The 106,165-nt window shown below is 52.5% G+C and overlaps 1 protein-coding gene across 1 annotated transcript; it reads left to right on the top strand.

The window, feature by feature from the left end:
- Window positions 1-8,682: 8,682 nt before the first annotated feature.
- On the top strand, window positions 8,683-105,372 carry ARK2C (arkadia (RNF111) C-terminal like ring finger ubiquitin ligase 2C). Its single transcript, XM_026496246.4, has 8 exons — window positions 8,683-8,743; window positions 90,626-90,941; window positions 92,585-92,695; window positions 97,246-97,375; window positions 99,127-99,231; window positions 99,581-99,676; window positions 104,505-104,611; window positions 105,138-105,372. The coding sequence occupies exons 1-8, from the start codon at window positions 8,683-8,685 to the stop codon at window positions 105,253-105,255; spliced, it is 1,044 nt and encodes a 347-aa protein (XP_026352031.1). The 3' UTR covers window positions 105,256-105,372.
- The last annotated feature ends 793 nt before the right edge of the window (window positions 105,373-106,165 follow it).

Genomic DNA, 106,165 nt, shown 5'->3' with positions numbered 1-106,165 from the left:
ACCTGAGAAATGTAGTCATTATTCCAGGTGGCCATATGTCCAGTGAGAAGTCAGACATTGTATGATCAAGGAAAAAGGGGAGAACGTATAACGGGGGCTGCTAGCACTCTGCAGCACCATTGTAGCCTTCCTCAATCTGGGGCATGTATGCTACGGTGATCCTTACATTTGAATTGATTTATGAATATATCAAGTTGCCTCATGTCTAATAAGAATGCAACAGAGAAATTGTGGAAAAGATAGTAAGAGAATCAGATAACTACAAAGGGAATGAGAATAAAGCATAACTTTTCAAAGATGAGTATATGTAATCACTTTGGATTTGGGAGCAATGGGACTTGGGAACCACCTTTGGAATCTGACATCCTCCTAAGGGGAGGAGTGCTCATAGAACATTCTTTCCCTGGTTAAAAATGTCAGGGGTGTCCTCTGTTCCTCATTTACACTCCTGCACTTTGGATCAATGTGCCATTCCTAAGTCTGACTTTCAACCTCACCTCATTATTTATCTCCCTGATTTCCTAGGCCCTAGAATCTGCCCCCCATCCCCACTCATTCTATGCATAGATGGATTTCTCTTCCTGATCAGCTCACTCCTGTGCTTAGAAACCTCCAGAGTTCCCCATAGCTTACCAAATATATTCTTAATTTCTTCACTGGGTGCGCGCACACACACACACACACACACACATCAAATAAAATTACTCCCTGTTTCCCTGATTCACCATGTGTCTTGGCTCCTTTGGGGCTCTGCCCAAGCTAGTCAGCACTGGCCTTCCCTACGAGGCTTTGCCTGGTTCCACTTGGCCCCTGCCAGAGAAAAACATGCCTGGGCTTGCTGATGGAGGATGAGAGACATGGGGAGCAGGGCCACCCCGCAACCCACAGATCGTGAGAAGCAGAGCCAGGCCTGATGTGTCGGAGCAGAGCCAGGGCCGGGCAGCTCGCCGATCTGTGAGAATAAACGCTTACGTGCTTCTTGTGCGCTGCTGTGATCTTACAGCTATTTCTTACGTAATATTTTGCAGCACTTGCTAATTGATCCACCTGACTACAGACATTGGGTCTGAACACCTGCAGTCTTTTCAGTGCTTCTTGTAGAGAACTGGTCCCTTCTGCCTTCAATTTGGATTAGGTGTGGCTATGAACACAGGGACCCAAAGAAGCAGTGGCTTCAATAAGATCAGAGTTGATTTCTTTCCCGTAAGAAGGCCATGAAGCAGGTAAAGCGTCCTGGCAAACTGGATGGTGAGCCGGAGAAGTCCGTGCGGCTGAGCACTTGATGCCGCGGAGCTGGGACGGTCTGAGGCCGTGCCTGGGAATTGACAATTGGCCCAAGCTTCTGGCCTCGGCCTGTGTCTAATAGGAATAAGCACCATTTCCTAACTTGCAAAACCAGAGGAAACATCTATTCGTGTGCCTGTGGAGTACAAGGATGTGTGCTGGCTGTTTAGTTTGTGTTTTTTTACTTTTATTTTTGAAAAATTTCAAATATAAACTGATATAGTCAGGGTTCTCCAGAGACACCCAACCAATAGGATAGATAGAAGGAGATTTATTATAAGGGTTTGACTTATGTGGTTAGGGAGACTCAGATGTCCCACAGTCTGCCGTCTGTAAGCTGGAGACCCAGGAAAGCCGCTGGTGGAGTTCCAGTCCAAACAGAAAGGCCTGAGAAGCAGGGGAGCCAATGGTGCAGATCCCAGGCTAAGTCCGAAGGCCCGAGAACTAGGAGCACGGATGTCTGAGGACAGGAGAAGTTGGAAGTCTCAGCTCAAGTGGGAGAACAAATTGGTCCTGACTCTACCTCTGTGTTCTCCTGGGGCCCTCTATGAATTGCATGACGTCCACACTGGGGAGAGTATCTCCTTTACTCTGTCTACCAACTCAGATGCTGACCTCTTCCAGAGTCACCATCACAGACACACCCAGAAACAATGTTTTGCCAGGTCTCTCCCAGTCATGTTGACACACAAAATTCACCATCACGTAAACAAAAGTAGAGAGAATAGTGTAATGAATTCCCATGTATCTGTCATTCCATTTCAGCAATTATCATCTCAATGCCAACTTAGTTTCACCTATACTCCTCCCCCCAGGAGAGGTAAGAACCTTCCAGACTTTATTTATTTATTTATTTATTAAAGTAAATAAATAATTTTTTAAGTAATCTCTACACCCAATGTGGGGTTTGAACTCACAACCCCAAGATCAAGAGTTGCACCCTCCAACTAAGCCCGTCAGGTGCCCCCCAAACATCATTTAATATTATCTGCAATGCATCTGTAAATACAAGGATGCTTTGTGTAAACATAACCACGATACCGTGATCACATCTGAAAAAACTCAGTTCCTTAATATCCTGATAGGCAATGTCTGCATCTGCCTAATTATTTGTATAGCTTATTTGTTCTAATTGTGCAAAAGTCTAAATGCTGCATTGGTTAATGTAGCCCCTCTGTCACTATAGGTCTCCCCTCTGTCTCCCTTTTTCTGTCTTATAATTCATTTTTTGAAGAAAATGGTTGGTTTGCCCTGTAGTGTTTCCCTGATTTAGATTCTGCTCATTGCATCCAATGGTATCTTTTATTTTTATTTTTAGAGATTTTATTTATTTATTGGAGAGACAGCAAGCATCAGTGGGGGGAGGAGCAGAGGGAAAGGGAAGAGCAGACTCCCCAGTGGCCTACACCATTGGCTCCCCTGCTTCTCAGGCCTTCCTGTTTAGACTGGAACTCCACCAGCGGCTTTCCTGGGTCTCCAGCTTACAGATGGCAGATCGTGGGACATCTGAGTCTCCCTAACCACATGAGCCAAACCCTCATAATAAATCTCCTCCTCTTTATCTGTCTCCCCAGCTGGCTCCCCAGGGAGCCAGGACCCTGAGATCATGGCCTGAGCCGAAAGCAGACGCCTAACAGACTAAGCCACCCAGGAGCCCCTAAGGATATCTTTTAATATGCTTCTCACTTTTCTGTGCTTCCTATCTATTGGGAATTAAGATCTAGAAGTTTGATTAGGTTCAGGTTCCATTTTCTGGAAAGATGACCTCATAGGGGGTGGGCTGTTCTTCTATTAGGAGACCTGTCCCCTCCCACTGTCTCTCTTTTGGTGACATTAACAGCTGTAGCTGACCATTGCCTAGAACTATTATTTCGTTATGATGATATTATATCATTTCTTCTCCATTTATTAGCCAGTACTTCTATAAAGAGAAACTTCCCCTCATCAAATATTTCATTAACCTGAAATAGAGTCCATAGAGGAAAGACAGATGCAGGCGTGATTCTATTTACCAGTTGTTTGTTTGTTTGCTTGTTTTAAATGATTTCCTGGCCTCCTCCAAAACAGCTCTATGTTCTAAGAAAGCCATCCCATAGAATTCCTGCTTCCAACTCTTTCCCCAGCGCATAGTCACAGGACCCCGCCTCACTGCCAGGGGGTCTGTAACCTTCAGCCTTTAACCCGGGGAGCCAGGGGCTAAGATAATTTCCCTATTACAGTGGAGAAGGGGATTGTGGCCCCCAGGTCCTGCTCCGTTTCCTGTTGGCTCATCCCTGGTTGAGGGCTAGGCAAGCTCCTGGCACACCAGCTCGGGTCAGTGTGTGTGCATGCAACACATGCGTCCCCGGTCCCGTCCCGCCTGCTCCGTGGGCCCCAGGTCCCAGCGCAGTGCAGAGCACCGAGCTCTCTCCTGCAGCTTCACTCTTCCCTCGCTGCTGCTACTGCTCCCTTTCCTTCCCCTCCCTATTCTCCTCCTCCTCCTTCCCTCTCTCTCCCCGTTCCTCCTCCCTTCCTTTCCCTTCCTCCCCCCTCCCCCCACCCCAGCTCCTTCTCCTAATTCTCCTATGTTTACTTCTGGGCCCTGATTCATGTTTTGCCTCTCTCGTTTTCTCAGCCTGTTGCAAATGGACCCACCCTTTAGGGTCCTCTCCTATCCTGCTCTGTCCTGAAGGATTTCTTGAGTACTCAAGCCCGCCTTGACTCCCGCCTGACTCACCGTCATCCCTGGTATGGGCAGCTTCTCTGGGATCCCTCTTTATTTTCTCATGCCGTTCTGCCTTGACTCCCTGGTGCCTGTCAATGTCCCGCAGTGCCTCTTCCCGCAGGGGGCCACATCTGGAACTCCTGCCGTGTTCAGCACAGAGGCTGTTGTAACTCCCATCGCGGAGAGGCGTCTACCGAAGTCCAGCTGTTTTGCAGCTGTTTCAAAGCTGGGTCTACCTGATGCCAGCCCCACCTGGAGTAGAGCAGAAATTCTGCCATCTGTTTTGGAAAATTGTTCATGTCTACGTGGCTGATGTGTGGATTTGCCTCCATTTGTTGAGTAAAGGGCAACAGTAGTCATAACCCAGATCTAAGGTTGGGCTCCAGAGGAGTGGTTCTCGAAATGGATGTGTCTGGGCCCCAGAAACACATAGTTCTGTAGAAACCCCTCTAGGTGGCCAAGGTGGAGGCAAAAGGGAGTGAGGAATCCCAGTGTGGGTCAAGGTCCAAGGTGACAGTGCTATTTCTACCTTAGAGGGCCATGTTTCTCCAGTTTGGATCAGGAATTACAGGCTGACCTTCACCTTTCATTTTTTACATCTATCTTCCCGCGAAGCCTGCAAACTTGCTCTAGGTCTTGACTTTGGCAGGGGGTGGGAAGCACACATGAATGAAATATTTCTACCAATCTTCCTATTCTCAGGAATCTGCTTTGTTGTACTTCTGTGGACATGAACTAATGGGAAGAGAGTGGGAAACAGTCATCCTGGCATGATGGAGAACCAGGGGGAAGTAGCAGCAATACTAGGCTATGCGCCAGGAAATAGGGGTTCTCATTCTAGCTCAGCCAGGAATGGCAGCGACCTTGTTCATGACCCCAATTCTGAGCCTCAGTTTCCTTATCTGTAAGACAAGGAGATGGGCAAAACAATAATCATATTTCATTCTTGGGGATACCACTCTATTTATGCTTCTAGAATTTTCCACTCTTTTCAGAATTTTCCACAGCTATCTTCTCATTTGCTCCTCACAATACACCTTTAAGGTAGTCTGACCAGGGTTATTATTATTCCCATTGCTCAGATGGTTGCATTGAGCTGAGGAATGGTAAACACCCAAGGTTTCCTTGATAATGAAATTCCTCTTACTAATCCAGAATAGTTCCTTCTCAGCAGGAGGCTCATGCCTGTGTGTGAATGTGGGCATGCTGGTGAAAGTGGGCATCTGTCTGTTATGTTTCTCCAGTGTGTGAGCAAGAAGGGTGCAGTTCATAGTTGGACTCATGATTTCCTTAGGTTTACAGGGAACTAACCCATTGATGTTTGCTTTTGTCAGACGGATGTTCCATGTCATTTACACTAAATGACATTATACATCCATCCAATTTACACTAAATGCTTTAACTAGGCAATCATAAATAGTAGCAGGAGGGCAAGGGGTAGTGGGCAGGAGAGATGGACAAGTAAAGGGGCAAGAACTAAGAGCTGAACTGCCAGCACTGTCGTATGTACTCCATAAGGACGTACTTCCCTTGGTCTTCACATTCATCCTATGAGGAAAGTTGCTATAATCATGCCCATTTTACAAATATTGAAACCAAGGCCCAGAGAAGTTAAGCAACTTGTCCAAGCTAATAAGTGGCAGAGCCAGAATGTGAAGCCAGGCAATCTAGTTTCAGAGTTTATAACCTAAGCACTCTGCTGTCGAGGGCAGATTGGGCAGTCAGATAAGCCTTCGGGAGCTGCTCTGGTATAAAGTAAGATACAAAAAAAGGAAAGGAAGGAAGGAAGGAAAAGAAAGGGAGAAAAGAAAGAAAGAAAGAAAGAAAGAAAGAAAGAAAGAAAGAAAGAAAGAAAGAAAGAAAGAAAGAAAGAAAGAAAGAAAGAAAGAAAGAAAAGAAAGAAAGAAAGAAAAGAATGCCCTACTCAAAGCTAGCAATGTTGCAGAGAAATTGGCACACCATATATTGCTGGTAGTACTGACAATGAATTTAATCTTGTCATGAACAATATGTGGCGAGACCCATAAAATTTCTACATATTTGTCAATTTAAGAACGCCAACCCCAGGGGCTCCTGGGTGGCTCAGTCGGTTAAGCCACGTACTCTTGATTTCTGCTCAGGTCATGACCTCAGGGCCCTGGGATGGAGCCCCATGTGTCAGGCTCAGCAGGGAGTCTGCCTGAGTATTCTCTTTTCCTCTCCCTCTGCCCCTTCCCCTGCTTGTGTGTGTGCGTCTGTGTGTGTGTGTGCATGAGCGTGCGTGTACTCTCTCTCAAATAAATGAATAAATGAATCTTACAAAAAAAAAAAAGAATGCCAACCCTAGAAGTTTGTTCTAAGCTTACAGTTCAACAAAAGCAGCAAGCTATAGGCATGAAGTTTATTGTGTGATCTCCAGTAACGCAAGTGCAGTGCCCAAGAATATATCTGATGATGATTAATTTCGCGGAAACTTCACTAGTTGGAATACTATGAAAACATTTAAAATGAAAATTATGAAGATAATTGTGTAGAAGGGGAAATGTCTCCAATAAAATGTTAAGATTAAAACACAGAATAAAAAATATGTAGATTTCGATGACAAATCTGGTCTCTATGCATATTGGCAAAGCCTGAAATAGAATAGGAAAAACTTCTAGTAGGTGTTTCTTAAGGTCTTCTCATTTTTCAAGATTTTTATTAGTGGTGGCATTATGTTTATTTGACAGATCATGGAAACAGGAAAGAGCTGGTGGCAGAAGCTTTTTGAAATGACCCTCAAGGGTGGGGCTTGGCTCTGGTGGGAGCCCCCCTCTTCAGTTCTCTGGGGGCAGCCGCAGGTGTTTGGGGGGGGGGGAAGAGGTCTGAGGGTTACATGTGTTCGAGAGGGAGAGAACTGTGTGCCCTGAGTCTGCCTCACCTCATTCCTGCCGTTCCTCATTCTTCGTCTCAGCTTAGAAGTCACTTTTCTGCAGTCAACCCAACTGCCACCCCCACTCCCAAATGGGCTAGGTGCCCCTCCTAAGTGTCCCCTTCCCCAGCACCCTATGCTAAGCTCCAGCTCTGCACCTAGCAGGCTTTTAGGTGATGGCATTTACATGGCTGAGGCCCCTCTGCAGTACAAGGGATGGGATGTCAGGGGGCCCTGCATGGCCCCCCTAATGCTGACATAAGTATATCATGTCTTCAATGAATGACCGTCTTTTGCCTTATCTCTAAAAGGGGGGGATGCTGGGTTGTATTAGATTCCCTTTAGCTCTGTATACTGTGATTTTACCATCTAATTTTTACCAGACTCATTAAATAAAGGAGCCACTGGGTTTTGAAGACAGCTCCCGATGTCGGAGGTGTCCTCTATCTTTCCGCCTGTGGATGGGCTCCCCAAGCCTGGTGTGGACTGTGAGCCTAGTCTGGGGTCGTGCTGGGAATTTTCATAGCGTGTGGGTGGGCTGAGTGTGCATGGACACAGTCTTATCAGTCCACCTGACAACAGGGCTGTTGGGGAGAAGGCTCTTCACTTCCCTCGTGCCTGTACCTGGCAGACCAGCCACAGGCCACACGTGACACGTGGCTTTGCCTCCACTGTGAATCCCAGGAGCCTGCTAGCCCTGATGTCATGTGTGCCTTCGGCACTGAGGAAGTGGGCGTGTCTGTGCACATGGCTGCTTGTGCCCGTGTCAGAGCAGGGCGGATGGTGGCCAAGTGGCTCTGGGTTTTCTGGGTGAGCGTGTCTCCCTATGGAATCAGTGCACATACTTCAGTGTATGAGCGGATTTCAATTCAGCAAATAATTATTGTGAGCTTTGTGCTCTGCAAAAGCAACAAAGCGTTGCCACGGGCAGGGAGCCTGGGAGTGTACATATCTGCATTGTGTGTCCCCTCCGTGTGTCTTTGGGAATGTGTTCTTGGCACGTGTCCTGCCTTAACAAGGCGTTTGGTGTGTGCCTGTCTGTGTGTCAGCGCCCGGGTGCTGTGTGCGGCTGCTCGCTCGCTTTCCACCTTCACTTGTGCCCGCAGTCAGGCTCTGCACGTGCGCCAGCCCCCATGCGCACGTCCCCGAGTGACCTGTGCGCAGTGTGCAAGGACCTCCGGGTCGTGTGCACTTGGTGCGCTCGTGCCAGTCTTTCCGCACACACGAATGCACCTCCATATGTCTGGGTGCACGTCCCCCTCGGTGTATGCACGTTCCGTGTGCACGCCGCCTGTGTCTGTGTGCGGGGCGCTTCACGCGCGCGCTCGGGCCTGCGGGAGGCCAGGGACCCTGGCCAGGCTCCACGCGCCCCGCGGGGCTGACCTCCTCCCCCTCTCCCCGTGCCCGTTCGCGGGCCTCCGCGATTGGCCGCCCGCGCCCTCGCAGCCGTCACCCCTCCCTCCCCCCGCCACCCGCGCGCCCGCGGTCCCCGCTGTCCCCCGCGGTTCCGGCGAGGCCGCGCCGCGCTGCGCTCCGCTCCCATTGGCTGCGCGCGCCTTTGTGTGGCGGCAGCTGCGGCCCCAGCGCCTTTGAATGTCGAGAGGGGCCGGGAAGGGAGCCTTTCCATGGGCCATCTGTCTCCCCGCCAGCCGCCGCCCCACCGCCGCCCGCGCCCCGCGCTCCGCCTCCCGCCCCGGCGGCTCCCGCAGCCCCGCCGCCGCCCGCGCCCGCGCCCCGGAGCCGCGCCACAAAGGGCCCGCGCGCAGCCGCCGCCGCCGCCGCCGCCGCCGCGCGAGGAGCCAGGATGGTCCTGGTCCACGTCGGCTATCTCGTGCTTCCAGTGTTTGGCTCTGTGCGAAACAGAGGTATCGCTTTTTCCTTTCGGGGTCAGCTTCGGAGCGTGGATCGCCGCAGGCACCGGGGCGGGGGCGGGCGCCGCGGGCGGCGGGGGGCTCAGGGCACACCCGCGGGGATGCAGGGCTAGCAGTGGCTTCTCCCCTCTCCCTTTTGGGGGACCCCCCAGTGTGGGGGTGGCCGCCCTCGTGGGAGCTTTTGTAGTGAAGTTAGGGTTTGGCGAATTTGGGTCCCTCCCTCCCCAGCCCCATTTTTTATTCTTTGCGGCGGACGCGGTTCCCCCAAATCACAGCCCCTTCCCCTAATACCTAGCCCTGTATGATCGAAAGAAGGAGAGAGATACATGACCGTGTGTGTGCGCGCGTGTGTGTATGTGTGTGCAAGCATACTTGGCTTTCTGTTATTTGGTTTTTTTGAGGCAGATGTATGTTTTTGTGTTATTTGTGTTTGTATTCCTTCATCTTTTGGTTATCCCTGCCGCTGGCTGGTTAGCTGGGATCTGGTATCTGCCCTATCCCGTGCCCCAGCCCCCACCCTCTGGTGGGCACTTGCACGATTTCCCGTCCCGTACCATTCTTTTCTCCCCTTTAACCCTTTTTTGTATCGCCCTTGTGCTACACCCCCCCCCCATTGTCTTTGTATGACAGTTGCATTTATGGATTCAAAATGCTTGGGTGTGTATGTATATGAGCGTGTGTGTAAGTGTGTGTGCGCCTCGGAGTCAGACGTGCACTGCTGTGCACCCCTGGTCCCGGCCGGAGCGGGGTGCCCGGCCCTCGGGTGTTGCGCTGTGTGTGCGGATGAGGTGGGAAGCTGCCCCCACGCCAGGCCTTTGCCCTGGGCAGGCGTTGACAAAGCAGCAGGCCGGCGCCGGCTTTGTTTTTAACTGTGATATATGGGGTGTGTTTGCACGGTCCCCTTCCCCACATCCCCTTTCCCTTACATTCTGCTCCAACAATAGCTTGGTTTCCCCCTCTTCTCCCCCTCTCCACATTTCTTCCATTTTCTTTTAATCAAAAATTCCCACCTCCCAAAGCGAATCCGAGATGCATTTAGATTCATTTTTTTTTTTTTCTTTTTGTATTCTGCCTCTGGACTCACATTTCTCTTCTTGGAAATGTTTCTGCTACCCTCTCCCACTCCAAGTCTGCTTAAATCCCTGCTGGCTAAGGCCCTCCCCCACTCCCCCCTCCCTCACGCACAGAATGATGTCTTCCCTTTGCGACCAGGGCTGCTCCACCGAGTCAGAGCAGGGGGTGGGGTCGCGGGGCCAGCGCTTTAGTGCGCCCCAGGGGCCCGATTGGGCAAGAAAATGAAAGCCCGGCCCTCTTTCTTCCAGCCCAGCTGTCCCCAGCCCCACGCCTCTCCCCAGAACCTAAAAGGCAAGGTTGGCCCCCTTAGGCCTGTTTGAACCGCAGTTTTTTTGTGTGATGATAGAATGATGACATTCTGCATTTATCAAATCTTTTTTTTTCTTCATTGTGTAGCTCAGTGAATGGTCAACTCGCTGCTGTGTGCGCTGTGACCCTTCTGCCTCCGCATTTAGCTGTATTGTGACACCCCTCTTAACCATCTCCTGTCTCCATCTGAGGAAAGCATTGCTATTTAAGCGGCAGTATCCCTATCTCAGGCCGGCCTAGCGGTGGAGGGGGTGTGGAGGGGGTGTGTGAGGAGTAGGATGGGGCGGGGGCGGGTGAGCTCTCCCTGGAAATGCCAACCCCCTCCCCCAATACACAATTATGTCTTCTTACTTGGCATTTCCTCTTAAAACGGGTGTGGAACATTACACTAGGCAGAAATTCAAAAATGATTAAGAAGGATGTTGAGCCTGAAAGTATAATTATCCTGATTAAATCATTATCATCCTCATTAATACCACGGATCTCTAAATACCATTGCAGGATGCCGATTTTACGTTTTGAAATTCAAATTGCTCAGCTGCCTTTAAATTTTATTTTTAATATGCTCCCCCCCCAAGCCCCCCTCTCCCCCCCCCAATAAATACTGCCCGTCAGTCAAAGTTTACTTTCATGGCAAACACGGCCACAGAAAATTCAAGGGCTGAGGGTGAGTCGGGCTGTGGGTAAAATTTAGCACAATGAGATAAGAATTCATGACCTTTCGATAGAGGATACTAATGCTTAACCCAACAAGGTCCTACACCACAATCTTCTTGTAAAACTATTAGATAGCTTGCCAGCTTAAGTCTGTTCTTTTTAGTTTCCATTGTAGTAGTGTAGGATGTAGGCCATTTCAGAATAGACGTAGAGAAATAACCATTTTTGTATCTTCATCTTGTTTAGCTGAGTACATTGCACTGTAAATCCCTGTTAAGTGGATTCCTTTTGCCTTGGCTTGGAGGCTCTAGCCCCGAGTTTCCCACTTACCTGGGTGACCATCAGCTAGCTTCTTGGCAGCACCCAGACATAAGTGAAGAGAGTACGTTTAGTCGGAGGCAAAAAATAATAAGTATATATATGTTTATGTATGTATGAAAATCTTGGATGAAATGACAGTTGCTGCTACTCCATAGCCTCTGAGAATTTGGTGCAGCAAGGTCCCTGGCTTCAGGGGGAGCCATGGCCATGGTGTCTTAATTGTTTAATTGTACGATGTCAAGAGCATCTTTGGACATCCGCCCTGGCCCTCAGAACTTCCCCTTTAACAGCCGGCTCCCTTCTGCTGCCTCACCAGCCGGACCTGCTTGAAAACTGAAACAAAACAACGGCCGTAATGTAAGAATAAGGCCCCTACTTCGAGGGCCCTTCCAAAATAAAGTCCCGAGTGGCTGCCCCAGATTGCCATTTGGCAATCTGAAAAGAAAGAGCAAAAACAAAAACAAAACCAAAAAACAAAAAAACATAACAAAGAAGAAGAGAAAAGAATCCCCAGCAAAATGGTTTTCCATTAAACAGGGATAGCGTGTTCTGCTGTGCTGAATTACTTCCTGTTCTTATTTTGTGGGTAATTTTTTCTGTATCAAATATCCTTTTGGTTGTGTATCTTTTTCACCTTTTCTTGTACTAAAACTAAAGCATGATCTGTATTTTTTTACATCCCCCAGTTGACAATGTACAGCGCTCGGTTAGAGATGTCACCCTGCTGAAACGCACTGTGGTCGTGTAGCCCGGGCCATCTGCTCATTGTACGCTGGCTTTTGTTGTGTTGCCCTTCCGAAGCATGGTGGGCCCAGCCTTTTTTTTTTGTATCGTGTGCATGATGACATTGTTACACACAGAATCCACTAATACTAATATACAATCTCTCAATAAAGAACTAGTTTTCCTATATTAACCTAGTGTGCTTTTTCTCTTGCTGTTTTCCCATTTATTGTCGTATCCTGCTGTTTAGATTTTTTCCCCTTGCTTTTCTATCCCCACCCTCACCCACCCACCCACCACTCCCACCTCCCATTGTAAGATTCGAGTGAATGCTTTTTTTGACTTTCTTTTTTTTTCCTTTTCCTTTCTTTTCTTTCTTTCCTTTCTTTTTCTTTTCTTGTTTTCTTTTCTTCCTTCCTTTCTCTTCTTTCTTTTTCTTTCTTTCTTTCTTTCTTTCTTTTTTTTTTTTTTTTGGTGGTACAGATATGGTGATTTTAATCCCAACTAGTCCGTATCTTTTTACAGTAGACCTCGGGGGCCATGGGAAAGGTCAGTTGCCCTGCCACACGGAAACAGCTCAGCCGCGTAGAGACAACCCCTATCTTTGGCCACCTGTGCAGCCTGCACATTTCACCATAGTTTCTAAGTTACATGGCACTCAGTTTGTGATGCTGGTGAAGAGGTGGGGATACAACACTTAGGTTGAGAAAAGGGATACTGTTCTTAACTAGCAATCTTGTAGCATTTCAGACTCGCCTGAAAAACCCATTTTTAGTTGTGTTTTAACTTTTACTTTTACTGTCTCATTGATTTACTGTCCTTATAAATCATGCCGGGGGTAACATGTTACATGTAGTTGAAGCCATGGTCTAGAATTTTAAAGTGCCCTCTTCCACTATGTGCATCTTTAAGCTCTTGGGACCTGCAGTGCAAGTTTTGCATTGAGATTGAGCATAAGGAAGATGTTGGGAACAGAAACCAACTCAGACCACCCCCACATTTATCCCAGGGTCAGCAGCCTGACCTGTTACCGTAGAAATAAGAGGGTCTGTGTCCTCTGTAGGCTGTAAGCCACTTAAAGCTGATTATAGCCTAGTTCCCGGACAGCTGCCTCATCTGTGGTCCTAGTGCCTCTCTTGAGAAAGAAAGCCAGATCTCTGCCATTTGTGTGTGTGTGTGTGTGTGTGTGTGTGTGTGTGTGTGTAGGAGGTGGGGTGCAGATCAGGAGGGAAGTCGGGACCTACCCCCAAATTGAATTGGAAGAAGAGCCCTTAAGGTGTATCTGTTTTCCATAATTACATTTGGGAAGCCAGTGGAGAGGTATTTTTCCCCCAGAGTGGAACCCAAATTCAAGCATTTGTCAATTACACCTATTCAATTTCAGCCCAGAACAAGTGCTAAATGAGGCATTTTAGACACCGAGGAAATAGGTTGATTAAAGAAATTCACAGTTCCTCCAAAGGGTCATCATTTTGGAGCTGTTCTTCCTTGGGCCGTACCTTCCCTCTCCGGGCTGTCTCCTGGGGTCCCTCTGCCCCTCTGCTGGCATTCCTTCCCCGTAGGTGCACCCTGCCTGACCACAGTGCTGCCTTGCCTTCTTTGTGGCTTGGTGGGACTCGCCTCTCCTCCCATTACTGCCCTTTCTGCTCTGGCCCTTTGTTCTTGTGCTCTCCCCAGCCTGGGTGGGAAAGCTGAGCTGATTTACTGTGACACATGGACACACATGGAAGTTCCCAGCGGAGGCTCATGCTGTAGTTGGTGCAAGAAGAGATATGCAGGCCTTCAAGGATTTTTTTCTTTTTTCTTTTTTTTGCTTCTTCTTCTCCTCCTTTTTCTTCTTTTATTTCGGTTTCCACGAAACTTTTAATTTTTTTCCTAGTTTGAGAAAGCAAAAGCAACCATTCTCCAACCCATCCTCAACAGTGGTAAAACTACCCCCCAAATCGGGTGATGACCCTTGTTTTTGTCCTAGAGAGCAGTGGCTTTTATTAGATTGATGTTAACCAGCTCTAAGATTGTATTTCTCTAGATTAGTGTTATGTATGTCAGAATTAGTTGATCGATACATTGCAAGGATGGTCTCGTAATCTAGTGATAATATAGAAAGCTAGTGGGGTTAATGGGAAGTCATGTTTCAGCAATTTATCAAATGAATATTCTATTTGCACCCAGATTGTCAGAAGAAACACTTTCAGATGAAGAAGCCCTTTCCCCCTTGACTGGATGATCCAATCATTACAAAGCCATTGTACTTTGGATCTACTCTCTCAACCATCTGACACGTATCCGTTTTAATAACTTTTGACTCCAGGATTTTGGAAAAGCCATCTGTTACTTAGATCCTAAACCACAGACTTTGTAGTGAGATGAAGCACAGCTCTTGTTTACCAGTCTTCTTTTCAAACAAAAGAACTCTTGAAACCAGCAGCAGATAAGGACCACTTAAATGATGGATTTTCTTAAATAACAGTTATCCACAAACCAGCCAATACTATGAATCCCTCAAGATTAGGGGAAAAGACCATCAAGGGTCTCGATGCTCTAAGATACAGGTGACAGAGAATGGGTCACCTCTCTTCATCCTACAGTTTGCTTACCTTCTGCCCCATCATTTCCCCCCACATCCTTCCCATGTTTAAATAAACAGCCTAAGGTGTCCCACTGGAAAACTTAACTGGTTTCCTGCATTAGGGAAGCAACAACTCCGTGCTGAATCCAAGTGCATTGTGAAGCCCCTTTCCTGGCCAGGAGACCCAGGCCCCCGACTCCAATTCAGGGTGTGACTCTGGACCTCTCAGTCCTACCTGACTACTGTCTGCACAAATGTGCAAGACGTGTTTGTGCCTTAGTTTTTCTGTGGATCTAAGTAGCTCTTCAAAAATTCCTGGCTTAACATAGTACGAACGTGAATCAGTATGTATTAGTTTCCAGCACGGCTTAGCCACGGAGGAGCCAATATATTTCCAGGAGAGTTGGGGGAGAAGCGTGGGGACAGTTTGCCTTAGAGAGACTCTAAGGATCTTCTGGATGACTTAGAAACTAAAAGCAAACATTCATACCCTGCCTCAGATTCCCACTTGCAATGCCTGTGACTTCGTGTGTTCAGTCATTCGTTCATCCGCTCACTCACTTGTTTATTCATGTCTAATGGGTGTTTACTGAATACCTACTTGGGGCCAAGTTAAGGGGGATATGAAAGCAATGCAGGACCTGGGTGCCTGCCCTCCCAAGGCTTATGCTGAGGCTGGAAGATGAGTGCTTAGGAAACCAGATGCTGTCTAAGATGTTCTGTGCCGAAGCACCCAAACAGATGGCAGAACATCTGGACTGGGTGAGATGGAAAGAGCGCGGGGCCGTCCAGGGGTTAAGTCCTAGCCCTGTCTTGGCCCAGAAGGGTGAACATAGACCACTGCCCTGAACATCATCTAAACAGTGACCATCCTGATACCTGATAGGGTGTGTCTAGACTGTTCAAAGGCACCTGGCACACAGCAGATACCTAGGGCCTGCTAGGTGCTGCCCCTCCATCCCCCATAACCATAGGAATTTATTGGTGAGGGGTCAAATAAAGTCTCAGAGACAACCTTGCTGAAGAGGTGGGGTTAAGATGTGCCACAAAGGGTGGTATGCATCAGGAGGGAGGAAGAGGGAGAAGGGCTCTAGGTGAGGTAGGGAAGGAGGGAGACTGTGGCTAAGGCCGAGGCTCTGCTGATTTGGCAAGAACAGGAAGTGCATACAAGGAGGGGTGTGTGTGTGTGTATGTGTGCACGTGTGTAGGGGTATGTGTGCATGTCTGCTGCCTTACGTGGCCTCAGGAGGCACCAGGACCATTGTCTGTCTTTGAATGGTTCTCCCCAGAGCACAGCTGTAGGAGTTGAGCAGCACGAGGTCTGGAGAATGTGGGAGAAAGGGCCAGAAGATACTTCTGAGCCAGTTTCAGAAGGCCTTGGGAAGCTCCGGTTGAGTTTGGACTTGCTCCTTTAGCCATTGGGTGCTCTCTGGGGGGAGTGGTATTTCAACATCTCATTGTGGCAGCTGATGACAAAGGGGTGAGCCTAGAGGCTGAGGCCAGGGAGGAGGCCATGGCAGGCTTCCGGGGGTGATGGAAGCCTACACCAAAGGTCTGGGGGATGGGAAGGGCGGTTGCCACGAGGGGCTACTTACCATAAGAAGCAGCGAGCAGAACTGAGTCCGGCGGAGGGGCTGAAGGGCAGGGAAGTCTCGGGGTGTTGGGGAGCGAGTAAGACCATGAAGACAAACTGGGATGATGGGGGCAACAGTCAGTTTTAGGGAGAGATGAGTTCAGTGAGTTTGAGATGCCAAGAGTGACAGAAGGAAGGGCACCACGGCACTGTCCTGGGATTAAAGACTTCTAGTGAGTACCCAGTGGGGTTAGGAAATTCACTTCAGTAAAAATTCTTCATGTTTCCATGACAACTTCTCAAAAACCTCTCTCTCCAGTCTTGGAATCCCCTTATCTGATCGTACGCACACATCTTTAGTCGGGAGGCCATTCTCTCTGTAGCTTCTCTTGCGACATGGACCCCCTGAGTTCTGCACCCCGCTGTGCCCTGATATCTCAGTCTGAATGATTTTCATCCAATTTCACCCTTCTTGAGAAGAGAAACTCCAAGGCAGGCAAGTGCCAGGGTCACGGCCTCACGGGTTTGCAAAGAAGTTGGCCCTGCCCATGTGAGGAGGAAGAGCTTGGGGCTTCAACAACTTCCATCTAGGTTCTATCATGGAAGGACTAGAATGACATTTTGGAAGGTTTAGAAAATAGACCGAAGGGGGAAAAAAATCTCTGAGGTGTCCGCCCCTCTGAGATCATGCTAGTGAAATTCCCCCCCCATTTCTGTTCATACATATATGTATATTTTTGTCGAGCTACAAACACAATAATCCTGTATTCTCCATTTTTAAAAAATGCAACATGTCACAGCCTTTTCATGCTTTCCTATGTTGTTTTGACAAGCGTTACTTTTAATGGCTGCACGATATTCCCTGTGAACCATAGCTCTGCACTTGGGCTCGGTGGCATGGGAGGCACTCATATGGCCCCGGGTTGCAGGGCTGGGGCAGGCCCCAGGGGAGGAGAGGTCAGTGGGCAGCCGGGTGCTGACAGCTCCGAACCCTCTCTGCTCACCATCAGCCCCTCCCATCAATAGGCCCAAATAGCTGGAGGGGAGGGCAGTCCAGGGAGGACTTGCGGAAGGAGGAAGGTTTGCAGAAACTTTTGAGATCTAGGTGCTGGTCTTTGTTCTGCACAGGCTTCTGTGATCCTGGGCAGGTCAACTTCCTCCCCAGGGTCTCAGTTGGCCCGCCAGTCAAATGGGGAGGATAGACCCATCATGTCTGTCTTACAGGACTTGTCCCGTGAAGTGATGCGTAGGAAACAAAGCGAGAAGCCGGCCCAAGGCAGCGGTAGCTATCATGAACGGCATGACCCGGGACTGGGCCTCAGGTGGGCCATGTGGTGCAGTGGGAACAGCTGGGCTCCCAGTCCTGCCCCCGCGACCTGCGGGCCGTCTGACTGCTCTGCGCACTCACTTGCTATCTGCCAAGGGGGCTAATGGCCTCGCGGCCCCCTCCTGCTTGAAAACACGGGGTTTCCCGTAGGTGAGAGGCAACTTTCCTCACCTCTTTGACTTTCCACAAGGGCAGCAGCCATGCACTTTCTAGTGCTCAGTAGCAAGACCACCTCCTCCGGGCAGCCAGGCGTTGTGGGAGGGCAGGGAGCACGCCCGCGGGCCTGAGCTCAGGGGGGACCTGCTTCCCACACTGCTGCAGTGGCTGCTGCCGTGTTCGCCCTCTGAGCACGAAGTTCCCCATGTTCCCTGATGCATCCTTTCCCTGAAACATTCCCCTGGGGCGCCCGGCCGGCAGGCCTGTCCCATCAGGGCTCAGCCACTCCCCCAGGTAGCGGGGTGCAGCTAGGAGAGGAAGCAGTGGCCGCTGACTCAGCAGCAGCCTGCCACGTGGAGAGGGGGTGGAGGAGCTCTCCCAGGCTGGGAGGAAGTACAAATTCGGCCAACACCTGTCTCAAGGAAGGGCAGGAAGCTTTGCAACAGCTGCTGCTCCCAGTCTGGGGCTGAGAGTGGGAGGGTATGGGGGGAGGCGCTCTGGAGTGTTCCCCTCCCCCCATAGCCAGCTTCACTGGGGCTCTGCTCCCCCAGCAGCCGGGGCCTCCATGCCACCCCTCCCCTGTGCACAGGGCCTGTCTCTCAGGACCACCCCCTCCTAGAGCAATTGCTCCTGTTCCCAAACTCTGTGGGTGGTAATGGATGAATGCCTCCCCCCAGGGCTGGAGATACCAGGATCCTTCCTTAAGCCAAAGGATGATCCTCCCTGTAGGGCCCTCAGCCTCCAGGGCATTCCCTGGAGGCAGAGCTGGAATGGACTGGCCAGGAAAGGGCCCTGCTGAGCAGCGTTGAGAAATCGGACTCTGGGTAAGGTGAGGCATGACAGGGGGAACACCGGGGTCCACAGACCCTTCTTCAAGGCTTCCTGCATGGCCAGTCCCCCGTGGCTCAGTAGCTCGTGTGTCCAGCTTGGTGGTGAGGGGACCAAAGAGGCAGCTGCACAGAGCCTCAGCCTTGATTTAGTCAGAGCTCACCATAGCTCGTCCTGAACCCCAGGTTAGGTAGACTGTGGCCCTGGCCTCCCCTTTGGTGGACCCACGTCCCTCGGGGCATAGGTGGAAGTCAGGTCTAAAGGGGGAGCTCGGTCTGCTGGTCTGGAGGGAAGCTGGGCCTGGGGGGGAGCACCTGCCGGACTTGCTTTGGCTGAGGGGATAGATGCTGAGCCTGTCCCTGACTGGGAGGCAGGGCTGGAGCCAAGCCAAGAGGGGAAGGGCGGTGAGAGGCTGCGGGAGGGAGCTTGGGCCCCCGACAGAGCCCGAGGAGCCCAGCCTTCTCCCTGCCAGGAGGAATGGGCTTATGGGAGGGGTGAGGGGAAGAGAGGTCACAGGTGGTGAAGGGAACCACAGTCAGCCAGCCCTCCCCTGGTCAGGTGAGCTGGGAGCATGACGGAGAAGGTGGGCGAGGGGCCCAGACATGAACCTGGGGTGCATTTTTCCGTTCTATCCTGACTGCATCCTGAAGGGTCCTTGACCCGTCCAAGCTTCCCCCAGGAGACAGGTGGAGGAAAGAAGGAGCACAGAAGATGGGAAGGTGGGAGGAGGGAGTTAGAGACATGCCCTGTTGTCACTGTCCCCACTCCTCCTCAGCAGGGGCCGCGTGTCATCTCATGAGTACTCGCAAAGTCTCTGCCTCTACCGGTGGTGTCCTTCCTTATGCTCACCGTGGTGGGGTGGTCCTGGCCCGCCCTCTGGGAGCACCCAGACTAGAGGGGAGTTGGCAGGGGTGTGCAATACAGAGCAGAGCCCTTGACTCTGGGCAGAAAGGGATCTTGCCTGGCCTCTGTATAAACATAGCATGGTTTCCAGTTTTACTGCTAAACCTGGGGAAAAAGGGGTTTTATATTAGACTAGACAAGGAACTCTCAAGTCACCAGTTGCAAATGTTGCATGAACTTTTGAGTGAAAATATAGGACTTTGATGACATATTTCATACGGGGAGGCCAGACCATAGCCCTTTGGCTGGGGGCTGGTTGTTTCATACCCCTCTGACATTCGGGTGCTCCCGGGGAAGAGTATGAGGAGTGCCAGGTGAGGCAAGGTCTCCTCCTCACAGAACTGGAAACCCAAGCCTGTCCAGTGGCTGGAGTTGCGAAGCCAGCTCATTGAGCACTCCAGTCAGGATTGGGAACGGAGTCTCTTGACTCTGACAGGCCAGTGCTCTTCTCCAGTCTTGACTTAAGGCGAGTTGGAAGCGGCCTGAGCTCCAGCAGCTCCAACAAGGGTGGTCAAGTGATGCTTTGTCAGAGGCACAACTGGGTGAGGCTGAAGACGGTGTGGGGTTTGACTGGGTAGAGAAAAGCATGGTATTTCAGTGTGGTGGCCAGTCTGCCATGTTGTTCCCCTAGTCTGGAGAGCCAGGGTCAGGACTGGGAGCGAGGGTCTGAGACAGGAGCTCGGGAGGTGACATGAATCCCATGAGGAAGCACGTGAGGGAGGCTTTCCTGTGGGGGATGCCCAGCAGAACGGTCCCCAGGACTGTAAGGACTCTCACTGTTACTGTTGTCAAGTCTTCACGGAGGCTTCCCCTTCTCTGCAGTTTTGAGTTCACGGTTTCAGTTACCCACTGTCAGCTATCGTCCTCCTGACATATGGTCAGAAGGTCAGGGACAGCCTAACCCTACGTCTTAGGGCCCCGCATCATTCACCCCATGCAGGCATGTTCTCACCTCACATCATCACAAGAAGAAGGGTGAGTACAGTACAGCGAGATATTTTGAGACGCAGACCACATTCACATAACTTTTATTAGAGCTTATTAGAGCAATTGTAATTTATTATTAGCTATTGTTAATCTCTAACTGTGCTTTATTTATAAATTAAATTTACTCCGGGCACGTGTATATAGGGGAAAACATAGTGTATATAGGGTTTGGATGCTATCTGTGGTTTCGGACATCAACTGGGGGTCTTGGAACATATTTTCTGTGGATAAGGGGGAAGGAACTAGGGTAGAGCATAAAATTTGCTATTTGAACCCTTTTAAAGTGTACAGTTCACAGGCATTGAGTATATTCACAACGTTGTGCCACTAGTACCACCTTTTACTTTTAAAACCTTTTCATTGCCCCAAACAGAAACTAAGGGCCGCCTTGACTTTGAGGCCTGCTCCTGGGCCTGGCAAGGCTCTGCTGGCTCTCCTTGGAGACGACTGGGGACAGTAAGGGGTAGCAAGAAGTGCACAGATCTTGGCCTCCAGAAATCTTGGGTTCAGTTCTGGCTTAGCCAGGTGACTCTGGACCTCTCCAAGCCTCATCTCTTCATCAGAAAAACTGGAGATGATTGTTGTGGGTGCCAGTGCCGGGGGAGGTGAGGTTGGAGGTGCGGATGAAGTACAAGGCACTCGGAACTCTGGGTGTAGCCAGGAGTGGTCATTCCCAGCTCCCACCGTCCCCTCGGAACACACATCCTGTTTGTTTGGGCCTGGAACCCTGGAACAGTCTAGGGGGTCCTAAGGGGCAGACAAGAGAGGGCCGGGCATGTTTCAGATCACTGCATAAGCAGTTAATGAGAACCTATAATGGGCTGTGGGCGGCCAAGGCACAGACAGCTTCTGGCTCCTAGCCTCACTGGGGAGACCCCTGAGCACCCCTGAAGTGGGTGGAGAACACAGACTGGGCTCCAAAGAGGGCCAAGCTGATGGTCATGCTGGCTAGAAAGCATGGCCCAGGCTGGAGGCAACTGCTCAGGGCTGGTATACGGGATGGGGAGAGGTCACTGAGGCCTGGAGAAGTCAGGAGGGCCTCCCGGAAGAGGCAGAACTGGAGCTGCTCCCCAGGAGAGAGATCTGACCTCCGCTGTCTGGGGGAGCTATCAGGTCAGCCTGTCTCCCCCACATAGACCCTGATCTGATCCAAGAGGTGAATGTTCAGAGTCCTGTGGCTGTCATCCTCGTCTGATTTTTTTTCTTTTCTGGAGCATTGGGTCCTCTCATTTCACTGTCATGCCACCCATTTCAGTCCCTTCCTCCATGCTGTCTCCCCTGGCCCTGGCCATTTCCCCTGCAATGCTCTGTCCCCTCTCCCACCCCTGCCCAGCCGGGCTGCCTCAGGGCCCCAGTGGGTCCACATGCCATCCCTGGAGTGCGCCTGCAGAGGGGGATGCCGCCCGAGGGGAGCTGGGGGTTTCATGACCACCCTCTGAAGTGGGGCGACCCTCTCAGGGCACTGGCTCCGTTCTCTGCAGAATGGGGAGCTCGTCCCGACCTGCCAGGCTGAGTGAGGGTGAAATGAGGCGGCAGATGGATGCTGCCCACCCTGACACCTGGCACAGAGCACAGGGCTACTCTTGTCCTAGGTGGCTGTCTACTAGGGAGTGGCCGCGTACAGAATCTCTGCCAGCTTCTAGAAGGCACTTTGAATTTGGTAAGGGGAACAAAGGGGAGGAGGAAAAACTTCTTTGCGCCCAAGTGTTCTCATCCGTAAAATGGGAACAATCCTAGTCAACCTACCTCCCCTCCCGCCCCCACACTGGCCCCCAACAGGGTTATAATGAGGCTGAGATTTGGTGGTGGATTTGTTCAGCTTGCCTGACAGCCATGCACGGAGCCTGTGCCCTGGCCCAGGCGTTGTGCCCGGCACTGGAGACACAAGGAGAACAGTGACAACAAGAGCACCAGCAAATGCTCCCATAGCGCTGTCTGTGCCAGCCACGTTCCTAAGCGCCTTCCTACCCTAAACAGACCCAGTGGGAGGGGAAGCAATGCTCGAACAGGCAGGAAGGCAGGTAGGTAGTGGGTTCTCTCTCAGCCGGGGGAGCTGACCCCCAGCTGAGTCTTAAGGGTTGCGTGGGCTTGCCCAGGAGAAGAGGTGGGGGCAGAGGGGCCGCGGGGGCACAGGGCAGGCTGAGAAGCAGAGTGACGCCCGCGGGGTCTGGGGATGAGGCCGATGTCCTGCGGGGGAGCTGGGGCCTCGTCACTCCGGGTGTCAGCATAGCAGTGTTGCCCTTGGATCAGCACGGCGGCTAGCTGGCTGGCTTTTGTCAGGAAGGAAGTGCACACGCTGTCCCCAGAGTGTATGTCCTGAGCTTAGTGCTGAGAGTGAGACCATGGTCCTGCCCTTGAAGGCCTAGGAAACAAGGTTGACATCTCGACAGACCCTTGGAAAGCCATGAAGGGGTGGAGTAGCCTCCCCCACCTTCCAGGGGTTTTCATGACCTCCTGCTGGGAGGGTGGGGAGGGGTGCAGAGGAGGGCAAGGTGAGAGGGATGTGATGTCCAGGGGTCCTGGAGGACGTGGGGGTTGAGCTGACCCTTGCAGTAGAGCCCCCGGGGCAGCATCTTCCACACTATCCAACCAAACCCCGGGACCCCGTGAGCTATTTGAGGTTGTTTCTGCCGAAGAGTTACACACCCCCACCAGTTTGGGAAGTGAGCCCTGTGGCGGGGAGCCCCTGTGTGCCAAGCACGCTGGAGGCTCTGCCCGCTCCCACGGTAGGCCAAGCCCTTCAGCTTGGCCTCGGTAGCACTTGCCCACCTGACTGCAGACCTCTGTGTGTGCACGTGCGAGTCCTAAAACAGCCTTGAACTTGGTGCCTGGAGACTGGGAGATGCCAGCCCGGGAACTGGGTCATCTAGCTGAAGGCCAGCCCCAGGCAACTCCTTACACCGAAGAGAAGTGGCGGCTAAGAAAGGCCATGGAAGGTGGCCCATCCGTTGGTGACTGCCTGTCTCGATTCTCCCCCCCGCCCCAAGCCTTCCTCCTCGGAGGCCCCTCTTAACCCGCTGAAGAGAAGACTGAGATCGGGAGATCAGTGGTGAGCCGGTCACTCCCTCCCAGCGACACCCTTGCTGGCCAGCCCCGGGGAGCTCTGCCCGTGGCCAGGGAGCTGACGGGGCCCTGGAGGGACTGGCCTTGTACCAAAGCCCCACTGTGCTTAAGACTTCCCTCCTCTACCTTGTCATACTTAGGACCTTGTCCAGATGGCCCGGGGTGGGCTTTCTCCCTGCCCAGCTGTGAGCCCCCATGCCCCTGACCCCAGTCACCTCTGACACCCGATCCACGTAGCACTTCACGTTCACACAGTAGTGCCTCCAGGTGTGCAACAAGCTCACACGCAGCCCCGCACGGTCCCCATGTAACACCCACTCGTACACAATCCACACACAGTTGGGACAGCACACATTCTCGGTCACATTCACAAACATCGGTGCTGGATGGCAGCGTGTCACCCCACACACACTCAGAGGTGCAAATACATGCACCTCTGTACACACATGTACACGCATACACACGGGTATGCCCACGAGACCTGTGCGCATTATCTCACAAAGGCAAGCTTCAATGTCTCCAGATGGGACCTCTGTCTCTTTCTTGTCACTGACATGCCACCTGTGCTTGATGAGGCCCGCATCCCACCATCACTGAGTCCATGCAGTTAATGGTCCGACAAAGAGGCGGAGACCTTCAGCCAGGACAAAGCCGCAAGCCTGAGCGTCTCCATCTGCCCCGGTCAGGCTGGCCAAGTTAAGGAATCTGGACCTGCCTCCGAACTGGGCCCTGTGAGACCTAGTTGTCCCCTTCCTCAGGGCTCTGCTTCCTCCACGGGGCCTTGCTGAGGCCCAGGAAGGGCAGTGTTTGGGTGGGCTAATGCGGGAGGCACGGCTGATTGGCCGTGGTAGCCACTACAGCCGCCCGCTGATGGATAAAACAAACCGCAGAAGCCCCTTTTGGATGTCAAGTGGCCTGGAGGGCTTCGTGGAGGAGGTGGGGCTCGAGCTAGGGTGAAGGCTGAGGACCATGCCATCAGGAAGTGAGAAAGAGGAGAACAGGGAGGTGGGGCGGCTGTATGAAGGGCATCGGGAAGAGTGAGTGTGGCTGACGCCCCCCCCAACCCAGAGAACCCCAGTGGCGATTATGGGCACAGTTTGAGCAGAGATGGGAGAAGAGGCAGAGAGGCGGGGAGGTGGCCAGGAGCCCTACTCTGCTGGGGTTTCCTCTTGCCGTCCAGGAGACCCTCATTTAGTGCTCAGTTTCAGCACCCAGGTGGTTGGGGGAATTAAAGAGACCGTGCAGTATTAATGTTGTGGCCTTGTTTTATAAAGTGTCCTAACAAGCTCGTAAGCCAGGCACACTCGGTCTTATTTACAACTGCTATTATTTCTCTGACATGGAGATTAATTTGATGATAGCTGTTTATAAGCTCTTCTATCATCAGATGGGCCCATTACCTGGGAGGAGAGGAGGGCTGGATTTAATTTGCAAACAGTGTGCCGGGTTTCCCTGCTCCAGAGTGTGTGTGGGAGTCACAGTCATAAATCATGGAAGGCAACAGCCACGCTGCGGCCAGAGGCCTGGGAGCTCCCCGAGCCGGTGACGTGAGGGAGACGGATGGCCCGGCAGGTGGGCAGGTCTGCAGGCCCAGGGAGCTAAGTAGGGAAGCACAACCACCTTCCACAAGCAGGGAGAGAGGTACTAGGGGGGTTACCCAGCCAAGGAGCTTCTAACTCAAGAGTCCACACCAAGTGAGAATCATCTGGGCGCTTATTAAAATGCAGATTACCCTAACCTAGAGGGAGGGCTTGGGAGTGCCTGAGTCTGGAGTGCTCTCGGAGGAGGCCTGCCTGGTACGCTCTTGCCTAGATGAGTCTTGGCCTACGGGCAGGTCAAGGTGGTTCCCTCCAGGTTCCCCCTGCTCCAAGCAAAGACTTCCCTTCCCTGGATTTCTGGAGAGAAAAGGACAGGAGAAGGGCCAACAAAGAATGAGGCTGGGTCTTGAACAAAATGGTAAAGTTTGCAAAGGCGGTCCCCCTGCACCCCCACCCCCGCCCAGCATTGTTGCCCCTCCGCGGGCTATGAGACCGTCCTGCCAAGCAGGAGAGAAGCATTAGCTCCTGAATGTCGTCCCTCCCAGGACTTTAGAGGCATCACCTCGCAGGCATGGTCTGTTGATCTCTGGGTTATCTTTCATTAAAGCCAATTGAAGGATAAGAAAACTGAGTTGTTGCAAGAAGTGGTTTTAAGCTTCATGACCTGGAAACTGAGGCCTGGCTTTAAACGCAGTTTTGGACATGGCTGTCCTTTCTATGACCTGAGGCAGTATTCCCAAGCTGGAGGCAGGGCCCCCACACATGGACATTGCACCTCTCCACATCTCTGTGGGCCACTGCGTGTGTTGGGGTAGGGATCTGTAAGAACTCGAGGTGCTCAAGGAGACCTCTTGCTCCATGGAGCTAAGCAGCCTTCCTCCCAGGGCTGGCTTTATTTTCTGGGGTGGCCTCTGGAACAGGCTGCAATGGATCTTTCTCCACTGGTAGCCTGTTAGACCCTGTCCCTGCCGGTCAGTGGGGGAGATGGGTTGTGGAGGACGAGGGCCTACCTGACTCACACAAGAAACCCTCATCTTGCTCTGATGGGCGGCAGTGGCCCATGGGCGGTGACCTTGCCCCTTGCCTTTCCTCTTGCATTTCCTGGGTCTGTTTCTGGGACAACCGATTTATGTCCTGTTCCTCCCAGGCCTGGGCCTTTCCTTCCCCACCACTGGCTCTTGGCAGCTTTTGCAGGGCTCTGCTGGGGGAACTTCTGAGAATTCTTCAGGCCAACCACCCTCATTTCCTTCTCCTTGGGTGTCTTTGGTCCCATCCAGGACACTTGCATTTATGAACTCATAAAAGCTCATAAAATGGGAAGGAAGCCAGTATGGACTCCATCAGATGCCCTCCTCTAGTTGAGAATCCACACTTGTGTTAATGTAGTCTAAGTTTGTATTAGCTGTTCTGAGCACACGACACGTTTTTATCGAGCTTTCATTCAGGTGGACTAGAACTCTCAGATCTGCCAACACCTGCTATGGAGACTCTTCTGTCTTAGCCCAATGGAGCTGGATTATCCGGTAGAGTGTAAGTTTGGCTCTGGGGACAGTGATGCAAAATAAAGGTGGTTTAAAGGGTGTGGCAACTCTCTAGAGCAGCCTGGAGTTAGTGGTCCTGGGCAGGCACGGTCTACTCCATGTCAGGCATCAGGTACCTCCTCTCTTGTTGCTCCACCCCTCCCTAGGGTGTGGCCCTTTTCTGCATGTGGTCCAGAATAGTTCACCCCCATGTCCGCTTTCCAAGCAGTGGGATGGCGGTGGAACGGAGAGGGCAGGAGGAGCATGACACAATGCTGCCTGGCACCCACTTGCATCCCATTGGCCGGAACGGGCCCACATGACCATGTGTGGCTGCAAAGGAGGCTGGGAAATATAGTCTTCATTCTGGAATGCCATGTGCCAGCTAAATTTGGGGGTTCTATCACCATAGAAGGAGAGAATAGATATTGTGAGACAAGTCGTCTTTGCCTCAGTTGGTTCTCAGACCCCTACATAGGACTTACCATGATCCTAAAGATTGTCCTGTGCATACACTTCTCTGTTTAGTGTTTAGCACGCCCCCCCATAGCTTTACTACTAGGCAAGGACAAAGCCCTGAGGTGGGAGGGGAGAAGCCACCCTTCATGCTGGCATCAAATCCATGCGCTGTGTTGATGGGATATACTCATTCACTTAATTACAGATTCTTGTGGTCCTGGTGACTAGCTCTCATTTTGCATCTTGTCCACAAGAATGTAGTAAGGTGTTAGAGCAGAGGCTGAGGTGATGACTGGAAGTGCCCAGCCCAGGGGCTGGTGTATGGTAGACCCTCAGCAAATGCTGTGCGTCCTTAGGCAAGGTCTTAACCTCTTGGCGCTTCAGTTTTTTCATCTGAGAAATGGTGATGTAATCATGGCCGGCCCCTGGAGTTGGGGAGATTCTCTGAGAGCCCACAGGCAGCACCGAGCCATGGCTGGGGCAGGGCATGGGGTAGCTGCCACAGAGGCAGGATGGCCTGGGGGTCAGGAGCGCAGGCTCTGGGTTGGGCTGCTGGGAGAGAGTGAGGTTCTAACCTCCAGAGAAGTTTCGTGAGCGACATGGGATCCCTAGAGCTTTCTGCACAGGTGCCTGGTAAGTAGTGGGTACTCAGTGAATGCCAGCGTGCTCCCTGGGCCCCACCCCACTGCCCCTGGTGAGGGGTATCACATGCCCATCGCTGAATCTCTCCCCGTCCCTCGGCAGGTGGTTGGTGGAGACATGAGGCAGGACTGAGAATCAGAGTGGAGGTGATGGGGCCAAGGAGCTGCTGGTGGGTAGAGGACAGGCCCCACGTTCCTGCCTCAGACCCTCTGGTGGGGGAAATGGGATGGGCCTCCAGAGGCAATAACTCAACACAGAGTCCCACGTTGAGGGATGGGAACATGGTTCCCGGGGCTCCTGGTGGGTGGCCTGGCTGCACCCCAGGTGATTTTGTCTTCCCGGCCGCCAAGACACAGCTCTCCCGGTTTTTACTGGAAGCCTGGAATGGCAGGGCTCTTGGAAGGAACCCAGAGATATCTGGCTCATCACCCCACCCCCTTATTTGACAGGAAACAGAGCCCGGAGAGAGGCAGGGGCTTGGCCAAGGGCCCCAGAGTGAAGACCCAGACCCTCCTCTCGGTCTCTGCTCTTGCTTCTGAACCGGGAGGGCAGGAGCCACAAACCTCTCTGTTCCTCACTTCTCTTTCCTCTCCTCTGCCTTCTGCCCCCAATTATGAATTATTCTGTCTTTTCCCATGCTGTAGTCATCTGTCTGGGAAAGGCCCAGGGAGGGGCACGCACATTAGCAGAGGCACCTGCGGAGTGGGGCCGGGGGACCATCTCTTGGGGGAGCAGCTATGATGGGGAGGGCTCATTGCAGGGTCAGGGACTGGGGCCTGGGCTCGGCTGCCAGCTCCGAGGCTCACGGGTGTGCGCCAAAGGACGAGAGTGGGCACCATGGGACCTGCCTCCCAGGGTCAGGCTGGAGATCAACCGACACAAGTTTGTGAACCGTGAGGGGCCCCTCAGGTTTGAGGGCTTCTGTCCCTTGAGGCTGTAAAGATGAGGTTTCTTGGGCACAAGGCACAGGATGGGAAGAAGGAGAATAAGGCTGTAGAACCCTCAGAGGCCAGTGTCAGTGCCAGGTTTGTGATTCCTAACATCTAGGTTTCTTTCTCAACATAGACATCTCCCTTCATCTTGTTGGATGGATATTGGGAGATAAATCATGGCCTCCACCATAGTCATTATGGTCAGTATTTCGGTTGATGAGGGCACTGTGGACCCCAGAATATCATGAATCCATGCACTGGCTTCATGGAGAAGCTTCCACTTCACTCCCCCAAACAGAGCTAGCCTCGTCCTACCAGTGTGGTCCATTCAAGGGCTATCCTCCTCTGCTCCTTCTCTGCCGGGATGTTGAAGGTGTTGGAGGTGTTTGCTCCTGCTGCTGGGTTGGGAGGAGGGGTAATGTATTTGTGGCCAGCCATGGAGGACCACAAGGGGTTCTATCAGACAGTAGACTCAAATGGGTAGTCAGACTCAACTAGCATAGCAGTCCTAGTGCTTCTGTGGGCTAACCTGGGAACCTGGGCTTCCTAAGAAAATGCATTTGGAATTCTAGCACCTCATTTATAAACAAACCTGGAGACCCAGGTTGCTTGTGTCCTGTTCTCAAATGTTTCCATGGCAAGTCCCTTTCCAGCCTTGCCCTGCTCTCTTCTCCTTTGGGGCCAAAGCACCAGGTAGCACCAGGCAAAGGACCCCAGATGGAGGAAGTTATCAGAGCTTCCCTGGGGGCAGGAGATGGGGTGCTACGGGAGAACCCCTCCCTGCCCCCAGGACTGCCCTTCACAGGCCCACGAAGGGGGATGAGGAGTTCTGTCTGGGGTGCTGCCAGTAGTCAGGCACTGGAGGGGAGGGAGGGAGACAAGTGCTGTTCAGCCTGGGGGTGTTCAGGCTGCTCTTGGGAACCCATGGGGACCACAGCGCTGTGGAGGAGGGAGGAACCCAGGGGCGGGGCTCAGCATCCCAACCGGAGACTTCCCACTGGCTTTCTAAGGGGGCTTTCAAGGGACAGGCATTTAAAGGAAGGTCTCTGCAAATAGAAAGAGTTGAAGACTCCAGCCAGCCCCTCAGTGAGCGGCTGATGTGAGGTGGGAGGTGGGCTGGGCAGGGGACGGTGACTTGCCAGAGACTCACATTACTGGCCGGCAAAGCTGGGGTGTGAGCACCTTTTCCCGATGCCCAGCGTGAAGTCTTACCACTGTGCACACATTGCCTGCAGTCGAGTTGGATTGGGTGCTGGCTTCTCGGTCTTCTGAGAGCGCTCAGTGGCTCGAAGCGGGCCTCCACTCTGGCTCCAGAGGGGAGACATTTTATTTTTATTTTTTAATATATCTATATTTAATTGAAGTGTAGTTGACAGCAATGGTCCATTAGTTTCAGGTGTGCACCAGAGTTCCAAAACAAAATTTTACCTCAATCCTTATAAACTTGCTCTTCTAAAAAATAGAAAATATAGTAATTATACATTATGATATGGAAATCATTATATACATATATATATGTCATAGATATATGCATCTGTGTTTATTAATGTTTGACTGGGCATCATAGGCACATGACATAATATCCAAAAGGCAGAGAGTGCACACAGTGAAAGTGGGGCTCCCTCCCCTGTGTCCAGCCACCCAGTGGCCCTCCACAGTTTCCTCTGGACCCTGTCAAGGACTGTCGTGCTCATTCAGGTCGGCCTTGTTGATGGCTGTTGATGTTCTGTTCAGTGTGGTTATTAAGTATACATGATTATGGAAGGAGAGGAGCAGTGGGACTGACTGTCCAGGAAAGGGCCTGCCTCACTCAACACATGAAGGCCTGTCCCCTACCCACGCATGAGCTAGCAGACACTGGAGGCCTCTGGCCCCACCTCTGCTGGCTCCTGGGAGAATGACCCTCCAAACCATCCTTGGACCTTAGTCTACTGGACTAACAAGCGGAGTGGGGGGACGGCAGGGGGGAGCGGATCTCCTAGATGCTTTTCAGCTCAAATTTCCCCGAGTCTCTTATCTGCTTCATGCCCCATTTCCCCACTTAAAGACATTAAGAAATAGGGCAGCATTGAAGATAATAGCTCACTTATGTCCCAGAAGGATTTCAAAGCATTTACAGAGTGCGAGCAAAATGGAACTCAAATTCAGCTGTGGTTGGCCTGCCAAAGGCACCCCCTCCTGCCCCATCCCCACTCAAAAATGGAGGGGGGAGACCTCAGGCCCTGGGCTTGGGAACAGGTCCAAGGTGACAGGGGCCTGGAGGCAGTGGCTTCCCTCCGAGGCCAGGTTTCTCCACCAGACCATGAAGTGGACCCCAGTGGGCCCATGGGATGGATTCTTGAGGACACCACGATTCCCTTCAAGGTTTTTTGAGCAAGTTGGTTTCTACCCCAAATTCCTTGGACCTGGGTTTGCTGTCTTGGAGCCAACTGGGAGAGTCCCTCAGGGCACTTTTGACAAGACTTTTGACGAGAGGCTGGCCTTATAGGAGTGGGGCGGGGGGAGGGGCGTGTGTGTGGAGAGGTCCCACTGGCCCCAGGACTTTGGCCCACTCATTAGCCATGCCCACAGTTCCATCATGTGTATCTTCCTCGTGGCTCATGGTCTAATCTTGCAAACTCTGCAGGGCACCACAGAAGCCACCAAAACAGATGGTGGCACGGTCCTACCTCACTCATTTGAACTGGTGACTTACAGACTCAGGGTAACTCAGCCTTGGCTGACAAAGCGCTGGGAACATGCTTTGGTGAACAGACAAGAGGGAGCTCTGCTAACCGTACCAAATTCAGTGGTGTTTTAAGTGGGCGTTCACAGCGCTTGACAAGGTTTTCTTCCCAACACTCCCCTCTGGCCCTTTTCTTTAAATGACAGAAGCACAGCATCCTTGTGCTGAAAGGCTCTGAGAGATGTCTTCGCTCAGCCCTCCATTTGGCACTGGTGGGGGCTGAGTCTCGGAGGGAGAATCAGAGGACGAGGTCCTGTCAATGAGCCAGCCAGACCCCAGGGTCTTGCGTGGCGCCCACAGCTGCAGAAGGAGCGTGGAGTGGAACCCAGGCTGGGCCCTCTCCTGCCACCAGACGGGTAGCTCCCAAGGGTGTGGGTTTTGTCCCTTTGTTTCACTGCTGGGTCCCAAGGGCCTGGTCCAGGACGGACACACAGTAAATGCTCGATAAACAGGAGTTCAGCCAAGGAATGGGAATTATTCTACATCGGAGGGTCTGAATAAACATGGCTCTGCTGCACTGTCAGCGGAGGGAATCCCTCCTTCTTTGGGCTGTGAATGTGTCTCCGAAGTTGAGCACTCCTAATTGGTCCACCTCCTTTAGCTGCAGAGGAAGCAAAGGCCGTCTTCTCGCTGGCAGAACAGACAGCTCTATTCTAGGTGTCGAGAAGATTGAAAGGAACACGCCCCAGGGCCCCCAGCTGGATTTGCTGCGGTTTGCAAAGCTCCGGCTTGCCTGAAGGGGAGCCTGTCCCCGCCTCTCAGCTTGAGGCACCCAAGAGTCAGGATTCACCCTTTGGTCTCTGCGTCCCAGACTCACCCCTGCACACCTCCACCCCCACCCCTGTGCTGGTGGATACCTGAGCACAGCCCTGTTGTGGGCGCAGGGGAGGGGACGTTGGGGAGAGCAGGTGGTCAAGCCACAGCCCAGCCGTGGGGGGTTTATGGGCAGGTGGAGGACTCTCACTGAATAGGGAGCTGGCTGTGTCTCCCCAACCCACCTACAAGCTCCTTGAGGACAGGGAGCTTGCCTCTTTGTCTTGGGTCTCCTTGGACTTTCTGAGCAGAATTGAGAAGCTCACACGAAAACGGCTGGGGCCACCAGAGAGAGCATGACCTCCAGACTCACCTCTCGGAGGGCCTGCGGCCTGGGCTCTGCTCCCTGGAACCCTTTTCCTGAAGACAAAAGATCTTCTGGGATCTTTTCTCCCCACCCCGTACCCATGCACTTCCTTCCCAACCAGAAGTTTGCTCGGATCAAAAATCCTCGAGCGTTAGCCCAAATGCGTCTCAGCGTGTTCTGACAAAGCATCAGAATAAAAGCTCCGCGGGCAGAGCGCGCGCTGTGAGGTGACCGCCGAGTGCCTCACTTTGTGGCGCCCTCAGGGACCCTTAGTGACCCTGCCTCACACAGAGGTGAGGTGACCTCCTGGGTTTCAGGGCATCCTCCACCCCTCCTAGCAAGCAGCCCTTCTCCCTCTACCGCTGGATGCCTGGATTTTAGGACTGGTTTACGGTTGCATTTTGTTTTCTTCAGAAGTGCCCAAAAGAGAGGCTGGAGGCACTGTGGAGTCTCCTTTGGTGGTTTTACAAGGTTGCCCTTAGGCTCCCTCCAACCACCTGTCCTTGCGTGCTGGTTGGGGTGGCCTTTGCTGAGGACCGCACAGCCCCGGGAACGTAGAAACCAGGGGAACCAGGTCCAGTGGATTCGTCTGAGCTCCTCCTGTCTGGGCTGCAGGCTGGAGGCCATGGGAGGCAGCTGACTGACTGGCCACGTTTCCTGGAACCTCAGGGTGGTTCAGGTGCTGGAAGAGAGCTGTGGCCCAGATTCAGGAGAGAGGGGACCTCGGGTTCCAGCTGTGTCCCTCCCAAGCTCTTGGGTGTCTCTTTCTCTGTTCCAAGAGAAGGGCGAGTGAGTTGGGGGGGTCTCTGGAACTCCTCTTGAATCTAGCACTTTGTGAGTCCCTGGTTTTCCCAGAAAGCCCTACATTATCACCTTCCCATGCTTCTCCTGCCATGTCCTTTCCAGGAAGCTTCCTGCCTTCTAGTTAGAGGACAGGAAGGAGAGTTGCTCTTTGGAACCAGCCCTGGACCGTAGGAGAGGGGCCTGGACAGCAGGGGCCTAGATGACAGGTGGCCTCAGCCTTGGCCTTGAGGGTCCCAGGTGAGCTCTTCAGAAACTCAAGTTCCATAAGAACTAGAATGATCAGTAGGGGAAGAAAGGGATAAAGAAAGGGGGGGTAATCAGAAGGGGGAATGAAACATGAGAGACTATGGACTATGAGAAACAAACTGAGGGCTACAGAGGGGAGGGGGGTGGGGGAATGGGATAGACCGGTGATGGGTAGTAAGGAGGGCACATATTGCATGGTGCACTGGGTGTTATACACAACTAATGAATCATCGAGCCTTACATCGAAAACCGGGGATGTACTGTATGGTGACTAACATAATATAATAAAAAATCATTATTAAAATTAAAAAAAAAAACTCAAGTTCCCTGTCTGCATTACCCACCCCCCAGCCCTGACTCCAGGTCATGTAGGGCCAAGGGTCCAGGGGTGCTGTTCTGGGGGGACTGATGTCTGTTTCCAGAAGTTTCTGGAGGAGACTTTTGTATGCTAAGTAAACACATGTAGTTATTTCCTCACAAGGATGCTGGCTTTTGCCATACGGAGTCCTCGCTTTGAAATCTGGCCAGGTAGCTTCTCATTTTGTGACCTTGGACATCTCACTTCACTTCTGGGTTTCCACATCCTCCTTCAGTAATGGGGGAGCTCAAACTTTGTAGCAAGATTTTCCTGAAAGTGCAGGGTACGAGCAAGGGGCAGGAATGACTACAGGCAAGGGGTAAAGCACGGTGGTTGCCCCAAGGGAGGTTACAATCATTTGCAAAGGAAATGTCACACCTTGTGAACAAACGATGGGGAAACAGCACAAATTGGGGTCTAATTAAGAGAGAACTTGGGATGCAGGCTTTAGTACCCTGGGAGATTAGGGGGTGTGCGGTGGGAATGACTGACAGTGTTCTTTCCCCTCCTCCCCAAGCTCAGCCCAGTCCCAAATCTGTTCTTCTCAAATGTCCCCTCCAATGCTGTAGTTCATTTTGTGATAAGCACCTGAGAGCTTGGTGAAGGGTCACGGAGAGCTCCTCCCAGTTTTCCCAATGCTCTCAGTACAGGAGAGTGCCCGGCAGTGCCTTCAGGGAGATTCCAGGGGAACTGCTTGATAGCCCAGTGGCATTAAACACAGGAGTCAGGACAGAGGAATTTCTGAAAAGCTTCTAGACTAGGAGAAATGTTTCTTTCTGGAATGGCTCAAGTATAGCTGCGCCTTGAGATTTTTCTCTACCCTTCCTAGTCCTGGAATTAGGTTGAATCCATTCATTCATTCACTCATTCATTCATTTACTTAGCACACACATACGGATGGTCCGTTCCATGTCAGGCGCAGAGCCGGAGCCTAGGGAAATGAGGGCAAACAAAGCAGTCCTGGAGAGTGAAATGCAAGTCTAGCAAAAAGCCTTCTGTGTCCTGCTGGAGAGAATGGATTTTCTGAAACTGGCTTGGGGCCCAGTCCTCCTATTGAGCTTCTGGGATTCACACCAAAAGGAAATTCATCATATACTTAATTTCTAAGAAAAAGGAAATAAATCACCAAGCAAAACAACACTGTGGACCTTATAAAGCAAACACAACAGGAAGACACTGGGGTTGGATGGATGAAAGTCTCCTCCCAGGCTGCCCATCTGCAGGGGGGTGTATCTCTTCTTACAGATGCTGAGTTTTGGGGCTTTTCCAAGGACCTTTTGGGATTTAGCCTTGTATCCCACTGGTTCAACCCTCTCCAGATGTTGGATAGACCAGATGACCCCTGAGATCTCCATCTGCTTTAAAATTCAACAATCCAGGGATTTTCAGGATCTAAGCTCCAACTGGAAGATCGTATTAATGTTCAGCATGGGGATGAGATGATGGGGAATAATTTGTCCATAGCAATGACCCGGAAAGTGTGCGGGCTCCTGCTTGGAAGAAAAGTGGCTCTCCGTTCCATGCATGTGTGCCAAAGCCTTGTGCTAACACTCTTGGAGGCAGGGTTGAATTGGTTCTTGAGAGACAGATCGGTCTGTTGGACCTATAGCCTGGTATCTTCGTTATCAGGCAGTGTCTTCATGATGAAAAGTTAGCCCTCGACCCGGGCCTGAAAACCCCCACTGTCTAACGCTTCTAGCATGATGGAGCGAGTTGTGTTCGAATGACCTCTGGCAACATACTCCACCAAACTGGCCTTGACTTTCCCCCACCGGCAGCCTGCGACGTGCACTTTAGTGGAGACCAGACCCCAGCTCCCCAGAATATCAGGTTAGAGGTATGCCGCTCCAGACTTCCTCAGTGTCAGAATCTCGTGGGTGCTTGAAACAATTCGGATGGTTGGGTTCTGCTTCTGTGTATTCATCGCTGTGGCTCCGCGTTGGGAGCAGGAATCTCGACTTTTAACCACCTCCCTCTGTTCTGATGCCCAGCTAAGATTGAGAACCGCTCCCCGAGGCCAGCGAGGCTCTCCAAGGGTGTTCTCCTGGGCAGCGCCCTCACCTGGGACCTTGTGAAACACGCAGTGTCCTGGGCCCCTCCCCAGAGCTGCTAAATGAGAAGGTACGGGGTAGCCCTGTTGCCCCACGTCTTGTCGGTGTCCCTGGATCTCCATAAGCCCTGGGGCTTCTACAGAGAAACCCTTCCCAGGTGAGGCTTGTTGGAAGTTCACTAAGGGGGTTCGCCCCTAGAGACGGAGCTTGGGCCTGGCCGATGTTGGCTGAGATGGGGTTGGGGTCCTGAACATGTTTATGTTGGGTAAATCATTTGCTCTCCCCGCAATCTGCCCCTATTCCTTTGCCCCCACCTGGCCCACATCACCACCCTAACCCCCCAGGGCTGTTGTGTGGGAAACCAGGACTTCAGGACAGGGCCTAGTCAAGGGATAGAGGAGGAGAAAGCCCACGAGTACCCCTGGCTTCCTTGTGGGCCAGGGGGACCCAGGTCACCTTGGTCCGGGTTTGTCATGGGCTTTGTCCCCGGCCTCATCCGCTGTCCAGCAGGAGGGCAGCCGGACCTCCTCCTGCAGCCGTTCTGTTCTGCAGCTCTGTTCTCTTCAGGACAGCTCCATGGACATGCGTCTTTTCCTTGCTTAGAGGGTCCCGGAGCGCTTGCTGTGTACCGAGGCCTGGCTGCGAATAAAGGTGTGGGTCAGCCCGCACCGAGCGTCTGCATGATGCTTGGGTGCAAGCCCCGCTCTGCCGTTCACGAGCGGTGTGACTTCGGGCAAGTCACTTAGCCTCTTTGAACCTCAGTGTCCTCATGTCTGTTTACTCATATCCAGTCAACCAATAGCTATTTATGAAGTAAGCTGGACTTGGCCACATGTCACTTCTGAGAGCTGGCTACAGTGTCCCGGACGGACCATGTCAGGAGGCATCCCAAGGATGACGCGGACTTCCTTTAGGGTAGAACAAAGGGACTGGTGTCTACACGGGAGTGTGCGATGAGGACAGTGCTGCTGGGCTGTGGGGTGGCTGCAGGTCCTCAAAGACTGGACTGTCTGCCATGTCTCAGCAATGCCAAATTCAGGGGGGCTTGACAACCCAGGTCTTCTGCGTGGGACCCTTTGGAGGGTGCCGATTGGTGTGGTAGCATATTCTGGAGAGAGCCTGGTTGAAGAATGACGGACTTAGTTGGAGTGTATCCTGAGGCAGGACCCTTGGCTTCTTCCTGCCTCAGTGCTAGGAGCCATAAACCCGCCACTGTCCCTCCCAGAGGTCCTGTGGGGACTCAGTGGAAGAGTGCACAGGACAGCCTGGAAACAGTGTTCTGGGATGTTAGGGCATCATTGTCCCCTCCACCAGCCCTGTGTGGGACACCCATGCTCACTCCCAGCTCACCGCACATTCTAGTTTGCTTGGGTCCAGGAAGAGAGGGCCACCGTCTGTAACCCTAGCCCATGTTTCCATGGCAATAGGCAGGCAGGGGCCTGGGGAGAGGCTGGCCTCGGGGGTCTCGGGGTTCTCCTGTGCGGGCTTGGCGGAGGGGGGGCAGGGCTCCCAAGCCAAGCCTGTTCTTGCTCTGACCCCAGGAATGAAAGGTTCTGTTGCCTCTGGCCAGGCTGTTTCATCCACACGTGTTCAATTTTGTGCATTTTGCAAGGGACAAAATCCATGTTTCCTTTATTCTAACCACACTGCAGTGCTGTTACATAAGGGCTGCGTGGTGTCCAGGAGGCCTCCTGGGGCATAGAGAAAATCAGATTCCTCACCTCTGTGGCCTCCACTCTTTCTTCCCTCCCTGAAGCCTTTTGGGGGGGCGTCACCAACCCTGCTCTGAAAACAGGAAGCACGCGTGTGCGTGCGTGTGTGCGTGTATGCGTGTGTGTGGAGGATATGCTAAAGGGTGGGCTTCCAACGCCAAAGGTAGCAAGTGCACAGAGGGCTCCCCATTTTCTCAGTACCCACACCAAGCCTCCAGCAAGGATGAGGACTCCTTGGGGGCCTCCAGGGCCGTGAACTTGACACCTTGATGCATCTTGGTCTAGCGTGGCTAATGCTCAGCCTTGGGGAATGGTGATGCCAGCCAAAGGCTCCGGATAATAACAACGCACATTTCCACAGAGCTTCGTGCAGGCTTGCTAAGGTTGCATTACTCTTTCATCCTGACAATGAACTTGAAAGCTGCTTGCCTCCCAGAAGAATGAGGAAAGTGAGCCCAGGGGTGCTGAGGGACTGACTGGCCTGGGGTGGCCAGCGAGGGGTGGGCTCTCTCCAGGCCTCCTGACTCCCCGGCGGGTCCCAGCTGGGAGGACTGGCCTAGTTGGACGCATCCCAGAGAGCTTGTCAATGTGATGATGTCTCTTGCCATTGATGACCCAATTGCAAGTGATGTGGCGACAAGAGATAGCACGTGCCAGGGACACAGGGGGCTTGATAAACTCCTGCTGATGCTGAGAATGGGGCTGAGCTCCCCAGTAGAAGCTCCATGGGCTCCAAGGACAGCCTGCCGCTAACCACTAGAGCAGACCCGTGTGTAAATAGCCCTGTGTGGTCCTTCCCAGGACTGGACCCTTCCCAGGATCCAAGCGGGAGGAAGGAGTTGTTATCTGCACTGTGAGTGCAGGGCAGCCGGGCTCAGAGTGGCTCGGTGCCTGGGCTGGCCTGCTAGGCCTCGGACCCAGCCCTGCGTCCTAGAGCGCTCCGGCAGCTGCCTGCTTTCCCCAAGCAGATGGGCAGTCGCTCCCACAAAGGGGATGTGTGGCGCCCGTGCAGCGGTTCCCATGGCAAACTTAGGCCCCTCGTGTTTCTAATTACCCCTGGTGTTCTTTTCTTCCCTCGGTGTGAGCGAGGCCAGGCTGGGGCATTCTTGTCATCCTGGTCCCCGAGCTCCCCTCCCTACCAAGTGTCCCCGCATGGAGCCCTTCCCACAAACAAGGAAACTGGGCCCAGGCAGCTGGTATGCCAGCCAGGTGGGGTGGCTTTTGTTTTGTTTGAAAATCATTCTATTTTAGGGCCTCCGGCTGGCTCGGTCTGAGGAGCATGCGACTCTTGATCTCGAGGTCCTGAATTCAAGCCCCCCGTCGGGCATAGAATTTACTAAAAAACATTTTTCTATTTTAATTGAGTAATTATTATTTATGGTGGCAAAATAGGCATAACATAAAATTGTAACCATTGTAACCATCTTCAGTGCACAGCTCAGTGGCAGTAAGTACATTCGCGTTGTTGGGCAAACGTCAGCATCGTCCGTCTCCAGAACTTTGCCATCTTCCCCAGGTGAAAGTGTTCCCCGTAAACACTGACACCCCATCCCTCTCTCTTTAGCCCCTGGCAATCTCTACTTTACTTTCCGTCTCTATGGGTTTGATGACTCTAGGAACCTCGTATAAGTGGAAATAGAAATATCTGTCCTTTTGTGACTGGCTTATTTCACTCGCAATAATGTCCAACAGGTCCATCCCTGTTTTACCGTGTGTCACAGTTTCCTTCCTCAGCCAGCTGGCTTTTCAAATGCCTTCTCTTTTGCTCTAATTCTTTGATTTTTAAACTTAAAAAAAAAAAGGGCTCAGGTGTTTTTTCCCCCCACACAAAATCTCGCCTGGAAATCCCTGAGGAGGACCCACGAGAGCAGAGGCACTCTGGCTGAATTGAGGGGAGGACCCACACCCTCAGTATGGAGTCCCTGGAGACCCTTCCTGGGGGGGTCTTCTGCCTTGGGGGGCCTTGCATGTCTTCGAGAGGGAGCAAGCTTCGGCCCTGGGTTGCTGAGGGTCCTGGCCTCCCTCCATCACACCATTTCCTTCCTGCCCCCTCGGCTTTTCTTCCAAACATCCTCTTCACATCTTTGGACCCCAGCCAGATCCCTCACACTCTTTTAACACAAACAGGGGTCCGGGGAAAGTTAAAAAATGTCCTTTGCTGGGGGATTTGGGGTTCCCTCTTGCCAACCTCCCCCAGCCTGGGTTTATCAGCATCTGTCTGTTTGAGTTTCTTCTGGGACGTGGTAGAAACCGCCTGCCTCTCCTCCCCACTGGCCCCACTCACTTCTTATACTTGCTGGCTCTCCTGCCCCGAGAGTCTTCTGGCTCCTTCCAGGCTGCCCAAGCCCCATTCTGTTCTGCTCCCACTGCCTTGTCCATATATTGGCTCTAGGTAGTTCCTTTCCCTTTCATCAAAAATGACTTGTCCCAAGCTCCCCTTCCTTAGCACCGTGTGAGTATTCATTGCCATATGAGTTGCTGCATGAGTTTATGCACCCTTGGGGAGCTCTATGTTCATCAGACGACTCGCGGGTCCTGGCAGTTTTCGGGGAAGGTCCAGTGCGCACAGGGAATTTCAGACCCTGCGGCAGGCAGGCAGGGTGGGGGCGATCCTTGGGGACGGGAGAAGCACACAGATTGGAGTACCTTTTGGGTGTCCCGTAAATTCATCGTGGCAAGCGCGGCTCTGCTTACGTCATACAGCATGGATGGGTCAGCTGTGACCACAACACAGGCTGAGACCCTGCCCTTCATGAGACTGTGAGTCTGGGCCCTTTACTTCACCTCCTTTGGCTTCCATTTCCTTCTCTGTAAAATGGGACCATGATGTCTGCAGGGTTGTCCAGGGACAAAATGAGGTAGTGTGTGAGTGCTGCGGCCAGGCCGGCACAGTCAGGCCCAGCAAGCACTGGCCCCTCTGAGTAGCTCCCTCGCCGGTGTCTGGGGGCCACCAGACACCTCTCTGTACCTGCTGTCTGCTCTGAGCCTCTTCGCTGCAGCCCTGGCTTTTAGACAACAAAGCTATCGCCTATCCTTCCTAAAATCAGTGCACGACAGGGAGGGACCTGACACTGACTGGCTTCTCTGTGTCAGGAATGTCTGTGAGGCAAGTGTTAGTGTGCCCACTTTACAGACAAGGAAACTGAGGTTCAGGGTGGTGAAGGAGCATGACCAGGACCACGTGGTCAGGACATGGCAGAGGACACAGCGTGGGCCTGGCCTGCCCAGCATTTGACTTTGTTCCTGTCAGGTGAAGCCATAGGCATTAAGGAAACAGAAGACACAGCTCCCTGGGGAGATGTTTTTGTCTGGGGTCTTTTTTTTTTTTTTTTTAAAGATTTTATTTATTTATTTGTCAGGGAGAGAGAGAAAGAGAGAGCACAAGCAGGGGGAGTGGCAGGCAGAGCAGGCAGAGGGAGAAGCAGGCTCTCCGCTGAGCAAGGAGCATGATGTGGGACTGGATCCCAGGACCCTGGGATCATGACCTGAGCCGAAGACAGACACTTAACCCACTGAGCCACCCAGGCGTCCCTGTCTGGGGTCTTTTGAAGCCTGCCAAATGGGACCCCAGACCTCACACGTACACGGGAATAGTAGGCTAGAATCCGTGGGGTGTTGCAAAATCATGGGCCAGTGACTTGGAAAGGAATTTCTTTTTTTTTTTTTTGGAAAGGAATTTCTTTTGGGGCCTCAATTCAGTTCATTTGAAGTTAATTCAACAAACATGGGTTAAGACTATTTTATGTGCAGGGGGTCAGGTGATGGCAGAGGCCCAAAGATGCAGCACTCAGCCCCTGCCCCAGGGGGCGCCCTGGCCGCGGGGAGGAGGCCGCGGCTTTGGGGGTGCATGCCGAGAGGTAAAGTATGGCCACTCCCCTGAACTCCAAGTCAGCCTGCAGTCTGACAATGGGCTGTTTTCAGTTGTGATATCACATTTATTATATCTTTAGCAAATACCCTTTAATGAAAAGAATAATGTTTCATAAAACTGAGAGTGGATATTTGAGACATGATGTCATCCCTCCCTCCTTTGTTCACCGCCCCCCCCACAGACTTCAACAGGTTTTCACTGGAACCTGCTATGTGCTGGGCACACAAGCTTATTCTAGCTACAGGCTGGAATAAGGAGCTTAGAGCGAGGCGAGGGAGAGAGACAAAAGGCAATATCGAAACTCAAACTGCTCTAAAGAAGTCTCCTTAAAGAAAAAGGCAGGAGTGCCCTGGGGGCTCCGTCAGCGGTGGCTCAGTCCTGCTCTTGGTTTCCACTCAGGTCATGATCTAGTCGTGAGATCGAGCCCCGTGTTGGGCTCTGTGCTCAGCAGAGAGTCTGCTCGAAAGATTCTCTGCCCTACCCCACTCTCTCTCTTTCAAATAAATAAATAAATAAATAAATAAATAAATAAATAAATAAATACATCTTAAAAAAAGGCAGTATCAGCATTGCTCTAAAATGGCTATGCACGCAGCTGCCCCAAGAGTCCTCAGGAGGGTCCTTCACTTAGTTCTGGGGCCGGGGGCATCTGGAGGGAGTTTTCGAGGAAGAAGTGATGTGGGGGAGGTGACTAGAAGGACAGCAGTATTTTGTTGGGTGAAGGGGTAGAGGATGAGGTGGGGAGCTGGAGAGAAGGTATCAGGTAGAGAGAAAAGTGTGTATAAAGGGTCTATGAGCCAAAAGTATGGGAAGTCAAGGGAGGGTGTGATTAAGCTTCCTTGAGGGCACAGGCAGGGGAGATAGACAAAGGCTTCAGGGAGGCGCTGGTGTTTGGGGCATTGTGGGATGAGTAGGAGTTTGATGAGCAAAGGTTGAGAGCACTTTGAGCAGAGGGAGAAGCAGGTGCTAATATATGCATGCTATGTTTAGAGTGTGATGTTCGGGCCATCATGTCTGGGAGAAAGAGTACAAGGAGGTGGGACTTGGCATGATCAGGCATCTCCGAGAAAGATCTGGGGAATAGGACAGCTAGTAGGTGATGGTGGGCTACAGGAGGGAGGTGGTGCAGGAATGGAGGCGGGGCTGTTTCATGAGGCACTTGGGAAGCGGGTGGTGGGTCTTGGCAGTTGGTGAGCTGCAGTTATTGAGATGGGGCCAGTGGAAGGTACCCCTGGGCTTTGCATCTTTAGCTAACGACCCTGCCAGATCCTAGTGCGGACTTCATTAATGCTCCAAGGGACCCCCAGCCATTAATCAACTTGCATTGGGGGAGCAAGATTGAGGGTAGGGTTCAGAAGTAAGATAAAGACCCCACACATTTACTCAGTGGGCTAGCTCTGGTTTGCGGGGTAACACACGGTAGTTCCTCCTCTTCGCCCACACCACAGGGGAGAGAACAGGCTGTATGCTGTGTGGCTGCTGAAAAGCACAGAGCCATCAGGGTCAGTGTCAGGGCTAGAAGCCATCCAGGGCATGTCTTCTAGAACATTTGTCCCTCTGAATGCAGTCTGCGGGAGTGACAGGGTGAGGAGTGGTGACCTTTTGCAGCCCTTTCTCTATAACTCACCAAGATTGGAAAAGCTTCAGGGAGCTTAAGAGGAAGCTCTGAGGGGTTTTCACTGCGGATGTCAAACCTCCCCCTCCCCCAGCATGGCTCAAATGAGTAAGCAGCTGAAAGTAACCCTCAGTCAAGGGGAGCGACCCCAGTGCCCCGAATGGGGCTCACCCGCTCCTAGTTAGGGGAGTGCCAAGGGGCAGCAGCCAACATCTGGTCCCTAGGATGCATGGGTGTGGGCGAGGCGAGGAAGGAAGGGACAGCTTTAGGGCTTCATTGTCCCTGCTGGGAACCCCCAGTCCCCCTTCCCTGCCCCCCATTCTACTCTGTGATAAGAAGAGCTGGAAATGCCATGGTCCTGGTGCGTCACTCACTCAAGGAAAGCTCCCCTATCTCTCCTTTGTGGGGGGCATCTAGTCCAGAGGATGTCTCCACTTTGACAAACACAACATCCTCTCCTTTCAATTCAACTTGAAATTTAGGAGAACAAATCAATCTCATAGGGCAAAGTGCTGGTTTCTTCTCAGGCTTATACCCTGTCCCTCCAGATTCTTAGAGGTCCCTCCCTTCTCCCCTCCCACCACCCTCCCACCCCTATCCATTTTACAGATGAGGGAATAAGCCCAGAGAAGTTGAGCGAGCTGCCTGAGGTCACACAGTGCTTTGGCCTGGGGCAGCTGTCCTGGTCCTCATCCCTTTCTCCTGACCCCTTCTTATCTCCCCCAGGGCCCCTCAGCAAGATTCCTCCGTTGGGCCACCTTCTGGATTCTTCTTCCTGCCCAGGCCCCTCCTTGCTAACTGCAAAGGCGTGGCCTCTCCAGAGGAGCCACAGTATAGCCAGCGACCCCAGGGAGTTACCAGCTTTCCAAACCTAAAGGGTGTGACTTCAGGGCGCACACAGGGGAAGGGGCACTTGACGCAGAGGGTCTGTTCCAGGCTACCTTTAAGAGAGGTTGCCCCGGCAGCAGCTGTCACTGGGCTAACTGCAGAAGGGCCTGTCCTGCCCCTGGGGTCCTTGGTCCACTGGGAAGTTCCTGCCACTAGAACTGGTGACCTGCTTGCTGACCTCATCTCAAAAGGAATTGGAATGTCAGAGAGTAAGAAGAGGGTCCAAAAGCAAAGGCCACTCTCTTCCCTGAAATGCCTCCTGCCCTTGGTCTCAAATTCTCTCCAGCCAGGAGCTGTGCTATAGAGCTTTTTAATAAACAGCTCACACCGCCCCCTCCCTCCTGGCAGAGGGCAGAGGGGAAGAGCCTGGACAGGTAGCCTGCCTCTCCACCCCCTGCCTCTGGGCCTTGCTTTAATCTAACAGGAGAGCAGGGCTCAGGGTCTCTCCAGGGCCCCTGGACTCTGCCAGTCTCTGACTCAGTGACCCCCAGGGAAGGAGAGAAGGTAGAGGCCACTGGCAGGAGGTATGGGAGCCACGAAGGAAACGGAGCGACTGCATGTGCGGGTACCTTTGGATGGGGCTGCCGTCTCAAGTGGCCAGCGTGGCCCTACCCAGGCTGGGGACGGGAGGTGGGCCCTGGAAGAGCAGGTACCCCCGGGCTGCCTTCGGGGTATGCCGGGCGTCTGCTGGCCTGAAGGAGTCCTGAGGAACTTGCTCACATTTTCACTGAGAGGAATAAAGTGAAGTAATAATGACGATGACAAGGTCAACGGCAGGGGTGATAGTGATAGTAATAGCCGGCTCGTGTGAGCTTCTCCTGCGGGCCAGGCACCTCTCCCAGTGCTCCACCTACATGAACTCTGGCCCCCGGCCTAGTCTGTCCTTAGATCCCCCAGCTTCCGAATCTGCGGCCTTAGGGAGATGCTGTGCTCAGTGTTGGGAGCTAGAGAAGCTCAGGTGAGTTGGGGATGAGAGCCGGTGGCTTCTGCGGTCCCCCCACTCCCAGTCCCTGGAGCTCTGAACACAGCCTGTATACTCTGGCCTGGCTTCCCCTGAGTGGCCGCCCACTAGCTAGGGGGAAAAAGAGGCCTGAAGGCAAGGCGGGAGGTCCTCCTGGGCCAGGTCCCCATCATCACACTCTCCCCCGAGTCTCAAGGCAACCCCAGAGCCAGCCCCACAGTACAGAAGGAAGGAAAAGGACAGAGGGGGACTTATACAGAATGCAACCCCAGCCTGGCTTGGGTTTCTTTCTCTCTCAGAAACAAATCTTTCATAGAGAACATTGATTTTTTTTTTAAGATTTTATTTATTTGAGAGAGAGAGCACGAGTTGGGGGGGGGTAGAGGGAGGGGGAGAAGCAGACTTCCTGCTGAGTGTGGAGCCCCGTGTGGGGCTCAATCCCAGGACCTTGAGATCACGACCTGAGCTGAAGGCAGATACTTCACCGACTGAGCCACCCAGATACCCCAAACATCCTTGATTCTTGGGTTCCTCTGGCCATGTGTGGGAGCGTGGCAAAGCCTTAGGCTCGACAGTTTACAGGGTGTCAGTCTCCCTGGCTATAGAATGAGGACAATGCTATCCCTGTGACCCATGGAATGAGAGAAGGGAAGCAGAGCTGTTCTGAAGTGAGGAGGGATCGCCATGACTGCCAGCCTGGCTTGGAGATGTGGCCGAGCACGTCCTCTGTTGTCCGCGGCTGAAACCAGGGTCCTTCCAGACTTGCTGACCCAGCTCTGGTCTCTGATGAACGAGGCTCCCCCAACTCAGGCCACTGGCAGTGCTGTGCTTCTCCCCCTCCTCCTTCCCCGCAGCCCCGGGGTGCAGGCTGTGGCTCGCTCGGAGCTCCTAGGGCTCTCAGCTGCATCAGTGTCTGGCCCCTCTCAGCATCCTCCTCTTTCCACAGAGTCCTCCTGGAGCAAAAAAGCACATCTTTTAAGACTCTTAGGAACACAGCTTTAGTGATGGGATTTCAGGGACCACCAGGGAGGAGGAATTTTTGGAGGGATGCCCTTTTCCCTGGCTGTCGGCCCCTGGCTGGGCCCCCGCTGCATCTGGGTTTCTGCAAACCTGCGGCATTCAGACATTTTACAATGTATGTCATTTAACGTTTTACTATTAATGCATTCATCTAGTATCAGTCTCTTATTTTCCCGTTGCTTATTTTACCTACTGCTGAAGGTAAAATCCTGCCCACTCCAAGAACCCCGTGAGCTCTGTGGACACTTGCCTAGCATGAGTTTCCAGCTCTTCCAACTACCCTCATCTCTGGTCCATCTCATCCGCCACAGCCCCGGGAGACATGGTTTCCTCCCTGCGTAGGGGAAAAAAAGCAGCTCAGGGAGCGCCACGGCCAGCTGGAGGCTTCCCTCCCAGTGAAGAGGCAGCAGAACTGGGCTGAGATGAGCAGAGCTCAGATGTCTGCCTCTCATGGCCCCAGGTCTGGAACGTCACGCATACTCAGCCTGTCCGGCCAGTGCGTCCAGACGGGATCCCCTCCCACCCCCATGCCCTCCATTCTCTCACGTGTGAGGCCAGGATCAGGCCAAGGGCCTAGCGCAGGCCGGGGTAGGAGCCAGCCACGTGAGACAGGCTCAGGGGATGGCTGCCCGACAGGGGCTGGGGTCTGTGCCTATCCTGCTGTGGGAAGACATTGGTGTTGGGGCTGAAGACAGAGGGTCAGGCCAAGACAGTGTTGAAATCAGATTTTCCAAATGTTAAAAACATAATTCTCCTATAAATATATGGTGAGCACGAGTCAAAGATTTACTTAAGTTGTTAATGAGGGAATCAGCAGGATATATATACAAACACACACATGTTAATGGGAAAAAAAGAACGCTGGGAGTAAGATTGTTAAATTGAATACAAAACTGGTATTTTCCATTGAACAAAAATCATTTGCGCCTTACCAGGTTCCTGAGGATAATGTTTAACTTTACAGAGACTGGGTTCTATCAACAGTAAACAGTAAGTCAGATAAAGGTGTCTTGCCCTACAAAGCCAGATGACTCTCAGGCAGGGCTGTTTGTGTTCTAGTATGACTTTGAAAGGATGCAGTCTCCTTTTTTGCCTTACTTTAAAGTTTTGGGTATTTTTTCTTAATAGCAGGCAGAAACAGCCAGGAGGTAAAACTGAGGGATTCCAGCCAGAGAGAGCGCAAGACAGAGATGGCACAAAGGATTTTTTGCCATCCAAGGCCACTACCGCTGCCCTTTTGGTCCTGCCCCTACTTGGTCGACCCCTACCTTCATCTAGAACATTCCATTCTGGTTATTAGAACAACCTGGACTGGACACTTTATGATGGACTTGAATTTAAGAAGGCTGGAGACACCCAAGTGCTCATTCAGGACTCCCTGTAGGTGCCCAGTCTTCCTGCGGCCCTGGTGCGTATGTGCCTGTGTGTGGGATTCCACTCCCTTCTTATATTCAGGGACTCTCTCCTTTAGGGCTCTGCCAAGAACTGGGGCTTGGGAGCCTCTTCTTTCTTGAAAGAACTCTGGCCCTTTTTGTCTACTCTTCCCAATCCATTGCTCTTTCCTTGACTTTTCCCCACAGACATATATTCCCCTGTTCCTGCCCCACTGCAGCGTCTCACACTTAGCACCTCCCATGAAAGCAAACCCCTTCCCTCAGGTACATTGAAGGAGCACGGCCTCCTGATAGAAAGGGGGTCCATCTCTACCTTCCACTTCCTCCCACTTGGGACCAAGACCAGCCCCGTCTGCACCTTTGCATGAATTACAAAATGGCTCATCTCCACGCTGGCAGACACAGCCAGAGCCAGGGCGCAAACACAGCTGCAGAAGTCCTGCTTACTTCTTTGCAGGACATCTTCCTGCCTGGCACAGACAGCACATCCACATGTAGTGGCCCCATTCCCTCCCCCTCAGAGATTTCCAGAGCAGTCTCCAGGGCCCCCTTCAACCTCTTGGTTGGCAAAGCTTTTGGAGTCTTGATGGGAGATAGTCCAACCAACACTGGCAAATGTTCTCTGAGATCCTGCTCACCATACTTGTGCCAGCTCTTGTCTTTTGAGCTGGAGATGATGGTTGCCTGGGCGATGTGAGGTCAGGGGCCAGAAGAAGCCCCTCCTACCCCAGCAATTAGAGGGCTTCTTCCTGGGCTCTAAATCAAATTGCACAGAAAGGAGAGTTACGTTGTACATTCTTTTGGGAGATGAGAGTGGTGGCCCATCTTCACAGTTGGTTGTAAATGACTGAGAACAGATTGTCTTGTCTGGAGGGGCTCTGGGAACTAGGAAGACGTGTGTGTGTGTGTGTGTGTGTGTGTGTGTGTGTGTGTGTGTGTGTGTCTGCGCACGCATGCATGTGCACACATGCAGAAAGGGGTTCTAGAGAGGAAGGTGATGTACAAGGATGTTGAAGCCAAGACTAGGAGCTTTCCATGTTGGCTCTGATGACCCTACTGGGCAGAGAACCGCCTCTGGAGCTTCTAAATCCCCCAGGTTTTGCTCCTCTCCGCAGATGGGTGGAAGGAGGAATAAGCCTTGTTTGAAATGCACAGAGAGAAAATCTAAATCTAAATGCAAGCCTTACAGTCCCTCATCTGAACATGTCAGCTCTCACCCTCTGGAGTGTGAGCTGAGCAACCACCACCTCCTCCCGGAGCTTCTCTGCCACTCCCCCACCCCAGCCTCTTGCTCTTCTCCTACGGTTTTGGCAGGACCCCCGGAGGTAATTAATTAATAAATCAATGTTTGCCTTCGGCTCGGAAAAGTGATTTCTCCCCCCTCTGTAAGTGACAAGTGTTTCAGCTGAGCCCAGTGAGGTGTCTGGGGCTGGAGGAGTTGCTTTTATTAATACGTGCCAAGAAGACTGTAATATCATCTCCATAAAATGAGGGGACAGGGCTAGATGACATCATGGTGGTGTCTGCCAGCTCTGACACTCTGGCGACACGGACCCCATGTCTACAGGAGGGAGCTTCCAGGCCATCTGGGCCTTCCACTCCGTTGTTTTGCCAAAAGGAGGTATTGGGGTCCACACACAGCCTCATGGGGCCTTGGCAGCCAATGCCTCAGCCCATCAGTTCAGGGGGGAATGTTCTCCCGGGTGAGAAGGAAATGGGTACCCATAGTGCCATGGTTTATTCTTTTTCTCCTGGCTGTCTCAGTGCCCCCACTGGAAAGGCAGGCTGAAGGAAAGTCTCCCTTTCCACATGCAAGGATCTGTGGACTCTGACACCTTGGCTACTCTCTAATCATCAACATTGTCACCACCATCACCATCACCTCCGGCATTTGTATAATACACATAGTCATCCTGTCTGAGGCACAAATTCCTGCTCTGATGGAGTTGGGACAGATATAACCATCATTACTTGACAGAAACTTGTGGCTCAGAAGGGTTAATATCAATTTTCTCCCAAGGCCAGTAAGTACTGGGGCTGGAACTGGAATCTAGCTCTCTTTCCATGGTATCTATGACTTGACCCTGGATTCATCCGTCCGTCCATCCGTCCATCCATCCATCCATCCATCCATCCATCCATCCAACAGATAATTGCTAAGAGCCAAACATGTAGGTAGGGTTGCTGCAGTAAACAAAAACAAACCTCTTCCCTGTCCCTAGCTGCTGTCAGTTAAGTGGAGATTCTCTTTTCTGTAGATAGAAAGATCCAGGGTGTAGAGTGAAAGCCTGGGCATGAAGCTCTCAGAGGAAGATTTTTGTTTTACCTTCCTACCACTTCTCTTCTCCTTCTGCCCACAACAGACCAGTTTTAAGTCATTTTGGGAGCCCTCCACCTTCTGATTTCTAGAACCTCTGGCATGGTGAGCAGGATTTGGGTAGCGGCAGAGCAGCTAAACATTAGCCAAGGGGAGCAAGGACACTGATGTTTATGGGCACTGCTGGGTGCTGGTGCTGACAAGGCATTTTGCAGACACATCTCATCTAATTCATTTTTCACCACATCCCCGAGGGAGAGTGGGTCAGGTTCAGAGGAACAGTGATTTCTGGGGGTCTTGGTGCAGTGATGTCCTGATGTGCCTTCTTAGCACAGGGCTCCGCTCTGGCCAGCTCAGCAGACAAGTTTCTTGATGACCTGTGGTTCTCAACTTCAGTGTCCAGCCAAGGCACATGTGAACAAGAGCGATAACCAGAACCCACCTCTAGAGAGTCCCACAGTGGGAGTGGGAGGTTACACTAAGCTCCTGCATTAAATCGAGTTGCTCCCTCTAACCCCAACGCCATGATTCCAATGCTCTGAGGGCTCCCCTGAGGTTGGGAAAGCAGCTTTCCTCAAGACAGTGAAGGCCTTTGGGAATGAATCCAGTATGAAAACAGCACTTAGCTCTGGGGAGAGGGCATTGGGGTAGAACTCACAGTATTCAGTGCTTATAGGGGAGAAGCTTGTCCAGACTTTGGTGCTGAAGTCCTGTTGAGGCTGTGAGAACCATGGCAAGGCCTGTGCTTCCAATGCCACCTGAGCACAGGGCTGGAAGGTGGGAAGCGAGGACAGCAGAACTGGAGGCAGTCTGGAACTGAGCAGGCAGGTGGACTGAGGGGTGCAAGGGCCCACGGAGTGGGAACAGACACCCCAGGCAGCTTCTATGGTGGAGGCAAAGGCTGAAGGGGAGAGGTTTCCCGTGTCTGCTATTGAGAACTTCTGAAATCCCAAGTTCAGGGCCCGCAAAAGCAGACTCTTGAAGCAGCAGGTGACCTTAGGCATTATCTAGTTTCGGGGACAGCCACTATGGATCACGCAGGCTGCCAGTCCTGTTCCTGGGGTGGGGACAGACGTCCTCAGTGGCCATGACAGCCATCCCCCAAGCCTCGAGGCAGCTTCAGAATTCACACAGCACTGCAGCCGGGGTGGTCCCAGCTTCGCACTGGCATAGGGGTTCCATGCTTGCCTCTTTGCCATTCCCAATCTAGAGGAACTCCCCCATTTGAGCCATGAAGAACAGGAGGCTGGAGAGGCTTGCTCCATGGTTAGTTGGAATTATTGCCGGGAGGTGAGAGCTGGTAGCCGTGTCGTAAGCTGCCCTCGTCAGGGGGTGCTGGGTCCTGGCTAGGTAAGATTGACATATCCCGTATGTAATGTCGCCTCTGCCTTGAGAATTCACTTCTCACGTGTCATATTACAGGCTTGAATAGCTCGGAACTTTTTAAATCCACTGCTTCTTGGAGGCATTTGGTCCTAGGACCCTTTCATGACATAGAAGCTGCTCAGCCTTGCAGGACAATTTGTTCCTGAAACACACTTTGGGGCCTGCAGGGTGAGCAGAAAGAGATTGGGAGGCAAGATGCCCACATTCTGTTTTCAGGGTCTGCCTCAGCCATGATCAAGGACATGGGAGGACACGCAGTTGGCACTAAATAAAGCAGCCCTCAGTTAAGGTCGGTGGGGTCATTGACTTCGTGGCTTCTTCTAGCTCTGGTGGTATAGGCTTCTCAGGTGGGCATGTGGGTCGTGTGTGGGGGAGGGGCCATAGGCAAGGGCCTGCTCACCAGATCCTAGTAAAAGGAGCTCTTTTGGAAGGTGGTTTTAGGATAAATCAAAGAAAATTCCGTTTCTCCAGAGTGAGGAGTAAACCTAGAGAACCAAGAGACATGTTTGTGTGGAGAGGTGGGTGTGAGTGAAAATTTAACACCCCACTTAGGGGCGGTCAAAAACAGATCTAAGAACACAGAGGTAGAAAAAGGAAAAAGAAAAAAAAGATACTAAACACTGAAACAGCTATCAGGGAGCTCATGTGCTTAACTCTGGGGCATAGGTTCTTGAATTTCTTTCATAACTTATTGACTTGTAGTTTACAAAGAGGTCTACCAGGCTCAGTGCTCTGTCGACAACAGATTGAAGACAGCCAGTTGGAAGGGGAAGGACAGGCTCAGGGACAGCACAACTCATAATGGAGACGACTGGGTACATAATCATCCCGTATCATAACTCACCATTGGGTAATTCTGACCACGAGGAAACAGGAGGATACATAGTAGTTAGTCAGTATAAGGGGCTAGGAAACTAAGGGAGCCTCTAGGAAAGATTTCTACTAAGCAGTGGAGATTAAATGGGTAAACGTGTGTCATGGGGAAAATTCACATATGGGAACTGTTCTCAGTAAGGCTGATCCATGAAACATCGCTGTAAATTCTGAATGTTCTAGATACACTCCCCCGGGACAGATGAGTACCGTGTCTAGGAAGCAGAGCATGGCAGAGTCGTCTGGTTCAAGCCCTTCGTTCTGTAGGCACAGAAGGAGAGGTGGGGTGGGCAGGAGCCTCCCAGTCCGAGGTCCATAGTGATGGAGGGAGGGACAATCTAGCTCTGTCCTGTCTTTCTCTGCTGGGATCAAGCCCCATGGCCTTCCCTGACATCGTTGGACCCTGTGACTCTCCCCTCGTGCTGCCTGCCCACGTCCCCCCACGTCCCCCCAGGTGGGGTTGGCATAGGAATGGGGCATTGTGGGAGATTCAGCGGGGGGTGGGGATCTCTCAGGAAACCGACTCCATCAGCCATCACTGGTCTGACAGCAAGTGACAGTGGTTGGAGATGGGTCACTGCGTCCGTGTCCTCAGGTGGCGTGGCTGGTTTCACAAAGCTCCGGCATATAGATTCTATTTTCAGTGGAGCTCAATTTTCAGGCTTGTGGATGTCCGGCTTCCTGTGAAACGGAACACTAACCCTTCTCCGAGCGATGGAAATAGGCCAGTTTCTTCTATTTTTCTCTCTCTAGGACAGTAAGCCCATCCCCCCCCTCCCATGAGCACTTCCGGTGCGGCCTGAGGAGACATGAGGGGAGCGCAGGGGCGCGGGACTCAGAACCCTGGGTGGCCGGGCTTGGGCTCCTGTGGCAGCGCTCGGAGCCAGGGGCCCTTGCTCCACGAACTCGATGGGCCCCATCTGTAGAATGGGCTCCGGTGCCTCGTAGCTGGGGGAGGCCCAGGGCCGACCCTGGGTGTGAATCCGTTAGGAAGCCGTCGGTGGGGGTGGTGATTATTCCATTAAAGGGGATTCTTACTGACTTGCCATTTAGGAGAGCTTGAAAGCCACGTGCACCATGGAAACACGTTTCATCATGGTCTGAAAGTGTGACAGCCTGGGTTCGAATCCAGCTCTGCTTAGGCCAGCAGGGTGGCGGGTGAGAGCGACTACCTCACAGGGCCCAGGACAAGATGGCGCCAGGCCGGGGCTCCTGCTGTGGGGGCCACGGCTTCTTGCTTTGTCATCGCCAGCTCCCGGTCCACCAGCGCTTCTGTGTGGGCCACATCGCCCAGGAATTATGTTGTTCAGTCTTGAGGCAGGAGATTGGGGTTCCAGACTCAGGGCCTTCCCGGGGGCCTGTACCCTGGAGAAGTCTCTCACAGGCTCTGGGCTGTAGGCTCTCTCTGTTGGGTGGGAAGGACGTGAGCTCCTTCAGGTTGTGAGGAGAATCAGAGGGAGGCTCGGGGAGCCCGGCACGGTGCCTGGTTCACTGCACGCTCACGCTCACGCTCGCAGAAATGACACCGCTGCCGGGCCTGCTGGTGCTCCGGCCCCAGCGTCTTCATTCCTGATGTGTGTTGGACCCACTCTGTGCTTGCCCACCTGCACCCCGGGGAGACCTGGGGCTCCTGGGAGCCTCCTGAGCAGGCCGCAGAGGGGGCAGGGGTGGTGGGCACCGCCAGGTTCTCCTAAGTTCCCTTCGACCTAAGCTGCCCCGCTTGGTCTATTGACATTTAAAAGAAGTTTGTGCCACACCGCCCAGTGGTCACCTGGCGCTTTCCAGGCTGTGCTGTGTGAAGAGCTTTGGACGTGTCGATCTCCAGTGTCCCCTGCTCACTTCTCTTCCCGCACCTGGCCCCCACCACACACACACAGCCACCCCCGCCCAAACCCACCTCACACACACCACACATACCCCACAAATAGTGCACACACCCAACACCACGCCGCCTAACACACACACAACATATCCCACAACACACACAACATATTCACCTCACAACAGTACACACACAACGCACGCATAGAACACATGAGACACGTACATACACACAGACACCACACCCACACGTACACACATCCCTGCTTTCATTCCTGGCTCCGTGCCATTCCTCTCTCAGCCCCTCGCCTCACCTGGCCTTCACTTTCAGCCTGCCTCTTCCCCAAAGACGCTTGTGCCCTCCTTCCTGACTGCTTAGTGGGGCATTTGACTGGATTCAGCCAGGAGGTCCTTGCTGCCTGTAACGGCCCTCTGTGTCTAGCCCGTAAGCTCCTCCAGGCTAAGGCCCTCCATGCCCTCCTGCGGTCACTTGTTGGCCATACTTGGTGGGAGTGGACAGCACTCAGTATTGTATTCTTTGCTGGGTCTTGAGAGCCGCTCTTGGCACCTGCGAAGCTCTCTGTGGCAGTATCCCTGTCCCACTGGCCTGCCTGGGGAGCCCGTGCATGGGGCGATGGGTCAGTACACAGGGGAGGACCCATGGAATGAGGTTAAGGCTGGCAGGTGCTGCAGCAGCCTCAGGGCTGATGGGGACCCTGTCCCTGGTCCCTGCCAGGTACCCAGCTTGGGACTGGGCCCATGTGAGCAACAGCCACCCGGCGCCCCCACACCCGCGGCCAGGACGGCAGGGAGCCTCTGTGGACCCGAAGTGCAGTGATAAGCACGGTCCTGGCCTGTAGGCAGTGACTCCTGGTCCGGTTTCCCTCCGGGTCCAGCCCCAGTAACACGAGAACCACCATGTAAGAGCTCGGAGGGAAATTGGAGTCCCCGAGGCAGCCTCCCCGTGTCGTTGACACAGAGACCCAGGGGCCCCCCGGCTCACTCCCCGATGCACAGCCCCTTGGTGCAGGATGAGCCCTTTCCAGCGTGGGGAGCTACGTCCTGCTCTACGGGCTTCACACATTCAGATTTTTCATGGGTCTGATTTGCTTCCATTGTGGCTCTGTATTTAAAAGCAGAAGTGTAAAGGGGCATTGTGTTATGAATTCTTGTATCTGTCAAGAGGATATGCCCACTGGTTTCATTCTGACAGCATCCAGTTCAGTTCGAGGAGAGCTTCATGGTGTGAATCTTCCCAACCTATTCTGGGAAGGTGTGAGAGTGGCCTGGGGCCCTGGGCGGGGGGCTCAGGCTGTGTCTGACCAGGCGACCTCTCCTCCTTCCCAACAGCTCTCTGTAGGAGTCAGGCTGACTAACCAGAGCCTCCCAGGGGCAGCCCCCACTATGCACTGTTCTCCCTTCTCCCCAGGGTTTTAGAAACACAGTCCTCAGTGCTGGGAGGTTCTCTCCTTCTTCCTCCATGGCCTCATGCCCTGCCCGGGTCATGGCCCCTCTTCCGCCCTCCAGGCAGGACCAGAGTTGGTCCGTATACTGGTGAACTCACCAAAGGGTGAGGTGTCAGACCTGCCGTTTCCCCACTCCACGTACTTGTCCCACCTTGATGTGTCCTCCAGGTTCTAAATCCTCCCACGCAGGGAAGCCATTTTACAATTCCAAGGAGTGTCAGCTACTCGGCGGGGGTCAACGGGGCGATGGCATAGAAAAGTACATAGAAAAGAGGGTGGACTCACAGTTTGGAGACTAGAAGTCAAGAGAACTCATCTTGGGCTCTGGAGTCTGACAGACCTGGGTTCAAAGCCTGTCTCTGCCACGTAATGGCTGTGTAGTTACTTAAGCCTCTGAATCTTCGTTGATGTGAGGCTTAGAAAAGATAAGGTGCCCACTGCCTGGTGGGGTGGTATGTGGCTCCAGGGGCACTGGCTCCTGGCATTATGGGAAGCAGGGAGAGCGGCCTTAGGTGCCCCAACGTTTCCCTTTAGATTTCTGCTGCCCGGGAGCATCCCCAGGGCATGGGGGGTGCATACCCTGCTGCAAACCACTCTCACTAATTTCCTTCCTCCAAAACCTTCTCACTTAGGTGCAAATGACTAGGGATGGTGCGATGATGAGGTGACTCCTACAGAGAGACAGACTTGAAACAGGTTGAGAATATGAACCTCAAGAGATCCAGTGCATGCCCTGGTTTCACCATGGGAGGCCATCGTTCTGGGGCACAAGCACGAGCCCTGGCCCGGGCATCCCGCGTGTGTCCTAGCCCCTGCACCAGCTCACTGCTCAACACTGAGGAAGCTCCTTCCTTCTCACCCCCCAGGTAGCCCTGACGTGTGATTGGTCCCTGCTGGGAAGGCCTCCCCCTCTCCGTCCCACTCTGTTAGCTGACACCCAAAGGACTCCTTCAGACTTCTGCTTCTGTGGGTCCTGAGTCCCCAGGCTCCCTGCCCCCGTCCCCTCACCCCCAGTTGGCTCCCGGCTCATCTCCTCACATGATAATAGTGGAGGAGGTTTCTGCTGAGATCCAGGCTGATCAAATAGAATGTAGTCTCGAGCGGCTTGAAGTATGTCCGTAACTGTCCTGGTGGTGTTTTCCTACTTCCTTCTACTTGGGGTTTCCCAGACCCCTCCACCCCCACCCCAAATCCAAATGAGCAGGAATCCAGGAAGACAGAGCTTTCCCTTCACGTCCCCGACACTGTGCAAGGCCCACTGTGGATCCTGATAAATTGTCCCATGATTATTCCTGCAGGAGCCAAAGGCCTTCTTAATTAACAAAGGAAGGTTCCAGTGTATTTCACTATAGGCTAGTTCTTTAAAAACAGAGGCCTGAGTGGAGGGTACAGGGTATCTCTGGGAACCTGCAACATTCAGTTTACATGAACTTTTATGTGGAACTTGGCTCCGAGTGTGCTAGAAATCCCATGCAAAGCCTCACTTAGCTTGTGGCGATGGCTACCTTTGGGCCACAGACTTCCAGAAACGTCCTCCCCCTGTTGGAACTCCAGCTGGAAGCTAAAACCCATCCAGACCAGCTGAGATCCCATTTTACAGACACACGAGGTGGATGGACTCAAAGGTGGAAAGTGGGCTGGCTATCATCGGCTTGCAACGCACAGCCGCTCCTCTGCAGGGACGTCCTAGGAAGCATGCCGGGGACCTTGAGCCCCGCCTCTCCAGGGGCTGTGTGACCAGCCCCCCTTGCCGTGTGCCAGGGACTGGGGCTGGAGACCTTGGGGTTTCACTACCGACATTTTGGGCTGCAGAATTCTTTATAGTGGGTGCTCTCCTGTGCCTCACAAGCATCCCTGGTCCCCCCACTCGATGACAGCAGCAGCACTTGTCCCTCCAACTTTGTGACAATCAAAAATGTCTCCAGATATTGTCAAGTGTCCCCTGAGGGCGAGATCACTGCCACTTGAGAACTGTGGTTTTATATGTCGTCACACATAATCCTAGCAGCCCCTTGAGGGACCAGCCTGGATTATCGCCTCCGCTTTCCAGATGAATTCACCAAGGCTGAAGGAGGTAGGCCACATCTCTGCGGTCAGGCAAGAGCAGAGCCAGGACCCAAACCTGAGCCTACCATCTGCCACTGAAGTCGACGATTTTAACCATGATTCTAACCGTGATTCCGGCGGCAGAGGTTGAGATCTCGTTCACTCTCTGAAGCTGCAAGGGGCCGGGGATGTCTGCTGGGGCTCACCTGGGAAAATGCCCCAGCTTGGGTTTGGGAAAAGTGAGCTAATGGGTTCAACGCAAGGGTCCCAACTATGCATTCTCTTCCAGGGCCAGGCAGGGGTGGGAAGAAGTAGCTGAGTGGTAAAGCTGCTTGCCTTCTGCAGTGCGGCTGGCTGGCTTTGGAGCCTGAGTCCCTATCTAGTGCCACAGTCATGCGGCGTCCTGAGTCCCCCAACGCCCAGTGGCTGAGACCATAATCATCGACCGGAGCTCACAATTCCCTAGGAAACCCTGGGAGTGCCCCTGGTCTCATGTCGGCCCAGCGGCGTGCACCCGAGTGCATGTGGTTTGCTGCACTGGGCTGGGCTCGCTCACGCATCTGAGCTCCTGCCCAGACTCTGGGGCTGTCCCGGCTTTATTCTAGGTGGTCTCGTTGGCCAGCGGCTTAGCTTCGGTTTGCTCGCATGGTGAAGCGGGAACCGAGAGAGAGAAATGGAGAGAGGAAATGGGCAAGGCCCTCTGAGGCCGAGGCTTGGAACTGGAACGAGCACGTCGGCCTCACGCTATTGGCCAAAACAAATCACTGAGCCAGCCCAGATTCTAGGGCGCAGAAATAGACTCTGCCTTTAATGGGGGGGGGGGCTGCCAAGTCACAGGGCAAGAGAGTGAGACAAGGGAGGGGGCAACTGAGGCCATTTTTGTATTCCTTCTTTCGGACAGTTCATCTGGCCTTCTGGAAGGCCACTGGGGGCCCAGGCCCTGTTAGTGAGAGAGGTAAGGGAAATGTTAGCAGGGTCAGGTGCTGCAGAGAAATTCCAGCCACCTGAATGCAAAGCAGGTTTCCTGTCACCTCTCAGGATGGTGAGCTCCTCTAGGATATGGCCTTTGTTCACCCCTGAGTTCAAAGAATCTAGCACGTGCCTGACACACAGGTTTTCAGTTGTCAAGGATGAAATTAATTCAGTGAGTTCATCTGAACTTAATTCCATGTAACCTGATTTCAGTGGTCTTTGTGAAGTACTTACTGTTTATTGAGCTTAGCCCTCCTTAATCCAAGAGAGTCAGAAGACCATCCAGTCCTCCGCCTGGCTGTCGGGACCACGAACCAATCGTTGGGCATGACTGATGGGGGACATGATTGAGAAGACATCCAGACAGCCTTGGAAGCTCTGGCCTTGCAACCCGCACCCGTCTTGTGACAGCCTGGGCCATCCAAGGAAGGGCGTGAAGAGGCCTGGGCCTCTGGAAACTCTTCCCAAGTTCTTGGCACCATGTGGGTTGGGTGGATTTTCTGCTGATTTTCCAAGTGGTTCAGTTTAGCCAAATCCAGCGGGTGTCTCAGCAGCCTGCTGGCTTCTCTTTTCCTTTGAAAGCCTGAGAGCTTTGGAAGGGAAATCTGAGACCATGCTTGAGATTCACCACAATGCTGTCTGTGTAAGGGCAGCCGGGATGGGAGAGCCTTTCAAAGCCCCAGATTCTTAGAAACAGGAAGCTGCCTTCTGCCAGGAGTCAACGAGGTTAGCCTCCCCCGGCCAGGCCTGGAGTCTGGGCTTCATCTTGGCCAAGCAGGCCTGTGCCCCAGGGGTCCCCTCTTCCTGCTTTCCAGTGTGAAGAGGAAGGAAGGGGCCTTAAGGAGATATCATTCCTCTCTCTCATTTCCACCTTCAGCCTTTCCCAGAGTCAGGAATGGGGCCTAGGGTGGGAAGTAAATGAGATTCCTTCCAGATCAGGAAATAATCAGACTGCTGTGCATGGTTTCTCAGTGGTGACTGAGAGTAGAGATCACCGTGTCAGTCACTAGGTCAGGGTGTGTTGGACGCGTGTGTGTTGGGGTGTGGTCATGGGAGGTGGCAGGGTGTGCATATGTGTGTGTGGTCACGGGGAAGTGGCAGGGTGGGAGGAAGGAGGCAGGGTGAAGAAGAGGAAATACTAGGAGACCAGATATTATAGGTCAAGTGTGCATGTAGCGGCCTGAGGCTTTGCCGGAAGCTGTGGATGGTCCAGGAGAAGAAATGTAGCCCCTTGCCTCCAAGATGCTCCCCCACCCCCCACTCAGGTGGGGACAAGAATCTGGCACAGGTGAGACCATTAACCAGCAGGGTGTTGCATGGTGTAGCTGGGGTATCAGGGCCGGAGGGACAGAGTGGGGAGGTGAGGGAAGCTTGGAGAAGAGGAGTGTGAGCTCTGGTGACACAGTGGGGTCGGTGGGTCTGGAATGGTGGGGAGCCCAGCGTGGCTGCCTGCTGTTGAACTGAGAGCATGCAGTCCAGCCCTGGGGCTCTGTGGAGACCAGGAGCCTGATAGCTGCCATCAAGGGGTCTGGCCCCCGTGCCAGGGGAGGCCACATACCCTGAATGCAGTGACCCCCGCCTTCCTTGGCTTGGGTGGTGTCGGTGCTTACTGTGTGTTTTTCCTCCTTCCTCCTTGGATCCCCATCTCACAGGAGACATGTCACCAATACCCAGTCACCGTGTAGGCTGCCTGCAGGGCAGCGGTTCGGAAAAGGTGGTGTGCTAACGACTGTCCTGGGAGTGGCTGGTGAGGTGCCGGCCCCCTGGGCGGCTGTCAGAGATGGCGGGGCAGCAAATCTGCCTAGGGGCCTGGGAATCTGTATCTGAACAGAGTCTCCAGGAGGACCTGGAAACTGCTTCCATGTATTATGATTGCAAAATACCTTCAACGACAGGGTTTTCCTCAGAACTCCCTCTGCCTGTGACATGGGCCGAGCAGGGACAGCTGTGCCCATTTCCTGGATGAGGACAGTGGAGCTCACGAGGAGAAGCATTTGCTCAGGGACACACAGGGGTAGAGGGTAGAGCTGGGATGCCCTTTTCCATCGAATACTCTCACTAGACTGGGTCAGGCAGCGAGACCTCCTGGGAATGTGTGCACTTGAACTGGGCAAAGGCATGTGAGTCCCCGGGAAGAGCCTGCTTTATCTGGTTAGCTAATGTGCTGTGGGTGCTGACTGGCGGCAGAGAACAGGGTCCTGGGGGACTGGGACACGGGATGGATAGGCTTTGACAGGCAGAGAAGGGGAGACGAAGAAAGGAAGGGTCAGCTGGGAATGACAGTGTCCAGTGCTGCCTGCGACCAGTCCTGGAGGCAAGTACCGGCTGCCCTTCCCCTTCTCACCGCTGGGAGGACCACCGGAGCGCTCTGGGCATCATGGACTCTTACGAAACAGAAGGCTTTCCAGCCTTCTTTCCAGATGAGGAGACCGAGATGCAGAAGCAGGGAACGACTCACACAATAATGAATCAACGGACTAGGGCGCACGCGTAGATGGTTTTAGAGTCAACAGCCGCTCATCCGGCATTGGGGCGACTTCCTCCTTTCTGGTCCAGGACCTGCCCTTGTTCTTCTGTCCCATCTTGGACTGTTTCTCTGGTTTTCCCTCCAATTCCCTGATACTGAGCCCTCACATTCTATATCGTGGTTGGCTTTTCCAAAGCACTTTTGTATACACCATCCTGAAGGGTGACTGGGGCAAGCAACCCACTTTATAGATGAAGAAACTGAGCCTCAGGGTTAGTGGAGCTCAGCTATGGGACCAGACCCTGGCTGTTTTCTGATCTTCAGGCCCTCAGTGTTGGGCACTCTCTCAGAGAGGACACCCCAAGCTCACGCCGGGACCCTCAGCCCACCTCTTAGCCTTCCCCTAGTTTCATTTCCCAGGGCTTGGACGTCCTGGTTTCCCTCTCTAGCTCCAGCTCTGACTTCGAAGAACAGACGGGGCCTTCCTGACCCTTGTTTATCACCCCTCGTGTCCACTCCTTTCCTCTGAGCCTTTTGCCTGGACCACATGGGCAGTCTCTGGGGGCCTTCTTTGTACGTGGGCTTGGCTAGTTTCTGCATCAAGGGCAGGGACCTGACTAGTCACTTCTGTGTTCCCCAAGAGAGGGACTGCGCACCCAGCAGGCCTGCCCCCAGTGAATAGATGTTTATTAAGGGCTCTGATGGCTTCCCCCTGGCCTGTTGAAAGAGTGCTCTCATGGCCCCCATCCCCTCTCCAAAGGACCCAGATCAAACGGGGAGCCTCAGTCGGTTAATGGGCAGTTTGTAAGATTGTGTGACCTGAAGAAATGGGGGAAAACATCGCCTATATAATGTCATTTCTAGGCAGTCAGAACGCCCCCCTGTTCTCACAAGTTCCCAGCTGTTCAGAACATTCCCTGATGCGTCAATGTGCCTCTTAGTGTGGTGGGCCGAGTCAGACAGTCTGCCGGGGATGGTCTGTCGTCTTCCTTGCTCTGAACACAGCCTGAATTGTGCCAGCTTTTCGGCAGCCCTGGCACTGTGCTCCTGAGGGCCAAATCCTGTTTCTCTGTTTGCATTTCTCCCTCCTTGGTTTTCTGTTAGACCCAAATGTGCCGGTAAGGACTCAGGATTAGGCTCAGGGAGGCATGTGCAACCCAGCTCTCCGGGTCTACCGGGGAAAGCGGGTTCTGGATGGGATGGCATCCAGGAGGCCAAAGCTGCTAGGGGCAGAGATTGCCACCATCAAAGCTAAGCCTTATACTGGAAATACTGGGAGGCCCGACCCTCCTGTAAGGATTGAGAGACTTACTATGCAGGCTGAGAGCCCCAGGGCCGCGTGACATGGGAGGTGAGGACACAGGAAGCCTAGGCTCGGGTCCCCAGGGCCCTGCTCAGACATGCTCGGAGGTGATGACAAAGCTTATTCCTCCAGGCTGTCTGAGGGGGGAGGTCCTGGGACAGTGGGTCCATTACCTAGGAAGCCACTTCACCTGCCACACCAGTCCAGGCACGGCCCAGGGCCTCCCAGCAGCCAGCCAGCTGGACGGGCCACTCCAAACTCAGGGGGTCAGCAGACCAAATTCCAGCCAAAGTCAGAGGGTGGCATGCGGCATTGTACCCCACCTCCATTTCTCCAACCATCTCTGTCCCTCAAGGACACTTTTTCATTATCGCGGAGGAGTTTTTCTGACCTCTCATTCCATTAAGAACGACGACTCCATGTATTTAAATTCTTTAATGGATCCAAGAGAAAGAAGACATGAAAGGAATTTAGCAAAACCCTTATCCTCTTTTGGACAGGCAAAGTGACTTGCCCATGGTCACCCAGTGACTCAGGGCCTTGCCCCTCCTGGACCACACCTGGGTGGAAGGGTGGAGCAAAGGAACGCACAAAGGGCTCTCCCTCTATCCTGCCATCTTCCCACGAAACCATCTTTAAGAGATGCCCACCACCTCCAGGACTACCCTCTAAGTGCCTGTGAACCGTCACAGCAGCCCTGGTGGCTTAAGCCCCTCCCGGAGGGGCTTCCAGGTGTCACGGGCCTTTGTGTTGAGGAGGCCTTGGAAGTGTCTCTTCCTCTGCTCCTCAAATAGGGCAGGAAGACACATCCCGGTCCCAGAGCCCAGCTGACAACAAGCATCTCCTGCGAGAGTGGGCTTTTGCCCTGAGGGAGGGGCCACCAGCTTTCATCTGCTTTATGGAGGGGGGGGGGACTCTCAGTGAGAGCTTTTTACACAGAGGAGAATTGGAAGCTACAGATCGGATGTGGACTCACAAACCCTCCTCGATACCCAGCAGGAGGCCTCGGACTGGGCTTGCTCTGCGGGAGGTCTTGCATGGCGCGGGGAGGCAGTGCCTTCTTTCCTCCCTTGGCATCGAGGTATAGGTGATGCTCCATACACTGCACGGGTCTGAAGTGCAAAGTCATGCCTGTGCCCCGCTGGCGGGCTCTCCCTGACTTCCCCATTTGTTAGATCAGCTACGTGCCGAGAACGTCCTACGTGACATGGCTTTTCCTACCTTACACTCTCTCCAAATTCAACTCTCCAACCCCAGTTTCACTATGGCCAGATAAAATATAGGATGTTCAATAAAATTAGAATCATGATAAACAATGAATAGGGTTTTTTGGGAGGGGGGCTATGAATATGTCCCAAATATTGCATGAGACATACTTCTATCAATATTGCATGGGACCTATTTATACTAAAAATCATTTGTTGCTTATCTCAAATTCTTTTTTTTTTAAGATTTTATTTATTTAGACAAGGAAGAGAGAGAGAGAGAGAGCATGAGCAGGGGGAGGGGCAGAAACAGACTCCCCACTGAGCAGAGAGCCCAACACGGGGCTCCATCCCAGGACCCCGGGATCATAACCTGAGCCAAAGGCAGATACCTAACCCACTGAGCCACCCAGCACCCCTGCTTACCTGAAATTCTAATTTAACTGGCATCCTGCATTTTTACTTGCTAACTGGCAACCGTAAGCTCTACCCTCTTGTGATGCATAGAACTCACGTGTTCTTTCTGCCAAGGAACAGCCCTTCCGGTGTTTGAAGAGAAATCTCAACACTCCCGTGTGTTCTGAACCTTCCTGGTGTTACAGGGTGCTAGACAGCACCTCCTCTGGTCTCCCTGTCACGCATTTAATTAATGATGTTAAGACTGTTGGCTTTTCTCGAGTCATGTTCCGTGGCCTCTGCTGACCTCCCATTCACTTGGGTGCCGTCAGGCAGGCGTCCCCTCCAGCCCTTAGGCCTCTTGAACTGTCTTGGCTCCTTCGCCTATGCCAGTGTTTTTTCATCTTGTTGATTTGTCCATGCCCCTAGGCCATTGCCATTTGGCATGTCATGGAAGCTAGAGTGTGTAACCTAAGCAACAAGTCCATCCCTCCCAGATTAGAAGAGATTCAAACCCGATACGCCTGATTGGCAGATCTGCAGTCAAGTCATAGATGAACGGGTGGACCTGGCCAACGCTAGGCACGGACGCCTTTGCTGTGCCCTTGCAGAGAGCCCTCCGTTCCCCACTTCCTGTGGCTTGACATTAACCAACGCTTCCTGGGCCAGCTTACCTAAGTGGTGTATCTATTACCCAGACTACATTTCTCATTTCATCTACAAACATTTCATAACACTCTTCTTCAATTTTCTGATTCATTCATTTCAGGGAGTATTTATAGAATGCTTCCTTGTGCAGTGTGCCAGATGCCTGGTGAAAATCAGATCCATTCCACTCTGGTGTTCTTCGTCTCCCAACCGAAGTAACCCCAGCGCCAAGACCCATTCTTTAGGGAACTTGACAGGCCCCTATGGATTATCAGACTCCTCTTGCTCCCCCTTCCCTTTTTCATCCATTTCGAAATCCATTAAAAATTTGTCAAGGTATTTTATATTCCAATTTAAAATTTCTCGATTTCATCTCTTTTCCTTGTGGGAAAATTTAAACCCAATGCATGGTCGGAAACGTCTGCCCCTCCCCTCCTACTCTCGATTCCGCCAAAATTGCTCAGCAGCTCTGTGGTCTCATCTGAAGGCCCTTCCCCTGTGCCGTACTATAATTTAACAGAGTTGAAAGACGTGTGTCCAGTGACTGTGCTGAATGGCTGTCTGCCTTACTCTTCTTAACTTCTGATTCTAATGAATTCTAAGTAACTTGATGGATGTAGGTCAAGGACAGGAAAAGGGCGACAGAAAGAAGCTAATAGATAGTATGCACTTCTTTTGCGTCAGATACGTAATGCATTCGACATTCGTGATATCATTCCCCCCTCCTCGAACTCAATGCAGCTGGGATCATTTGTCCCATTTTTGAGCTGGAGAAAGTGAGACCGAGAAGTTCAGAGAAGTGAAGTCACGCAGCCGGTGTGTCTGTGGGATATTTGCAGAATTCACATGCAGCTCTGTTCAGCTTCAAAGGCCGTGTTCTCTCCGCTGTGCTACAGAGCCGTGCTGAACTTGAAGCAAGCATCATATGGCAAAACTCAGTTTTTAGAGAGATGAAGTTCATCATGGTTCTTTCTGACATAGGATCTGCTTCATAAAGTGAGTGGACTGTTTCGGACACATCTATTGTGCACAGTAGGGCGGACTGGGCTGTTGCTCTCTGGGACACAGGGAGGTTGAGGGACTTGTTCAGTCTCCCAGAGGAGAATTTTTAGCGGTAGGGCCGACTGAGAGGCTGGGTTTCTTCAGATCGGAGGGCTCCCCCAGAATAGCGGCGCCCGAGAGAAGTGCCTGTGGCCGGGGAGTGGGCAGCATAGGAGGGCTGGAGTGTGCAGGGTGGGGTGCCCCTGACGGGAGGTGGGGCCAGCGAGGGGTCCGGCAGTGGCTCAGGTAGGGATGATGAGGGCCACAGTCACAGCTGAGGCAGGGGGCTGGGGCGGTGGGGGGAGGCAGCAGAAATGGCACAAGTGGGCGGAGGATTGGACAGAAAGGGTGCACGAGACAGAGAGCGAGGTGACTCTGGGAAGGTTTCCAGGCCCCAGCCCTGGCCATGGATCCAGATGGGATCTGTACACCCCAAGGGGTAAGACAGGTGGAGGAGCAGGTGGAAGGGGAAATAACTTTGATTGGGATGAGTGGCATCAGAAGTTCAGTGGGCCACCCTGGCTGGCGTCTTAGGGTCTGGGGCTGGCCGCAGAGATTTGGGGTTATTTCCGGGAGGGTAGTGGTTTTCTAGACCTTCCCCGAAACAAACCTCCCTGCAGAACCAACATTCCTTTCTCCCACCCAGTGAGTGCACAATTCTGCCGGGATTTGTGCATGCGTGTCCTCACACACTCATCCACACACATCACACAGTCCCCTCACTTGTCCACACTCACATGTGTACACACTCACACACTCACCCCACACTTGTGCACACCCTCACACACTTACCCACATACTCACACTTGTACTATCCACACTGACACACACCCGGGTGTACTTCTTTACACACTCACCCAACACACACACGTATTGAACACACTCACACGCTAGAACACATTCACACACACATTGTGTATCCCTTGCACACGCATCCACATCCGCAGTCCCCTTACATGTACCCACCCCTCCCTATACACTCACACACCTATACGCATTTGCACACTGACGTTCGCATGTATCTTCACACACTCATCCACGCACACACTCCCCTCATATATCCATCCACACAGTAGTCCACACTCGCACACATGGTGCACACACTCACCCCCCCACATCCTCATGCAGCCCGTTCACACGCTCCCCTCAGCCGCACAGGCTCGCTCCATTCCCACACTTGTACACATTCGTACACTCACTCAGACACACAGCCTCACACACGGGTAGCCTCTCCATCTCCCTCCCACTCGGAAGCGGCTCCCGCTGTGGGGCCAGCCCTTTACAGTAAGCCGTCTCAGGGAGTGGCCGCCGTCTGGGGACTGGATGCCCCGGGCTGAGGAACAGCGCCCCTGTCAGGTGGCCCGCACTTGGGGTCGCTCCCTGCTCCTCGTCGCCCGTCGAGCTGGTGGGTGCTGGCTGGGGCTGGCCAACCGGAGCAGAGCCTCTCGAGGGTGCACAGCCCTGTGTCCCTAGTTCCAGGCCCCCAGGAGACAGGAGACCAGAGTGACCCTGGAGTGGAACAAAGTGTTGGAACTCCAAGAATTCATAGACAGCCTCTCATCTGGCTGGTTGTACTAAAGAACCTGCCCTGCCCGGGGTCACCCTGCTGGGTGGTGGCAGGTTGGGGACTAGAACACCAGCATCTGGGGCAAGGGGAGCTCTCGGTGTCCTGGCTGACACGTCTGATCCACAGAGGAGTCAGAGGTGGGCCTGTCTTGAAGGTTGGGCACAGAGCCTACCCACAGCACAGAGTCCAGATGCTGGGCTGTGGGGCCCCTCCTGCCCCTGTCCCTTGGAGCTGCTGTCCCTGGGGCAGAGTGTGGCTGACACCTGGGAATGGACAATGAGGGCAGGTGTCAGGCAGCTCCAGGCACTTGCCCATCTCGCCCAGAATCCTGGTGCTAACGGGGACGCCCAGGGACAGGGCAGGCGAACGTGCTTGTCTTTCCTGGTATCACCCTCCTTCTGTCCCCGAACAGCCTAGTTTCTCTTTAAAAATCACTATTTATGGAGCCCTTATTTAAGAGTTATCTAAAACCTTCTCAAACCTGACTCTTGCCCCTGCCTCTACCAGCTCTTGGGGGAAATGAGGACTATGAATCCCATCCTACCGCATCGTTGGGCTTCCTTTGATCTGCCCTGAATTCCCCTGTGTTTGAGATCTAGCTGAAGTACTGGGATCAGCGAACGAGGGTTACTGCCTCCCTTTCCAGGGAGCCTGTGGCCTTCACCCCACAGGGTGGGAGACCAGCTCTGGCCTGGGCCTCCACTTTAGACCGCCCAGACCTTTGGAGGGAGCGGGTCTCCCCTTTGAGCCAGTCCTGGGAACCTCCTGATCCCACCCGAGCGCCGCCACCGCTGGCCGGCCTGGGGATTACCTCTGTCCTGCTGGCTGCATGTGCTTTCTCTCTTTGGTACATATTATCTTTATTATTAGTCTGTGGCTTCATTTCTTCCCCCATTATAAAATCACGTAACAAGAAATTTGGAAAATATCATTCCTAATCCCATCACCCAACAAGACCTTGGTAACCTGCTGCTATCCTTCCTTCTAGATTTTCTCCCTGGGCCGATGAGGTCTTGATTAGTTTGTGTTTTGTCGTTTGTTTTTGTTTTGAAGTTGAAGGTTAATCCCCTGTAATGCAGAGGTTGTTTCCAGACCTGTGGTTCCAGCAGTGGCTTGCACGGGGAAAAAAATGAATCACAGCTGCTATTCATAGCTGGATTTTTAAAATTAAGGGCAGGGAAGCACTTGCTGGGAGCTGGCACTGGGCTTGATGCCTTGAGGCATGTCAGGGAACTCCTGCTTGGAAGGCACATATGCTCTAGGTTGGGTGACAAGACCTACCCTGGTAAAAAGTTGGGTGACGTCACAGCCATTACATCATCACAAATGTCACAAGGCTGCTTGGGGGAACATTGCCTATTGAGAAGCACAGAGATGGATGGTGCCTTCAGCAATCCAGGGAGGCAAAGATCTGGCAGGGGCGGGGGCGGGGCGCAGAGAAGCCTTCCTCGGGGAGGTGGGATGGTGGCTGAACGTTGAAGTCTTTGAAGATGGACGCTGGGGAAGGGGGCTGTACTTCAGATTGGGGAAACATCCTGGGGAGATAGTTGGAAGCAGGAAAGCTCCAGTATGTACGGAGGCCTGGAAGTAGCTCAGTGAGGTGGGGGGGGGCTGGAGTCAGAGGTGAAGGGTGACGTCTGTCTTGGAAGGAGTAGGGAGCCATGGAGGCAGCTGAACCAGGCGCTGTGATGGAGGCTGCTGATTCAGCGGAAGGCGAGCAGGCGGAACCTCAGGTCAGCTTCCAGGAGTAGTGAAGAGGCCACTGAGGAGGTGGAAGGGGGAAACCTGCCAGGGGTAGCATTTGCCTGGCCATCTCTTGGCTCTACCCTCCGTCTGCCCAGCCAGAGCTGGTCTCAGGCTCATCTGACCGGCTTCAGCTTGGTTCCCGGCATCTATAATGACAGCCTGGAGGCAGTAGACAGTCTAGAGAGGTGAAACACTCAGCACATAGAACCAGACTTCCTAGGTTCAAACTCCAGGTCGATCCCGTTAAAGCCCACCAGCCAAGACCGCCAGAAGCACACCTGTAGTAGCCACACCCAGTTCGGTGCACCAGCCTGCTGCAGCGAGGGAGGGCCGGCATCCTGGGAAACGGGGCACCTCCAAAGGGGCATTAAAAGGGGGCACTTATGGAGTTCAGGGCCTGGAATGCATCCCCGTGTGGTCTTGATCAGAGTTTGTAAACGAGCGGGTTGCTGGAACAGTCAGAAGTCATATCTTTAGAACACGCGGGTCTGTTCGGATTTGCTGTCAGATCAGTTTGTCTGTGGTCTTGTCTTGGAACATATGGGTGCGAAGGAGCTGGTGTCAAAGCATTTGAGCTTAGCTAGTCTGCGCTGTGCCGTTTATCTGTTTCATGAGTCATCACACGGGCCTTTTCGCAAGTTGTGATTTCTGTTTCAAGGCTCAGTTCCCCAGTCACTGCCTACCTGCCCGCAGGGCCATTTCCTCCTTCGTGTTTGCCCTTGGGCTGGTTACTTGCCCTCACGGTGCCTTGGTTTTCTCACTGGTTTAGAGGGACCCATAACAGCAGCCACACCATGCAGTCCTGAGGATCCATGAGTTGACATTAATAGAGCCGGGACACAGTGCATGTGATACGCGTGTCCACCATCATAACCACTGTGCACCTTCAAGACCGAGAAAAAGAATGTTGTTACCCTTCCTGCTCCCAGAGAAAGGATAGTCTGCAAATTTATTTTCCACTTAAGGGGGTAAAAAAGAGACACTGTGATATGAGAGACCTGGACCCTAACAGGATGGTGTCCAGGAGAGCAGCTGGCGTGATCTAGAACGCACAAGTCCTGTTTGACTGCTGTGATCTTCTGAGGGGTGAAGGAAGGGGATGGAAGGATGCTTTGAGGTTTGAGGTACGTCTGTGTGCAAATGACGGTGGTGACACACTCTTTCTCAGTGTGACCAAGGACAGCGCAGGAGGAAAGGCACTAAAGCAATGATGACCTGGGGTCTGGATCTGATAGGGAAAGAATTGTCTGACTCTGGGTTGTTAAGCCCTGGGGTGGGGAGGCGGAGGGGCTGTGGTCTGCTGGCCACATCTGACCAGGGTGGAAGTTGTGGTGCACTGGAGAGACCCCCGTAATGGGGGTCAGGTGCCTTTGAGTGGCGGGGCGGCAGCTTTCTGCCTCTCATTCTTCTTTCTTGGTCTTAGCCTCCCATTTATAAGACAAAGCATTCAGAGACCTTGCAGACTCCCTGCTTTCTTCGCACCAAGGCATTCTGGAGATCATGTTCGTTCTTTCTCATGATCGCACAATATTCACTGAGTACGCGTGCCACTCCCCACGGACACTTGGTTGTTCCCAGTCTTGCGTGCTGACAAGCCGCTGAGCACAGTTCGTACATCTGTCTCTGTGGACTTGTACACACTGAGCCGTGGGATGTCAGGAGACGCTGTCAGGGACAGGGGTTGTGCACTTGTGACTTTCACAGCCATCCCCAGATCCCTCTCCACAGTGGCTGCACGGTTATAACCCCACTGCCAAGTTGTGGGCCCTGCTCTCTTCCTCACGTGGCTGGGGTGCTGGGTGGGATTTCTTAACCATCTCTCAATGCGCCTGCTCGTCGGAGGCTTCGCGATGCCAGAGCCCTGCTCTGCCGCTGCTCCCGATTCTTAAGGTGCCGAGTCCTTAGCTGGGTTTGGCTTCTTGTCCAGCTCCTTTCCTTGCACGTGTTTTCTGCTTCCCACCCCAATTTCAGAAAGAGATCTGATGGAGAGAGAACGAGGGAGAGGTTGGAGGAGAACGAGAGAGAGGTTGAGAGAGAGAACGAGGGAGAGGTTGAGAGAATGAGAGTCCCAGGTGTTCCATGTCTCACCAGTGATAGGCCAGCTGTGGTCATCATTCCAGCTTCTGTGAACACAGACCTTGCTTCCCAGAGGCAGGGTGGAGGAGGAGGGGGAGAAGACCAGCCAGCTGTGTGTGTCCTGGGGCAGGTCAGAACGCTCCGGCTGTGGGACTGAGCAGCAAACGCACCGTCCAGGTCTTTGGTGAGGGATCGTCATTCTTAGCTTACCAAGGCTCCCATACCTAATGGTAATTTCACCGCAGGAAGGTGCTGGTGGGGCGGAGATCTTGGTGGTGCCCTGGAGCCATGCCCAGAAACACTCACCAACGACCATCCCAGGGCTTACTTGGGGGGGGGGCGGTGCTCGCCAAAAAACAAATGGAAATCTGTCACAAAGGAGGTGTAAACACAACGGAGCAAGGGGTGGGTATGCCTCTTGTCCCTCCTGTTCTTGTCGTCAGCACAGCGCATGGTGAGCTCACTTTTATGCATCATTTCCTCGACTGTCCAGGCTGATGCCAGTGGTCAGCAAGTCATCCCTGGGTCTTGCCTCTGTAATGTTTACAGGGCCCTTCTCTCTCTCTCTCATACACACACACACACACACACCCTTATTCTTTGATCAGACATCTCCCCGGCTCCAGGGTCTGCTGGGTGCCGGCTGTGCATGGGTGGCAGATGACCACAACCCTGCCTCCACCCTGGGGTAGAGTTGCTTAGACAAGGCCTCTCATGACAAAGGACAGGATGCAAAGTGACAAGTGTCATCGACAAGACGGGCAAATTGTGTCCTACAGCTCCCTCCTAACTCCCAGTGACAGCTCTCCTAGTTTGCATTCCCTGAGCAGCCGGTGATTTCAAGGGAGGGAAGCAGAGTAGATAGGAGAAGACAGCTCCAGGGCGCAGGTGGGGCAAGCTTCAGGTCTAGCGTTTGCTGCCTAACAGGGTCACTGGCAAGCTTCGGGTCGGGCCAGTTTGCTGGAAGATGAGAACTCCAGTGGCATTGGCTGGAGAAGGGAAAGAGACAACGTTTCCTAGGGGCCTCTGACTTGGCCTTTGGTGGTGACATAATGCCATCTGGCTATCATTAAGAGGCTACGTGCTTCTGGATCAGTGGATTGTGTCTCATCCTGGCAGTTGAGAGGGAGTGGTGTGGAGCCATTTGCCTTCTCTTGCCAATACCCCTTTACTACTGATCCGTTCATCTCAACACAGGTGTGTTCAGTGCCCACTGTGAGCCGGCAGCAAGCAGACAGTGGAGGGCCTGCCTCATGGGGTTGACGTTCTGTGTGTGTCCTCGACTGTGATGAACACCCATCCCTGGGAGGCTCACTTGGATCCTAGTGGGGGACTCCTGACAAAGCCTTCCCATTCCGAGGGCAGAGGCTGTACTGGCAGAATCTCAGGCTTGGGTCAGGTGTCGGGGCTGTTCACCCAATGCGAACAAGAAGGGGTGTGTCCAAGAATGAAATCCTGCCTGTTCGTGACAACATGGATGGACCTTGAGAGTATTATGCTAAGTGACATAAGTCAGAGCAAGACAAATCATACCGTGTTATTTCACCTACAGGCGGAATCTGAAAAGCCAAACAAGTAAACAGACAAAATAAAACAAAAAGAAACAGACTTAGAAATACAGAGAACAACCAGTGATTGCAGAGGGGCTGGGGGCTGGGGGGCTGGGTGAATTAGGTGAAGGGGATTAAGGGGTGCAAACTTCCAGGGAAAAGTCAGTCAGTCAGTCAGTCACGGGGATGAAAAGCATAGCTTAGGGAATATAGGTAACAATATCTTACTAACTTTGTATGGTGACAGATGATAAGTACCCTTAACACGGTGATCGTTTCATATTGTATATGTTGTTCACCTGAAAGTAATAGTAATATTGTATGTCATAGAGACTTCAATGAAAAAAAATAAAAGGGGGTGTTTTTCAGCCGAGTAGCTGGACGTGCCTGAATTATGGCTGGGGGCTGAGCCATCTGTGATCGTCACATCCCCTTGGTCCCTTTCTCCCTGACTCTTGGTTGCCCACTGGGAGGAGGAGGGGCTGGGGGACCATGGCGTCCAGCCCCCTGGAGTGGCATCAAAGATGCCAAGCTCCCTGGGCTAAAAGCCTCTTGTCAGCAGAGTAATTGGATCTGACTTGCAGCGGGCAGGGAGCAGAGGTATTCAAGTCAGCTGCGCTATTTTTAAACGCCCTCTCTTCCCCAAGTGCAGATCTCAAGCTCAGCGGGAGAGAATGGCTCATCTCGAGGCTTGGGAATCAAAGCACAACTCCCCACCTCCACCCCCCTCCCTAAGTTTAACCAAAGTTTAAGTCCTGCAAAATCACATCTCATACTGGATCCTGCCACGACCACATGTCCTGGTGTGGGGAACAGGTGGACTCCAGGGGCCGTGGGGTGGACAGGACGTATCCTGGTTTGGGCTGACTGCCCAGCTGGCCGGAGGCAGGCTTGGTTGCCTGACAGCCCTGGAGGATCACCACTAGGCCAGCGGGCAAACACGTCCCTGCCGGTCTGCTGTCTGCCACTGTCTTTGACTCTTGGTAGCAGCTCACAGCTGCCTGTCAGGCTCTGAAGACAGCGGGAGTCATAGCAGAGAGCAGGTGCCCTCCTGTAAAATGTCCCTCTGGGAGCTGAGCCCCATACTGCATGCAGCCTGGGGTGGTGGAGCCGGCTCCAGGGAGGCTGGCCTCTCCGTCACAGCCTTGCAGAGGCCCCCTCCCTTGCCTGATTCTTCCCACTTGCCGCACTTCCGCTCCCCAGCAGCCCCCACCCCCCACCCAGCCCCTAGCCCCTCCAGCCATGGGTTGGTAGTGAAAGTTCCCCTGCCAGGGGAAGCGGGGAAGACAGGAAGGGAATTGCTGGTGGTCCTGACAGCACCCCTCTACCCTTGGAGAAGGGCAAGGCCGCCTCAGGGAGGAGCTGTGATGACTATGGAGTCGCTGCTAGCAGCCATCACGGAGTGAACACCTCTAGATGTCACACCTGCGGGCCAGGTACCACTGTGCCCTGTTATAGCTGAGACACAGAGGCCCAGACGGGAGACCCTGGCCAAGGTCACTGGCAGATCCTTCCTGTCTCCCTGACAAGGATCCTCAATCCCCCACCAGAATTCTGAGGCCCTAATTCAGGAAGTAGTGAGACTTTGGCTTCAAAGAGCACAGCACTCTGAGAGGCTGGGGGTGTTCCAAGCATCTTCCTGCCTTAGCCGGGGGTGGGTGGTGGGTGGTGGGCAGGGTGGCCGGGCTAGGTGGCCCTCTGTAAAAGTTTGTTGCTTCGGGTGACAGGTCTTGAACTTAGTTTTCAAAATTGTTTGGTTCAAACATTGTAAGCCGGGAACCCTGCCAGCTTCTCTCTTCTCAAAGAGTGGCATTTGAATAAGGTGGGCTGCCTTGACCCTTTGCAAGGGCGCCGATCCTCAAGTTCACACCAAAGCAGCATCACTCAAGCCCAGCGTTATCCAGAAGTAGACCATGTGGTGACATCTAAGGGAAGACCCTCTCCACCCCAAAGTCTGTCTGCTGCAGCCTGTCCCGTGGTCCCTGAACTCACACCACTGGAGGGCCTTCCCACTGGCTTTCTCAGCAGTTCTGAGTTGTAAGTTCTGAGTGGAGTCGGAGGACCCTCCCTGGCTATGGAGTCCCCCAACGCCCTGTGGAATAGAACCCCAATGCACCCTGTGTTAGCCCTGCCACCTGGGGTCATGTGATGACCCATTGTTTACTTTCTCTGTGCCTCAGTTGACTTATCTTCAAATTGCGGAGGGGGGAAAGCTGAAACTGGGGGAGAAGAGTGAGAGACACTGTGGGCCACCCGGGAAACTGGGGTGAGGAAGTGGGAGGATAGAAAGGGGGGGCAGGACAACACCGAAGACTGACCAGCCTGCCCATTTTGGTGTACTTCATCTTTATTATTATTATTTTTAAAATCTCCTTTGTGTATTTTGAAAACCATACGATATATACACATGGTATGAAAGGACGTACAGAGACAGAGAAAACCACATCTCCTTCCCTCCCCTGCCCTCAGCCACTTGTGTTCTCTCTGCATGGGAACCACTGTTGTCAGAATTCATGTCACCTTCCAGAAATCGTCTGCTGCATGGACACTATAACCGCAGACCCTCAGGCTCTTCTGTGAATGTTTGTTCTAACACCCTTCCTATCAGGCCTCCCTGGTGTGAGTCGTTGCACCCTTTTCAAAGCACTTTACCGCAGCACGTCTCCTCTGAACCCGTGACCATCCTGGACGCCGAGACGGCAGCCTCCTTCTGCCTGTCTTGCAGGTTGGGAAGCTGGAATTCAGAGAGGGCAGGCTACTTGCCTAAGGCCACACCGCGAGTAAGACTGGACTTGAATGCAACTCCCCGGGGTCCCAGGGCAGATGTACCCCACTGCTTCCTTGCAGGAAAATACTCCACTCCCCCTTTTCGTGTTAGGTATAGAGCAGGTATTTAATAAAAAATGACTGACCTGGCAAAGCAGGGCTATGTGTAGCTATGGCCAACAGGCAGGCCCAATTCCAGCCAGCCAGGGAGCAGGCTGTGGATCAAGGCCACGGCTGCCCTCTGTGTGTGTGCGTGCTCACACACACACACACACACATACCCCTCGGACTCCGGAAAGTCAAATGCAGCATGTGGAACCCCGTGCTGCTCGTGGCTTCCCTTGCCTTAGTGGAGAGGGAGGGGTGCAATGGGAGCTGGGAAGTGTCTTGCGAAAGGCCATACTAGGTTTGTTGGGGGCCACCTTGCACCCAGTAAACACCTTCATTCTGCACCGTCACACCGCTGCAGATGGGGAGCACTGTGAATGGGGAGCCCGCACCAGGGCTGCAGGCAACTATGTGTGGGATCAGGGCTTGATTTAAGCCCCTCTAAAGAGCCTGGCAAGATGGGCCTTTATTCGTGGCTCATAGACACCCCTAGCTTCAGGTGACACCTGCAACCCAGGACATGGGGGCAGGGAGCAGTTTCAGGGCCTGGGAGAGTCCTGCGTCTCTTCAAAGCGTCCCCTTCCCTGGGCCTGGAAGACTTTGACCAGAGTTTAACTGACATCACTTAATGCCCATGGGAGACCTAAGGCGGTAACCTTACCAGTGATTTGCTTACGGAGCTCCCCTCTTCAATGTTCTCGGCCCCATATTTTGATGGTGCAGACAATGAAAGAAAGAGAGGCTCGGCATGAGAAAACTAGGGTCCAAATCCCCAGCCCTGGACCAACTGATGTTGGTAAGCCTCTCTAACCCCCTGAGCCAGTTTCTCCATCTCTAAAATGGAACCAATTTCCACAGTTCACTGTGCTGGGTGGTTGTGGGGCTGAATTTGGGAAATGCTTTCTAAGAGGTGACACAATGCACCCATATTACTGTGGGCATCACAGAGGCACTGAAATAGAGTCCCGAGGGAATCTCGAGGACCTCGGGTGGAGGAAAGACAAACAGGGAGGCAGAAAATGGTGCCCGAAGCCCTGGAGGTGGCTGCCAACCTTGGGTGGCAGAGTTAGGACAGCCAGGGCTGCACCAGCTGGCTACTCAGGGCTGGGGACTGTCCCTCAGCCTTTTTGACTTTGCTGTTGGCATTTTCCCTGCTAATTAACATGTCATGGGGGTGGAGAGCAGGAAAAACACAAAACAATTGATTTGTCTCTTTGCCAGCACATCTGGGAAAAGGCTGGGTGTGGGAGGTCAAAAAACAGGCTGAAAATCAGTGCTTCACATTCTCAAGGAAGCACATGGCTCTGCGGGTTTCAGCTCTCTGTTGCTGTTGCTGATGAAAGCACCAGGAAATCAGGTTCAACTGCAGACTGGAGGCAGAGAGGAGAGGCACTGAAAGCTCTTTTGGCTTTGTCAGGGGAAGGGTGATGCCGGGACTTGGCTGGTGCTTAGGGGGCCAAATAATAAGTCACCCATTCATCCATGCATCCGTCCATCTGTCCATCTATCTATCCACCCAGTAAGTGTTCGGGGTGCACCTGGATTCCATCCAGCCCTCTCCGAGGTGCTCTGGGTGTTTCGGGGAGGGATGAGGATTTTGCTCTCTAAACAGCCAGACTCACATTCAAAACAGAGCATCACTCAGAATTGAGTCCCTACTAAATACATGGCAACATCATGTGTAGCCAGCTATAGCTTTTTTCTGTGTAACAGCCACTCGAAAGCATGGTTTCAGAACAACCACCATCTCTTCAGCTCACAGTTCAGTGGGCTGATAATTTGGGTTGAGCTCAGCTGGGACCTTTGGTCTTATCTGGGCTCAGTCACATATCCAAGGTCAGAGGGACAGACTGGTGTAGGATGTCCTCAGCTAGGAGAGCTTTCCCAGCTTCACATGTCTCTCATCCTCCAGCGGGTTAGCCTGGGCTTGTTTATGTGGGAGAAGCAAGGGTCCAAGAGAGTGGGAATGGGCAAGGTCTGTTAAAGCCCAGTCTCAGAACTGGCATGATGTCACTTTCACTACATTCTATTGGCCAAAGCCACTCACATGGTCAAGTCCAGATTCAAGGATGAAGAAATAGATTCTGCCTCTTGATGGGAGGAGCTACAAATCACCTTGTAAGGAGTGCACATACCCCAAGGGGAAGAACTGGGGCCACTGTTTTGAACTGTCAGCCACACAATCTTCATTGCTCAGGACTGAAGATCTGGAGTCCTCCTTGTCCTCTGTCTCACATTCCACATCCAGTCCATCAGCAAATCTGCTTACCTCTCCCCTTGACATATATTTTGATCTGACCACCCCATCCTCCCTCTGCCCCATTCCCACCCTGGTCCGAGAAACCATCATCTCTTTCTTGGTTGCCACTTCTTCCCTTTTATCCCTACAGCCTGTTCTCAACACAGCAGCCAGAGCAAGCCAAATCTTACCACTTCTCTGCTCAGACACCCCTTTGGCTCCTAATCTCATTAGGAGTAAAAGCCAACATCCTATAATGGCCAACGAGGGCATGCATAATCTGTTCCCTGAGCTCCTAACATCTATCTTGCCTAAACTCCTACCACTCTCCCCAACTCTCACTGTGCTCCACCCACACATGGTCCTCAAAATGACAGGCTTCTCTTACTACAGGGCCTTCGCGCTGCAGACCCATCCACGTGGATAGCTCTTCTCCTGGGTACCTTCATGCTCAATCCTCGGCCCCCTTCAGCTCTTTACAAAAACATCACCTTCTCACTGAAGGCCCTCCTGGCCAACCTATCTAAAGTTGAAACATTCCCCCCACTCAGTTTTCTCCTTCTTTCCCTCCTTCAGTTTTCCCACAGATCTTATCAGCATCATCACTAAGTGATGTATTTTCTTATCTATCTACTTCGTGTCTAGACCAACACTGTCCAACAGAAATATAACGTAAGACACATATATAATTTAATTTTTTTCTAGCAGCCACATTTAAAAAGTAAAAAGAAACCGGTGAAATGTGTTTTAATAATATACACAATCTAATCCAAAGTATCCAAAATTTATTGTTTCAACACGTAATTCATTTGAAAGTTGTTAGTGTTTTGTTTTTACATTATTTTGTTTGTACTAAGTTTTCGAAGCCTGGTGCATATTTACGCTGGCAGCCTGTATCAGTTTAGACTAGCCACGTCTCACATGCGGAACCGTCCCGTGGGGTGAGCACACGGGATAATACAGAATGACACCACCAGCCCATGAGGGTGACGATTTCCGGCTGTTTTATTCACGGCTGCGTCCCTAGCACCTAGAACAGCGCCTGGCCCGTAAGAGGCACACAGTCAATGCAGGGTGAATGAGTAAGTCAAGTTTAGAATAAAATGCAAGTACGTGGCCGGGGAAGGGCTGGTCTGACTAGCTTCATCCTCAGGGCTGCCGGGCAGAGCTGTGAAGGGGGTAAAGATAGACTTTCTCTCCCAGCACGGCCACTTCATTCAGCACCTCCATGCTTCTCCAACCTCTCTGGACTGACGGAATACTCTGCACGGTCAACCCCACTGAACACCAGGGACTTAATGTGTTGCCCTCCTGGGGACATTTGCATCTTAAAAGTAGGAGCATGAGGGAGCCATGCTTAACCCAAGGCAGAGCCTCCCTCCCAGGAACTTTTGGCTCCTGTGGGAATGCTATTACTGGGCCACGAAGCTCTCTCTTTGTCGTTCCTGGGTTCACCCCGGGAGTAGGAGGCTGGCCGCGGTGCCTCCTTTAGCAGGGAGCCCTCCAGTGGCCCCGTGCTGGGTGCCCTGGGCATGCTCCCTTGCCTGCCATCTCACTGTAGACCATGCTTGCGCCTTGATGGGGGGCTTGGAGACTTGGGAGGAGTCGGTGTTCCCTGCAGCCAGCCCCAGGCCAGGCCCAGTGGATGGCGAGCAGCGTCCATCCTCTGTGAGGTGCATTCCCTGGCGGGGTCTCAGTGTTCGCCCCGCCAGGTGGGCAGAGGCAACACACCCATTCCCCAGACCGAAGGCTGCAGCTCAGAGCTGCGATGCAAGGTGCTTCAGCTGGCCTGCTGGGGGCTTGTGTGGGGCCCTCCTCCATGCGAGCGGGCATAGTCTGGGCCTGGGGGGGGGGCTCTTAGGCCAGCTGGGGTGACCTGGTGGAAGGGACACTGGCCTAAAATAAGTCCAGGATGCCAGGCGATGAGCTGAGTGCACAGCTGGCCCAGTCCCTCCTGGGGAAGGTGGAGGGAGGCCGGCGCTATCACAGGCCAAGCCAGTGGCAGCCGAGGGGCCAACAGAGTCACAAGAGGTGACCTGAGATGGGCCTTTGCTGCTGGTGAGGCATCTGGGATCTGCCAGTTGTGAGATCCCTACAGCTCTGCTTCTCCCAGGCATCTTCTCTCTCCTCCCCCTCCCTCTTCCCTCATGGTATCTCCCATCTGTCCTCCCAGCCTTCCCTCTCTCCAGCGTTCCCATCTCCTCTCTCAGCCAGTTCAACCAAGGTCCTCCGGGCCTCCCTGTCTCTGTCTCTGTCTCTGTCGCTCTCACATCCCATGCCCCAGGGTGCTGGCCGAGGTGCCCATAAGCAGTAATGGCTGGGGATCAAATTTAAGTGTGTCTGGCTCCCTCTGAAAGCAAACGGATGCCCACGCACTGATGTGATTTGATTTCAGGGGCTTGGGGAGGCCAAGGACTCCCCCAGTGCCTGGACTCACCTGCTTCTCTCTGAAACCCCACCATTACAACTTCATAATAGGTTCCTGACAAAACATTTCTGCTTCTGAGCAAGGCCCCTGGCTAAACTCCTCTACACTCTTCTGAGGAGGAGCGGGCGGGAGCACTTGGCGTCAGAACAGATGGAAACGTGCTGGTGGGAGTGGTGTTACCCGCAGCCCGGTCCCGGGTGCTCGCAGGGCCGGTGTTCACCTCTGCGTAGCTGGGACGTGTGCTCTGAGACCCTCAGGAGGAAGTGTCCCTCACAGCAGCTCGCTGAACTTGGTCTACCTGCCGGGCACAGGGCAGCACTGAGGCGACCGGGTCCAGGTACCATCCTTGCATTTCTGGAAAGTCGTTGGGGTTTAGTTGCTGTTTTGTTTTTTCATTTACTGGAGAATCAAGACTATGAGCGCGTATCTGGCCTCATGACCTAGGAGTCACTGCCCGTGGTTTACAAAAGCTAACTAACCAGTGCCGTCCACAGTTCAGAGCCCGCCTTCCCCGGCCAGGAACGGGGGAAGAGGGCTTCTGCTCTGGGTCTGAAACCGCTGCTTCTCCTGAGTAAGTTGGTTGTGATTCGTGAAGACCTCACATGCTCGGCCACCCCCATCCCTGCTGGACTTGCAACTGGGCCCTGTTACTCCCTGAAAGAACCCTCAGTCTTTCCGTCTGTGGCATTCCCCAGGTCAGTCCTTCGGCCTTACACTTCCGCCCCCCCCTCGTTCCTGTGCGCGTGCAAGCCCACCGGGGCGAACTCGCGGGGTGCAGTTGCTACCAAGGCTGCTAGCAAGATGCTACTTCCTACATGTTCAACTGTTCATTTTCATTCATTCATTCATTCGTTCATTCATTCATGCATGCATTCAGCAAGTTCTTACTATGTATTAGGATCTGTGCCAGGCCCTAGGAAGACAGGTGAATGAGATAGACCCAGGGCCTGCCCTCATGTAGGGAGGCCTCCTGACCCTGGATGCCCTCCACAAGATGCCCCTTTATGAGTGTACTGGGAATATTTTGTTTTGTTTTTTTAAAGATTTTATTTATTTGAGAGAGAGAGAGAGAGAGAGCATGAGCAGGGGGAGGGGCAGGGGGAAAAGCAGACTTCCCGCTGAGCAGGGAGCCTTATATGCGGTTTGATCCCAGGACCCTGGAATCATGACCTGAGCTGAAGGCAGACGCTTAACCAACTGAGCCACCCACGTGTGGGCTGGGAATGTTTTTACAGACCTCTGTGGCATTGGGTGGAGAAAAGGTATCTTCTGGGATGGATGATGCCTGGAAGACATCCCATTCCCCATAGGCATTTTTGTCTGCAATTGCAGATTGCCCCTAGCTGGCCACTCCCTCCTAGGCTCCCTGCCTCTACTCCTGTCCCAGAGGGCAACTGGAGCTAAACGCTGGCCTTTTGCAGCTTGCTGGAAGTATGCAATTTAATTGTTTCGGGTCCAGGGCAAGTAGGCTTTCTTAGGATGGAAATTCCCCTCCCAGCAGTGGTTTGAGAGCCCGGAATTCAGTTCCTTGGAAGAAGCTGAGCTTTTCATTAGAGATCAAAGACTGGCCCTGGGGAGCATTCACAGAGCTGTTCTGGGCTGGAAAGGACCCCTTTGGGCATATCACTTCCTTTCCAGGCTCTGTTGGTCAGGGAACCAAACTATGGAGAGGGAGGAAGGGAGATGTCTGGCAGCCCAAGGAGCCGAGCTGGTGAATAGGCCTCTCCTGGGGTTGATCAGACTGGAGCAGAAGAGGTTAAACCGATTTACCTGGAGGTGGTAAGGGAGTGGGAGGAGGTGGTAAGGGAGTGGGAAGAGCAGCCGAGGAAGCTGCGTTCTGGGCAGATGGCCCACTTTCCCTCTTCTTCATCTCGGATTTGTCTGATCTGCCATCAAGTACTCAGCTCATAGAGTATACCCCGGACTCTTGGTCTGGTGATTCAAGAGTCCCCACAATTTACCCCCCCCATCTTTCCTGTATCACCTCCCCAAGTGTCACATCCTGCATCTGACTGGATCACAGAGGATGCGTTTCTTGTCACACAGATCTCGGATGTGGCCCAGGCTAGAGAAGTCAGTGTGGGCCATCGGGAGGCTCAGCAGATGCAAGAAAAGGAATTCTGAGCTGTATCGGCAGAGGAAAGAGGAGGACCGTGGGGGGCCCCGTGGAGGAGAACAGGGAGTCTGACTTGTGGCTCACACCTCCTTCTTGCACCCGGGCTCGGGCCTCCAAGCTTGGGCGCTGAGGACTCCTTGCTGCTGTGCTCCGTCCTCGCTTCCCCTGGCCCCTGAGCCAGCCTTTCCGGGCCTCCGCAGCCCAGTCTGGCACGGGGAGAGGTGGCCGGGAGTTCGCATCATCTCCTGGTGGGCCCCCTGAAGGTGCTCCTGGCCATCTCCTGCTCCAGTGTCCACACTCTGCTGCTGGGCAGCTCATGGGCCTCTGCATGGGCGTCCAGTGATGAGGAACTTTGGGGGACATAGTGACAGTCTAAGAGACATCTTCCTTGTGTTGACCCAAGTCTGCCAGAAAGAGCTTCATCCCTCTTTGGGCAGCTATTACCTGCCCCAGAGTGTCCCCCTCCCGGCTCACACCCAGATTCATCAGCTCTTCCTCGTGTCGGACCGCCCAAGGGCCCTGACCACCTCCGTCTCATCCTTGCAGTCCAGTGTACCCACGTGCATGTTCTTACAAGGCGCTCCGAATTGATGCTTATACCCAGGGACTTCCTTCATCCTTTTCATCAGTCAAATCCTGTGAGGCATAGGATTTCCCAGGGCCCCATAGATTTGCCCTGCTATCCTCGGGACAAGACCTTGGCCTTTTCTTAGGCCGGTGGGGGAGGCCTGAGACTGCTGGCCCAAGGAGACTGCACTGTCCCTACGGAATCTCAATCCGCATGGCTATTCCTCAGCCTGTCCCGCCCTCCAGGGGCATGGCAGCTGGGCCCTTGTCATATCATGGGTACCTCCTTAGGCGGGAACACGCTTTCTCCTGGGGGCATTTGGGGAGATGGGTGGGGGTGAGGCAGGTGAGGTGCAACCACCAGGGCCATGGCACGTCGTTTCCACCTGGACAGGTGGGTTCCTCTCTGGGAGTACTGTGTGGGGACATGCATGGTGCTGGCAGAGCAGGGGGACGAGCCCCAAGCCCTAGTCCCTAGCTCAGCCGTCACTACTCGGGAGCCCTTGGACAGGCCACCCCACATTTCCCTCTTCAGGATTCTTCTCTGTTCAACATGGCTATCCACTTTCTGAGGGTCATTGAGCTTGAATATTCAATGATTCCATGAAGAACCCTACTTCCTTACTAGCTAATAATGTAATCTTTACCTTTTCTGAGATAATGAGGGCCTTTCTTCCTTTTCTTTCCTTCCATCCCCCTTTCTTCCCTGTCTTCCTCCTCTTTCCCCAATCTTTCTCTTTTCCTCTCCCCTTCATTCTCTCATCCCCCCCTCCCCGGAAGATTCCTGAGCCCCCTCTAAGAACAAAGGATGTCTACTGCCTGTATTTGCCCCCAAACCACTCTTATCACAGCTTATTTTTGGAGGTAAAATTTGCCCACGAATGAAATGCCAAGTATAAGAAGTGAATGCCACAGTGAACTGGGGAGGGGCATCTCCCGTGGCTGGGAAGGCCCTGGGACGCTCCGAGGGGGACGGGCATCTGCCCTGGGCAGTCCAGGCTGCACAGGGCATGACAGTCTGGGTAGACAGGGGAGCAGTGCAAGGGCTGGAGGCAGGCAAGGCCCTGGGGGTCCGGTAGAGGTGAGAGGGAAGGTCACACAGGGCGGGGGGGGGGGGGGGAGAGAGAGAGAGAGAGAGAGGCCAGGAAGGGAATCCTGGCAGGGAATGCTCAGAATTGGGCTTTAGGATAGGTCAGCACCGGTCTGCTCTGCTTCTCACTGCTTCTAGCCCACTTCAGACGCTGGGCATTACACAGGTCTCAACAGGGGCTGGAGCAGGACACCTGTGGCTGGGCTTCCGGCTCGGGACCGCTGGGGGCACCGCAGCAGTCCCTTCAGAAACACCTTCCAGGGCTTTCTACTTGGCTCCCCAGTGAGCAAGATGAGAGGCCTGGCTGGAAGATGTTCAAGGTCTCAGACAGCTGAGACTTTTTAGCAGGTGTGTAGGATCCGGTGTCATCACTGTGGGTCACAAGTCTAGGAGACGAAGACCCAGAGAAGTCCTGTCCGGGTCTGACTGTGAGGGAAGGCACCCTGGCCTCTAGGACAGGGCCCTGATGCCAGATAACTCTGCCTGGCTTTGAAAACCTCTTGGGTAGCAGAGGCCTTCCTCACTGGCCTCTTGTGGACAGCAATCTGCTTTTCAAAAGACTGGGTTTCTTTGCTGCTTGAGAGCCGGCTTTTCAGAAAGGAGTAAACTCTGACCCCAGCCTCAGCTTCCGGGAGAGGGCTCAGCAGGGACCAGACTTACAGCTGTTTGCCATCCTCTGTTTCCCCACACCATCCTGGGGGCCCTTGGGAGGGAGTCGCGGGGCGCCCCCTCCCTTCTGACTCTATGGGCTCTGCCCAGCACCCCTCCCCTCCCCACCACCTGTTCTGCCCCCAAGTCTGAGGGAGGGTGACGCTGGGTCAATGAGCCGAGGTTCAGCAGGAACCTGACACCCTGAGAACTGGCCTGGGGAGGATGGGACACGCCAGGCTGGCGTCCCTGGAGACCTGGAGGATTTGGGTCCCGCCCTACTCTCCCAGGGTCCCATATCCCTGGGAGAAGCAGGGGAGCTTTGGCCCTGGCCAGCTGGTCGACTCTGCAACAGGGACTGTGGTCAGTCCTTGTGCCCGAGCCACCAACCAGCAGAAGGAGACAATCACTAGGGACCGCCTGCGTGGGCAGCCCAGGCTGAAGAGCTGTCAGTTTCCCCTTCCCTCTTTGTCTGAGGGCTTGGAGGTAGTGCGTCTGGGCCCTGGAGTCTTGGGGATGAAAGCCCTTTACTTCAGGGTGACCGTGTTGGTGCAGAGGAGAATACAGCTAGAATACTAGCCCAGCTCAGGAGGCTGTCTGCTCTGAAGAAGCCTCTCTGTTGGGCCTCATGGCTCTGCTGTCTCAGTCTCCGTCCCTGGCATGCTGACTTGTTGGCCTGGCTCCCCTCTGCTCCCGCCTAGGCCCAGCCCTGAGGCTACCCCGGCCCCCTTGACTCTGTCCCCAGACCGGAAACCACAGACTGGCCCCGTGTGTCCTCTGGGCATACTGGCCCCCTTTCTGCACCACCGTCCTCCTTGGGAGGTCCCCTCACCACCACCTCTGCTCTATCAGGCCTCCTAGTTCCCCGGGCTCTAGCCTCTCCTTCCTGTCGACACTTGCTTTCAGGAAAGATCTCGGTTCAAATCTCTGCTCTGTCCTTTACCAGAAGCGTGTCAGTGGACCTTTCAGAGATTTGGAAACTCTGTCACTGTTATCCTCACCCACCTTGCCCACAGCACTTAGTCCCAGAGCTCTGGGCTTCTCCTTACCTTTCCCCCCCCCGTGGGGTGGTTTCTGTCCTCTAATCCACCCACTCTCCAGCTGCCAGCCTGTTCAGGCTCCCTGCCCACGAGGCACAAACCAGTCACCGATCCCTGGGCATTGCTGGAGCACCTGCTGTGTCCCTTGTGGGCCAGGTGGGCATCTGGCGGGCCCTGCACCTTGTGCTTTCCCTGCCCCCACTGTGCAGGGCCAGACAGGGACCTCCCTCCGCAGCCCTGCCCCACCCTGCACTCGCCGGGGCCCCTGCAGCCAGTCTCTGGCGGTGCTATGAGCACTGATTTTCTGAACTCAAAGATGCACACGTTTTTCTTCCATTTCCAAAACTAAACTAATTTGTGTCTTACACTTGATGGGTTTCTTTAGTGGGGTGCTTTGTTTCTGGGCGCTCCTTCACCCTCTTCACTCCCTCATATTGTTATTTAGCTCATGACGAAGCTTGCAATCGATGGCATTTCAGCCCCAAGGAAGTATGAGAAATGGATAGTGTAATCAGGGACATCTGGAGATTATTTTTTAACCCAAGGGAGTAACTCTAATGGGAAAAATTGTGGGTTGTCTTTTGATGGGGGCATTTTGGGATGTACGTGCTGTTCAGACGTCACTGATCATTGGCTTGTCATGGGCCCAGATATTCTATGCTGAGAACTTCACTGCTCTGGTCTTAGAGACCAGATAGAATAGCTATTTCTGCTACTTTCACAGTCCCCTACATGGCATAGGATTGAGGAGAGCCCAGGGTCCCTGAATGGCTGTCTCTTGGCTTCAATTCCCTTCTGAGCAGGGACACTGAGACTGAGAATACACCGGGGATGGAGATGATGGGGAGAGGGGCCCAAAGTCCCAGAACGGGAAGCCAAAGGGTCTTTGCAGGGTAGAAACTGCCTGAAATAGGGGACAAATAGACATTTTGATTCCCCTTTCTCTTGTTGCCCATCCCGGAGAGAGGCGCCTGCTCTCACTTCCCAGGGCACCGACCGGAGGGTCCAGGTGGCAGGGAGCACAGCCCCTCCGGGCTGCGGCAGTCAGTCAGTCCTCTTCCTAAGGGGCCGCCACAGAAACCCGAAGTCTCCCCTTGCTGGGTGGGCACCTGGTGGCAGGACACTGGCCAGTCCCCCCCCCCCCCCCCACAGGTCCTCGCCAAGCCGCAGCTTTCAAACCCAGAGCTCACCCGGGTCCTTCCTGCCATTCTTATTCCCTCTGGATTTCAAACCAGTCTGCCATCAGCCTGTCTCAGTGCAGCCAGTCTCCTGAGCCACTGTTTCTCCCTCAGACCCCCCGACAGTCAGTCAGCAGCTCTTCACCGAACGCCAGCTCCCAGAGAGGTGCGTGGGGATCCAGAAACAGTAAGACACGAAGCTCAGCCAGCTGGGGGCGGTGAGTGTGAAGAAACAGCTCAAGGTAGCCCCTGCCAGGTGCCAAATGAGTGGTACAGACAGGGCGTTCTCCAGGAGCTCAGAGGAGGCTGGCGGGCAGGGGAGGCATTTTTGGAAGAGCCGAGAGGTGACCTTTAAAGACGGGGAAGGCAGCCGGTGAGGTGTGAGCAAAGGCCCCTCCGTGGGAAAGTGTGTGGTGCGTCTGGAACGTTGAGTTGACCGACGTGGATGGCTGGGGGCGAGCTTGGTGGCTGGGGGCGAGCTTGGTGGAGGTAGCGGGGATCAGGAGGCCGGAGCTTCCTACCCGGCTGGGGGGTGTGCCTCTCGCCTGGGAGCCATGGGGAGCTCCCCACTGGAAGACGGACCAGTTAGGGAACTTGGCTAACGCGCTTTGCGCTGTGTACAGAGTTGGCTTTCCTCCTTTACAGCTGTACTGTCCGACGGGAAAGGCACCGACCACGGGAGGCAGTTGAGCTCTTGGAAGGTGGGGCTCGTCGGAACTGAAATGCATTAAGTGCAAAATCTCCACTGCATTCCGAAGACTTGGTCCACAATAAGAAACGACGGAAACTACCGCAATCATTTCTTCTTGTCTCGAGTACTTGTTGAAATACTAACACTTTGGATATATCCACCTATGTAACATATACTATTAAAATTAAGCTCACCTGCATCTGTTTACCTCTTTGAAGGGTGGCTTCTCTACCAGCAAATGTTAAGCTCCACACAGTGGCTTACCTTATCATTCTTTTGGACAAGGCTGGATTAGAGTCTTTACAATATACTCTTTTTGTGCAATTCCCTTTCTCCATAGTCATGACTGTCTTTCACTTCTTTTAAGATTTTATTTATTTATTTGTTTGTTTGTTTATTTATTTATTTACGAATGGGTGAGAAGGGGAGGAGCAGAGGGAGAGGGACCAGCAGACTCCGTGCAGAATGGGGAGCCCAAGACGCAGGGCTCGATCTCTTGACCTGAGCCGAAACCAACAGTCGGACGCTTAATTGACTGAGCCACCCAGGCATCCTCACTTCTTATCATTATCTCTCAACAGCCATCCTTCCCTCTTCTTGCCCCTTTCCGTCACCTTGGCCTTCTTCTCTTTTGATGGTCAGGCATGACAACAGAGGGTAGAGTGAGGGAGAAGGGGGAATCTAGCACCAGCTTGCTCAGGCCACAGCCCCAGGATTCAACAAAGCCAGAATTCAACTGGCAGAGGGGCCCTACTTACCCAGAATGTTGGTAGAAATTACCCTTCTAGAAAATTCTTTTCTGGCTCATGTGAGGGCAGTCAGAAATTCTTTTTATTTTCATTTGGATTTGTAAATAGTTATTTTAAAAAATCTGTCAATGACATGCACATCGTCTACAAAGTTGAAAGGCATCAGTATACAAGATACACGTAGTCATGTGTCTGCCCCTTGCCCTCCCCTGTAGCCAAAACTCAACTCACGCCACTCTTCTTCGGGTATTTACTTCCTGAAATACATACATTACCAAGTAAATTTCTAAATAAATTCTTATAACGCTATTTGTTGATTTTTCAATTTTGACATTATATATTTTCTTCTTACTAAGAGAGAAGCGTCCTCTTCTGTTCTAATAGTTTATTAATGTTCATTTTATTATTCATATATAAATACTGTTCACTGCTGAACCAAGTTGTGCATAGTAATTGCACTTTCTTGCACAACCTTTTCTTTTCTTGGAGGTAATAACTGCTTCTTATTTTATCTTACCTTTTGGCTGCCTTGCTTTTTATGACATTTGTACAGGTTCTCACCAAATTCTCTATCAGACTGCGAAATTCGCTCAGATACTACGTTTATGTGGCTAAATCTCTTGGTAATCCTATCGTTTCCATCCCTGCCTCCAAGACAACCCCTTGGAGCACCTGCCCCCTGCTTCCCTCTGACACCGGGCTGGAGCTCCTTCCCAGCTCGGGAGAGCCCAGCTCTTTCAGGTACTAGCCCCTAGTTTTTGCTCCTCTTTCTTGGTTTGTGTCTGAGAAAGGGTGCCGAGAAGGTTGATATTTTTGAGACCCTGCATGTTTGAAAATGTCTTTATTCTATCCTCACACTTGATCGATCAATAGTTCGGCTGGGCATAGAGTCCTAGATGGAAATCTTTTTCTCCCCTCAGTATCGTGAAGGCAGTTGCTCCACTGTTTCCATGCTTCCAACGTTGCTCTTGGAAAATCTCATGCTATTATGCCTCCTGACCCTTTGTGAGGCCCCTGTTTGCTTTCTCTCCGGAAGGTGTTAGAATCATCTTTGCTCCTACAATTTGGACATTTTACAGGTGCTTCAGTGTGGGGTTCTTCTCCTATCTTTTTTGCTAGGCACTCAGAGAAACTCAGACCATCAGTTCTGGGAAATACGTTTTGTAATATTTTTCATTGATGTCCTCCCCATTGTTTCCTCCACCTTTTCTCTCTCACTAGTTATGTATGGAAACTTCTGACCTATCCATCTATGCTTATATCTGTTTTCTCCTACTTACTGTCTCTTGATTTTCTCGTTCTGCTTCCTGGGAAAGTTCCCCAGCTTTATCTTCTGACCCTTCTGCTTTTAATTTCCAAGGGCTCTCTCTCTTGTTTTCTCTTAGCTCCTCTTAAAAATGCTTCTTGTTTCATGGATCCAACATTTTATTTCTCGGAGGATATTAATTATAGTGTTTTGAAGTTTTTTTTCCTGGTCCTTGCATTACTTCTGTTCCTCTGAGTTCCTTTTCTTTTCTTTTTAAAATTGGATACATTCTCTCTCTTTTCACCCTGTAATCTTCCTTAGAGACTGGTTACCCTTGGGCTATCTGTTCATAATGAAGAGTAGGTCACTAAAAGCTGTTCAGAAATTGCGTGAGTGTGTGTGTGTGTGTGTGTGTGTGTGTGTGTGTGTGGACTTTTTCATTTATGGGCTTCATTACCGAGTGGCTGATTGGGGACCCAACCATTTTACTGGGGCACTCCCAACCAGAACGATCTGTAGAGCTCTTTCTGGGACCAGTGTCCAATGTGCTGGGTGATGGTGCTTTCAGAACCTGGTGGCAGAGGGGGTGCCCCCTGCTTGAGCATGGTGCTGCACACCTGCCGGCCTCTATTGGAGGCTGTCTGGCCCAGTTTCCCTACAGAATGTCAGGGTGAAGGAGGGGTAGGCGGTCAGTGCCTCCATGGGAAAGGGGAGAAGCCCCAGACAGAACTGGTCCTCATACAGACTTGTAGTCAGTGTCCCTCTCTCCTGCCTTCCAAAGTAGCCAACACCTCCAATTCCTGACCTTTCCAGGAAGGGTGGCAAGATCTGTCCACTTGACCGCCCCTTCGGTAAAGGCTGGATTTCCGGTTTCTCAGTTCTGCTAATTCTTCCCTTTGCTTTCCATCTTCCAAAAATCTGTTGACATCTGTTGCCTGTGTGTGTCATTTCTGTTCTCTTTGTCCTTATCTATTTCTCTTCTCTTGATTCCTTTGCTCTCATTTCAGCGGGGGCTGAAAGGAGCAGATACATGTTGAACCTGCCACGCGTAGCAGGAAGCCCCTGTAAACGGTTCTGAAGTGCCAAGTCCTCTTGCCTTACTTAGTAAAGGACCACCCTGGCAAGGGCTGGATCATTCCTCACCGAGAGTTTGTAAGGCTTTCCTGTCGTCAAGGTCAATTTTATTTAGAAAAGTCGAGGAGACTAGATTAAACGTACCCTGAACCCAGCTTATTCCTGGAAGTGATTGCTTTTAAATGAATTATAACATCGTAACAGATTATTTAATTTTTATTTAAATAAAAATAACTTTTTTGGATTAGTCTTTTCCACAAAACTGCATAAAAAAAAAAAAAACGTCGCGTTGTTATGTCTCTGGAAATTAGGGCTCCCTATGGGCTGGGTCCTTGGCGAGGGCGGACGGCGTGTTCTCTAGGTGTCATCTATTAAAACAGGCAGTGGGGCTGAGGTTGCACGGGAGGAATCTAATTCGGGAAAGCCAAACTGCCTTCAGGTGCCTTACAACTCCCTTAACAAGTGTGTTGGTTTTTAAAAGGATGCTGGTGGCTTCTCTGCTCGCTGCTGGGAACACTCCTCCCCCCTCCAGCACATACAGCCCAGAGCCTCTACCTGGCAGCGGTGAGGACGGCCACGTGCACCTGAAAGCGATGACATCGCCGTGTTCCCAATGCTGGCCGCCACTTCCACCCGCGCAGGGCGTCCCCTCGGCAGGGGAGGGGCGCAGGGCGGGGCCTCACGAGTCTTCTCTGTCCTTGCCTCTCCAGGTGCCCCTTTTCAAAGGTCTCAGCATCCTCACGCTACCTCCTGCCGCCACTTCCACCTGGGCCCCCCGCAGCCGCAGCAGCTGGCACCCGACTTCCCCCTGGCCCACCCCGTGCAGTCGCAGCCGGGCCTCAGCGCCCACATGGCCCCGGCCCACCAGCACAGCGGCACCCTGCACCAGTCACTGACTCCGCTGCCCACCCTGCAGTTCCAGGACGTCACAGGTCCCTCCTTCCTACCTCAGGCCCTGCACCAGCAATACCTCCTGCAGCAGCAGCTCCTGGAAGCCCAGCACCGCAGGCTCGTCTCGCACCCGAGGTGGGCGGGGCCGGGGCGCGGCCTCGGGCGGGACACTTGGTTCCCCGGGCTGGTGGGCAGTCACCACGTGGGATTCCTGGCGGGAGGCGGCTTTTGCACCAGTTAGAGGCATTCGTTTCAGACAGTGAAGGCCACCAGGACGCGACGCGGGTTCCCTCTGTAGCCAGTGTGTGTCCTTGTCACACCACCCAGGTGCAGGGACCGACTGGGTAACTGGGGGTTTGTAGTGCTCACGGCGGACTTCTGCACGGTGAGGGGAATGGGATCCCTCAAGTCCCCTCGAGCTTCATGATCACCTGATTCTAACACCTAAGTTCCCTAGAGGACACCAAAGGCCACAGCTGCTTCTGCCCTGCCGTCAGAGAGCCCATGGTCTGGTTGGGGGGACCAGCTACGAAACAAATTAGATAATACTAGGTCTGAAGAAGCTGTGGGACTCTGGGCAAGTCACTTTACCTCTCTGAGCCTCAGCTGTTAGAATGAGATTACACCAGTGCTTCTCAAACGTTTTTGCCTTAGGACCCTTCACACTCTTAAAAATTATCGAGGATTACACAACCTTCTGTTTACATGGGTTATGACTACTGATACTTACCATGTTGGAAATTAAAACTGAAAAATTTAAAACATTTATTATTTCATTTAAAAATACAATAACAAACTCATATATTAACACCAATAATATCTTTTTTGAAAAGAAGATATATATATATATATATATATATATATATATATATATATATATATATATATACACACACACACACACACACACAGAGTGGGAAGAGGGGCTTTTTTTTTTTTTTTACATATTTGCAAATCTCTTTAATGCCTGGCTTAATAGAAGACAACTGTGTTCTCTTGTCTGCTTCTGCATTTAATCTGTTGCAGAATCACATGTAGTTTCTAGAAAACTTCACCATTCACTTGTGAGAGAATGAGAGTAAAAAAGCAAATAACGTCCTAGTACTATTGCGAAAATAGGTTTGACCTCACGAACCCCATACGGGAGTCTGGGGGACCCCCAGGGGTGCCTGGAGCACACTGAGGACTGCTGGACCTGATGATCTCGAAGGCTCTAAGCATCCGTGACTGTGGGGGTTGGGGTGCCGGGGGCAAAGGTGAATGTTGTAGCAGGTCAGAGGGAGGCCAGGTCACCGTGCCTACAGTGTGCAGGGAGGCCCTCCTGCAGGCGGTGGCTTTGACCGGGGCCATGAAAGCTGGGAAGAGTGTGGAGAAGGGCAGAGGAGAGGGGAAGGGTGTGGCAGGAGCAGAGGGGTGCACAGGTGTGGGACAGCCTGCAGGAGGCACATCTCTGTGCCCTGGAGACAGCCCATGAAATTCAGAGGGAAGAAGTAGGAGAAGGAGCAGAGCAGGCGAGGGAGTTTGGGTGGGACGGGAGGCCGGCAGTGGACACACCGAGGGAGGGGCCTCAGTGTCGTGGGCAGCCCCCAGACAGCAGGAATGTTTGAGTTAAAGGCTGCTGCAAGCTGGGAACTGTCCTTGGAATTTGGGAAGAAGGGCAAAGCCCATGGCTCTGTAGGCTGTAGGCTCAGGCTGGCTGGGGCTGCTCAGTGCTCCTGGGGGCTGGCCCAGCCCGGGGCAGCCCTGACCCCGTGGACCCTTCTTCTCTTCCCATGCAGGCGGAGTCAGGAGCGCGTGTCTGTCCATCCCCACCGCCTCCACCCCAGCTTCGACTTCGGCCACCAACTCCAGACGCCTCAGCCCAGGTATTTGGCTGAGGGTACTGACTGGTGAGTCTCTGGAGTCCCTAAGCAAGGGAGGGAGGGGAGGAGGGGGGTCTTGCCTGGTCCATGGAGTCCCCATTTCCTTCACTTTGACGGTGCAGGAGGCCTCATCTTTAAGCTCCAGTCTTTGCCTGTGCCCCCAGTCACCCTCAAGGCCACATGGCCCCCACTCGACCTGGTTTCGGTGATTAGCTCAGGATGTGGCTGGATAGCATCGTGTGCCCAGCCTGGGGCTCTGTGCTCGTGGTCCTGCAGGGGAGGAGGGGACAGAGATACAAAACATTTCCCAAGGTCAATGAGGGCTGGAAACCAGTGGTTTCTAGGAGGCAGGCAGAAAGGAGTCTCAGGAGCTAGCTAGTCAGGCAAAGCTTCCTGGAGGGGTGGGCCTTGAGGGATCCACAGAGAAGAGCAAGCAAGACCAAACACAGGCTTGTGGAGGCAGAGCCAGCAGGGTTGGGGGTAAGGCCTGGGGACAGAAGCTGGGGAGAGAGATCGAAGGCTCTGCCGTGGCATCTCTGTAGGCGCCAAGTCCCTGTCTTTTACAATCTCTTGCCCTTGGGACAGAGGTCTTTGTTGCCTTGGGATGCAGTGTTGCTTGGTTTTGGGTCCTCCGTCCCACCTGGCTCTCTGGTTCTAGCTCAGGACTTGGCTGACCTAAGCTAGGGCGCAATGCAAATGCCCAAACACTTGAGAAAGGTGTGCGGTTCGCCGAGGCATTTAGGTTTAGAGGGCATCATGCCTGCCACTTATTTTTAAATAGTTCAGAAAAAAACTCCAGGAGACGTGTGTGTGTAGCTGTTGTAAGTATTCGTGGAGAGAGAAAAAGAGAAGGAACTAAAAACGCAGCAAAATAGTAAAACATTAATGCATGGGGAATCTGGGTGAGGGGTACCCAGGAATTCTTCTGGCTGGCCTTGCAACTTTGAGGTCAACAGTGTTGTTGTTGTTGTTTTAAAGAATGTAAGAACAAACAAAAACTTCTATGGAGAGGCAGGGCCTGTATTTTTAAAAAACCAGACGTGCACTGTGTCGCTTTCCAGCCATCAGTCAGGCAGACTGGGCATCCAGGCATGGTTCAAAAGCTGCTGAGTTCTGGTTGACTACATGTGAAAGGTGCTTCCAGGGGCAGGAAATCATTGTTCTAAAGTGTTTCCATGTCTCCCAGCCCTCTGCTGGTTCTGAGGGACGCTCTGTGAAATTGAACACTTCCTCAAAAGAGAGGCGACACGGCGGCCAACTCCAGCCCAGGCTTTTTCTAATTAGCAGATTCAAATCAGGAAGATTTAATTGCAGTTTGGATTGAATTCTGTCCCTCAGCAGTCAAGTCCATTCAATTTAGTTCAATTCAGCACACACTGAGTGATTTGAACAAACATGGGGGAGCCAGCATGGCAAGTGGGACCGGGAAGGTGACATGGGTGAGTGGCGAGCATTGTCCTGGGGACGTGTCGGGAGCAGCTCAGGTGCGAGCCTCTCCGGCTTGCTCGCTTTAGCCAGATCTACCATCCTTCTGCTCTTCACTCCCTCTGCCCTCCTGACCTCTGTCTCCCTGAGAAACACAAAGACTGAGACCCTAAGAGGCCTCAGCAGGGGATGAGGGGAGTCTCCTGCCCTGAGTCACACCTGGGTTCACCTGGGCGTTTTCTGCCTGGCCTGTCCATCTTACTTTAGGATATTTGAACCCTACCCAGGCCACCTTCTCTTGGCTGGGCATCTTGGCCTGGGAGTGTGTGGAGGCACCAGGCCTTGTGGGAGCAATCCCAAATATGTCCCCTTTTTGGTCCATTCCTGATAACTCGACCCTGACCTTGAGCTCCAATGTCTCTGTCATCATCACGCTCCTTCTCTGACTCACTCCCGGCTTCCTACTTCCAGCTGTACCCCACCCCACCACCCAGCCCTCGCCCTGGCCAAGCAGAGCCCCCCAGGGACACCTAGGACCTGTGCGAGGGTGGGTGGAGGACAAGAGCCTCCTCCTGTCCTTCCCCGGCAGGCAGCTCGGCCTCTGCCATGCCTCCACATTCCCCTGCGAGACGGTGCCAGCACTTAAGTCCCGGGAAGAATGTGAGGGTCTGTGTAGCAACCAGACCACGCACGCTTCAAGGCCGTTGACAGTGAATGGAAAATAAAGGTTAGCTTGATATTTATACATAACTGACAAAAAATTGTGCATTGAGACGAGACCCACAGGAAATCTCTGGGACACCATTCTGGGTTGACCCTGTGGTCTTAGGGCTATAGGGTGTTTCTATGACCCTTTGCAAACTCAGCCAGGTTCTGCCAGTCTGGGGCAACAGCGAAAGGTGGGAGACGTTGCTTCTGCAGGCGCCGCTGTGTCCCAGGCAAGTCCCAACCCTGGCTTCTTTTAGGTGTGATGAGCATCCCCTTTTCAGGGACCCTGGGTTTAGGAAGGAATTTTCTGGTGAGACGATAAGAGGGGTATCCCAGAGCCCACCCAGCGTCAACCTGGGCAGGTCATCCCACTCATCCGAGTGTCAAGTTGCCATTGGTCCTGCAATTAGCGTTCTTGTAGTCAGAGTGACTCTGTTCCAAGGTCCTTGGGACTTTGCTTTTGGTAGAATTCCCTGAATGTCTCTTTGCTGCTTTGAATTTGCTGGGACCCCTGAGACTGCTGGGGGTAAACGCTGAGAGTCAGAGCATCTGCCACCTGGGGGGACCCCATGGAACATCTTTCCCTGAGGCAGGTCCATAGAATGAGCCCAGGAAGGGCTTAGAACCCAGGTGGCCCTAACTAGCTAGCCGGGGACCCTGGGTAAGGCACAGCCACTCTTCAAGCCTCAGAGGGACCTGGGACACCCAGGGGCTGGATTAGTGGGTTTCTAAGTTTGCTTCCAATTGGATCCAAGAGTTTGTAGCTCATTTCCCAAATGATGGACTCGTGAGGAGTTACTCCAGGGCTTCGGGCTAATATAGTCAGGAAGTACAGGACTATGTATACATCGTTTTATGTTACACACACACACACACACACACACACACACACACACACACAGCTCCCCGGGAAGAATGTCAGGGTCTATGTAGCAACCAGACCACAGCACGCTTCACTTCAGTGTGTGCGTCACTATCAGGCCGTGCCATGATAGTGAGTGGAAAATAAAGTTTAGCTTGATATTTAGACACGATTGTGAAAAAACTGTGCATTGAGACCATGCCCCCACATACACGTATGTACACATACACACACATACACACACACACACACACATATACACACATCACATCTGGAAACAGAAATTCCTTAAATGCCCCCTCATGGTTTTTTTTCTTTGGATGTATTTGTTGAAGAAATTTGGGCTGCTTTTTCTGGGCAATTTTCCCCCCTCCTCTGGATTTTGCTGGTTGTGCTCTGGTGTGTCCCTTGAGATGTCCCTGTTTTTCTCTGTTCCCTGGGCTCTGGCACTTAGATCAAGGGTTGAGCACATTCAACTCTTACCATTTCTTGGCAAAAATACTGAAAAGGGGCGTGTTCTTCCAGCAGAAAGCTGGTTGTCCCTCCTTCGGTGGTGCTAACAGCGATGGGTGATCTTGGCCAGGAGCCTTTATTTCTTCCGGGGATGCAGGGAGCTGGTCGATAACTCCCTCATTCCCTACTTGTTTATTAGCTAGAAAGCTTTTATAACGAGAAATGTCCCTTCATCAACCATTTGGCTGCCCTCGGTACAGTTCACAGTGGAAAGGCAGGATAAATGTTGGATTCTTTCTCTTTCTTTACTAGTTTTCAAAATGGAGCGTGGATTCCCTAACAGCCTTCGAAGGGACCAGTTTACTTTAGCGTCATTTCCCTCTCATGGATCCGAACCTGCTCGATGGGTTTCCATCTGCTGTAATTATGCTCGCTGACATGCCCCTTGTCCAAGCTCTGGCCAGTGGGAACCTCTTCAGGACGGTTCCTGAATCCTCTTGACACGATAACTTGATAACTTCCTTGCTTTCAGTTATAAAAAGAGGTTTCAAATCATTTTGCACGTTTTCTGCCCCAGACCTGACATTGGCCATTTCCCCAGGAGCCCTGGTTCCTTTTCAGTTGCAATGACTGGTTAATTTTTTTATGTGAAGTGAGTTTTCCTGTCCTTGTAGGAGTGGGGGGCAGGGGTCCAGGATAGCCTTTCCAGCCTCACGGCTACAGGGGTCCCTCTTCAGTGGTTTTCTCACAGTGGCACAAATATGGCCTCTGCTCCCCGCTCCCCCTCCACCTGACTTGTCTTCCCTTTGCTTCGTATCCCTGAGCAGCTCTATTTGGATTCTTTCAGCGTTTCTCTCAGGGATGGGCTTTGTCTTGGGAGGGACCTTTGGTGCACTCATTTTAAGAAGTTTAATGAGCCCCTTCAGATCTGGCAGACCCCTTTCCTCCCCTGAGTCTCTGTTTTCTTCACTTTAAAGAGAAGGCAAGGGGTAGGTGATGCAGAGTCCCTTTTAGCTCCAGTGGTTTATGACTCCGAGTCTTGTCCCTGGGCTCGAGGTCTGAGGTCCCTCCTGTAACCAGATGGCTGAATCACACCACCCTGTGGTTCACTGTGGCCTTGTCCCCGCAGGGATCTCAGTGTGGACGCCGGCTTGAGCCCTGCCCAGTTCCAGGTGCGGCCCATCCCTCAGCACTATCAGCATTACCTAGCGACTCCTCGAATGCACCACTTTCCCAGAAACTCCTCCTCCACGCAGATGGTGAGTCAAGGGCTCTGCCGGGAACCGGACCCCCTTGCTGCCTGTGGGTGTTGGCGGTGGGCTAAGGCCAGCCGCTCCCCTGTGTCCTGCTGTCACGCTGTCTGCCCCTCCCTGCTCCTGTTCCCACTCTGGCTTGATCCGCCGGACTAAAGCCAGTACTGTGGGCGGGACGGAGTGGGGCACAGGAGGAGGGAAAGGGGTACTTGGTGGGCTGTGGTCTGTGGGGAAGAGGCTCAGGGCTAACAACAGGCAGGGTAGTCCCTTATGGTAGTTCATTATGGACTTCATTTAATTTCTTGGGGTCAGCACCTCCCTGGGCCTTGATTTTACTTATCTGTCAGTTGGGATGAAGAGGCCTGCCTCGTCCTTCTCATGGGGCTGGCAAGGGCTGGCGTGAGGGACAGAGGAGCCCCCAGAGGTGGCCCTTGGGCCTGGCCTGCCGACCCAGTTCTGCTTTCTGCCAGGGGCCAGCCTTTGTCACTGCAGGGCGCTGTGATTGCCGAAGCGGGCAGGTTGGCTCTGGGGGCCTTCCAGTCCCTGGGGTGGCAAGCTCCGCAGAGCAAAGGTGAGACATGCCATTAAAGCAGCAACGGACTGATGGCGAAATCTCATCTCCAGACACCTTGCTCATGTTGCCAGCCCACCGCACACTTCCCCCCTCCAGCCCTGTCTCTTTCATTAACCACTCCGTTCCTCAGTCTCCTTGTTGGTACAGGTTGGGATGAGTAATCTCTGAAGCCCTTGTCCGCTCTGAGGTTCTATGGTTGGTGTCATGAAGCACCGTCTCCTAAGAGAAAAAGCTAACATTTATCGAGCACTTCATGCGTGGCAGCCCCTGTGCTAAGCACTTTAAGCGAATTACCCACAACCTTACACAAAAGGGTATTCATCCCTGTTTTGCAGATGGGCAAACTGAGGCATAGAGAGGTTAAGTAACAGAGCTCATGCAGTGAGTAGGTAGAGGAGCTGTGATGGAAACCTGGCCCCTCCGACTCATAGCTGGGGCCAGGGTAAGGTGAGTGGGGCAGGGCCATGCTGGTCCAGGATCACCTCCTGTCTTTCATTTAAAATTTTGTTGTTTTGTTCATTATGGACTTTTTACATTAATTTTGATTTTTTTAAAAAAAAAATATTGCATTAAAATATTATTTACCTTGATTACTGAGTCGTTTGTGCTTAAGTTTTGTGCTCTCGCTAGCCCCACCTAGATAGGACGTGGCCCACACTCTTGACCGCCTGAGACACTGTCTGAGGCCATACAGAGCAGAGGGGAAGGAAATGGCCCGCGGCCACCCAGCCACCTGGGTTTGAAGTCGAGGGCTGCCAGTTGGTTGCATAACTTAGGCACTGACTTTATCCATTTGTGCCCATTTCCCCTATCGTAAAATAGGGGTAGTAATTGCACCTACATTCTGGATCAAATGAGATCATTCGATTAGTCACGTGAAGTGCTTAGACAGTGCCTGCCTTGAAATAGATGCCCAATCAGCTTAGTCGGCTTACTAATTATATTAGTATATAGTATAAGTATTTACTAATTTATATTTACTTCATTGATTTTGTTATTTTTTCTGGGGCTGGTCTGGCACAGGCTTCGTTCTTGACGAGGAGAGGAGGATGTAGGAGCAGGAGAGAGAGCACCTCTGCCTGAAGAATCTCCGGGGTGTGCAGATTGGCGGGTTATGGGGGGAGTCGTCGGATGCGGGGTGTGTGCAGCCTGGATCCCATCCAAGGCATTTTCTCCCCAACAGGTCGTCCATGAAATCCGAAACTACCCTTACCCTCAGCTTCACTTCCTTGCTCTCCAGGGACTGAACCCCAGCAGACACACCTCCGCAGTGCGGGAGAGCTACGAGGTACGCCCGCCCCGCTCTCTGGCTCCGGCTGGGTTGGTGGAGACGCCATTATGGTTCATGGTCCCCTCTCCCTTTCTCCCGCTGGTGGGTAGGGCATGGGAGGTTGCTGGGAGCTTCAGGGTTGAGAGTAAGAGAGAGAAAAAGAGAGAGCAGGTAAAGTTGTTGGGGTCTTTCAGTACCAGACAAGTCCTTCTCGATGGTTATGTGAATACTTCCTGCTAGCATCTTTCAGTGCCCTTCCTTCTTGTCGCGTGCACGCGCGAGTGTGAGTGTGTGTGTGTGTGTGAGAGAGAGAGAGAGAAAGAGTTAGTGCATGCAGAGTGCACATGTCACATTTTTCTCTTTGCAGGAGCTGCTGCAGCTTGAGGATAGGTTGGGAAATGTGACCCGGGGAGCTGTACAGAACACCATTGAGAGGTTCACCTTCCCCCACAAATACAAGAAGGTGAGTCTGCTAGCAGGTCAGCCTGCATAGCTGAGGTGTTGTGGTTAGATGCTCTGAAGCTATGATGCTTTCCAAGGGCCTTCTCCCTTGTCTCTGTCAGGTGCGACCAGGAGGGGAGATGGGGGTGCCTCTCATCATAAGGGGGAGGGCTGGGTGTGTGTGTGCATGTGGATTTGTGAGTGGGTGTGTGTTAGGTGGGTGTACAGGTATATGAATGCTTGTATCTGAATGAGGTGGGCAAAGGGAGCACCTGCAGCAAAGGCTAAGATATGGTTTAGAAAAGAAATCCAAGTCCAATCCCACATGGGGACAAATGGCCAACTAAGGCTTCACAGCAGGGGTTTGCAATCCTCATTGACTATCAGGATCACCTGGGGAGCTTTTAAAGCCACACATTCAAGGCTCCACCTGAAGCCTGTAGAGGTAGACTCTCCAGGGTTATTGCTCAGGAATGTGCAGGAGAATTAGAACCCAGGAATCTGATTTTAAAAACACTTTAAAATTCAAATAAATAAAAAATTTGGAAGCAACCAAGATGTCATTCAAGAAGTGAGTGGATAAACAACGATGGTGCATCCGTACAATGGACTATTATTCCGTGATTTTTTAAAAAATGAGCCATGGAAAGACATTAGAGAACCTTAAATGCATATTACTAAGTGAGAGAAGCTAACCCCAAAAGGCTGCATGCTGTATGATTCCAACCATATAGTATTCTGGAAAAGGTAAAACTAGACAGTGAAAAGACCCCTTGTTGCCAGGGGCTTTGGGGGGAGGGATAGATGAGTGAGTGGGTGGATCACAGGCTATTTTTAGTGAAACTACTATATGCCACTCCAATGGTGGACACATGACATGTGTATTTGTCAAAACCCATAGAACACTACAGCAGGAAGAATGAACCCTAATGTAAACTCTTCAGTTAATAACAGTGTATCCCTAAGGCAAGATGTTAATAACAGGTCAAACCATGTATGTGTGTTGAGTGGGGGAGGGACATGGGAATGGACTGTATTTTTTGCTCAATTATAATGCCAGCTAAAATTGCTCTACAAAATAATTCTGCTGTGAAAACAACTAAGAATTAAAAGCTTGGCAAGGGCTGAGAGACTTGGCATGGGAAAATGCTTGTTGAGGTCAAGCCAGAGCCCATCTTCACTGCCTCACGAGGCACTAGGGCATGATGGTTGTGAGCACTAAGTGTTGAAGTCAGATAGGGCCAGTGTTTGTTTTGGTGTTACTACTGTCTTTGTTTGGGCTGCTGTAACAAAGCACCATCTGCTGGGGGGGCTTAAACGGCAGACATTGATTTCTCACAGTTCTCAGGGCTGGGAAGTTCAAGGTCAAGGAACTGGTAGATTTGGTTCTTGGGGAGAACTCTCTTCCTGACTTGTAGCTGGCTCCATTCTTGCTGTATCTTCACAGAGCAGAGAGGGGAAGCTCTGGTATCATTTCCTCTTCTTATAGGGGCACCAATCCCATCATAGGGGCTCTGTCTTCGTGACCTCATCTAAACCTAATTAGTTTCCAGAGGCCCCGTCTCCTAATCCCATCACACTGGGGGGGTAGGGCATCAACATATGAATTTGGGGGTGGGAGGCACAGACATTCATTCCATAACCACCACTGATAGCTGTGTAGCTCTGGACAACTTGGCTTTTCTGGCCCCTTCCCTGTCCTTTTTAATGTAAGATAGGAATGACGTGTTAGTAACAACCGCAAGGGGTACTCCTGGGATTCAGTGGGACAATGTGTATAACAGCTTAACACAGTGCCTGGTATCTGGTGAGTGATCAGGGATGGTGAATTGCTCTCACCTTGATATAGGGCTCACTTGTTCTAGGCTTGCACCGATGCCCATGATAGCAATTCAAAGACCATGAATCTTGGTCTGTGCAGCTCCTCACAGAGGCATTGGATTCAACCATAAGTGATTTCAACCAACATTTATTATCTGCAATGTGTCCTATATGGGTAGTGTGTTCCTAGAGGAACTGACAGTATTTCAGTAACTAAGGGCATCATCAGCAAATGGAAGATGATCATTCTCTGCAGGGAGACCTTTAGGCTCTTGGAGGAGAACATGGAAGGGGATGAGTGGCGTGTTCAAGAGCCCAGAGCAGTCTCCACTTCTCTGATCAGGGTGTGCTCACTCTTGCCAGGGCCACATGCCACACCTGCCCTCATGGCCACAGGCCGTGAAGAGACAGGGAGAGAACACAGACTGAGAATGGAAAGGGAACATGGACCAATTCCATGACATAAAGGGTTGAGGTAAAGACGATGAGAATAAAGGGAAAATTGGGGGAATAAAATATTGTAAGAAAGAAATAAGAATTAAAAATATGAACTGATAAACAAAATGATAAATACATAAAATGTGAAAAAACTTCAAAAATTTAAACTGAGAGTCAAATAATACCAAATAAAAAAGTTTTTACAGTAGCAATGATAAAAGAATAAAAAATACAAAGGAAATATAGTCATGTAGACAAATATAAAAAATAAGAATTAGGCAAAGATATGAAAACAACATACAGAATGAAAACCAATAACAGTGACGTGAAAGGGAGTGTGAATGAGGACAAAAAGGTACAGGCTGAAGGCGTAAAATAAATATGAAATACATGCTGAGAAGAGTTACCGTTAAAATAAAAGTTACGTAGATAATGAGAAGACAAAACCCAGAAGACCTAAAAGATTAAAGATACAAAAGAGGAAATAGGATAAGATTTGAAAAGAGACAATAATTAAAGAAATATAGATTAGGGATGCCTGGGTGGCACAGTCGGTTAAACATCCCACTTGTGGTTTTGGCTCAGGTTGTGATCTCAGGGTCATGAGATTGAGCCCCGAGGTGGGTTCCATGCTCAGCGTAGAGTCTGCTTAAGACTCTCCCTCCCTCTCTCTCTCTGCCCCTCCCCCTACTCTCTCTCTTTCTCTCTCCCTCTCTCTCAAATAAACAAATCTTAAAAAAAGAAATATAGATTAAACATAGTGGAACAAGCTAAGACTATTCATTTGAAATCATCAACTATAAAAAGGAAATCATTAATAATGGTGGGAAAATAACAATAGAAAATAGGCAAGTAGTGAGTCTTATTAGTATCTTTTATAGAACATTCCTTTTCTTGAAGGACCAACTGAAAGGACACTCTTCCCAGAAACACAGCTGGGCTGTTAGGCAGGCAGACCATCATGACTCCATTCAAACTCAAAAGCCATAATGATTATATGGGACTATGGATGTAATTCTGATTTTCTGGTTTCTAGACAAGAGGACACTTATTGCAGTAGCCATCCCATAGTTTGCGGTTGGGGTGTCTAGGACCCAGGGAGGCTGAGAACAGAAAGCACAGATTTTCTTTTATGTTCCAGTGAGGCTATAATACTCCAGTGACCACATCAGACTAAGGAACTCCAGAGCTTAGGACCAGGGACCGGAGTGGGGAAACCTAGCATCTAGACCCGGCTCCAAGGTCATAGTCATTCTGTGGGTGGTTTTTGTGGTTTTTTTTTTAACCTTGTGACTCTTCAAATTTTTCTCTTGGCAAAATGACCTTTAAGTCTGCTTCTCTCTGGAGAGGGGACAGAAGGGCTAGTTTCCTTCCCATGGATATTATCAGACTGTTTCAATGCACAGCTTGGAGATGGGGACAAGAAAGGTGGGCTGATTTCATTCACTGATTAGATTCCTTCCTCCCCAGAATATTTTTAAAGCACTGATGATGCACCTTCTGCTTGGCCAAGTGTGAAACAATACCCAAGGAAAGGTGAACCGTGGTCCACACCAGCTAAGACTTGGAACTTTCTACATAGCAGTTAATGATTTTCAAATAATTTTTATGGATTTTTAAACTGTCAAACAAAAGTCGACAAGTATAAACAGAGTGACAGCATGATGTCCAAACTCATGTTGGAGCCAGTGCCTAACTTAAAGGAATTTTCTGGATAGGAAGAGATCCAACAATATACAGTAACAGTATGGTACAAATTATAGGAGTTGAGGAATTGTGCCTTCATCTAGTAGTAAATGAATAGATGAGTAGACCTTAGTGGAGTGAAAGAGAGAAAGGAAGGAGGGAAAAAGGGAAGGAAAGAAGGAAGGAAGGGAGGGAGGGAGGAAGGGTGGGAGGGAGGGGGAAGGGAGGGAATGAGGGAGGAAGGAAGGGTAGATGGGTAGATGAATGGAAGGGTAGATGGGTAGATAGAAGGTTGGGTGGTTGGAGGCTGAGTGGGTAAATGGATGGGTGGATGAGCAGATGGACGGGAGGTTGGGTGGATGTATGCATGTATGTATGGACGGATATATGGATGGATGGGTGGAAGGGTAGATGGGTGGGTGGGTGAGACATTGGGTGGATGGAGGGTGGGTGAGTGGATGAATGGATGGGTAGATGAGTAAATGGATGAGTGGATGGATGGATGAAGCATGCTGGACCTGAACGTGGAGGCAGAAGCCTGAAGCCAGGGATCTAGGTAGGAAAGGACATAAGGAGGAGTGGACAATATGAGGGGAATAGGAAGGGGAAGGGCTGTTTATGCACAAGCCAAAGTTTTGCCATGGATTGATTCATTAGGCACCCAATTCCTTTCCAAACTCTGTACCTCTCAACCAGGGTAACACCACTGTATCCTGAGGCAAAGAGGAAGATTTGGGGAGGAGGCCAGGGAAAGGGTCTGGGATGAGCACACAAGTCTGGGGATTCCTTAAGAACTTAGAAAGACACTGACTCACAGATTAGGGAGGGAGAGGCTGTGGTTGAAAGATGGTGGTCACAAGGTGAGCTGCTTCAGGGAACTAATGCTCTTCCTCTGCTTCTCACAGCGAAGACCCCAGGATGGCAAGGGCAAGAAGGAAGAGGGGGAGGAGTCAGACACAGATGAGAAATGCACAATTTGTCTGTCTATGCTGGAAGATGGAGAAGATGTGAGGTAGGAGACCCGCCTCTTCTATTCCCCCTCCCTTCACCCTGCAGGTATTAGTGATCAGTCATGTGCTGTGTCAGGGATACGGTGCTTGTCCTCTTGTGCATGTGTGGGCTAAGTGTGCCATAGTGTGCTATGTGGTGGTTCTAGGAAGGTGGAGTATGGAATGTTCTAGATGTGTGATGTTTATGACATGGGCTGGTAGACACAAAGTATAAGAAAACGGAGTGATATTTGGCCTGGATGGGTCTAAGACAAAGTCAAGGCTTTGTTTCAGGCTGGTCTGAAAGGACTTCCTGGAGGAGGAGGGCCGTGGGGTGCTCCTCCCTGTCATGACTTCCCATCCCAGCCACAGCCTCACTCCGGGTCAGGGCTCCCAAGATCCTCTTCGGCCCGTGGTACCGGTGTGGGTCCTCCACCCCTCCCCCCCCGCCCCCGGCCTGTGGCCTGTGATAGCCAGTATTGCGCCGCCCCTGGCCCACCCAGGACCCCTCCCTTTCCACCAGTCCTCTGACCGTCCCTTCTCTTCCAGGCGCCTACCCTGTATGCATCTCTTTCACCAACTGTGTGTGGACCAGTGGCTCGCCATGAGCAAGAAATGTCCCATCTGCCGAGTGGACATTGAGACACAACTGGGAGCCGACAGCTGAGGGAAGAATTAGCCAGTGGACGCCCCATTTTCCTTCACCAGGTCCCCCCACGGCCATAGCCCTTGCAGCCAAACTTTGCCTTCTGAGCCATTTGATGTAGAGGAAAAGCCTGCAAGCACATTTTGTGGAAAGAGGAGTTGGCGGTATCAGTGTCTGAGGGAAAGGAGGGGTGGGGGGAGGACCCCCCCATCCAGAACGGTGACTGCCCCCATCCACCTCGCTGCGCGGGAGGGAGCTGGCCGTGCCCGGAGCAGGGGTGGGAAGGGGGGGCCCACGCTGCAGAGAATCTGGATGTGAACTGGAAGGTCCTAGCTGATAGACAGGCCCCTCAATCCTGTCCTTCGAAGGATTGTATATATACCTCTCGACCACGTAGAAACCACGTAGGGGTCTCTAGCTATTTCTGTGGATGGCAGCCGGAGCATGCTAGCTTAAGAAAAATGTCGTGTGTGGTGCTCTAGTCATCTTGTGGTGGACATGTCGCTATTACGAATTCGCACCAAATATTTCTCATTGAGTTCCTTGTTTTGGTGCCTGACTGAACCAACCAACGACAGCCCAAATCTTCCCGTCTTTACGAGAAAAAAAGGAAAAAGGAATCAAAAGTGAAAAAAAAAAAGCCAAATCCTGTTCCTGGTGAAAAAGGATGATTTTTTTTTTCACCCAGGTTGGGAGGCGGGAGGGGGGGTTCTTGTTTTGTTTTCGGTTTTGTTGTTTCCTTTGCTTTTGTTTTTCTCATGTTTACAGTGCATGGAGTGTGGAAGGGGAGCATCTGGGGAAGGGGAGGACTGGAAAAGGAGCAGAGGGGGGGCTTAGGTGGGCCCCTGAGGGGCTCAGCCGGGTGAGGAGGGCAGAGTTTGGGTGGGGGAAGGGGAGATTTGGTCTTGAGGGAGGGCTCCCCTGTTCCAGG

Source organism: Ursus arctos, unplaced genomic scaffold (assembly GCF_023065955.2).
Source record: "Ursus arctos isolate Adak ecotype North America unplaced genomic scaffold, UrsArc2.0 scaffold_17, whole genome shotgun sequence".
Taxonomy (NCBI): Eukaryota; Metazoa; Chordata; class Mammalia; order Carnivora; family Ursidae; genus Ursus; species Ursus arctos.
Note: the sequence above shows the minus strand (reverse complement) of the source record. Positions and strands in the feature narration are given on the sequence as shown.

What these genes read in the sequence shown, in the direction of transcription:
- ARK2C (XM_026496246.4), top strand. Translation starts at nt 8,683, where the DNA reads ATGGTCCTGGTCCACGTCGGCTATCTCGTGCTTCCAGTGTTTGGCTCT. An exon ending in TTGGCTGAGGGTACTGACTG is followed by an intron (nt 92,696 to 97,245) that starts GTGAGTCTCTGG and finishes TTGTCCCCGCAG; the next exon opens with GGATCTCAGTGTGGACGCCG. An exon ending in CAGTGCGGGAGAGCTACGAG is followed by an intron (nt 99,232 to 99,580) that starts GTACGCCCGCCC and finishes TTCTCTTTGCAG; the next exon opens with GAGCTGCTGCAGCTTGAGGA.